Raw genomic sequence first — 144,179 nt, 5'->3', positions numbered from 1 at the left:
AATCTGAAATGGTTTGAGATAAATGCATCCATAAGTCCTTTGCATTTTTAGGTGCTCCGGATCCCACAATTTCTTTAAGAGAATGAGTTTTTCAAAAACCATGTCTGGGTGCTGTGTATGGAGTTAAGAAAAATTGAAGTTGAAGAAGCCCTTCCTAGAATCATCAGTTAGCCTGGCCAGTTACCCCTTTATGGACAGAATTGATTATTTTTGTTTTTCCAGGTTCTCTGGAAGGTCTCAAATTGAAGTTGTGACTCCTTTGCAAAGTAAGGAAGGAACAGACAGCAGAGAGACAGGAACCGACCTCAAGGGGTTAATGAGGATGTAGGAGATGGAAGGGAGCCGGCTAGGTAGCTGGTACAGCTGGGGATCATTACTAGCAATCAAGGGCCTCTATAAACAAACCAGCAGGAAGTAGAGAGGCTGTACATTTTCCTGGCTTGGTAGCAGGAGCCATCTGGACAGAAAGAATTTGGCGTAAAATTCTCAGAAGAGAACTTGGCTTTATTTATTTATTTATTTTAAACCACTCCAGCGTAGTAGGTCACTGAAGTAAATAAACTGATCCTGCTTATGCTCTAACAGATTAAATTGCCATCACAAAATATAATATCCTCAATGGATTATGACTAATTTAACAAAACAATACAGGAAGAATTTTACATCTATGAGAGAAGTGGATATAGTTTTAAGAGAAGTCAGGGAAAATTAAACAAAGAAAGGGAAGAAAAGAGGTATAAAATTTAGTGGTTTATTTTATATGTCTACATAATCTCCAGAGTTTAAAAAAAATAAATCATTGGTTGTATAACAGCATTTACGTCAAGGGAACTGGTGGCCATGGTCAAATGTGTTTGACAACATCTTGACATTGTGTAAGTAGTCCTGGGTATGGTAGCTGCTAAGAAGGATGGAAGTAAAGGGCAATCTAGAAAAACAGACTGAAAGATTTTCCCTCCAACAAAAGGAATGCCTAGTCACAGTAGCAATATCATGATAACCTGAGAAAAGATTGAAGTTGTCAAGGATTTCATTTTACTTGGATCCACAATCAACACCCATGGAAGCAGCAGTCAAGAAGTCGAAATGACTCCTTGCATTGGGCAAATCTGCTGCAAAAGACCTCTTTAAAGCGTTAAAAAAGCAAAGATGTCACCTTGACGACTAAGGTACACCTGGCCCAAACCATGGTGTTTTCAATTGCCTTACATGCATGTGAAAGCTGAACAATGAATAAGGAAGACCGAAAAGTTGACAGCTTTGAATTTTGATGTTGGTGAAGAATATTTAGTATACCATGAACTGCCAAAAGAACAAACATCTATCTTGAAAGAAGTACAGCCAGAACGCTCCTTAGAAGCAAGGATGGCAAGGCTTCGTCTCACATACTTCAGACATGTTATCAGGAGGGATCAGTCCCTGGAGAAGGACATCATGCTTGCTAAAGCAGAGGGTCAGCGAAAAAGAGGAAGAACCTCAATGAGATAGATGGACACAGTGGCTGCAACAATGAGCTCAAGCATAACAATGATCATGAGGGTGGCGCAGGACCAGGCAGTATTTATGAGTCAGAAATGACTCTATGGCACCTAACAACGACAGTCTCGGTAGAAAGAGCCACATAAAAGCAAATGATGGCGTTTTCTAAGAATCCTTCTCTTATCTCCACACTCATAGGCCTCTATCATCTCTGCTCAAAACCCAGACCAGACTCCAAATTTTTTTTTTTTTTTTAACTTGGCATTTGCTTTACTGCTCTTTGGCTCACTTTGTTTCTATCTACAGAATGCGACATCTCACTGAGAAGTACATGAATAGGTTAATCTGCTGGGAGGAGATAATCCTCCATCTATGAATTAACAGGGTTAATTAGCTGTCTTTCCTGACTTCCTTTTCTCTCTTTTTCAGTTTTTAAATCGTCAACTCTTTGTATGACTGGCTCTTAACAATTTAATCCAGTCAAAAATTCGACTTCAGTACATAGATAGGAAACAGATAAATTTCCTAGAGTATTGAAGGTAATTCAGGACCCTGCATTCAACATGACTTAGTGTTCTCTGCTTCTGAAGACTATGAAAAACTGCATGTTAAAAAGTTGCTGTGAGATGCATTAACTGTTAGTATCAGTTGGGAAATTTGACCCTAAGGGGTACTTAGAAAAACTTCTGGCCCCATGAACTTGAGCTTAAAAAGCCGAAAATTACCGTTCTGAGAATTAGGCCTTACATCCGAGTTATGGCTACCATGTATAGCAATATATTGTGTAATTAAGAGTCAGACACACGCAGGGAGGGTTACCAGTCCTACCATTTAGCAGCTGTGTAACCTGGGCAAGATTCATAACCTCTCAGATTCAATTTGCTCATCTGCAAAAGGGAGAAAATAGTACCGATCTCACAGTGTTGTTGGAAGATTTCATGTGTTAACGTGTGCAAAGTCCTCAGCACAGTGCCAATCATAAAAACATTCTCAAAAAAGGCCAACTCTTGTTACAACTGCCACTCAAAAAATTTTATGACTTCCCTTCATTTTAGACGGACTCACATTTGACTTGTGAAATTATAATTTGCTGTGAGTGGTTCTATCCATCCTTTGTCTCTGCTTTTAGTTAGATGCAGCATGTGCACGAAATTTCCACCAAATGAAAGCAGAAACAATTTCTTGCTTTTTGCTTTTTTCTCCTGGGCAGCGATTATAATTTGCTTGGAACTTAGCTTATTGTAAATCATTAAAAATATCTCCCCATGGGGTTGTTGCATACTACCTATCTAAATATTTTTTCTGCTGAGTTATTTATTCCTCAGAAAAAAAATAAAGAAAGCTATATGGCAAAGAATTTTTTAAAATATTAAGAAAAACACCCAACATCAAGTCGATTCTGACTCAGTACAACTTCCCTGTAGGGTTTCCAAGGAGCAGCTGGTGGATTCGAACTGCTGACCTTTTGATTAGCAGCTGAGCTCTTAATCACTGCGTCTCCAGTGTTCCATGACAAAGAATAGTACTTATTTATCCAAGGATCTTACAAGAAATGTACTTTTAATACATTGACCCTTTTGTTTACAGTGATGATAATTTCAGGTACCACAGGGGTTTTAAATGAATTCCATGCTTTCCAAAAATTTTTAGTTTCACCTTAAAAAATAAAGGGAGAGATTTACATTCAGCATAGACTACATATGAAGAAGGAAAAATGAGGTCATTTTTCCAGATATCACATAATCATGGCCTTATGTTCAGTCATCAAATTAACAAACATTTATAAAATACTTAGAGGCTGCTCCAATGCATGGTGACTCTATGGCTTGCAGAATGAAACATTGCCCTATAACCCTGCTGGTATTTGAAATGTCAGTGGCATAGCTTCCAGCATCATTGCAACACGTAAACCACCACGGTACAACAAACTGACGGACAGGTAGTGGAATACCATGTTTACTTGCGAAGAAGAAAATATGCTTTTCTTTTATTATTTTGAATTGCTTAGACATTTCTCTCTTTTGTAGCCTTTTTTAAAAATTTGTGAATAATAATTCTGACCTCTGAAAAGGAAAAAAAAGTATAAGAACAGGTTGGAAGTGTTTGTTTCCTCTGTCTATGGAAACGAATCTTTCAAAGATGAAAGTAGGAGATAATTTGGTCCCCTTAATTCTAATCCTTCCATCATGTAGATAACAGGGTCACTCAATATACTAAAGATAACTTGACACCCATGACCTCTAATTTTACTTCCTTTTTCCTTATCAGCACCCATCAGGATTAATCTCTACCAGTGCTATGCAACTCTGGTCAGCTTATAGTTTTGCTGCAAGCCAAGTCTAATAGAAATTTGGCAGTCGGCCTTCTGTGGCAAATAAAATCTGGAAATAGTCTAGTCTATTCCATGTTATGCAGGGCCTGCTTTATGTTTTCAGGTGAAAGAGCCCTACTTCTCACCACATCACACAGCAGCCCTCTGGTCTATCTCCCACCTCTATCAGTAATGTGAAGTCAATGTTTCTTCTTGGTCGCCAAGGTCCCAAAGTGTCTTATCAGTTTCAAGTGTGGATGGGAGAGAAAAGGGAAGATGAGTCAGAAGATAGCATCCTTAGTCCCAGCAGAGCTCCCAAACCTATCTTCATTTGGTATGGCAAACCAACCCACTTCCTGGAATGAGACTCAACTTGAATAGTTATACTTGTCAGAATCAAGCATAATTTGATGAAATTTCTTTTTGAACCTCACTTTTTACTACCAGCCAGTCCCACTACCTGAAGTTCTCTAGGCTTTGTCTGTACCTCTCACATGTCTTTTCCTTTTGCACTTTCCCAACCCACCACTTACAATACAGAAGTAGTTCCCAATATGTTTCTGCAATTAATCTTTGAAATATAGGTGTAGCTATTCCAAGAGATAACTATTCCCCGAAGTGCCAACTCTCTCCTTACAACTAGGATACCATTGTTTCCCATCTACTAAAGTCATTTGGCCTCTTTGATAAGCTCTCCTGCATCCCTTGGTGGCACAAATGGTTACCCACTCAACTACTAACAAAAAGATTGGTGGTTTGAACCCACTCAGAGGCACTTTGGAAGAAAGGCCTGGTGATCCACTTCCAAAAGGTCACAGCCTTGAAATCCCTATGGAGCTTACTTCTACTCTGCACACATGGGGTCACCATGAGTCAGAACTGACTTGACTGCAATGGGTTATGTATTCATTCTAAGCAATTTAGGAAAATGAAATTGAAGTTTATTTCACTTCCACTTGCCTCCAGAAACTAGTACACCAAAAAAAGAAAAAAAGTTGTCATCAAGTGGATTCTGACTCATGGCGACCACACATGTTTCAAAGAACTAGTATACACAATCAAATGGGAATCCAGGGGTAGAGTGGGATCTGTGTATCAGTCTTAAAAAGTATTCTCACGTTTATAACTTTGTTCATTTTTGACAGTTATATAACCTTAATATGAAGTGGCATTTATTCAATTACTCCATTTTTCCAAGATTTGGAAAGGGATTTTTTGAGAGTTTATCAAATTATATCACACTTTTTACAGCATTAGAACTTGTTTTCAGGAATCTTCCTCAAAAAGAACAAAAATAGGAGGCGGGGCCAAGATGGTGGACTAGGTAGACGCTACCTCGGATCCCTCTTCCAACAAAGACTCGGAAAAACAAGAGAATCGATCACATACATAACAATCTACGAACCCTGAACAACAAACACAGATTTAGAGACGGAAAACGAACAAATACAGGGAAGCAGCGACTGTTTTCGGAGCCTGGAGCCAGCGTCCCAGTCAGGTAACCTTGGTGCCGGACTTAGGTCTGGGCCCAGGGGAGCTGAACTCATAATTCTTGTAACCGTGCAAACAAGGGGCGCAGCCCTACCCACCTGAAGTGAACCCGGGAGGGGGCCCAGCCGATCCACGCAGGCGGCGTGGCAACGGGGCTGGTGGGAGAAGTCCCCGGAGGCAGTAACTGGTTTTGGAGCCAGGAGTGCAGCGTCCCAGCCAGGGACACTTGGCTCCTGGCTTTTGACTGGGCGCTGTCACGGCGCAAGCACGGGACGCAGCTCTACTCCCCTGAACTAACCCCGGGAGGGGGCCCAGCCGTCTGCGGGGGTGGCCCAGTGACGCGGCTGGTGGGACGAGAAGTCCCCAGGAGGAAGCGACTGATTTTGGAGCCAGGAGTGCAGCGTCCCAGCAGGGGAATGTTGACACTAGGATTTGGACTGGCAGCAGAGGATCTGACCGCGGCTTCAGCGGGCCAGACCCCCGGGGGCAATCTCCACACAGCCAGCACACATAGGCGACATGCCCCTCGGGAATCTCAGATAAAATAGTCATTCCAAGCAAGACAAGCAACTCTGGCTATATTCCGAGGTGCTACTCTCCTATCTCTCTGATCCCTCCCCCACCCTCCCGAGGTGGCTTCATTAACATTGGAATTTCCTAAGCCAGAGGGAGAACGGCTCCAGCTCTGCGGCGGCTTTGCTTTTTCCCCCTTTTTCTTTTTTTTTTTTTCTTTTGGTCTTTTCCTAACCCACTCTTCCGGCCTGAGAGAAGGAACCACAAAAAACCCGGGGACCAAAAATCCATCCCTAATTGGACTAAAAACACAGAACCAGCTACAGCCAAGCATTTATGATCCAAATCTCGGACTTTCATCCTTACAGGGAACAAGGTGGTGGTTATAATCCAAAGGCAGTTCTGATAGGGATCTGACTGCATTTTATTTTTTAGTGGATTTTCTGGAAAAACAAGTTTCCCAGTGATGGCTCAGAGACAGCAGTCAATATCAAACCACATAAAGAAGCAGACCATGACAGCTTCTACAGCCCCCCAAACAAAAGAATCAAAATCTTTCCCAAATGAAGATACAATCCTGGAATTATCAGATACAGAATATAAAAACTAGTTTACAGAATGCTTCAAGACATCAGAAACAAAATAAGGCAAACTGCAGAAAAAGCCAAGGAACACACTGATAAAACTGTTGAAGAACTCAAAAAGATTATTCAAGAACATAGTGGAAAAATTAATAAGTTGCAAGAATCCATAGAGAGACAGCATGTAGAAATCCAAAAGATTAACAATAAAATTACAGAATTAGACAACGCAAAAGGAAGTCAGAGGAGCAGACCCAAGCAATTAGAATGCAGACTGGGACATCTGGAGGACCAGGGAATTAACACCAACATAGCTGAAAAAAAATCAGATAAAAGAATTTAAAAAAATGAAGAAACCCTAAGAATTATGTGGGACTCTATCAAGAAGGATAACTTGCATGTGATTGGAGTCCTAGAACAGGGAGGGAGGACAGAAAACCCAGAGAAAATAGTTGAAGATCTGCTGACAGAAAACTTCCCTGACATCATGAAAGACAAAAGGATATCTATCCAAGATGCTCCTCGAACCCCATTGAAGATTGATCCAAAAAGAAAAACACCAAGACATATTATCATCAAACTTGCCAAAACCAAAGATAAAGAGAAAATTTTAAAAGCAGCCAGGGAGAAAAGAAAGGTTTCCTTCAAGGGAGAATCAATAAGAATAAGTACAGACTACTCAGCAGAAACCATGCAGGCAAGAAGGGAATGGGACGACATATACAGAGCACTGAAGGAGAAAAACTGCCAGCCAAGGATCATATATCCAGCAAAACTCTCTCTGAAATATGAAGGCGAAATTAAGATATTTACAGATAAACACAAGTTTAGAGAATTTGCAAAAACCAAACCAAAGCTACAAGAAATACTAAAGGATATTGTTTGGTCAGAAAACCAATAATATCAGATACCAGCACAACACAAGGTCACAAAACAGAACATCCTGATATCAACTCAAATAGGGAAATCACAAAAACAAATTAAGATTAATTAAAAAAAAAATGCTCATAACAGGGAATCACTGAAGTCAAAATGTAAAAGATCACAATAATCAAAAAGAGGGACTGAATACAGGTGGCATAGAACTGCCATATGGAGAGTGATACAAGGTGATATAGAACAATACAAGTTAGGTTTTTACTTAGAAAAATAGGGGTAAATATTAAGGTAACCACAAAGAGGTGTAACAACTCCATAACTCAAGATAAAAGCCAAGAAAAACGTAACGACTCAACTAACATAAAGTCAAACACTACGAAAATGAGGATCTCACAATTTACTAAGAAAAATGTCTCAGCACAAAAAAAGTATGTGGAAAAATGAAATTGTCAACAACACACATAAAAAGGCATCAAAATGACAACACTAAACACTTATTTATCTATAATTACGCTGAATGTAAATGGACTAAATGCACCAATAAAGAGATAGAGAGTCACGGACTGGATAAAGAAACACGATCCGTCTATATGCTGCCTACAAGAGACACACCTTAGACTTAGAGACACAAACAAACTAAAACTCAAAGGATGGAAAAAAATATATCAAGCAAACAATAAGCAAAAAAGAAGAGGAGTAGCAATATTAATTTCTGACAAAATAGACTTTAGACTTAAATCCACCACAAAGGATAAAGAAGGACACTACATAATGATAAAAGGGACAATTGATCAGGAAGACATAACCATATTAAATATTTGTGCACTCAATGACAGGGCTGCAAGAAACATAAATCAAATTTTAACAGAACTGAAAAGTGAGATAGACACCTCCACAATTATAGGAGGAGACTTCAACACACCGCTTTCGGAGGACAGGACATCCAGTAAGAAGCTCAACAGAGACACGGAAGACCTAATTACAACAATCAACCAACTTGACCTCATTGACTTATATAGAACTCTCCACCCAACTGCTGCAAAGTATACTTTTTTTCCTAGTGCACATGGAACATTCTCTAGAATAGACCACATATTAGGTCATAAAACAAACCTTTGCAGAATCCAAAACATCGAAATATTACAAAGCATCTTCTTCTCCGACCACAAGGCAATAAAACTAGAAATCAATAACAGAAAAACTAGGGAAAAGAAATCAAATACTTGGAAACTGAACAATACCCTCCTGAAAAAAGACTGGGTTATAGAAGACATCAAGGAGGGAATAAGGAAATTCATAGAATGCAATGAGAATGAAAATACTTCCTATCAAAACCTCTGGGACACAGCAAAAGCAGTGCTCAGAGGCCAATTTATTTCGATAAATGCACACATACAAAAAGAAGAAAGAGCCAAAATCAGAGAACTGTCCCTACAACTTGAACAAATAGAAAGTGAGCAACAAAAGAATCCATCAGGCACCAGAAGAAAACAAATAATAAAAATCAGAGCTGAACTAAATGAATTAGAGAACAGAAAAACAATTGAAAGAATTAACAAAGCCAAAAGCTGGTTCTTTGAAAAAATTAACAAAATTGATAAACCATTGGCTAGACTGATTGAAGAAATACAGGAAAGGAAACAAATAACCCGAATAAGAAACGAGAAGGGCTACATCACAACAGACCCAACTGAAATTAAAAGAAACATATCAGATTATTACGAAAAATTGTACTCTAACAAATTTGCAAACCTAGAAGAAATGGATGAATTCCTGGAAAAACACTACCTACCTAAACTAACACATTAGGAAGTAGAACAACTAAATAGTCCCATAACAAAAAAAGAGATTGAAACGGTAATCAAAAAACTGCCAACAAAAAAAGCCCTGGCCCGGACGGCTTCACTGCAGAGTTCTACCAAACCTTCAGAGAAGAGTTAACACCACTACTACTGAAGGTATTTCAAAGCATAGAAAATGACAGAATACTACCCAACTCATTCTATGAAGCCACCATCTCCCTGATACCAAAACCAGGTAAAGACTTTACAAAAAAAAGAAAATTACAGACCTATATCCCTCATGAACAGAGATACAAAAATCCTCAACAAAATTCTAGCCAATAGAAATCAACAACATATCAAAAAAATAATTCACCACGATCAAGTGGGATTTATACCAGGTATGGAAAAAAAATTTTTTTTTTTTTAAGCAAGGCTGGTTTAATATTAGAACAACCATTAATGTGTCCCATCACATAAATAAAACAAAAGACAAAAACCACATGATCTTATCAATTGATGCAGAAAAGGCATTTGACAAAGTCCAACACCCATTTATGATAAAAACTTACCAAAATAGGAATTGGAGGAAAATTCCTCAGCATAAAAAAGGGCATCTATGCAAAGCCAACAGCCAACATCACTCTAAATGGAGAGAACCTGAAAGCATTTCCCTTGAGAATGAGAACCAGACAAGGATGCCCTTTATCACCGCTCTTATTCAACATTGTGCTAGAAGTCCTAGCCAGGGCAATTAGGCTAGACAAAGAAATAAAGGGTATCAGGATTGGCAAGGAGGAAGTAAAATTATCTCTATTTGCAGATGACATGATCTTATACACAGAAAACCTTTAGGAATCCTCCAGAAAACTACTGAAACCAATAGAAGAGTTTGGCAGAGTCTCAGGTTATAAGATAAACATACAAAAATCACTTGGATTCCTCTACATCAACAAAAAGAACACTGAAGAGGAAATACCCAAATCAATACCATTCACAGTAGCCCCCAAGAAGATAAAATACTTAGGAATAAATCTTACCAAGGATGTAAAACACCTACACAAAGAAAACTACAAAGCTCTACTACAAGAAATTCAAAAGGACATACTTAAGTGGAAAAACATACCTTGCTCATGGATAGGAAGACTTAACATAGTAAAAATGTCTATTCTACCAAAAGCCATCTATACATACAATGCACTTCCGATCCAAATTCCAATGTCACTTTTTAAGGTGATAGAGAAACAAATTACCAACTTCATGTGGAAGGGAAAGAAGCCTCGGATAAGCAAAGCATTACTGAAAATGAAGAAGAAAGTGGGAGGCCTCACTCTACCTGATTTCAGAACCTATTATACAGCCACAGTAGTCAAAACAGCCTGGTATTGGTACAATAACAGGCACATAGACCAGTGGAACAGAATTGAGAACCCAGATATAAATCCATCCACATATGAGCAGCTGATATTTGACAAAGGCCCAGTGTCAGTTAATTGGGGAAAAGATAGTCTTTTTAACAAATGGTGCTCACATAACTGGATATCCATTTGCAAAAAAATGCAAGAGGACCCATACCTCACACCATGCACAAAAACTAACTCCAAGTGGATCAAAGACCTAAACATAAAGACTAAAACGATAAAGATCATGGAAGAAAAAATAGGGACAACCCTAGGAGCCCTAATACGAGGCATAAACAGAATACAAAACATTACCAAAAATGACAAAGAGAAACCAGATAACTGGGAGCTCCTAAAAATCAAACACCTATGCTCATCTAAAGTCTTCACCAAAAGAGGAAAAAGACCACCTACACACTGGGAAAGAATTTTCAGCTATGACATCTCCGACCAACGCCTGATCTCTAAAATCTACATGATTCTGTCAAAACTCAACCACAAAAAGACAAACAACCCAATCAAGAAGTGGGCAAAGGATATGAACACACACTTCACTAAAGAAGATATTCAGGCAGCTAACAGATACATGAGAAAATGCTCTTGATCATTACCCATTAGAGAAATGCAAATTAAAACTACGATGAGATTCCATCTCACTCCAACAAGGCTGGCATTAATCCAAAAAACACAAAATAATAAATGTTGGAGAGGCTGCGGAGAGATTGGAACTCTTATACACTGCTGGTGGGAATGTAAAATGGTACAACCACTTTGGAAATCTATCTGGCGTTATCTTAAACAGTTAGAAATAGAACTACCATAAAAAAATAAATAAAAATAAAAAAAAAACCCATACAACCCAGAAATCCCACTCCTCGGAATATACCCTAGAGAAACAAGAGCCTTCACACAAACTGATATATGCACACCCATGTTTATTGCAGCTCTGTTTACAATAACAAAAAGCTGGAAGCAACCAAGGTGTCCATCAACGGATGAATGGGTAAATAAATTGTGGTATATTCACACAATGGAATACTACGCATCGATAAAGAACAGTGACGAATCTGTGAAACATTTCATAACATGGAGGAACCTGGAAGGCATTATGCTGAGCGAAATCAGTCAGAGGCAAAAGGACAAATATTGTATAAGACCACTATTATAAGATCTTGAGAAATAGTATAAACTGAGAAGAAGACATACTTTTGTGGTTACGAGGAGGGGAGGGAGGAGGGAGGGAGATGGTTTTTTATTGATTAACTAGTAGATAAGAACTGCTTTAGGTGAAGGGAAGGACAATACTCAATACATGGAAGGTCAGCGCAATTGGACTGGACCAAAAGCAAAGAAGTTTCCGGGATAAAATGAATGCTTCAAAGGTCAGCGGAGCAAGGGTGGGGGTTTGGGAACCATGGTTTAAAGGGACTTCTAAGTCAATTGGCAAAATAATTCTATTATGAAAACATTCTGCATCCCGCTTTGAAATGTGGCATCTGGGGTCTTAAATGCTAACAAGTGGCCATCTAAGATGCATCAATTGGTCTCAATCCACCTGGAGCAAAGGAGAATGAAGAACACCAAGGTCACACGATAACTAAGAGCCCAAGAGACAGAAAGGGCCACATGAACCAGAGACCTTCATCATCTTGAGACCAGAAGAACTAGTTGGTGCCCGGCCACAACCGATGACTGCCCTCACAGGGAGCACAATAGAGAACCCCTGAGGGAGCAGGAGATCAGTGGGATGCAGACCCCAAGTTCTCATAAAAAGACCATACTTAATGGTCTGACTGTGACTAGAGGAATCCCGGCGGTCATGGTCCCCAAACCTTCTGTTGGCACAGGACAGCAACCATCCCCGAAGACAACTCATCAGACATGAAAGGGACTGGACAGTGGGTAGGAGAGAGATGCTGATGAAGAGTGAGCTAATTATATCAAGTGGACACTTGAGACTGTGTTGGCATCTCCTGTCTGGTGGGGGGATGGGAGGATATAGAGAGTTGGAGGCTGGCAAAATTGTCACGAAAGGAGAGATTGGAAGGGCTGACTCATTAGGGGGAGAGCAAGTGGGAGTAGGGAGTAAGATGTATATAAACTTATATGTGACAGACTGACTTGATTTGTAAACGTTCAATTGAAGCTCAATAAAAGTTAATAAAATAAAAAGAAGAAAATATGGATTAAAAAAAATCCCATTGTCATCAAGTTGATTCCAACTCATAGCGACCCTATAGGACAGCGTAGAACTGCCCATGGAGTTTCCAAGGAGCACCCGGTGGATTCGAACTGCCAACCTTTTGGTTAGCAGCCATAGTATTTAACCACGATGCCACCAGAGTTTCCGAAATATTTATGTCCCTGCGCACCGTGGAGTATAAATTTCCTTACAGTCACTTCAGTCTAAACTTAATCCCGTTGGATTTTTTCTCCTCTGCAATCCAACAAATGAGAGTTACAAAAAAGTCACTATCTATCTTTCCGTATCTATAAACACGTAAGTCTATATTATTTCCACCATACACTCTACCCAGTAACTACCATAGACAATGCTTCCTTCTAACTACCAAAACCCTAGACATTTCACCCTAACTTTCTAAGGTTTAAAATGGTTTCCCATAACATTTCTGATTAAAACTGAGTGCTTTTATTTGTCCCGTTTGAGTTCAAACTGATCCCCCTCTAGTTTTCAATGCCTAACTCACTTTATCCACTCTTTCCTCCATGAGTTCTTGGTAGCCCACAACCTCAGTCCTCGAAGTCGTCCTCCTTCCTCCTTAAAGCTTTCCATGGTTAATATGAGGCAGCTGGCAGATTCCTGTTCTCCAACTGCAAAATCCCCGTGAATTTCCTTCTACATGTTTCCCCAAATTTTTTATGTACAAACTTCTGTACTTCAATGATTTCAAGAGCTTCTCTATTTTTTTTTTTTTTTTTTTCTAATAGTGCTACAGCTTGCAAAGGAGCCCTGGTAGTATAACGGTTAAGCTCTTGAAAGGTCAGCAGTTCAAAACCACCAGCTGCTCCATGGGAGAAAAGACCCAGCAATCTGTTCCTGTAGAGATTTGCAGTTCTACTCTATCTTATAGGGTTGCTATGAGTTGGAATCAATTCGACAGTAAACAACAACAAGGCTTGCATGATGTTTATTATATAAAAAAAATTAGCAGGCAATATTCTAGAAATTTCATGTGTATTGATTTATTTAATCTTCACAACCATCCTTTGCAGTAACTACATTATTAGCCCTATTTTACAGGGGAAGAAACTGAGGTACATAGAAGTTAACTGCAAGTCTCATGTTAGTAATTGGAACATCTGAGATTTGAACCGAGTTACTAAGGCCCTGTGTAGTGGTTGAGTGCTACGGCTGCTAACCAACGGGTCAGCAGTTCCAATCCACCAGGCGCTCCTTGGAAACTCTATGGGGCAGTTCTACTCTGTCCTATAGGGTCGCTGTGAGTCGGAATCGACTTGACGGCACTGGGTTTGGTTTTTTTTTTTTGGTACTATGGCTCTCAATTCATGTTGACACTAATCTGCTCATTTGTGTTCAATATTTGTCCTCTTTTTTATATTTTTAAAGCCTGTGTATCTGTGTTGCCTCTCCTAGTATACTGTAAACTCTACTGTTATAAGGACATTGCCAGTTTAGTTCAAACTATACTTGATTCGTTTATCTTTTATTATTCATCAGGAGTTGATGCATCCTGGGGACTAACTAAATTGGACCGTGACATACAAAATGCTGGTGCATCAGAAAAAAAGACAAGGAAGAGATGAGAGAAATATGATGAAGTCATATAAATAATATATTTGCTGAAGTTTTCTTTAGAAAATTAATCATTTCTCTTCAAAGTTGTCTATTGCCTCAAACCATTGCTGAAGGATTACATTAATATTCTAGTCCCTTGAAATAGATTACATGCTTTGTCAGAGGTAGTCACAATTTTTTTAAAAAATCAAAATAGTACCAGAAACTTAAAAAATGTGTTGTTGTTTACAGCATACTTTTATATACATTATTTTGTTTACCAATATCAGCAATGGATAACCTCTTTCTTTTTCCTGATATAGGCTAAGTAAAAGTGAAGTAAATATGAGAATAAATTCATAGAAAACATTTAATGCTACCAAATGAAAATAATTCATCTTGGACTACACACATCTTCCCTTTGCTAAGAACTAAAAAATCTATTTTCTAAGAAAGTTCATCTGCCATTGCAGCAGTACCATTTTGTGTCACTTCCTACTAAATAGGAATCAAAACAAAAAAAAATGAGAAAAGATTGCAAGCCAGCATCCATTCCCACAGAAAGTGTAAGCAGGGCTTTGAACTAGTTAATTCTGGTTCAACCCCCTGCTGATAATTTGCATTTCTACCACCAGATATACTGAATCAGAATCTACATTTTATTAAGATCCTTGGGTGTTTCCATTTCCACCCCCAGATATACTGAATCAGAATCTACACTTTAACAAGATTCCCAGTTGATAGGGATCTTGTTAAAATGTAGGTTCTGATTCAGTATATCTGGGGTGAAAGGCAAATTCTCAGCAGGGGGTTGAACTGGAATTAACCAGTTGGAAGCCCTGAGTGTAAGTCAGGTCTATTTCTATCTTAATTACCCCAAATTAAGAACTAACACCCTCTCTTTCACACACACACACACACACACACACACGTACACACGCACATGCAGAATAATATAAAATGATCAGTTTATTAATGTATAAAGTCCTTCTGTTAATTTATTTATAAATCAATAGCTAATAGAAAATAAGTAGATGATCTTTTATCTGGTATCGTTTGCTCCTATTTCAGGGAAAATGTGTTCAGAATAACAAAATGATATTGCAACTACATTAATTGTGAGAGCGAATTTACTTTGTATATATTGTACCCCCTTGGATTTGTATTATTTAAGGAGAAATTGAAGCATTTAAGACTTTCAAAGGCACTATTATGCTGCATTCACAAAAAATAAAGGGCAATAATGACAGATTTTTACTAGTCAAATAACAATAAAGTTAAGAGTTTGCTTAAGGAAAAAATTACAGGTGCTATTCTTTATTCTGCAAAAGATAATTTTACAAGCAACAGGAAATAGGCTAGTTGTTTCTCCAATATAGACTGTTCCATAGGGATTCTTGTGATGTGATTGCCAAGAATAGATTTCTACTTTGGCTTAATGTGCCTTAAAGAAAATTATACATTTTCAAAGTAAGCCAATTAATTTCATCTGAAGCTGTCTTACCTTGATATAATTTTGGAAAAAAAATATATAAGCAAGAGATCTAAAGTGCTTAAAGACTGTTTCAAGTGTTTTATACACATAACATAAATAAGCAAGCACCAAGTACCATCTCTAAACTGAAAAAATAAAAGAGTTATTACTCTCTCTGAGCTTAAGATCAAATCCCTAGATAAAATACATACCAAGCTTCATGTCTGTGAGATTTCCTTCACAGGAAGAGAATTACTTAGCTCATTTTTACCACCCAACCACACAGATAACACACAATTATATTTAATTATGTTTAAGACAAAATTCATATTGTGGGCTCAAACAATCATCACGGTATAAAAAGCTTCAAGTAACACAAAGCTCAAACTAATTCACAAAATCAATTAGATTGATGCTTGAAGTCCACAAAGAAGTCACTGTAGCTGTTCTTCAACTGTTCCTTTGATTTATTTTTTTTGCTTCCTTCCCAAAAGTCAGACCCTGATACTGGCAAGTTGAATTGAAAACCTGTCATAGAGTCATCTGTAAACGATACTGTACCCATCCAATGGCCAAGACCAGACCCCAAATTTAATTATGTGTAAAATGACAAAACAGAAAAAGTTCCAGACTTAATTAATGTGGTGAACATTAAATGAATCCAGTGGGTATCATATTTATAAAGCCTCATTGTATAACAGGCAGAGTATGCAAATACAGCATTTCTCTTTACATCCCACACCGCACTAACTAGTCGTGAATGACAGCACGTGACAATAGATTTAACCCCTTTTTGAAACTATGGGTGTGTTTTTCTCCACACAGATGCATCAGTGATGGTAATACACAGCTCCATTAATGAAGAGACTAGACCAATGCCAAGCTAATAACCTGAATACAAAAGGCAGTTCCTTGTAACCAACTGGGCTTAACACACAAACAAAAAGGTTTTTTCTCCTGTCATTCAGACTTTTTTCCTAGTTTGAGATAATTTGCCAGAGTTTTGTTTGTTTGTTTGTTTGTTTGTTTGTTTGTTTGTTTGTTTTAAAGAAGTGATGAAGTATTTTCTGGTCTTTTGGAGAGCAACATCTTTTAATGTCTGTGTAAATCACTGATAGCAAATTACCAAGGGTAGCCAAGGCCCACATTCCTTAAGTGGTGAGCCAGCTGCTGTAATGGCATCAACCAATATTTGGGAGGTAATCGTGGGTAATAATAAAGGGACCAAGCTCTGGAGCCAGACTGCCTGAGTTGAAGTCCCTGTTCTAGCACTTTCCGCGACTTTTGTTAAATTACTTAAACTTTCTGCACCTTGATTTTCTTAATTGCAAAAAAGGGATAATTATAGAATTGCTATGAGAATTAAATATATTAATATATATACGTAAAACTCTTAGAAAAAATGTGTCAGTTATTATATGTGTATTTCAAAATATATGGCTACTCAAAGGGCATTTCGATCTATGACCCTATAACTATTTTCTTCCCAGCAAAAAGCGTAGCTGCTCTTTTTTTTTTTTTGCTTTGGTCAAGTTGTTTTGTGGTGATTTTCCCTATATTGTGTGTTGTCTTTCTCTTCACCAAAGTTGACACTTGTCTACTGTCTAGTCAGTGATTTCTTTTCCCCCTCCTCACCCCACCGGTAACCATCAAAGAACTTTTTTACCGTGTGTAAACCCTTTCTTGAGTTCTTGTAATAGTGGTTTCATGCAGGGTTTGTCCTTTTGTGATTGACTTATTTCACTCAGCATAATGCCCTCCAGGTTCATCCATGTTGTGAGACATTCTGAGTATTCATCATTTTTCTTTATCTTTGCATAGTATTCCATTGTGTGTACGCACCATATTTCATTTATCCATTCATCTGTTGATAGGCACTTAGATTGTTTCCATCTTTTCGCTATTGTGAGTAGTGCTACAATGAACATGGGTGTGCATATGTCTGTTTGTGTGATGGCTCTTATTTCTCTAGGATATATTCCTAGGAGTGGGATTGATGGAACACATGGTATTTCTATTTATAGATTTTAAGGAGAGGCCACACTGTTGTTTTCCATAGTGGTTGTAGTATTTTGCATTCCCACTAGCAGTGCGTAAGAGCTCCAATCTCCCTGAGGCCCCTCCAACATTTGTTTTCTGTTTTTTGTTTTGTTTGCTTTGTTTTGTTATTTTTGAATAGTGCCAGTATTGTCAGGATGCAATGGTATCTAATTGTAGTTTTGATTTGCATTTCCCTACTGGCTAATGATTTCGAACATTTCCTCATGTGTCTGTTAGCCACCCGAATGTCTTCTTTAATGAAGTAAGTATCTGTCCATGTCCTTTGCCCATTTTAAATTAGGTTATTTATCTTTTTGTTGTGAGGTGTTGAAGTATTTTTTAGATTTTAGAGATTACACCTTTGTTGAGTATATTGTAGCCCAATTTTTTCCCGGTCTGTAGGTTCTCTTTTTACTCTTTTGGTGAAGTCTTTTGATGAGCATAAGTGTTTAACTTTTAGGAACTCCCAGTTATCTAGTTTTTCTTCTGGTGTTTGTGCATTGTTAGTTACGGTTTGTGTTCTGTTGATACCATGTATCAGGGCCTCTAGCATTGTCCCCATTTTTTCTTTCATGATCTTTATCATTTTAGGTTTTATATTTACATCTTTGATCCACCTAGAGTTAGTTTTTTGTGTTTGATGTGAGGTATAGATCATGTTTCGTTTTTTAAAAGATGGACATCCAGTTTTGCGAGTACCGTTTGTTAAAGAGACTGTCTTTTCCCCCATATAACAGACTTTGGCCCTCTGTCAAATATCAGCTGTTCATAGATGAATGGATTTATGTCTGGGTTCTCAACTCTGTTCCATTGATCTATGTGTCTGTTGTTGCACCAGTACCAGGCTGTTTTGACTACCGTGACTGTATAATAGGTTCTAAGATCAGGTATTTTGAAGCCTAAAACATACCTTCTTTATTCCACTGGTTCAAACTTGGCTGTATATTAGAATCACTTGGGAAAATTTTAGAACTACTCATAATTGATGCATGCTACAGAGTAAGCATTAGAAATTTTGAAAGCTTCCAAGATTATTCTAACGTGCAGCAAAGTTTGAGATCCACTGATCTGTGTTCCTTCTTACCTAGATGGGCCATCTCTAGAAAACGTAGTCAGAGTAAGCTGATGCTAATTCCCAAAGTTTTCTATGCCTTACGACAATGGTTCTTAGTTTTTAGTGTGCATCAGAAATAGCCAAAGGATTTGTTAAAATAAAGATTACTAGCCTACCCCTGGAGTTTCTGTCTTAGTTATCTAGTGCTGCTATAACAGAAATACCACAAGCAGATGGCTTCAACAAACAGAACTTTATTCACTCACAGTTTAGTAGGCTAGAAGTCCAAATTCAAGGTGTCAGCTCCAGGGGATGTCTTTCTCTCTCTGTCGGATCTGGAGGAAGGTCCTTGTCATTGATCTTTTCCTGGAATAGGAGCTTCTCCTAGCAGGAACCCTGGTCCAAAGGGCACGCTTCACTCCCGGCACCGCTTTCTTGGTGGTACGAGGTCCCTAAATCTCTGCTTGCTTCCCTTTCCTTTTATCTCTTGTAAGATAAAAGGTGGTGCAGGCCACACTCCAGGGAACTCCCTTTACATTGGATCAGGGATGTGACTTTAGTAAGAGTGTTACAATCCCACCCTAATCCTCTTTAACATAAAATTACAATCACAAAATGGAGAACAACCACACAATACTGGGAACCATGGCCCAGCCAAACTGATACACACATTTTGGGGGGGAGGGGACATAATTCAATCCCTGACAGTTTCTGAACCAGTATATCTATGAGGCCCTAGGATTTGCATTTCTAACAAGTCCCATGGAACACTAATGCTGTGGATCCGGGGATCAAAAGTTGGGGCAAGCGAGCCCATAGTAACTACCACACCACCCACATCTTAAGTTTGATCTCATTGGTATACAAGCACTAAATCCATTATAAGCAAGAAATAGCATTTGTTCTCTAAATCTCTATATTATTACAAATTACCATTGAAAAAGGTCAGGCTATTTATATGTTCCATCACTAGTCTGTCAGTTGGTCATAATGTGGTGACTTTCATGTTGTTGTGTTTCTGGAAGCTACGCCACCAGTATTTCAAATACCAGCAGGGTCACCCATGGTAGACAGGCTTCAGCAGAGATTTCAGATTAAGACAGACTGGCAAACTATTTCTAAAAAATTGGCCAGTTAAAACCTTATGAATAGCAGCTGAACATTGTCTGATATATTGCTGGAAGATGAGTCTCTCAGGTTGGAAGGCACTCAAAATACAACTGGGAAAGAGCTGCCTCCTCAATGTACAGTCAAATTTAATGACATGATGTAAAGATCTTGGGTCATTCATGTACTGATGTGGCACAACTCAAAATGAAAAGAAACAATTGAGAACATGCGTTAATAATTAGGAAGTGGAATGTACAAAGGGTGAATCTAGAAAAATTGGAAGGTGTCAAAATGAAATGGAACTCATAAAGATTGATATCCTAAGCATTAGTGAGCTGAAATGGACTGGTACTGGTCATTTTGAAGTGGGCAATTATGTGGTCTGCTATGGCAAGAACGATAAAATGGAGAGGAATGGTGTCACATTTATCATCAAAAAGAACATTTTTCAAGATCTATCCTAAAGTACCATGCTGTCAGTGATAGGATAGTATCCATTCACCCACAAGGAAGACCAGTTAATATGACCATTATTCAAATTTACACACCAACCACTAATGCCAAAGATGAAGAAATTGAAGATTTTTACAATATTCTGCAATCTGAAATTTATCAAAGATGCAATCAGGATGCATTTATAGTTACTCATGGTTGTCATATGAAAGTTGGAAATAAAAAAAAGGAAAGGCAGTTGCAAAATGTGGCCTTAGTAAGAGAAACGATGCTGGAGATTGCATGATAGAATTTTGCAAAACCAAATACTTACACATTGCAAATACCTTTTCAACAACATAAACAGCAACTATACAAGTGGAGCTCGCTGGGTGGAATACACAGGAATCAAACCAGCTACATCTGTGGAAAGAGACAATGGACAACTTCACTATCAGAACAAGGACAGAGGCTGGCTGAGGAAAAGACCATCAATTGCTTACATGCAAGTTAAAGTTAAAGCTGAAGAAAATGAAATCAACTCCATGAGAGCCAAAGTTTGACCTTGAGTATATCCCACCTGAATTTAGAGATCATTTCAAGAACAGATTTGACCCACTGAACACTAATGACTGAAGACCAGATGAGAGGATGACATCAAGGACACCATACAAGAAGAAAGTAAAAGGTCATTTAAGACAGGAAAGAAAGAAAAGACCAAAATGGTTGTCAGAAGAGACTCTGAAACTTACTCTTGAACGTAGAGTAGCTAAAGTGAACAGAAGAAATGATGAAGCAAAAGCTGAGCAGAAGATTTCAAAGGGTAGCTGAAGAAGACAAAGTAAAATATTATAATGTAATGTGCAAAGGCCTAGAGTTAAAAAACCAAAAAGGCAGAACACTTTTAGCATTTCTCAAGGTGAAAAAACTGAAGAAAGAACTCAAGGATTATCGAAGGACTCTCTGGGCAAAATATTGAATGATGCAGGAAGCATCAAAAGAAGATAGAAAGAAAACACAGAGTCACTGCACCATCATTACTTGGTTAATGTTCAAACATTTCAGAAGTTAGCAAATTTCAAGAACCAATGGTACTGAATAAAGAAGTCCAATCAGCATGGAAGGTTTAGCGAAAACCAAGGATCCAGGGATTGAGGGAATACCAAATGAGATGTTTCAATAAACAGATGCAACGTTGGAAGTGCTTACTCTTCCGTGCCAAGAAATTTGGAAAACAGCTAGCTGGCCAACTGACTGGAAAAGATCCATATTCATGCCCACTCCAAAGAAAAGTAATCCAACAAAACGCAGAAATTATCAAACAACATCACACACAATAAAATTTTACTGACGATAATTCAATAACGGTTGCAGCAGTACATTGAGAGGGAACTGCCAGAAATTCAAGCTAGATTCAGAAAAGGATATGGAATGAGGGATATCATTTCTGACGTCAGATGGATATTGGCTGAAAGCAGAGACTACCAGAAGGATGTTTACCTGTATTTTATTGACTATGCAAAGGCATGTGTGTGGATCACAACAAATTATGGATAACGTCAGGAAGAATGGGAATTCCAGAACACTTAATTATGCTCATGCAGAACCCGTACATAGACCAAGAGGCAGTCCTTCAAATAGAAAAAGGGGATACTGCATGGTTTAAAATCAGAATAGGTGTGCGTCCGGAATGTGTTCTTTCACTATACTTATTTAATCAGTAGGCTGAGCAAATAATAGGAGAAGCTGGCATATATGAAGAACATGGCATGAGGATTGGAGGAAGACTCATTAACAACCTTCAATATTCAGATGACACAGCCTTGCTTGCTGAAAGCAAAGAGGACTTGAAGTACTTACTAATGAAGATCAAAGACTATAGTCTGCACTGTGGATTACACATCAATATAAAGAAAAAAAAATCCTCACAACTGGGCCAATAAGCAACACCATGGTAAATGGAGAAAGTATTGAAGTTGTCAAGGATTTCATTTTACTTGGAAACAACACCCATGGAAGCAGCAATCGAGAAATCAAAGGACGTATTGCATTGGGTAAATCTGTTGCAAAAGACCTCTTTAAGTGTTAAAAAACAAAAATGTCACTTTGAGGACTAAGGTACCTGACTTAGTTATCTAGTGTTGCTATAACAGAAATAATCACAAGTGGATGGCTTTAACAATGAGAAATTTATTCTTTCAGTCTAGGAGGCTAGAAGTCCAAATTCAAGGTGCCAGCTCCAAAGAAAGGCTTTCTCTCTCTGTCGGCTCTGGGGCAAGGTCATCAATTTTCTCCAGTCAAGGAGCTTCTCAGTGCAGGGATCCCAGGTCCAAAAGACATGCTATTCTCCTGGCTCTCGTTTATTGGTAGTATGAAGTCACCTTGTCTCTCTGCTCACTTCTCTCTTTTATATCTCAAAAGTCTTAAAATACAACCTAATCTTGTAAACTGAGTCCTGCCTTATTAACATAACTGCTTATCTCATTTCATTAACATCATAGAGGTAGGATTTACAACAAATACGAAAATCACATCCAATGACAAAATAGTGGACAATCACACAATACTGGGAATCATCGTCTAGCCACATTGACAGATATTTTGGGGGACACAATTCAATCCATAATAGTGTGCCTAACTTAAGCCATGGTATTTTCAATTGCCTCATATGCATGCAAAAGCTGAACGATGAATAAAGAAGACCAAAAAAGAATTGATGTAATTTTTTAATTACGGTGTTGGCGAAGAATATTGAATATACCATGGACTGCCAGAAAAATGAACAAATCTGTACTGGAAGAAGTAGAGCCAGAATGTTCCTTAGAAGCAAAGATGGTGAGATTCATCTCACATACTTTGGACATGTTATCAGGAGTGACCTATCTCTGAAGAAGGACATCATGCTTGGTAAAGTAGAGGGTCAGCAAAAAAGAGGAAGTACCTGAATAAGATGGATTGACACAGTGGCTGCAACAATGGGGTCAAACATAACAATCATGGTGAGGATTGCTTAGGATGGGGCAAGGCTCTCTTCTGTTGTACGGATGGTTACCATGAGTTGAAACCAACTTGGTGACACCTAACAACAACAATTATATGTTCATAGAAATAAGACAAATTGAATGGTCCAAAGTAATTGGGTTTGATCATAATCAGTGACAAAAGTCTGTGTATTTAGTGGCTCAGTAGGAATAGCACTCAAAATGCCCAGTGATCACAATGGACTTCAGCATACCAACCATCATGAAGATGGTGTAGGAACCAAGCAACATTTCATGCTGTTGTACATGGGTTCCCCATGAGTCAGAGCCAATGTAATGACAACTAACAACACCAATAATTATGAAGCTACTGTTCTTCTTTTCCAAGCAATTCCTTCACATGGATAATAGAGCTCTAAGTAATGGAGTCGTTTTAAAGCCACTAGGTTGTTCTGTTTTCTCCAGGAAAACAAATCTGTCTTGTGTTTTAGTCACAAATGCTTCTAATCTCAGCTATAGATTTAATAATAAATCAATCTAGAGTGTTAATATGCCATGGAACTCAAGGATAACCTGCTAACATTGCCTAATTTTTATATACCTAATAACCTAAACTCTAGATTATTTTTCCAGAGCTGCAAATGGACAGCATAACCAAGCATGTGAAGAAATTCATTTTCTTACAACCAAACACCTCATGGGATTTGATTTCTTGGTTTGGAGGTTTAGGGTCATGGTTTCATGGCACATACCAGTTAAGTGACCTAGTATTGTATTTAGTGTTTCTATTCTATCTCCTAGTTCATCGTGTAATGCCTAGAGTCTTAAAAGTTTGCAAGAGGCCATCCAAGGTACAATAATTGGACCCTATTCTCCTGAAGCAACAGAGGAAGGAGGAGGGTCAGGAATAGCAGGAAGAAATGGAATATGTGGCTAACTGCCTCTTTTGTCATGACGCCAGAAGAACTGGATGGTTCTCAGTTACCATTACTGAATGTTATGATCAAAGATTCTATAGAAGAATCCCGACCAAAAGAGGAAAAACGCTGAAGAGAATTTCAAATCCTCATGGAATCCAGAGTTTCTTGAGCCATGGAAGCTGAATGAACCCCAAAACTATTGCCCTGAGATAATATTTATAACTTAAATCAAAAACATTCCCTGAAGTCTTCTTTAAAACTGAACAAAAGTTTAGCTTAACTAGTGAAAAATGTCTACCTTGAGCATTGTGCTCTTTTAAGAACTCTCTATATGGAATCAAATGGACAACTGCAACTCCAAAGATTAGATAGAAAACTTAGAGGGCAGTGAGTTTATATTAATGGGGGAGGAAGAATTCAGAAAATGGGGGTAAGAGTGGTTTCACAATTTAAAGAATGCAATCAATGTTACCCGATTTTACATGTTGAAATTGTTGAATTGGTTTATGTTCTGCTGTGTATATTCTCAACAACAAAAAATAAAATGAATTATCATTTTTAAAAAAGAAACTCATTTTCTAGCACTGAAGTCTATTGCAAGGATTGAATTTAGGGAGCCTCCTTTTTTTTTTTTTTTTCTTCAATGTACGTGCTCTGTCAATATATACACCCTTCCTTCCAGGATATATCAACGTGCCTGGTGATGGGATTGCTCCAGGTAATTCATGGCCTCTTGTGTCAGTAGTTCTCAATCTTAATTGTAAATTAGAGTCACCTTGTGTGTTTTTATTGTATACAGATACCCAGGCCCCTCCCCAATCCAATTATGTAAGAATCTGAATGATGGCATCTAGGGAGTCAGTGTTTTATAAGCTCCCCAGGTGATTCTAATATGCAGCTAAGGTGGAGAACCACTGCCTTATATTTAAAAAAAACCATAAACTATGAGGTCACTGAGTTTGTGAAGAAAGTGGACCGCACATTCTAAACCATAAAATAAATAAAACTTTTATAGTATCAGCTTTACAAAGTACAGTTACAAACTTTATACTTAGAGCCAACTGCAGTTAGAAACAGCCTAGTATGAGAGGAGGCTTTGGGGAAAATAAATAGAGACGACCCTTCAAGCAGCTTTTAACTTCTCATCCTCTCAGCTTTATAATTTTTACTCATTGAAATACGAGGAGATTTTTTCAGTGGTACTTGGAATATGCAATACACCACGTTCTTAGGCATAATTCTTATTTCTTAAACAAAATAAAGAATGAAACTAACATTCTTTTTCCTTATTTGGACTTACTGTGTTATTCTGAAGAGCTTGGCAGAGAAGCGCTTAGCAAACATCCTGAAGTTTTCTTGTAAAATGTGATCAGTTGGAACAGGGGTAGCCCCTAAATTAATTGAGGAGTCACCATAATTCCAGCATAGACAGGTGCTCAGTAACTATTTATTGATTGGCAGATGGAGGCTAGACTAAGCGTTTATTGTAATTTCCAAGGTATTATAAATACATATGTTTTAACCCATGTATTTAAATAAGGTAGTATGTACGTATGCATTTAAATACTTAGACTTTAGAAAAACACTGTAAACCTTTAGAAAACATTTATAGTGCAGAATTTCTCTTTGTCTCAAAGGGGCCAATTCGAAAAAGATCAAAGAATTAATATGTACAAAGAATAGGAACTATTTTGGGGCTATTATTCCCACAGTATTTCAGATTTTACATTAAAGAAAATTATAAGTATCCGGAGAAAAGGTATACCTGTTACAAATCCTTATTCAAAGGAGGCACTTGATGGATAAAACAATGCAAGTCTGAGAATGTGAGTGGAGGAAGCTGTTATCTACACGGTCAGAATAGAGGGGTAACTGTGCCATAACGCCATGCTCCCCAAAACCTGATCAGTTATGACTGAAACCACCACCAGTGTTGTTAGTCACAGCTTTAAGTATTGACGCCTTGCAGCATCCTGAGAAAAAAAACAGTCGTGGTGAATTAAAGTATCTTTACCAGGCATTGGCCTGAAAGCACTTGGTGTGAGGCGTACAGCCAGCAACTTCCAGAAAGCATCAAAGTTCACCTTCATCTACTTTTCAGAAACTGAAATTATGAGACTTGCTTATAAATTCTTAGGATCAGTTTCTCCATTGGAAAAGGTGCAAATACTATTCTAGAGCTTCTGGAAAGTTGGCGCTGCTTACTCTTAGACATGTTTGAAATAATTTTGAAAGCTAAAAAATTAGAAATCTAATGACTTTAAATTATAGCTTCACATTTAAACTTATAGCTTGACATAGAAAAAGTTCAATAAGAACAATATACTCATAATTTGAAGGAAGACATCAGGGCTAACTGACCTGTTAACAAGATAAAGAAAATTTTAAGAGACTTAAAATTTGAAGGGCTAGAATACCAAGGGATAGTCTACAATGAACATGAATACTACATTTAAATTATTTCAACACTTTTTAAGATAACATGTATTGTTACTATGTGATTCCTAATTGGGAATATTGGTGATATTCTTAATGGTGCATTCTGTTAGATTCATTTTATTTTAACTTTTTAGTGATGCTTCATTTTGTTTGCAGTTGTACCAAACTAATATTACATAAACCAGATTTGCAAATAAAACCAAAAAATGTATGAGATACCCAAATAATATTAAAACTTTTTACAATATTTTATCTATGTGTTTGTATACATCAGTTTTGGTGTTACTATTCTAATGCCTCTTCTGTCCTAAACTTACAATAGAAGTTTTATTTTATTCATTTAAATGCTGCCTAAGAAATATTATACTCAATAATTGAGTTTGCATAGGTTTCTTTAGAATAGGAAACTGTATTTGAATAATAAGATTTTATATTTTAGAGATACATACTCAAATGGTAATTGTAGAATACGTAAATTTATTTGAGCACTTGATAGATACATGAAGCATAAATGAATATGTGTTCAGCAAATGTTTCCAGTGTTAAATCTCTGCTATCATATTCACAATTCCAGACCCTGAAAGTATATACAGACTTCTTTAAGTGAGAATTCCTCACTTGAATGTTGTTTAACAGCCAGCCATTTGCTGTTCATTTTCTGCATGGTGCTGGCTTTGTTATCAGCAAGTTTTTCAAATCTCAAACTTTGAAAGGATGATAAATGCCATGAATCAGGCCAATCTTCCTAGAACATCCATTTAATTGCAAGATTTGGGAGGCTCAGAGTAGGAAGAGAAGTTGTTTAACTAGTATACAGTTGAAAATGTTGGTTTTTATATTAAAACAAACACTGATATCTGGGAGATAAAAATAATGCTCCAGAATTTTTAGGATTAAACAAAGATGTCAAATGAATTTAGTACAGCTGCTTCAGGCTATACTCTGGCCATCTGGGATACTCAGCTACTTTCCTCTGTTTTAAGGGGAGTTGCAGGGAAAAAGCTTGGAAAGTGTGGCTGTAGACCCTTCCCCAGTTCATAGAACTGTCAACCTCACCTCTCTACAAAATAACAAAACCCATTCCCATTGAGTCGAAATTCTAACTCATAGTGACCCTATAGGACAGAGTAGAACTGTTCCATAGGGCTTCCAAGGAGCAGCTGGTGGATTCGAACTGCCGACCTTTTAGTTAGCTGCCAAATGCTTAATCACTGTGCCACCAGGGCTCCACTCTGTGTAATAAAAAAATTTGCTTCTTTGGTTCAATTCACCAAGTAGTGAGAATTTATTATGAATTCAGCACTTTAACATGCGTTCAAAGAAATACTCGAGTATAAGACACAATAATCGAGGAAAGAAACAAAACATAGCCATTTTTATAACTTACAGACTCAGTGAGCATATTGGACAGATGCACATGAAATAATTCAGCATTTTAAGAAGCCCTACAATTATTCCTGCAACAACACAATAATCGTTGAGCATGTTTGGAAAAGGGAGAGAAGCCTGAGTGTTAAGAGTGAGGAGCACTATTTTGCTTTTAATGAGTAAGGAGAAATCCCATTTTATGATGATCAAAGTCAGTGGTTTATTCAAATTTTATTTGATTTCTCGAATGTTAGAGTACAACAAAGAAAGAAAAACACTGTAAAAACATAAAATGCACTCTTTTTTTTTTTTCAAAAATGTCTAGGGAATTTTAGATTGATAGTTGAATACCTTACTAACCAGAGATTTTTATGTCAATCACTAGTTTTCAATTAAGTATAATATGTTGCTGTTGTGTGCCATTGAGTCAACTCCAACTCATAATGACCCAACAGAACAGAGCAGAATTGCCCCAGAGGGTTTCCTAGGCCATAATCTTTTCAGGAGCAGATCGCCAGGTCTTTTCCCCCACAGAGCCACTGGTGGGTTCAAACCTCCAACCTTTTGATTAGCAACCAAGCACTAAGCCATTGTGCCACCAGGACTCCTAAATAAAGTATAATCATACAAAAATAAAAACATGTTAAACATAATCCAATATATCATTTGGCACATAGTGGGACCTCAATATATATTCATAAGTGAATCATTCTCCTCCAAGAAATGAAATCATTCGTGGTTCCAGCTAATATATCTCTTCTCCAGAAAACCAAAACACTACTTTTTTCTAAAAAAAACAAAGGATTTCAACATATTTGCTCTTAAAGAAGAATCCAATTTCAGGAAGTTTATTTGACTCGTGTTCTCTGTAATGAGTTACATATATTTTAATGATTACTGTGTGTTAAGGTCCCTTAGTAGCGCAGATTGTTTGCACTCCACTGCTAATCTAAAGTTTGGCAGTTTGAACCCATCAACCTTTTACAGCAAAAGAAATGCCTGGTGATCTGCTTCCATAAAGATTACACCCAAGAAAACCCCATGGAGCAGTTCTACTCTGTAACACATGGGGTCACTATGACTAGACATAGACTTGAGGGCAATAGGTTTGTTTTTTGTTTTTTTTTTTTTTAACAAGAATATTACTACAGTCTCAATCTACATTTACGGAACAAGAAACCACAGTGTAGTGACTTCAGAGGGACGGGGGTTACAACTCTCTACTCAACCCTCGATCTGTCTAGCACTTCTTCAACTATGTTAGGTGGAATGACACACTGTGCCGAGTCAACTGTTTATTCAGCTGAGGAAAGAGACATCAACCTGACTAATGCCAAATGGTTTAAGATTTTCCCGAAGTGCTAGATTGTTTTAAAGACATTATTGAATTACGACTACATAGTAGATAACAATTACACAAAACAAAGGAAAATCACTCAGAATTAATGAATTCTGATTTAAAACATAGCATGTGCCATTTAAGAGAAATACTGATACCTGAACTGGGATAAAAGAAAGTTTAAAATAAAGTTTCATAACTTTAGATGGCTATTCGGTGAATGTATATGTTTAATAGCATTATAAAATATCACTTCTAAAACACCATCATATTTGCAGACTGCATATTCTTAGGTCACAAAGTCATGATTCATATATATCAAGTCGTTTTATACTACTAGCAAGTGTTGCCAGCCTGAAATATAAAATGGAGAGGGTAATAAAACTTTAACAAGCAGCGATAAAACTAATGAAATATAATCCCAAATATACTACTCTAATTCATTCGGAGAGGAAACACAATCACCCAGTCCTGAGGATGAGGAAATGGAGCTAGCTCCATAAAAACACATATTCATCATAGTAACGTGGATCATTTTAGAATTAGAACTAAAAGAGAATTCAAGCTGATTACAGTAGTGTAATTATCATGGCCAAATAGATGAGGATCACAGGATGAAGCAACTATTCACATATGCTTATTTTGGCTCCATATTTAAAGGTATGGAAATGAAAATATTGATGTTACTTTTAATAGAGATAATCTTTCACGCTGAGGATAGAGAAATTTCCTGATTGTCAGATTGAGCAGCATTGAAGAAGTTCAGTTATGGCTTCCAAGATCAATATGTAAGCGGGTCACAAGTTTATTTGCATACAGTTTGCCTGTGCCTATAATAACCATCCAGGCTTGGCCCACATAGCTTCAGATTGGTGTTATATTACCATGTCCCTTGAGATTGTAAATTCACAATTGTGTGTTTCCTCCCTCATTTCTCATCTGTTTTTGGGAACTTAACAATTTCAAGTTTGACAAAAAGGGAGGAGAAGGGAGGGGAAAGACAGGGAGAGGAGAGGAAGGAAGAGTGGAAGAATAAGGAGGGGACAGGAGATTGAAGCAAAGGTACAATTTGTTTGGCTTCCTTTCTCTGTAGCTTTGATGTCCTGCGTGCAAAAGTGGTTCAAGGAAGCAAATAAACATCGGAGACAAGACTTATTTAAGATGACTTCAAAATAGACAAGATTTCTGTTTCTTTGAAAACGCAACCTCCGTTGTTGCACATATAGTTTATGCATTCGAATGTATTAAAAAAGGGAAACAGGTCCATCAAAACAAAAAAGCAAACCCACTGCTGCAGAGTCAATTCTGACTCATAACAACCCAATAGGACAGAGTAGAACTGCCCCATAGGGTTTCCAAGGCTGTAAATCCTTATGGACGAGGAGTGTCCCATCTAAGTTGTCCATTATCTGAAGTGTTCACAAGACAACTCGGAATTCTGTGCTTAGTTTTCCCACCATAAGAAGATTTAGAAAAAAATTAGAGGAATTCATATCAATGATTGGCTTCTATAACCCAAAGAGCCTGAGGACACACATAATGTCAAGTGGGGTCCAGCAATGAGTAAGACAGGATATGGAACTCTATCCAAGCATGTTTACGATAAGCAAAACGATGGAGGACAGTGAGATGGTGTACAGAGATGACATAGAAAGCTGACTTTCTGTTCACCAAAGGGCAATCTAAATGGGCTAGTAGGAATATTTTCCTAATAGAATGGTCTCACAGAAAATGAGGTTATCTGCTGTAGGCTGAATGGATTGAAGCATTTTTAAAAACTTGAGCTAATAACATGCTTGAAAACACAAAAATGGATAGAAGTAACGTGTCACATGAAAAATGTCTGCATAACAAGAATGACATTTTCTTTATTATCTGAACTTTTTTTTAAACTAGAGAATAGAATATGAGATTGAACTGTAAGAAATAATCAAATGGATCTTACTTTCTGTTTTCTCATTTATCTTTTTTAAAAACATATGCTCCTGTCTACTGGATTCATTTCAGTTTGGTAGATAAGAGTACAACCATTGGCTTCAAAATTGTGTCATTGTAAAAGGTAACTATTTCCAACCTGTCCTGAAATTTAATATACAGGTGACATATTTTCCATCGTTAAAATGACAGTTATTTCGTTTATTACTTTCCTTCAATGGGTGTCCTGAGGATTAATGCGGAAAAATACAGAAGTGAAATGATATAGAAATTAATTAAATGATAAATTTTGTAAGAACTGTTTTGAGAAATATTTAATGGTACTATTTTTTTATTGAATATAGAAGGCTGATCATTTTTTCCACTAAAAATGAAATCAATACAATGGCCTTATCCTATACCTTTCACTGAATACTAACAATTTTATCAGACTGGAGGTAAGAGAACTTCAATATAAAAAAGCATAAACTGACAATATCTTATGAGGAATATTGTTTGGAATAGGAGAACTGAATTTGGCCACATTTATGTTTTAAGGGGGCGATTTGGATTGTTATGTTGTATGATCTGAACCAAACAGTCTTTTAAATAGCTTTCGCTCATTTTTTAAGGCATTCATTTAGCGCCATCTTATGGTAAGACAAGTAAATGCCAGCTTATTTGAAATGATAAGCAGAGTCTCGAGTGAGAAGGAATATGCCATTTGATTTTGTTCATGCTGGTAATCTTCATCTCATTTAAAAGAGCCTAGCAAAAGAATCAGCTGTAGTAACTGCATACCATATAGCTAAGCTCAACTTATTTATCCACCCTAATAGCATCAGTACCAACTCAACGTAGCTGATTAGACCACAGGGAGCCAATAACGTTTCCCATTTCAGATCTGTTTCATATTCTGGATGCCTTATATAAACCAAAAAACCAAACCCACTGCCATCCAGTCGATTCCAACTCATAGCGACCCTACAGGACAGAGTAGAACTGCCTCCACAGAGTTTCCAGGGAGCGCCTGGTGGATTCAAACTGCCGACCTTTTAATTAGCAGTTATAGGACTTAACCACTACGTGCCACCGGGGTTTCCACCTTATAGATATAAAAGAACTATCAAATATTCAAAGCAGTGTTCTTTGCATAATTATCTCCAAATCACAATTTACAATTAAAATGGTATTTTATAACCATAATGCCTTTTCTTACCTAACTAAAAAACTCTGAGCATATGAATAAACATGTATAAGCCCATGTATGGGAAGGACCACAGCAGTTTACACTGGAAATGTTGAACACACAACTTAAAATGGTACTTTTTTCACTAAGATCATTTGCATCTATTTTCAATGGTACAAAATCAAACTTCAGCTTAAATCTCTTCTACTGAATTGTCAAATCCTCTCTAAAATTGTGGGGGGCACAATCATTCAAATCATGATCATCTGAAATTATTTTAAAATATTTATGTTTTTATGTTTATTTTAACTGTATTTTATGCTTTACGAGTTAAAATTTTGCTTCCAAAATCAGAACTTCAAATAAAAACTCAAGTTGGTAAGGGAGTGAGTCTGGATTTAAATACAGAATTTGTTATCTTATGAAAGAAGGTCTTTTAATCTAAACAGTCCCAAAATTTAAATAAACTACAGAGAAGTGCAATCCCTTTAGGGCATCTCTCACTTCGCCGTGGAGTCGATTCCAGCTCATAGCAACCCAATAGGACAGAGTAGAACCTCCCGTAGAGTTTCCATGGAGCACCTGGTGGATTTGAACTGCCGACCTTTTGGTTAGCAGCCATAGCACTTAACCACTACACCACCAGGGTTTCCTCTCTCATTTAGAAAGTACTAAATGAGCTGAAATTTTTGCTTTTAATTGACAGCGTAAAAAGAGAATTGGGCCATTTAAACTCTGTTGTCTTTATACATTGAAGAATATCAAATGCTTTCCAACATATGATCTCAAATTATAAAATTTAGATACACCAATCAGCTTCATGGGACAGGATCCCAAGTTATATTTTATCTTTTCCTTCCTCTACTGAACACCAAACCCATATTGTTTATTAGATTTAGCAGGTACAAGGCTATAAACAGACATAAGACCAGCATGAACATTACTATATACCTAACTCTTTGGCCTCAAACTGTCACTAATTCTATAACTCCCATCAATTTAATACAGAGGCTTCTACAACCTGTTCATGGTTTTACATTACTTTTATATAAAAGAAGTTTATTCTGATAACCTTCAATGGAAAGGATATCTGTATGTGAGAGAAAAGAAAATGAAAAAAAAAAAAATGACCTAATGGAGAAAGAAAAAAAAAAAATGTAATGGAGTAGAGATGGAGATTAACTAATCCAAAAATTAGGTAAACATTGTTATCTTGATCATGAGTGTCTACTATGAAAAACAAAGAAAGCCCAGTAAATAGGCATAATATAGAAATAATAAAACAAGTAGAAAGTCTAATCAAATCTTGATACTTTTAAAGGTCTTAGTAATTAAGAGTGGTGATATCAAAATTAAAATCATTCTACGAACTATTTAATTGCCTGTCAATCCCAGAAAAAGTTTAATTTAATCACTATGGGTTTGATCCAACAGAAGTCTGAATGGCAGGAGCAGCTAGCAGTGGTACAGTTACAAATGGAAAGTCTCCTGAATCTTCAGCCACCATGAGGAAGATGAGGGGCATCCAGAAGGTCTGGCTACTGAATAACATCAAGGAAGGAGCACTGGTAAGCTTCTTAGCTACACTGTCTGTTTTGTTAAGGAGAAGTAAGAACAGAGGCAGTCTTAGTTAATGTTCTCTTGACTACAAGCAACAGAAACTTGAAACAAAGAGAAGCATCTGCTATACAGCTACAAGTATATACAAGTGTATAGGCCTACTCAGAGTGACACAAAAACCATGTTTGTTATGGTCCATGATGAAATTAGGTATAGAATTTGAAATTAAATATTTGGAAAGTTGTAAAGCAATTCGATAAGTAATTTTTGTCTGCTGATTCTTCTCGTAAAAAGATCCACAGGTAAAAAAAACGTGTGCTTTATATTAGTTTTCTCTTTCTGCTGTAACAAATCATCACAAACTTGGTGGCTAAAAACAAAAGAAATTTATTCTCTCCCAATTCTGGAGGCCAAAAGTCCAAAATTAATTTATCTAGGTCAAAATCAAGATGTTTGCAGGGCCCCACTCCCTCTGGAGGCTCCAGGAGAAAATCCATTCCTTGCCACTTCCAGCTTCTGGTGGCTGTTGGCATTCCTTGGCTTGTAGCCACATAACTCCAATCTCTGTCTCTGTCTTCATATAGCCTTCTACTCTTACACGGGCAGTTCCCAGTTTACAAATGAGTTCCATTCCCAAATCTGTTTTTAAGTCAAGTTTGTATGTAAATCAAAACAGTTAAGTACAGTTAGTACTTAACCTGCAGGCCTGCCACGCAAATTGGAAGGGCAGTGTTTGGGGCACTTGGACAGTGGAGCCAGCCCTTTCTGAGCTCCAGGGGAGGTGAGTGCACATGGCCTGTTCCTTCCTGCACCGGGCTGCAGCTGAGCGCACCATGTTGCAGGGGCCTGGCCACCACCAGCTATCACCCAAGGACAGGCCGCTGCACCTGCACAAGCAGGAGAAGCCCTGCATATTGTGAGAGCCTGGAGGCCCAAAGGAATCAGATTTTTCCTGATAGGCTTTATAGTGTTAGTTCATAACTACAGATTGTGCATAAATCAGACTTTGGTCACCTGGGGACTACCTGTGTACATCTGCCTCTCATAACATGACTTGTTATTGCATTTAGGGCCCACCAGATAATCCAGGATAATTTCCCCATCTCAAGATCCTTAATGTAATTACATCTGCGAAGACCATTTTTCCAAATAAGGTAAATTTACAAATTTCTGGAATTAGGATCTGACATCTTTGAGAGACATTTTTCCAGTCTACCACAAGCTTGTGTTTTGTATGTCTTTGTTTTAGTTGTTTTTCATTGTCATTTTTCTAGTAATAACATTTATTCTAGTTTACAAAAGTATTGGTTAGCCATAGTTTGGGGGAGAAAGAACTGCTCCTTCCCACAGATAGCTTAAAAAGCACAGGTGTAGTGACACTGTTCGGGGTCCTCCCAGATCCCTGTGAACTTTCCCAGTGTCAGTGTCTGTTATGGATTGAATTATGTCCCCCCAAAATATGTGTTATAAATCCTTACTTCTATGCCTGTGGTTATAATCCCATTTGGGAATGAGTTGCCTTTGTTATGTTAATGAGATGAGATTAGGGTAGGGTGTATCTTGAGTCAATTTCTTGTGCAATGTAAAAGAGATTAAACAAGCTAGCAGAGGAGAGATGGGGTAAAACTGACACCAAGGCACATGAAGGTCTTCCAAGAGCAGGAGCTCAGAAGGAACAAGGACCTTCCTCCAGAGCCAACAGAAAGAGAAGGCTTTCTCCTAGAGTGGGCACCCTGAATTCAGACTTGCAGCCTCCTAAACTATGAGAAAATAAGTTTCTGTTTGTTAAAGCCACCCACTTGTGGTATTTCTGTTGTAGCAGTGACAGCGTCCCCAAAAGGCCCTCCAGTCACCCTCTGGGAAGTAGGGCCTTTGAGCTAGTGGAACATCTTCAGCAGCAGAAGCAGAGAACTGTAGTGCCTGGAAGTTGACAACCCCCGCCCCCTGCCAAGATGGCCCATGATTTCCTCATACAGAAGGATGAAACCTGCTCCCTTGCCCTGAGTAACGAGAAAGAGTGAGGGGTAACTTACACTCCAGGGTTCCCCTGTGGATTCAGCTGTCACCACTCTTGCTTGAAAGAACACTCTTGCTTCTCTCCTTCCCTCACCTGCTTCTCTTACTCCCTTGCCAGTTTATCTGGGAGCACTTTCTTGATAAATTACTTACACATGATTCCCTTGCTTAATGTCTCCTTATTTTGAAGAGTCTGACCTAAGATGAGCCCTGGTGGTTCGGTGGTTAAAAGATCAGCTGCTAACCAAAAGGTTGGCAGTTGGAATCCACCAGCCAGTCCTTGGAAACCCTATGAGGCAGTTCTACTCTGTTTTATAGGGTCTGTATGAGTCCGAGTGGGTTTTGTTTTTGGCTGGACCTAATACAAAGTTTATCTCACAGATAATTGTATAACGTTCTCTTACACTGGGGAACCCAACCTAAGGCAAAGGGTATCTCCACGTATCCAAAGGGAAACATGAGTAGTAAAACCTCATTTAAAAACTGGAACCAGGTCATCCAGCTCTTTCTCTGGTTGTCTGAAACCTCACGAACTACTATCTCCGCTTCTCCCTGCATGTCTATTTTATTATTGTCTCTGCACAATTCAATAAGGAGCCCTGGTGAAACAGTGCCTAAGAGCTCAGACTGCTAACCAAAAGGTTGACAGTTTGAATCTACCAGCTGCTCCTTGGAAACCCTATGGGGCAGTTCTACTTTGTCCTATAGGGTCACTATGAGTCAAAATCGACTTGACGGCAACACGTTTTGTTGCACAAATTCAATCTCTGCTTTGCAGACCTTACTTTAAATCTAACTTTTGGTCTTAATTTTTTGCTAATTCTATTATTTCCTTCCATTTAATACAGTAACTTTCTACAATCTGTTCATGGATTTTATAATACAGTATCTTTACACAAATAACGTACACCTTCTACATTTGTTTGCCAACTGCCCCCTCCTCCCAGGAGGTACTTTCATAAGTGCTGTTATGCCCTTTTTTTTTTTTAACATGTTGCTGTAAAAAAAATTAGCATAGTGCATTTACAAAAATACCTCGCAGGAGGTGGAGGGAGTGGTTGGCAAACAAACATGGAAGGTGCAAATTATTTGCATAAGTTATGGTAGTTTATATAAAAGAAGTTAATTGTAATAAACTTCAAAAAAGGGTCACGCCACAACTCTAGAGATTACAAAACTCTTTAACGTGATAAACCAAATTAATTATTTCTTAGTCTTAATCACTTGTGGAATAAAAGAGGATCTGATTGACCCAGATTATATTGGAGGAAAGTGGTAAAAACATTGAGTAGAATCAGTAGGATTCGGTACACAGCATTACTGCCAACTCCCACCCCTTAAAGAAGGGTTTTCACTTTTAAGAAAAGAGGTCAATGGTATGGGCCGAAATAACATAAGTTTGTGATACAGGGGATATCTGGAGGAAGGCATAGGGAAACTTGTTCTTGGGCCTTGGGGAACAACTTGCAGGGAACCCAGATGAACAGGGAAGTATATCCTAGACCTACAATGTATTTTCTTTGAGTACAGACAGGCTTAAACTGAATGTGACATAAGGAAAGATCATTAATAATTTTATCATTTACTGAAGAGCAATATCTTAATTTAGCCATAGGGATTTTTATTAGTTATAACAATTTATGAAAACTTTTGTGTTAATTATGATTAAACACATTATCATCATTATTTAAAAGTTAGCTATCATTTACTGATTATCTGTTATATTCCAGGCAGTGTATTTAAATCTCTACATTATTTCAATTTCTTGTCACATTGATCCTTTGATACATATGGTGTCCTCATTTTAAAGATTCCAAAACTGAGAATCAAAGCATAGTAACGCACTCAAGGTCACACAGCTAGTAATCTGGATGAGGATTCCAAATATTTGCTACCAAACCCAAGTCATTTCCACCATGCCATGTCACTGGCTCAGCAACTCCCCAGTGTGTCAAACAATGACCCTATTTCTTAGCCATTGCTCATTCCACCACATCAACTGTCTCAGCTTCACTTCCCCGTCTCTCAAAGCCCAAGAGTCCATGGTGCTAATGGAGGAGACTCATGAAGAGTAAAGAACGTGTTACCTGTGCACATTGTTGCATCTCACACATTTTCTGTGAGGGTTATATGAAACTCATCCAGTTCCACATGAGAACTTCCAAGTAAGTTCAAGTGTTCCTGTCTCTGGAATGAATTAAACGCAATTTGGCAGGAAACAACAAAACATATCTGATGACCTCTCTCTCCATTGTGGTTATTTAATCTAAAAAAATTTTAACTGGATGTAACTTAAGCCACTGAATAAGGTTAGAGGTAGGAAACAGTTTTTTATTGTCCTTGGTGAAAACAGGAAAGTAAATACAACTTTGTTCTACTGAAGCTTTGTACTGGGGATTATTGCATGGTATTTTTGTTAGGTGCCATCGAGTCTGTTCCAACTCACAGCAACCCTACGTACAAAAGAATGAAACACTGCCTGATCCTGCACCATCCTCATAATAATTCTTATGCTGGAGCTCATTGTTGCAGTCACTGTGTTAATCCAGCTCCTTAAGGATCTTTCTCTTTTTCACTGATCCTCTACTTTACCAAGCACAATGTCCTTCTCCAGAGAGTGATCCCTGCTGATAGCACGTCCAAAGTATGTGAGACAAAGTCTCACGTTCCTTGCTTCCATGATACATTCTGACTGTACTTCTTCCAGGACAGATTTGGTGTATGCCATATTCTTCGATTCTATGTTCTTCACCAACACTAGGTATCAATTCTTCTTTGGTCTTCCTTATTCATTGTCCAGCTTTCACATGCATATGAGGCAATTGAAAATACCATGGTTTGGGTGAAGTGCACCTTAGTCCTCAAACTGACATCTTTGCTTTTTAACACTTTAAAGAGTTCTTTTGCAATAAATTTATTTGCCCAATGCGATACATTGTTTGATTTCTTGACTGCTGCTTCCATGGGTGTTGACTGTGGATCCAAGTAAAATGAAGCCTTTGACAACTTCAATGTTTTCTCTGTTTATCATGTTGTTTATAGGTTCAGTTGCGAGGATTTTTCTTTCTTTATGTTGAGTAGCAATCCATACAGAAAGCTGTAGTCTTTGATCTTTATCGGTAAGAGCTTCAAGTCTTCTTCACTTTCAGTAAGCAAGGTTGTGTCATCTGCATATCCTCTCACATACTTTGGACATGTTATCAGGAGGGATTATCTCCTGGGGGACATCATGCTTGGCACGGGACCTAGTAGTGTTTTGTTCTGTTGTACGTGGGGTAGCTATGAGTCAGAACCAACTCAATGGCACCTAAAAACAACAAGGTCCTGTGAACAGACATTTAAGAAACTAAATAAAATCGGCAGTGGCTTGAGAGCAGTGAATGGATGAATTAAAAATAGTGAGATAAGGCTGGTAATATAGGCCATACCATGTGGAGAGAAGGATGTCAAGAATGTTGATCTTCATCCCAAAAGCCATAGTCACTGAAGAAATTTTAACTAAAGGGTGGTGACTAGTTCACTCTGGCAGCAATGAGGGGAATGGGTGAAGAAGACCAAATGTGGATAAATGTCCATCAAATAGGAGTCTATTGTAGCAGTACAAGTGGAAGATGATGGTGGCTTTACCAGGAGGAGTGGTTTGGAAATGCATAACAATAGAACTCAAGAAATATTTATAAGCACAGTGAGAAAGCACTTGGCTGCTAAGTGAAAAGTTGGTGAGCAGGAGAAAGACGTGGCAGTCTGCTTCTGCAAAGATTACAGCCTTGGGAACCCTATGGGGCAGTTCTACTCTAACCTATAGGGTCTCTATGAGTCGGAACTGATTCCACAGCAAATTTTTTTTTTTTTAATGTCAACAAAAGTATACAGGAGTATAAATAAATTTTGGCCACTGTCTTAGTTTCTTTGTGCTGCTATAACAGAAATACTACAAGTGGGTGGCTTTAAAGACAGAAATTTATTTTCTCACAGTTTAGGAGGCTAGAAGTCCTAATTCACGGGGCTGGCTCTAGAGGACGACTCTTTCTATCTGTTCTGGGGAAAAATTCTTGTCTCTTTCAGCTTCTCTTCCTCAATTCCTTGGTGATCTCTACATGACATTTGTCTTTCCCCATTTGTTCTTGCTTTCTTCTGTGCTTAATCTGCTCTTTTATAACTCAGAAGTGATTGGCTTAAGACTTACTGTTCACCGATATTGCCTCATTAACATAAAAAAGGAAACTATTCCCAAATGAATTAGGATTTACAACACATATTTTGGGGCATACAATTCAATCAATAACAGACACAATACAGATGAAATGGTTTTTCTTCCCAGAGTAAAAGAGAAAAGCTTCACAGAAATAGCATTTAATATGGACTTTATTTTTTTTTTTTTAACAATGAATTGGTGACATGAAGGAATGACAGTTTATGCAGAGAAAACAGCATGACCAAGCCAGTGGAGGCATAAAAGTGTAGCTCCTTGAGGGCCAAAACTATCTTTGGTGCATTTTTTTCCCCTATACTAAGCACTTACGATAGTGTTTGACATATAATAGCTGCCCAGTAAATGAATGTGTTCAAAATGTGTCATCCAGCACAGCTGTACTATAGAATAAAAAACAAAAAAACAAACCCAGGGCCGTCGGGGCGATTCCGACTCATAGCGACCCTATAGGACAGAGTAGAACCGCCCCATAGAGTTTCCGAGGAGCACATAGAGGAAAATGGATGTAGAGAATAAGAAGGGAAACACAAGCAAAAATAAGTTTGAACTTCCTCCCCTAGGCAGTGGGCATCAAAGAAAGTCTTAAGACACAAAATTAACTTGAGGGATCTTTGTTTTCTAAACAGCAGCAAACAAGAAGCTGAAGGCAAGGAAATTAGATTTTGGCACAAATACATTTAAGAGGCAAATGCAACAGCCCAGGCACTGCAGTGGTAACTTAGAAGGTTACAGATTGCAAAAATATTTCATTGGTAGAATTGACATGACAAGAGGTGGCAATGTTGAAGAAAATGCCCCTCACCCCCATTTAAACTTAATTCTTACCCCTTCCCAGAAACTAAAAGCCCACGTGATAAAGATGGTTCTGGGAAAAGTTTAAATAATTAGATAAGACATAATAGCCTATAGAACGCAGACATTCAAACTTAATAAACCAATCCAAGCCACCTCTTGATGACAACAAACACTTTATACACTACCCTAACAGTTTGTACTGCATATAAAAGCTCATCAAAATTGCAATGTGAAGCACTCATCTCTTTAGAGGGGTACTCCCTGTTCAAGAAGAGTTTTATTATTATTACTATTTTTTCTGCCCAATAAAACCTTTTAACCCTAATTGACTTATTGATCAGATTTTTCTTTGGACAGCGACCAAAAAAATGTATATGAAGGAAGCAAGGTGAGAAATAAGTATGAGGTCAGGGATGAATGAGCTGTTTAGAGGAAGTGCCCAAGTGGGCGGTGATTCTTTTATTTAAGATAAAGAACACAACAGGAAAAAAAAAAAAAAAAGGCTTATAGGAATTAATAATAAATGCAATTTGGGCTCTGTTAATTTTGAAATGCCAGGAATGCATTAGAGATATTCTAGATACACAGATGAAAAGCTCAACAGAAGACACGGCCAGCGATAAATCTTCAGAAGTCATCTCCAAAGACTTCGAGCAATCAAACTGGAATACGCATAAACAACTCTCATACTGCAATATGCATAATTCAAAACCATTGAGTCAGTTTCGTTGAGTCAGTTTCGACTCATAGGGACCCTGTAGGATAGAGTAGAACTACTCTATAGGGTTTCCAAGGCTACTTTCAGAAGCAGACTGCCACATCTTTCTTCCACAGAGCAGTTGGTGATTTGAACCACCAACCTTTCAGTAAGCAGCCAAGTGCTTAATCACTGTGCCACCAGAGCTCCTTGAAATATGCGTAATGTGAGAAAACTCAGCAGTGCACCAAGTTCACGCTAAGTCACAGGAGATACAAGGTGTGTTCTCTCGAAGCTTCCATTTTAGTCTATGGCAAGAAATTTCAAGTATTTGCAATTGAAAAAAAAATTAAAAACTAAACTCACAGTAGCTACTAGGTGCTGAAAGAATTCACTTTCCCATAGAAGGTTAAGGGAATGATTCGCAGAAAATGGAGACACAGAAAACATTTGGGGAGAGAGGAAGCTGAGCTAAAAGGAAAACAATCATATGATGGTTATTTGAGAAATTTTATGAACAGGAATAGCTGATATGAATTTGGGGTTTCTGTTTTGTATGAGGAAACCCTGGTGGTGTAGTGGTTAAGTGCTATGGCTGCTAACCAAGAGGTCGGCAGTTCAAATCTGCCAGGTGCTCCTTGGAAACTCTACGGGGCAGTTCTTCTCTGTTCTATAGGGTCAGTATGAGTTGGAATCAACTCGACGGCAGTGTGTTTGGTTTGGTTTTTTTGGTTTTGTGTGATACCATCAGTTGCCATCTACTACATCAAAACTTTAGAAGGTCTGCTACACCTATAAAGTTATGCTCAGGGGAAACTTGGAAAAAAGAGCTCCTCTTCCACATCTGGGGTGACATTTTTCTGAACAGGTATGGATGGTACTGAAAGGATAGTGAAATAATATGCAAAGCAGACTACATCAGGAGAAGCAGGAACTCAAAGCCAAAGGTGAATAGGGAAAGCTCTCACCCTTCCCCCCCAAAACAAAACCCCAGTTCCCGGAGAGATGGGGAAGGACCCATAGTGTACTGAATGAGGCTTAAGCAAAACGAAAATAAACCAAAAACCACAAAAGACAGACTACCTCATCTGACATCTTAGATTTCAGTTTACACATACTTTTAAAAAAATTAAACAATGATGAATATATTGAATATAAAAACTACTGGAATTAAGATAAAACCCAGCACCTCAAAGTAATTTTGTGCTTAGGGTAAACAACTTCAGGTTATTCTCCCAGAACCCCCCAAAACATAAGTTCACTCCTCTGTGCTGTCGAAGCAGCATTTTCAATTTGAAAAGCAACTGAAAAAGGAGACAAGAGATGTGATGAGAAGTTGTGAAATCAATCATGAAATTGTGTAATGTGAATAGAAAGTCAAAGAGGAAATCCAGCAAATTTCACATTTAAAGGATAACTTTCCAGAGGTGCCTAAACGAAATAAAATATTCACAGAATGCCGAGAGAGACATGATACAAAACCTAAGACTTGAGAGAATATTTCAGATAGGAGGCCCTGGTCAACAGTGTCAAATTTGCTGAAAAGGTCAAGAAAATGATAAATATAGCCTTTAGTTTGGCAAATGGAGTTCAATAGCGATTTTTACATGAACAATTTCAGTGGAATAGCTGAGTTGTTTGGTAGATTAATTTGTAAATAAAAGATTTGTTTATTTTTTTGAATGAGGCAGAGAACATAAATTATTCTTTTGGAGGTTTAGTAGGGATGAAGAGAAGAAAGAAGTAGGTAACAATTGAGAGAGAAACAAGATGGAATAAAGAGCTCTTTTTGAGAATGGAGAAATCTTGGATGTATTTGAGGAACAGGGAAAAACTGGGAGAAGAAGGAATTGATTAAGAATTCAAGGAATAGAAGGTATTTGATGGCACAGGATACAAACAAAATGGTGGGCACGGAACAGGCACACAAGTGAAGGGTTGTCATGGACAGGAGAAGCACTGCTTTTGTTCTACATTAGTAAAGTGGGGTGAGGGAAGGCGGAAAGCTAGGTAGACACAGAGAGACTGTGAGGCCTCTGTCTTCTCTGGGAATCCTGAGGTTAGGCTATCTGCTGAGAGCTGGAGGCACAGGGTTGGGCTTATGTATAAAGAAGTAATAAAAGTTTAAAAAATTTTATGGGAAAAGGGATCAATTAGAGAGAAGTAAAAGAATCAGTGAGCACAACATGAATGTACTAAATGCCACTGAATTGTACACTTTAAAATGTATTTTACCTTGATAAAAATAATAATAATATTAGTGATCAAAGTGAGAGAATGGAAAGCATGTAATCAAGGTTAAAACAAAAACCAAACCCACTGTCGAGTTCATTCCGACTCATAGAGACCCTATAGGACACAGTAGAACTGCTCCATAGAGTTTCCAAGGAGCACCTGGTGGATTTGAACTGCCGACCTTTTGGTTAGCAGCCATAGCACTTAACCACTATGCCACCAGGGTTTCCTAATCAAGGTTAGTGGGAGGCAATAGAAAAATAAAACCAAAAAAAACCCAAACGTGTTACTGTCAAGTCTATTCCAACACATAGCTACCCTATAGGACAGGGTAGAACTACCTCATAAAGTTTTCAAGGACCACCTGGTTGATCTGAACTGCCGATCTTTTGGTTAGCAGCCGCAGCTCTTAACCACTATGCCACCAGGGTTTCCTCAATCAAAAAATAGGAAAGAAAAAGTAGAATGTTCAAAGGCCATGACCTGTTCTGCCAAATGTGTTGTGGCTCTGTTTTAACTTTACTGGCCTGAAACAAAATGAAGACCAAAATGTGAGTTTATCTTCAAAGGCAGATGGAGAGAAAAAGCAGCATTGCAGGCAAAATTATAAAATGTGCAAGAAGGAAAACATACAGTTGGGTATTATGCTTTAATCAGAGGAGGAAAAGACAGGTCCGTTAAATGAAAATAATTGGTTTTGTTCCTTTGAGAATGAGAAGAATCCATTTGACTTATTCCCAGTGTGTCAAAATAATGATGAAACACTCCTTTTGTATGATTATTTGAAAAATAATGACATGTCCAGGTTGATAGAAAAGTGGGGGATTTCCTCTGAGACAGCTCTGGCAAGATTTGTGGATGTGGGATATTCCACAGTAATATGAGTCATCTGTTTTGCCTGGGACATGAAATTCCAAGAATGAGGAGGAAAATAGGATGCATCTTTGCATGTCAGTACCTTCCTTACATGGTAATATCGTTTAAGGGTGAGCTAACTTTTATCTTAAATCAGCCTGTTGTGGTCTTGAATAGAGACAGCCCTTTCTTGCTTCCTTATAGACAGAATAGAAAGAAGTCTTCAAAGCTTCCCTTGCTCTCTGGCTAATGCTCTGCTATAAACACTCAGCTCTGAAATTGTTCATTGTTCAGAGTCTCTGTTCTAGAGGAGATAATAAACCCAAACTAAATCAAGCCCTTTGCCCTAAAGTCGATTCCGACTCATAGTGACCCTACAGGACAGAGTAGAACTGCCCCATAGGGTTTCCAAGGAGCAGCTGGTAGGCACAAACTGCTGGCCTTTTGGTTAGCAGCTGAGCTCTTAACCACTACACCACCAACGCTCCTCAGAGGAGGTGATAGTGAAGTATATTATAGTTCATCTTAGCATGCAAAAAAAAAAAAATTATTTATTGAAGCTCAAATGTCTCCTTTTTTATACTTTATTCCTTGTTCTCCCTTGGACCTTCTCTCATGCCTCATGATTTTAGGGGAACCAAGATTTTTCAAGTACCCATGAAGTCACTGGTATTGTAGAAAACAAAGGGGTTGTCCAGAGCAGCTGTAGATTCATAAAGAGTAATAGGTTTTTTCCCTCTCCTTAAATGTTTGCAACCCAGTTGGAGAGGAAATAAAGCAAGTTTAATATTTGAATTATCTATTATCTCCCTTTCTGTATACCCCAATAAGTCTTGTATCTATTTTTAATAAAAGAAATTACTTTTTTTTTTTTTTTAAGAAAGCGTGAAATAACTGCCTATAATTGATTAGGTTATAGAGTAGAATTTTCTTTTTCTTTTTTTTTTTTTTGATTGACTCCATGATATACAGATGAAGGCCAAGTTGATATGAACTTCTAGAATCTTTTTTCTATTATCTAAACTACACAATCAGCTATCTGGAAATTATATAAAAGATCACAATATATCAGTGCTTTACAGTAATTCCTTTCAGGAAGCAACAATGACATTTTAATGCTTTCAAAGGAAATACATGTAAATGAATTATGCTAGTTAGCTGTTTCCTAGGTTTTTCACTTTCCTCTTTACATAATTTACAAGACAGCTAGAATTTATGTCTTTTGTTAAATGAACACTAATATGAGTGTTTAATAGGTTAGCATTTCTGTTCTTGCACCGTAACGGGTCTGAATGTATCTTTTGAGTCTCTTGGTGAAAATTGTGATGATGAAAACCTATAGCATAAATCCATATTTGAAACTTTTCCAATATTACTCATTTTCTCCAAGTCTGGCACTGATAATCAAAGGGACAGATTTGAGACACTTTTGATCAAATCATATGTATTGTCTCTTTACTTCAGCATAAAAATGGAATCAAGTAAACAAAGCAAGTTCTTGCCATTTCCAAGGCAAGCGTGAGAAAAAAATTGGGAACTACCAGTGAAGGTACCTGGAAAGAAAGGCCTGGGATCTACTTCAGAAAAATCAGCCATTGAAAACTGTATGGAGCACAGTTCTACTTTGACACAGATGGGGTTGCTATGAACCTTAATGTCAACTCAATGTAACCCAATAACGTAGGCACTATTATTATCCCATATTTCAGATGAAAAAAGTGGAGGAACAGAGACATTAAAACTTGCCCAAGTTGACAAGCTAGTTAGTTGATGGAATCAGCATTTAAACCAAGCCATCTGGCTCCAGAATCCCTACTCATTATGACATCATATTCTTCTCACTCCTTAATCTTTTCTCTCAACTTTTAACATCCATCTAATATGTAATATGAAATTGAGACATGTAGTAAATATGGGTGGCGTAGTGGTTAAGTGCTACAGCTGCTAACCAAAAGGTCGGCAGTTCGAATCCGCCAGGTGCTCCTTGGAAACTCTATGGGGCAATTCTACTCTGTCCTATAGGGTCACTATGAGTCAGAATCAACTCGGTGGCACTGGGTTTTTGTTTCTTAGTAAATATGGTGGGTTGAATGGTGGCCTCCAGAAACCTATGCTAAAGCTCTATTTCCCCGCACCTATAAATGTGACCTTATTTAGAAATTGGGTCTTTGCAGATGTAATTAATTAAGGATCTCAAGATGAAATCACTCTGGACTTAGGGTAGGCCCTAAATCCAATAACTAGTGTCCTTATAAGAAGAGGAAAGGACACACACAGCAGAAAAGGCCTTGTGAAGATGAAGGCAGAGACTGAGTTGCGCAGCTACAAGCTAAAAAATGCCTGGGCCCATGAAAAGCTAGAGCCGTCAGAAGTAGCATAGCTGGGCTAACACCTGGGTTTTGGACTTTTAGCCTCCAGAACTGTGAGAGAATAAATTTTAGTTGTTTTAAGTCATTCACTTTATGAGATTTTGCTTCAGCAGCCCCAAGAAACTACTACACTAGGTTTCTAACCCGAGGGAATTGGTGAGTTCTGAACTATTATGCTGTCTACTTTATGAGTCACTTGGCTGAGGCTCAGGGATCTGTTTGTCTGAAATCATAGGAATTGTAAGATACGCAAAAATTCAAGCTATCATGTTATAATGCTATATGGTACAGGATGTACCCATACATTGTATTTGCCATAAAAAATTGGAAAGACAAGTACAGAGGTTTGGATTTTTTTCCTCAATTTTAAAGCATTAATGTTTAGTAAGATTAAATAAAACTATTTCTCAACAACCGCAGGTTTGTCAATAGCAGATTTGAGGTACTCGTTCATATCTGCATAAGAAAAATCTTTAAAATCTGATTGTTCTTACTTTTTTTTTAAATCACAACTTCAACAATTGTCCATCTAGAAATCCAAGTAGGTATGGAGAAACATACAGAGACAGAGTGCTTCTTTATACTCCAAAGTTCTAATATGCTAAATCAAATAATAAATTCAGAGAGCATATGATAATTTATAAAAAGAAATGATCATGTAAACAAATTTGCCAAGAATTTCTAAACCGATCCAAAGACAAACTCAATAGAAAAAAACTGATACATCTCAAGCCAGCAAGGGGTTCTTAAAACATTTTTAAAGAGCCATAATAGACACAGTATAAAACTTGTACAAGAATTTGTCTCAGTAGATCCCAGTGCCAAGCAATGTTTCCTAAACAATGGAAAAAGAAGACTCAGAAAAAGCTTTACTTGGCAGAATAACTCTTAACCACTGTGCCACCAGGTCTCCTTAGAAACAACAGAAAGTTTTAATTCAAAGTTGGCATCTGTGTGCAGTTGCCAGCCCGTCTTCTTTGGAGTTGCTCCCATCCCAAACCCATTCATCTACGCGGGTTTATGGGAGATGCATGTTTATTAGAATCACCTGTCGAGTGAAAACTGCCAATGCTCAGGCTGCACACCAAGCCAATTAAATTAGAACCCTGGAGGGAAGAGGTGGATCAGTATTTTTAAAGCTCTACACTAGCTTTATTGCCAGTCTAGTTTGAGAACTACAGGTCCAATGTTAGTCACATCATTGTTGACTGGTTCAATATTGAACACCCGACCCAAGTAGTGCCAATCAGGTCTCTCCTTTGGAATTGGACTGAAAGATAAAAATGATCATTACTCTGCTATGTCTGGCCTATAAGTGTCATGAATGTGTAAGTTCAGGGTTGATTGGCAGCCATGTTCTACAATGTGAACAAGAACTGAGGAAACCAGTCTGTATGAAGAGTGTAAAATATAGTTGCATGGAAACAGGTATGAGAACCACAGGCAGGGAGTTTTCTTAGTTCACTGCAGCAATCTCCAGAAATATTATTTCAGCCCTTGAATTTCAAAAGTGAGCCAAACATTCTTTCCAAAAATTATGCCTTTCCCTTAGCTACTTCCAAATGAGTTTCTGCTATTTGCAACCAATGGAGTCTTAGCTCATTTGTGTTTGCTGTCAGTAGCAGCATTCAGTGTGAGTAAAGAAGCTTTTTTTTTGCTTATTATAAAAAAGAGCTTTCTAATAGAGCCGAGTTTGGTAGGTAGAGAAGTGTACTGCTCAGGCCTCTTTCAAGAAAACCTGCTCCAAGGAGCATAGCTGACTGAGAGCCCAGTGGTTACCCCTCTGGATTCACCTGGGCTGCCTCCCAAACAATGACCGAGCACCCAAAAACCAAATCCGTTGCCATCGAGTAGATTCTAACTCATAGAAACCCTATAGGACAGAGTAGAACTGCCCCATAGTTTCCAAGGAGCACCTGGTGGATTCGAACTGCTGACCTTTTGGTTAGCAGCTGTAGCACTTAACCACTATGCCATCAGGGTTTCCTGACCAAGTGCAGTGGGGTACTAATGCCAGTGGCCCTCTTCTCATATTTAGCTGCTGTTTTTACAGAGCCATTACCTATCTCTGCAAATAGTAAGTTCTAGGGGATTCTGTAATGACCCTGTCACTTGGACCTTTTCCATTACATAAAGCTAAGGGTAAAGCTAAATAGCACTAAATATCCCACTTGCTCTTCATAAAACTACTGCTCTCTACCAATTCTTTAAAAGTAGGAATCTATATTTCTTGGGAAAGATTAAAACTCTAAGATCAAATCTAAGATTGTGAGTTGAGGTCTGGACCTCTCCCCCTCTAGGCCGTATGTGAGCATATCTCAAAGGCAGTTAGATGAAATTTATCAATGGGTCTCTGGAGCCTCTAGGAACATCGCTTCCTGCTTGTAGATTTCTGCTTCCAATGGGAAATGTGGAATCAATCCACAGAGCTGTCCTTGTATCTGAGCATAATTAGGTGAGAATCAGTTTTCCTCTCCAGAGGAAATTCACTGTTCCTTTTCTCCCCTCCGCCTTTTTTTTTTACTTTTCTTATACTTTCAGTTTTTCTCCTTCCTTGCCCTTTTACACCAACATAATTACCAGTAGTTGTTCAGTGAAAGCCATCACTCATAGCCATGGTAATAATTGGGAGACAAATCACATTCAGAAAGATGATTGAGCACGATTTCTGGCATGCGTCAAGCACTCAATACATGTTACTTTTGCTTTCTTTCCTACCTGAGCTCCAGTCTACAACTCAGCCACAAGTATCCACCAAATGTTTGAGCTTTATCAGTCTTTCAACTGAAGAGCTATTGTGCTGCTTGAAGGATTACATGTATTTTATGTTCTGTTCAAAGAGTTGATAGAATAAAGATATTATCTGAATACATTTTAGAATATATACCAATTTATTAAATTTTACATGATACAAAATATCTATACTGAAAAAAAAAGTTTATTTTCTAAAACTGTCAGTGAAACACCTGTTGTGAACGGTAGGTTTGACAGTGATAACTATTACTTAAAATGTCTTACCAACAAGTATGTGACCATCTTACCTCCTTACTTCTTTGATTACAAAGACCCACTATTAACTCTGTCGTTCTGTGATCAGCCTTTTATTAAAATCAGTTTTAGTTTTCATAGTTCTTTTTGTCCCACCACAGCCACATTATGGTATCCCACTCTGACAATCGAGGTTGGGTGTAAGGAGAACTATGAATTTTGTCTTCCACGTTGTTCATTTTCCTTTCCATTGGTAAATTCTACCTTTGCTAATCCATAGCTCACACAGCCAAGTTTAAGGGATGTATCCATTCCAGCTTTGCACACCCATTCCAACACAATCCATTTCTCATCACCGTAGAATTAAATTGTGCTGCTGTCAAAAAACCGTCCCACTTATTTCCTAATCCAGTAAAGATATTGTTTCAACTTTGAAATCAGGTAAGAAGAGGACGAAACCAAAGCTAATCTCCCTGAGGAACTGTTTTAGAATAAAGCTTTAAGACCTTCTATTCAATTTAGACTTAATAGGCTCTTCTGCCTCCATTGGGGAAAACAAAACAAAACAAACAAACAAAAATACTATCTGCTACGATCAATAATATTTAGTCACATGCACTTTTGTTTGGGCTTACATCCTTGCCTTCTGAGAAAAATTGGTATTTAAACACTAGCTCATGATTGCAAAATTAAATTTTCTTTCACAAATAGAAAAATGAAGCAATATCATTTGTAGGAAAATATTTAAACTTAAAAGTTTTATGTGTTTCATTATTTAATTTCTAGATAGCAACAAGGTAAGACTTTTCAAACATGATTTGTATCACGGCATACATATATATATACACATATTTGTTTTGTTTTTGAAAAAGGACCTTTTTAAAATTCCAAGAAGGTCAAAATACTGCAAAATAATCAAGGTCCGCACATCACAGGTAAAATCCTTCAGCTGTTATTGAAACATAAGTATAATTACACACAGAAAAAAGATAATATCAAAAGAGAGAAAAGATGCCTTAAGAACTGTTTGTGTTTTTCAAAACCGTCGGACATGAGTGAGCTCTAATATCATTGTGTTTAGAATTGGCTTCATCCAGATCCAGTTGAACACCATTAATATTCACTTCCAAACAGCCATTATAAAAGGCATTCACAGGTGTTGCATTGAAGGGAATATCTGTAGAAACAGAATATTAAATTATTAACCCAAGACTTTGGGCAGCTTATTCATTTACAGTTAGGAGAATCATTCAGACTTCCCATTTCCAACCAAATTTTAATCCTAAAGGAAAAGTTAATAATGCAATTCTATACAATAAATGTATATTAAATGACCCCTACATATAAAATTGCCACCTCATTGATTCCAACTCATGGCGACCCCTTGTGTGTCAAAATAGAACTGTGCTCCATAGGGTTTTCGATTGTTGATTTTTCGGAAGTAGATCATCAGGCCTTTCTTCTCAGGCACGTCTAAGTGGACTACAACTTCCAACCTTAGAGTTTATAGCAGAGCGTGTTAATTGAATGGAGGCAATGGTGGTTCGGTAGTAGAATCCTCATCTTCCTTATGGAGGTTAGGGTTTGATCCCCAGGCAGTACACCTCGTATATAGCTGCCACCACTGTGTCAGTGGACGTTTGCATGTTGCTATGAGGCTGACACGTTCCAGGAGAGCTTCCGGACTAAGAAGGACTAGAAGAAGGCCTGATGATCCACCTCCAAAAATCAGCCAGTGGAAGCCCTACGGATCACAACAGTCTGATCCACAGGCGATCGAGCGACTGGGCAGCGTTTTGTTGAGTTGTGCATGGGGTTTCCATGAGAGGGAGCCAACTCAACTGAAGTTAACAACAATGTATAAATATTGTGCTTGGCACTGAATTCAGCCTATCATGAGTTCCTCTGTGTCTTAGCTATCCAGTGCTGCTGTAACAGAAATACCACGGGTGGTTGGCTTTAATGAGCAAAAAATTATTTTCTCACAGTTTATAGGGTCACTGTGAGTCAGAATCAACTTGATGCCAACAGGTACAGGTAGGTTAGGAGGCTAGAAGTTTGAATTCAGGGGATTGGCTCTAGCGGCTAGCGGAAAGCTGTCGGCTCTGGGGGAAAGTCCTTGGCAATTCTGTGGCATGTATCTTCCCCTCTGTGCTTGCTTGCTTGCTTGCTGATTTAACTGCTCTTTTACATCTCAAAAGAGACTTTTAAGACACACCCTACACTAACAGGATCTCATTAACATACAAAGAAAACCTATTCCCAAAAGGGATTTTAGTTACAGGTATTTAGGTTAGCATTTACAACGCATATTTTTGGAGAACCCTATTCAATCCATAACACTCTGATTTCATAAACACAACAATTTCTATTCAAAGTTAAGATACATGAACATACTTGAATAGAAGACAGCCTATTCTTATTTGTGATATTCTATTTTATTATTTCCTCTTTATATTTGAGCAATAGTTTAATCATTGTTAAATCATTTTACCAACTCCAAATTAGAGTTACTTGGTTATCTTTTTTAAATGCCATAGTAAATATATATCTTTTATTATTCCTGGAATAAAAGCTGATTACTATACTTTCCAAAGAAATATTTTGTTTTTGAGCACACAATGGCAGTTCATGATAGGGAATTCACTTTTATGTAATATTTGGTACTCTAAAAAAGAGTAACTTCAGTCACTCCTCAGTGAATAGTTTAGGGTCATTTTAGGGCCTTTTGGCTTTTCTATACATTTACTCTTTTTACAAACTATTAATATATAAGTGATGCCCTTGGATTCCTAAGGACTATGGTTCATCTTAAAAACATCTGTGTCTCTAATTGCTGATTCTTTTTTTGACATCTCCTTTCCATGTATTTTAACGCACAGTTGATATCCTTCAGTCCTTATTCTTCTTTCTCGGTACCTTATGCAAAAATGTATGATGCAAGTTTTTCACCTCTAACTTACCAATACAATAAATAAAGTTCATACTGTTGTATGGGCTCACTTAACATTTTTTAAGAAACCCTTTCAATGTCCGGCTGACCATCATAGAATTTGCCCCTATTATAGAAATCCTCAGAACCATCAATTTCCCCTGTTAATTCTCACCGGGCAATTTTATATGCCTACTTTTTGTATCAATTAATATCTATCTTATAGTTTACACTCTAAATATCTCACTTTTCAGTTCTTTTCAATTTTTCCTCACTGTTTCTAAACACATCTTGTCTGAAATTAGTCCTCAGTGCTGTTGCCACTAGAATTTTGATATTTTTACTTCTTTTGAACTCTTTTATTCTTTGACTGATATCCTAAAATTACATTCAACTAATTTATAAATAAGGTAGTATAGGTGCTCAATAGAGAATTCATTCATTTGAACTGTAATTATACTTCCTAATATATATATATATATATATATATATATAGTATATTGCCATCAGTTTAGTCTAGCCACCTCAGTTTTCTCATCTGTAAAATGTGGGTAATAATAGTACCTATCTCACAGAATTATTCTGAAAATTAATGAGCCGAACAATGCTAAGACAGTTTTGTAATTGCTGTCACTGCTGGTATTATCACCGCTTCTTCATGTGGACTACCTTAATAGCCTCCATGTTCATCTCAGTTGCATTCAGTTTCACCTCCCACTGATCCAACTCCACCCAGTATGCAGAATTGATTTTTTTAAGTTGCAATATTGATGCATCACATTCTTGTCTTAAATAATTCAATGACTCTCATGGCTCTTGTACTAAAACTGAGGGCCCTGACCTAATCCACACAATCCCTACCCACCTAGCTTACATTCTCATCCTACACTACCATCCCCCTTGCTCCAGTGTGTCAACCCCTTCCCACTTTGTTCACACATGGACCATTTTACCACCATACTGTGATCATTAAGGTTGTGTGTCAACTTTGCTGGGCTATCATTCTCAGTGTTTGGCAGTGAAGATGTAGTTTGGCAGTCATGTAACTATGTGATCACTTCCATGATGAGATTTGATATACTGTGATCCCCTCCATGATGGGATCTGCTATAAGTAGCCAATCAGTCAAAAGGGAGTTTCCTTGGGGGTGTGGCCTGCATCCAATATAGGTGGACTTTCTGGCAAGGCTTGTGGGCTTTGCTCACACTGGACCCTGCAACTGGCTCCTCTTCTTCTGACCTCTGGTTCTTAGGACTTGAGCTAGCAGCTTATCTGCTGTCTTGCCTGCCAAATCTTGGGATTCAACAATCTTCATAGCCTGGGAGTGAAAGCCCTACTGTCTGGCTTGTCAATATTAGGTTTACCAGCCCCTGTGGCTATGTGAATCAGGAGAAGCCTCCAGCCTGACCCACGTTCCAGCCTTTACAACCATGTGAGCTATTTACTTAATATAAATTTCTCTCTCTGTATGCATATATATTTATCTGCTTTACTGGTTTTGCTTCTCTAGAGAACCCAGCCTAAGACACATACTAATTCCAATCACTACTCCCATTACCTGGCTAGTTCTTCAGATATCAGAATTATATCTTACTTATTTCTTCTTCAGAGTCTTTCCTGAACCTTAATAAGCAGGTCAAGTCCCCATTTTCAGGCTCTCAAAGCAACTCACAGTTCTTCATAGCAGTGATCACAATTTTAATAATTTGGATTTTTTTAATCAGTTGTTTAATGTCTGCCTCTCCTACTGGATTGCAAGGGCCTTAATATCAGGGACAATATCTGTTTATTACTGTGTCCAGGGTGCCTGGCACATAGGTTCTTAAGAAATATTGGGCAAATGACGAAGAATTAATATTGGACTCACAAGGCTATTGTGAAGGTGAAATAAAATAATAAGTCTTTTCTGGATAGGCTAGCCAAATGCAGCAAAATTTGCTGAGTTTAAGTTCACGCTTTAAAAAAAAAAAACAAATTAATAGAAATGTACCAATAAAACGTTGATACAAGCTCTCAGAAAAATGTATGCTGAAATTTTGTCTCTCTGGATGACGATGTTTTAGTAAAATTACACAATGTAAATACTATAAATCAGATTACATATACATTTGAGAACTGAAGAAAAAGTAAACAGTACCTGGAATGCCACCCAGATAAGTGACCACTGTTCCCTTCATTGCTTTGTCCAAGATGGCAAGTTGACTCTGAAAGTCTTCAGAGTAGATGGTATCTTTTTCAAATGGATTCCACAGATGCAGATTGTTTCTGCTGACTTGGAATTGCAGATGAGATTGTTGACTGGAACACAAATTTAGGGCCTTTATCCGAGATATTACGGTATTTTCAATAGACACCACGAAATCCTGAAGAGCAGAGCAAAGAGCCAATACATGCAAGTACTAATAGTAATAACACTTAAGATTGACTTTAGACGGGGGTTAAAACACTGAATTTCAATAAGAAAAAAAAAAGTATGATAGAGCCTCTAATTTTAAATAGAAATTTAGTAATTATTAAAGTAACCACCATTTTAAATTATAGATTAGTTTTACAAATCCATGTTTAGCTAAGATGTAAATGTATATACTGGCTTCTGAAAAACCAATAAACCAACAGGGCTGTTTGACCAACACAGGATATAAGGTCGCATCTTAAGGAAGATTTTTCTGTTTGTGAACCTTTTAAACTTTATACTCATAATCCTTCCTAACTTCGTGACTGGTGAAAAATGAAGAAGTTGAATTGTCCTGTGTCGGGGAAAAGGCTCAGAAAATTTAAAGTCCTTTAGGAAGCATACATCAGAAATGACTGAAAGGTTTATTTGTGCCATGGAGGCAATCCTGTAGACTTGGGATAAACTCAGTGAAAAAGCCTTCAGCAAAAAAAAAATTACAGATTTCCAGCAGTAAGTTACAAAGTATTTACCAGAAGTTTCTCAAGAAAAGAAAATCTGTTCATTTCGCTTTACCTTTCAAACTGCTGATACAGCTAAGTTACTCAACTTGTTGAAGATGACCTATACAAATAACTTATATTTGCAGAAAATGAAAAAAGGAAGGGAGAGAAGCAAAATTGAAACTAGGGAGACCGGCTGCAGTGCAATGAATTACTTAATGTGGCCTTTCTCACCATGGTCTTGTAACTCCCACCCAGGTGACTGAGTGGGACTGTGCAGATAGGGTAATTGTAGCCACCAAAGGAATTGGTCAGTTTTGTCATTCCACTGGGCTTGGAATAAGCCATCCTAGAGATGGGCAAGAAAAGAACCCACCACTACCATGGAAGAACAACCAGGAACCAGCAAGTTTTTGGACCTGGGATCCCTGCTCTGAGAAGCTCCTGGAAGCAGGAGACCTAGAGAGAGTAAGCTGTAACCCTGAAGGCAGTGAGAAGCAGTGGCAGGAGAGACCCAGCAGGAGAAACCCACAGGAGACAGCGCGTTGGGCTTCCCAGCCCTTAGAGGGAGAAAGATGAGTGCTTTTGGGCAGAGAATGAGGTCCAGGGAGAGGCGTGCCAGTGAGCACCGCTGGGAAGAGGCTGTCCTGATGGGAGAAGTGTATTCTGAGTGCTCCTGAGCCTAAATTGTAACTGTTACTTCCCTAATAAACCCCTCAAACCAAAAACCCACTGCCGTCGAGTCGATTCGGACTCATAGTGACCCTATAGGACAGAGCAGAACTGCCCCATAGAGTTTCCAAGGAGCGCCTGGTGGATGTGAACTGCTGACCTTTTGGTTAGCAGCCATAGCTCTTAACCATTACACCACCAGGGTTTCCTAATAAACCCCATAATCATGAATACAGTCTGTGAGTTCTATGTGGTCATTGCAATGAATTATCAAACCCAATAGAGAGTGTTGTGGGAGGAACAGGTGGTGGCACAGCTAGTAAAGATGGCAGAGAGAGGAGGCTTGTCTGACCACCTCACAGGAGTTAGCCTTGCACTGCTGGATCTCCTTCTGCCTCATGGAGCTGGAGGAGGTCAGACATCACCCTCACAGCATTTTTACACCAGCTTCGCTAGCTCCCTCCTTGTGGTGCTTCCTAGATGGTAGGAGGATTATCTGAAGTACTTATTTAGGAATCCAGTATACCAGTGTTCACTGAAAAGTCTGTATTTCACAAACACAGGTTTATTTGAGGAAACCTGTTACCGTTATACATGTCCATATCCTTGAGGGCATTAAAAGTCTGCAAATATGTTCAGCTGAGACAATGTCAATGTGTGTGGATTAATGTCATAAAACATTATACACAGATCTTGACATATTAAAAAAAAAAGTAACAGAGAAAAACACAGAAACGTTAAATATCAAAAACAGCATGTGCTAGCCTCCTCCACTGCAAAGAGACAATGTTAAAGATAGGAATTCCATATTGTTAAAAAAAAAAAAAACAGCCGAATCCAAAGGTAGTGGTAGATTGGAGATAAAAACCTCAGCAGGATCTTCGTACATTGCTTATGGTTAACCACCAGAAACTCCCTCAATTATCTTTTAAGCTGCAAACAACTCCCCTTTATTATTACTGCAGGCATTATTCAATTACATGCCTCTTTCCGAAAACTGTGGCGAGCATCCAAGCCAACACTGGCGCAAGCACAAGCTTCTTGCTGTAACTTGCTGGAATTCACCGTGGATGACACACGGACAGAACTATTAGGCCCTAATAGGGGTCTGAATAAAACAGAACCTCTAATAACGCTCATACTTCCTCTTATCCAAGAGCTTCACCTGTTTGTCCTACTAATTCAAATCAGAGTTGCCAGCGAGAAGCTCATGTTTCCTCATCTACTCATGGGAAAAAAGACTAAGAGTGCAAAAAAGCACAAAACATTTTAATTAGGCATTGAATATATGAGTGACTATAAACGTATTCATTTCTATTTTGCTAAAATTTTGCTAGTACGGATTAATTCCCACGATGCTTCAAGAAGTCCAGATAAGGGTGGATCTCTATGTACTCTTTCCCAGGAGTCTGTGTGTGAGTCTGCCTAATCTTAGCCGCATGCAACAGATACAATTCTCCCCTCCCCTTACTTCTCAGTTCAGGCCTTGGAAATAAATTTATAATCCTGAACATGATTATGTTTGCTTCATGATACATTAGAGATTGTGCCAAATACTTTATATGAGCTATCTCATTTAATCTTTAAAATAGCTCTCTGAGTATACACTGCTATTATATACATTTTGAAGATGAAAAAAAAAATTTTTTTAAAGGCTTAGAGTAAAAGTTACCTGAAATTTTCCAGAGATGGAGTCCACCAAGGACAAGGCAAAAGGTACTGTTTGACCAGAAACCAAGGCAAATAAAACACCAGTGCCTGTGGATGCACGGATATTCAAGGACCCATTTATATGCCAGCCTTCAACACTGGATATGGTATCTGTTCAAAGCAATGAAAACAGGAGCAGATCAACATACTCCCAAGGTGCACCAGAAGAAATTATTGCAATCTGATTGATACTCAAAGCCATCTTTGTATAATGCTAAAGATTTTAGTTCTCCTTTCTCAGTGATCTATATAACCTGGGCAAAACAAAACAAAAAGTTTCTTAAAATATAGACAAGAAACATACAAATGGAGTCCCATGCTTCTGTCGTTCATCCTAGAATAGAATTGTTTATGAGCTTTTCCTGTTTGCTCTTTAACAGCTTTTCCTCGGGCTTGAGTACTCACCAATGTTCAAATCTCAAAGTGGTCACATTTTAAAGTACCCAATTAGAAGGAACTTGTTCAGCATGTTTATTGTAATATGCTGAGGTAAAATTTGGGTACATATACCACCACTACTTATACCGTATAAAGGGATCAGCTTGAACAATGGGAAGTACAATGATAATTTTTTTTTTTTATATATATATACCCCCCCCCAAAAAAAACCAAACCTATTACCGTCAAGTCAATTCCGACTCATAGCAACCCTATAGGACAGAGTAGAACTGCCCCAAAGGGTTTCCAAGGAGCGCCTGGTGGATTCGAACTGCTGACCTTTTGGTTAGCAGCCGAACTCTTAACCACTACACCACCAAGGTTTCCATATATATATATCTCTCAGGAAGTTGGATAGTTTGATACTAGAGAAATACTCTGAAGCCAGCAACTAACCTTGTAATTAGAATTTTGTTCCATGATTCTCTTAATAATCAATATTCTTCATCTCAATTACTAGGTTAATTGTCTGCCCTAATAGAGTGCAAGCTCTGGGAGGTACATGTCTCTCTCATTACTTTGTTTTCCACAGTAGTCACTCAATAAATATTTGTTGAATTAATGTCTTTCCAAAGTAGTTGGAGTCCTAAAAATATTAGTTCACCATCTTAATGAAGTATTCCTTGTTTAATATGAAGAAACGTAACAGTAGCCCAAAGACCACTTGGGGCCACTGAAAGGGTGAATGTGAATGGTGAAAATAATTTTCCTTTGACAAGATGTTTTTCCACTTAGCTACATGTAATACTATTTCATTTTTCACTATAATCTTTTAACTTCTACCCAGAAAAAAAAATCATTTTGAAATAAGTAAATTTAATATAAGGTATTAACAAACTCAAACTAAAATGAACATGCAAATGTACGGAAATAATCTAACATCAAAACATTAATTATAAAGCAGTTTACTTTCAAGTTATTCATGAAATAACTAATTTCTTATGGAAGTCTTTTTTTGAGGTACAAGAAACTCTTAGATTCTTTCCTTTTTTTAGGAACTTTTTTCCTTTGAATAAATCATGATGAGTTTAAAATTTTTTTCCCTGCATTTACTCAAACCCATTTAAGACTTTTTTTTTTAAAAAGTCCCTCCTATGTAGAACAGAGCTAAAGTTAAAGGCACTGAATTAATTATGTCAGGAAAACAAATCATCAGTGTAGTACTCTTCCTGAAAACTGTACTTAAATACCTTTTTTGGGCTACAAATAAACATATCCAAATATAATTTTATTTTGAAAAATAGGTTTCCAAATTAACAGTACATTTTATTTATAATGCAAAAGGTTAGTAGCTCAAATAGTCAATTCCTAAAACAGAAAAAGACAAAGAACCCAATAAAATAATTAAGATGTACAAATAGCTAATAAACATATAAAAAGATATTCAACATCAATAGAAATTAGGAAAATAATATTTAAAAATACAAGATTTTATTTTTAACTAACAGATTAGAAACAAATTTCAAGCATAAACTCCCTGACTCGATTGGTACAAATATAAATTGATTAAACATCTTCAGAAAAGAATCTGATCAAACCTATACGAATTATATACTCGCATAACCTTTGAAGGAGATAATGTCATTCTAAGATTGTATTCTACAGAATTAATCATATCAGGGTACAAGGATGTATATCAAAGGATGGTCACTGAAGTAGTATTTATACAGGTAAAAACCTGAGGTCAGTCTGGCAAGACTTCCTTCTCTGTTTAGAAAACTAGAAGGAGCACTATTCCCCCCCTTATAACAACAACAAAAGTGAAATTATCTACATAATCACAACTTCCCTTGAACTATCAAAGAGCTGGAGTTCCAGAACAACCAACTAAAGAAAATCTGAAGAAAGACAGGCACTTCCAAGGAGTGCTAGGATGAGAGGACTTGCTTACCTGGGGCAAACACAAGGCAGCAGACATTCTGGTAAAAAGAATTTAGGTAAAAATTGTAACAAATTGCTACAATTTGAGAGTGGGCTGAAGTGAAAGTGTAGAGCCCCTGGGAACTGCAGACACAAGAGAAATTCACTCCCATTCACAAGCTCTTCTCCACAGACCTCACTGAGTGCACAAGACAAAAACTGGGGACAGGGAAAGAAACCAGAGAAAGCCTCTCTCCTAGCACAAGCCTAGGAGAGAGGAGTAGAACCAGTTCCAGGAAAGGCACAGAGCCCCACCCAGATCCTCTCTATCTCTTTTACAGAACAAAAGCCTAAGGCACTGGGAAAAAAGCAGCAAACACTGTTGCCATTAGGTTACTTTGAAAAGCCACTGAATCTACAGGATAGGAGAAGAAAACAGGGGAGGGGGACCTCTACCTTGTAGGAGGAACAGGAAAACATCCTAAATTCTGACCATTAAAAATCTTTCTTCCCTGGCTTCTGAGACAGATGCTTCCCTGGGGTGTGCACCATAGTTTAGTGTTATATTAACACATATGTATTAACACTTATGTATTTATGGTATTTTCAATCGCATCATATGCATGTGAAAGCTGGACAATGAATAGGGAAGACCGAAGAAGAACTGACACCTTTGAATTGTGGCGTTGGCGAAGAATATTGAATATACCATGGACTGCCAAAAGAACGAACAAATCTGTCTTAGAAGAAGTACAACCAGAATGCTCCTTAAAGCAAAGATGGTGAGACTGTGTCTTACATACTTTGGACATGTTGTCAGGAGGGATCAGTCCCTGGAGAAGGACATCGTGCTTGGCAGAGTACAGGATCAGCGGAAAAGAGGAAGACCCTCAACGAGGTGGATTGACACAGTGGCTGCAACAATGAGCTAAAGCATAACAATTGTAAGGATGGCTCAGGACCAGGCAGTGTTTCGTTCTGTTGTGCATAGTGTCACTATGAGTCAGAACTGACTCGATGGAACCTAACAACAATAACAACATGTTGTGCGAGTTACCCTTTCATCCTATTTGATGATAGCAAGATAAATGCTTTGATAATGAAAAAAAAAAAAAAAAATCTTCCTTACTCCTAGGGGTTGGAGAGGGGAAGAAGGAACACCAAAGAGTCCAAAACCCCTGAGACCCATGGATACAACATCTAAGACTGAATCTGGACCGGAACAGACCAGAATAGGAAGAATGCTTCCCCAATCCCAAACCCCCTCTGTCAGGCTAACACATGTCAAGTAACAAATAACAGCACTTAGGTGGGGGAGAGTGAAGGCAAGAGGATGGAAAGTCACCTTCTTAAGGCATAGTCAGAAAGGGAATACCTAAAGCTGAGGATGAAACGGCTGTTAAGAAAAACTTTCTGGCACACCAGCACCTACCCTAAGCACAAACCAAAAAAAAAAAAAAAAATTCATTGCCGTTAAATCAATTTTGACTCATAGCAACCCTAAAGAACAGAGTAGAACTGCTGCACAGAGTTTCTAAGGAGCGCCTGGTGGATTGGAACTGCCGGCCTTTTGGTGAGCAGCCATAGCTCTTAACCACTATGCCACCAGGGTTTCCTCCCTAAGCATAAGGCAATGTTAAAGTTCTGATACCCATGATGCATTGATGGTAATCACGGCAACAACAAAACCCAAGCAGCTCACACTAATTTAAATTCCCACAATAAATGTCTAGCAAAAGAAGAGGTGTCTTCATTTTCAGACATAAATATTTATTTCAGTCCTCTTCTGTCCTACATAAACCAAAAATTATAAGATACACAAAGAAGTAAGAAAAACAGAAGTACGAACACAGTCAAGAGACATAATAATCAACAGGATTGACTCAGATATGACATGGATGTTGGTATTATCAGACAGGGAATTAAAATAATTATGATTAATATATTGAAGGTTCTGGTGGAAAAGGTAGACAAGGTTGATGAACAGGCAGAGAATATAAGCAGAGAAGTGGAAACTAAGAAAGGATCAAATGAAAATGCTAGAAATTAAGATGAATATCTTTGACGGACTTTTCAATAGACTCCATACAGCAGAGAAATCTGTGAACTTTAAAACAGATCAATGGAAATTACTCCAAATTAGTCAGGTTATGTTTCAGTAAACTTTAAATAATAACATAACATAAGTATATTCAACTGCCTTTATATATTTTTTTCAATTTCCCGAGAAATTTTTAGGGAAAGTATATAACAGTAAGGACAAGCCTGGCAAACAGAAAGTACTCACTAATGTTTACTGATGGAATCACTGCTATCTGCCAATGAAAAACTTTTGTCATTAATGAGAAAAAAGAAATAAAATGGGAAATCACTTACGGTAATTTATGCTAAATTCAGCAACTCCAGAACCCGGATAGTAGGAACCCTTTTCCACAGAGACGAGGCAATGCTTATTTTGTTTTTCTTGAATAATTTCCTTTACTCCTGAAGCTCCTTGATTCATCAAGTTCCAGCCTCGTATACATCCATCTAGACGAGGGTTAATCTAACAAGTTAAAGTATAGGTCGAGGAGTGCATTTTAAACTTAAACAAATCAGACTGATAGTTGGCTTAATTGATTATAGGCATAGGTTTTCAGTTTAGAGGGAATGTCTCTTCTTTGAAGACGTTAAAAAATATTTTATACAATATAAATTTTTTTTGGAGATATCCTTCAGATGGACAGTCTTTTTCAGTAAATTTATGCCAACACAGTTTTCCACTGGAATCCATCTGCCTCTCCTATGCCATCCAATGGCAACTTTTCTGCATTCAAGCTCTATAAATGCTTCCAGCTGTGGCCCTGGCTACTAAACTGATTTTGGCTTTTCCTTACCGCATTTACAGCATAGCTTTTGCTTTGCCAATCAGACACTAAACCTCTTCAGGAACGAAAAAGTGTTCGCATTCTTTAGCCTCAACCAAAGTTTCCAGCCAGACTCAAGACAAGTAGTTGATTTTTTTTTTTTTTTTTGATTAATTTAATATACCTTTTAAGTGTCTTGATTTATCAATTTCAAAGAACAGGTACATTCACTTTGACATGGGTTGACTAATGCAGGTTTTATATCATATCACAAAAATCTTTTTTAAAGTTAAAGCAACTGTGAATACCCATGAGTGAAAGATGGATATATAACTGTAAATATTTAAGTTAAATCAGCAAGTATATTCAGCAGGCCTGTGACTTCAAATACAATTTTCAAAACTTTCAAAAGACAGTGATTTGTCTCTTTCAGGACACCTATTCCACAGTTATTAGACAAACATCATATTCAGAAAATCATCCATTATATGTAACCTCAATTTATTACAGGCTTTTTTTTTTTTTTATGGTTATACCCTCAGTTAAGATTTAAAAAAAAAAATTTTTCCACCTTATATGCAATCTTCCACCTCCCAAACTTAGGTCTGCAAATAAACCTCTCAAAGTTCTTTGATTGGCTTCTATAAAATAATATTTTTTTGGACTCAAATATGTGCATTTATATGTTTAATGGCTGAGTGTGGACTACCACGATGTTGACACTGAAATGACATCTGAGAAATCCACTTCTCCCTAAGTAATGCTGGGTAAAGATTTAAATAGGTTCAGTAACACTACATTCATTTTCTTATTTCCTTAAAATAATTTCAAAGGTCAGTCATGTTGTTTTTCCATGTTCAAGTTGTCACACTTGGCATGTTTAATAAAATAACTTCTATTAGCTCTTAGAAAAACACATCTTCAAACCTATTACAGATAAGAGGATTTCCATCCATGATGAATGATATCATTACCGGTCTAATGAGTGCATTTTCCACGTTCCGAGGTAATCCTGCAAAGTATACTTTGGTGTCCAGAAATCCATTTGTAGGCTTAAAAAGGCTTCCAGGTTTATTTATATTCATCACCGCTTCTTTAGCTATCTTAACATTAATACTATGTTCTAATTCTTCCACAGAGATCTACAATTAAAAACATAAACATTACCAAACAACAACCAAATACCATATCTGCCATTTGAAACACTGAAATTAAAAAAATCCTGTTATTATTCCAATAAATAATTTTCCAAATGAATCATTTTAATGTAATTTTTAATTTTTCCCAACCTATCTAAAATGTCAAATTTTTATAAAAGAGATAAAAATTTCTTTAAGGTGACAGTTCTTGATCAAAAATTAAATGCTCACCACATTTTAAGGTTAAAAAAGTAAATATTACTCTGTTAGATTTAAATATTCAATTATATATATCTTTCAACCCCAGTATGCCAAAAAATTAACAATTAAAAAAAAAAAAATGAGCCACTTGACTAGTATCTCAGGAAGCTTAAGTTTTCTTATTTTGCAATTGTCTGGTACTAAATATATGGAATCATACTTTGAATGTTTTCTAAATATACGCAAGTCCTTATGACAATTTGTTTTAAAAATCAGTACCTTCAGTATTCTGTTCATTTTCACAAATTATATTTTATTTCAAAATCCAGAAGTGACTGAGGTCAAAAGAAGGCACAATACATAAAATTAAAATTGTTTTCCGATTTTGAAGGTAGTTTCCATTAAAAAAAAAAGGTTGGAAGCGATGGTAAACAATAATAAAAAATGCTTGTCTTCAGCTCATTTGGGGGAAAAGCTCCATGCCCTAAATATTCTAGATAGAGCTCTCAATCTGGAAACCAAAGCTACTCTAATGAAAGCATCGGGAGAAGCCAGAGAATTTCAGTGACTTCTAGGAAGAGTTTCACATGATCCCGTGAAGACATTTTTCTTTCAGAGTGAAGAGCCTAGCATATATGGCTGACAAAGAACAGAGAGCCCCCTTTTTGGTGCACTGCATCCGTGCCCAATTACACTTTGTTTATACTTCGGCCTTAACGTATTTCGTGTTACATTGCATTAGTTCATTAGGATGTATCAGGTACTAAATTGTGGGGTACTTAACTCAAGAGCAACGAAAACTTCTTGCTATAGTTAGTGTCTCGAACTCAGGAACTTAGCATTTTAAAGCATCAGCTTATTGAAGAGACGAATGCATGAGTGTGTAAATGAAGAAATGAAATAAATTATTGATGACTTCACATAGCTTCTCAAAGACTTTCAGCAGCTTCTGCAGGCTTAAAAAAGGTCTCTTTTGAGCACCAAAGAGCAGTAGCTTCACATTGTAAGGTGCAGCTGATCTTCTCTCAGCAATCCCCTGCTGAAAGTATCAGTGAATCTACTGACAAAAAGACTTCTCACTATACTAAAACCAAAAAACCCATTGCCAACAAGTTGTTTTCAACTTATTGCGACCAGGTAGGACAGAGTGGAACTGCCCCATAGACTTTCAAAGGGTGTAATTTTGACGCAAGCAGGCTGCCACCCAGAAGCAGACTAGCAGTAAATACAGCGTGCACCGGCTGCATTTAGCAAGGTACCCACCCAGTGAACCCAGTGCCCGTGAGTAGATTCGGACTCACAGCAACCCGTATGCTGGGGCTTAATTGTATTTACTTGCTAATCTGTGGTGACCAATTTCACATGGGTTTTACCACATTTTTGATGTGATGGGGACAGGTGAAATTGTGCATTGCAGGTTGGTGAGAAGGCACAATTGGGCCCATGGGTACCTTGCTTATTGGGAAATCTGGCCCTGCTGCAACATGTTTGGAGGAGGCTGGTGGGTTCAAACTGCTGACCTTTCCACTAGCAGCGAGCATTTAAGTGCTGCGCTACCAGGGCTCCTTCTCCTCACTATGAACTAGCAATAATCCCTTCTCCAAGAAAAGTTTCATTTTCATCCGGTTAACTAAAGTGTTGTTTCTGATCATTAAAACAAAGGTTTATTATGGGCATTATCTAAAAATGCTAGTCTCTAATACATACCTGTTAGTGGTTAGTGAGTTGGGACCCACTGGATGGCACCTAACAACTACAACAAGTGGTTAAGAGCTCAGGCTGCTAATCAAAAGTCTGCAGTTCAAATCCACCAGCCACTCCTTGGAAACCCTACGGGGTAGTTCTACTCTGTCTTATAGGGTTTCTATAAACCGAAATCAAGTTGGCAGCAATGGTTTAGGTTTGGTTTTAGTGTTCAGCAGGAACCCTGATGGCATAGTGGTTAAGAGTTTGGCTATTAACTAAGAGTTTGGCAGTTCAAATCTACTAGCTGCTCCTTGGAAAACCTATTGGGTAGTTCTACTCTATCCCAGGAAACCCTGATGGTATAGTGGTCAAGAACTATGGCTGCTAACCAAAAGGTCAGCATTTCGAATCCACCATGCACTCCTTGGAAACCCTATGGGGCAGTTCTACTCTATCCTATAGGATCACTAAGAGTCAGAATTGACTGGACGGCAGCAGATTTTCAGGTTTTACTCTATCCTCTAGGGTCACTATGAGTTGGAACTGACTCAACAGCAATGGGTGTAGTGTTCAATGGTGAGAAGCCCTGGTGATATAATGGTTAAATGCTAGGCTGCAAACCAAAAAGTCTACGGTTCTAACTCACCAGCCACTCCGAGGGAGAAAGATATGGCAGCCTGCTGCCGTAAAGATTACACTTTGGAAACGCTATGGGGGAGTTCCACTCTATTGTATAGGGTCACTATGAGTTGGAATCAAATTGACAGTAATGGGTTTGAGGGTTTTTTTTAGTGTGCTGTGCTTATGCAAAATTATTTACCTTTAAATAACTTAAAGTTAAATAAATTAACACTTCAGTTTTGTTACTATGTATATTTCTCTTTCATTTTATAAATACTGGTGGCTATCCAGTGTAATTTTCCTTGGCCAATGCTGTCTTTGCATAAACTATTATGCCTGCTAATAATAATCCCTGACCTATAGAAGAGATACCACTGTTCAACCAATAGCAGCCACTAAAAAAGGGGATGACTAAGTAGTTGAAGCAAATAACTGAAAACAACTTCAGATACTTATGGGAAACCCCAAATATATTCAATGAGGGTATCATCTCTCTGGCTTTTTTCAGGGATATACAGTGTATATATTTCATAGAACATCAGATAAAACCAAACCCACTTTGGTTTCGGTATCACTATAAAAACAAACTTTAATGATTTTGTACAAACTGCAATAAGGCGGGAAGGTTCTTTATGAAACCTGGTCTGCCACAAGAATGAACAAATCCATCTTGGAAGAAGTACATTCAGAATGCTCCTTGGAAGCAAAGATGGAGAGATTATGTCTTATGTATTTTGGACATGTAATCAGCAGGGATCAGTCCCTGGAGAAGGACATCATGCTTGGTAAATTATAGGATCAGTGAAAAAAAGGAAGACCCTCAACGAGTTGGATTGGACACAGTGGCTGCAGCAATGGGCTGAAGCATAACGATTGTGAGGATGGAGCAGGACAGGGCAGTCTTTTGGTCTGTTGTACCTAGGGTCACTGTGAGTTGGAACCAACTCGACAACACCTAACAGCAACAACACCATAAAAATAAATTTTAATGATTTTATACAAATTACAACAAGGTGGGAAGATTCTTTATGAAACCTGGATAACATACCATATTCCATAGACCATCATTAATAATTTTGCCTCCAGTGGTGATTTTGGTTGTTTCCTCATTTTTAAATTGAATTTCAATTCTTCCATCACGAAGTGCAAGCAGTAACCAAGCTGAGTGATCAAGAGATTCTGCATACAGTATGATGCCTTCTGAATCATATGTTCGGAAATCAAATTCAGCTGAAAATCTAAACAATGAACAGTCATCCTTAATAGTGAGAAATATAGAACATTCAATGTATTATTGCTTTTTTTCTTGTACTGGCAAGCCATATATGTTGAGTCAATTATTTATATTGTTCCCTGGAATTAATAAAAGAGAAGGGTAGAGTCAAACTGTTGATGTATTTATCTCTCACTCCATGTGTGTTTAAAATCAAATTGTTATATATGTTTCCTTATCCTTGGAGTCTTTTCTCCCAGTAAACAGATGGCTTGGCAATTTTTCATCTTTTTTGGCATACATTTTGAAGGTATTCTTTCATATGCTGGAATCAATAAATATGTACAAATCATAGGCATACTGTATCCTTCCTGGAGCCTTTTATGCACAATCCAGTCTGACATTAAGATTTTTTTTTTTTTGCTCTATTCATAGGTGATTAGTAAAAGATGTTACAACTTCATGATTGGTTTATTCACCGAAAAGCATATTTTCCCTATGATTTCACGTATGGCAGGAAGGAATCATTCACAGAGATCTACAAAAGAGCCTCTGGGTGATAGCAAACATAATTAAGCCTTCATATGTGGTGAGGAAGGAACAAGTCAAAAACTTTAAAATGTATTTGCTAGCTTGATTTCAAAATCTCCCCCAAAACTCTAACTGCATAATCACTGTAGTAGAATACATAGGAGAAGAGCTTAAGGGATACAGTCTAGCCCTGTGTTGGAGGGTATCTGAGCTCTGGCAATGCCTATTGCTGTTAAGATTCTGGACATATGTGTAGCTATTATAGAGGAAAAATCTTAGGAATGCTGGATTAAAGGTAACACGTGTTGATTCACTGCCCTTAGGACACATTAATGAGAATCAGCATTGGTGTTTCCAAGGGACCAGGAAATCAAAATGGTTCAAAAAAGACAAACAGGGAAAAAGAAAAGTAGTTGTATAACTACTAGTCATCTGGATTAAGTTAAAATAAAGGTAATTTAAGTTAAAGCTTCAAAACTTAAGATAATTGCTAAATAAAGCAAGGAGTCCCACATCCTTATCTCCACAGATATACCACTATACTGTGTATTACTATAGAAAGAAATCATCAAAATACTATTCTATCATCTCAGACTTCTTACTCTTAAGTTCATCACTGTGTTTTTAAACATCCTAAAGTAAATATTCTCTAGGATTCAGTAGACTTGTTCTTTATCAAAATTACTGCAAGAGCCTCAGGGTAAAAACAAAGACATGTTTCACAGAAGATGCTTAAAGTAAAAAACAAAAAAGAAGAAGTTTGGTTTTTAAACAACAATGGGGCTGGGAAAGTATTCTAAACTTCAAATCAAATGAGAGAAATACAGCAGGATATGATTTTCTGGTCAGCATAACCAAAGAATAGATTCCTATCAGATTACGCTGGCAAATTAAATATTACAGAAAACATAAAGATGAGCAGTTGTCAAAAAGAAAATAGCCATTGTTGTACCCTCTGATGCAGCCTGCCTAACTCAAAAAACAAGGCAAAACAAAAGCCCCTTTATCAGGGTTGTGGTTGATGGAGGAGCTATGCCAAACCTTAATTTTTAATGGCAGCCCTGGAAGACTTCCGAATATGAGCAGTAGAGCCCATAATAAGAAGTTTGCCCCAGCAGTTTAGGATTTCCCCAAACTTAAGAGGGAGAATCTCCAGAAATCACAACATACACATCCTAGAAGACTGGGCAGACAGTGAGTATGAGCTTTCTATTTCTATGTAACCAATTACCACAAACTTACTGGCTTAAAATAACACCACTTATCACCTTACGGTTCCATGATTGGAAGTCTGAGCATGACACAACGGGATTCTCTGATCAGGGTCTCAAAAGTCTGAAATCATGGGATCAGCCACCTGAATCTAGGAAGGCTCTCTGAGACTCACTGTTCTGGGGGACACAATTCAATTCCTTGCAGTTGTAGGACTGAGGTACCTGTTTTCTTGCTAGCTGTTGCCTGGGGACTGCTCTCAGCAACCAGAGCCTTCTTTCAGGTTCTTGCCACATGACCTCTTCCACTGGTAGTTCACAGCATGGCTGTTCTTCAGAAGAATCTATCTCACTTTAAATCTCCCTCTAGGACAGTCCAGTCCCACTTTTAATAGCTTTTCAGATCCATCCAGATAATATCCCTTTTAATTACCTCAAAATCAACTAATTTGGGACCTTAATTGGTGGTGTTAGCCGTGGTGTGCAATCCATTCGATTCTGACTCATAGTGACCTCATGTGACAGAGCTGAACTGCCCCATAGGGTTTCCTAGGCTGTATGTAATCTTTCAGTGGGCAGATATATAGGTCTTTTCTCCTGCGGAGCTGCTGGTGGGTTTGAACTACCGAACTTTCAGTTAGCAGGTGAGTGCTTAACCATTGTGCTACCAAGGCTCCTTGGGACCTTAATTATGACTGCAAAATCCCTTCTGCCATGTTTGTTGTTGTTAGGTGCCGTTCAGTCAGTTCCAAATCATAGCGACCCTATATACCAAAAGAACGAAACCCTGCCCAGTCCGCTATCCTCATGATCGTTGTTATGCTTGACCCCTTTGTTGCAGTTACCGTGTCAGTCCACCTCATTGAGGGTCTTCCTCTTTCGCGCTTGCTCTCTGCTTTCCAAGCGTGATGTCCTTCTCCAGGTACTGGTCCCTCCTGACAACAGGTCCAAGGCATGTGAGATGAAGTCTCCTCATCCTTTCTTCTAAGGAACGTTCTGGCAGTACTTCCTCCAAAACAGATTTGTTTGTTCTTTTGACAGTCCATGGTATATTCCACATTCTTCACCAACACCATAACTCAAAGGAGTCAATTTTTCGGTCTTCTTTATTCATCATCCAGCTTTCACATACTTATGAGGCAACTGAAAACACCCTGGCTTGGGTAGGGTGCACCTTACTCCTTAAAGTGACATCTTTGATTTTTAACACTTTAAAGAGGTATTTTGCAGCAGATTTGCCCAATGCAATGCATCTTTTGATTTCTTGACTGCTGTTTCCATGGTTGTTGATTGTGGATCCAAGTAAAATGAAATCCTTGACAACATCAATCTTTTCTCCATTTATCATGATGCTGCTCATTGGTCCAGTTGTGAGGATCTTTGTTGTATGCTGAGGTGTAATCCATACTGAAGGCTGTAGTCTTTGATCTTCATCAGTAAGTGCTTCAAGTCCTCTTCACTTTCAGCAAGTCACACTGCATCATCTGCATATCTCAGGTTGTTCATGAATCATCCTCTAATCCTCACGCCCCCATTCTTCTTCATATAGTCCAGGTTCTTGGATTATTTGCTCTGCATAGAGATTGAATATGGTAAAAGGATACAACCCTGATGCACACTTTTCCTGACTTTAAACCACACAGGCTCTCCTTGTTCTGTTCGAACGACCGCCTCTTGGTCTATGTACAAGTTCCTCATGAGCACAATTAAGTGCTCTGGAATTCCCATTCTTCCCAATATTATCCATATTTTGTTATGATCTACATAGTTGAATGCCTTTGCATAATCAATAAAACACAAGTGAACATCTTTTTGGTATTCTCTGCTTCAGCAGGATTCATCTGACATCAGCAATGATACCCCCAGTTCCAAGTCGTCTTCTGAATCCAGCTTGAATTTCTGGCAGCTTCCTGTCGATGTACTGCTGCAACTGCTTCTGAACGATCTTCAGCAAAATTTTACTTGCATGCGATATTAATGATATTGTTGGATAATTTCCACATTTGGTTGTATCACCTCATATGTTCTGTCATATAATCACAGGACTGATAGATCATTACCATCTCAAATCTTAATCGACTCAAGAAGAAGGGATTAAACAGGATGTGTACAACACGGGGCAAGAATCTTGGTATCTGTCTTAGAATTCTGCCTACCTTTCTAGGCCCTCTCTAGGAGCTCTGGTGATGTGGTGGTTAAGCACTTGGCTTCAAACTGAAAGACTGGTGGTTTGACCTGACCAGCACTCCATGGGAGAAAGATGTGGCAGTCTGCTTCCATAAAGACTTACAGCCTTGGAAACCCTAGGGGTTCTACTGTCCTGTAGGGTTGCTATGAATTGGAATCTACTCAACCACAACAGGTTTTTGGTTTTTCACTAGCGCTTTCATGAAAGAATTATTTTTTGTTGGTAAGTTTTTGATGATATGTTTTTTTCAGTAATAGAATGCATGCTAAATCATTGAGTGTTTTTAAAGTTTTATTAGGTAAGATGGACTTTGAGAAAAATTATGTGGGACACATAAGTCCCACTGGACTCTGCTGGTAGGATAGGTGGACAAGGCATGAAAAAAAATTGTGTTATCTTCAGAATTTTATTTTATTGCATGAAACTTTCAAAAGCACGGTGTAACACATAAAGGCACCCTGCAATGGCTGCACATAACTGTGGTTAGAGTCTCCTTCTTAGTGCTGCATCGTCTATCTTGCCTTCTAGATCCCTTAACAGGTAAATCCTTTCCAACCTATCGGAGCCATATGGCATGTGGCACCCTGCTACTCCTGGCTTGTTCTTCACAAGAAAGGAGGGTCTTCCTCTTCTTTAGATTTCCAAGTTCAATGCGAGCAAACCTGAAGGAAGGTTGGTGGCATCTGCCCCTGTTGTTATAGTTCCACATTGTAAAACTATTTACAGTGTCAAGGTCAACAAGGAAATACAGCAATGGATGCCACCACTTGAGACAGCACCTTCTGAATGCATACCTTTCATGTTTCTGGTCAAAGCCTTGCACTCCACCCATAATTGGGTTGTATTCTCCAACTGCTCTTGGGCACAAGATTACTGAGAAGGAACAGTCTCTGTTCTTTTTGTTGACACTAGTAATGTCCTTTGGATTGTGGAACATGGACAAAACTGTCACAGGTTTGTTGTCCTGCCACTTTACTGCCAACACACATCCTTTAGTATGAAACAAAAATTCCTCCTGCTGTAATTTATCTTTCCTCTTCACCATTGGTAGCCCCATTCTATTTGCTCACACTGTGCCTACAGTATACAGTCCTCTTTCATTCATGCTTTTCATCAAGTGATAGAAGGAAAAGAAATTGTCAAAAGCATGAGAATGGTTGCAAAGTCAGTTTGTGAGTCAGACAAGCACCGAACGGTGCCCGCACTTGATGGGCTTCACTGGCATGCACTGTTTTACTGCAGAACAGCCATTCAACAGCACCATGCTTTCGTCAACCACCATAACACCTGGTGGCACATACACTACTTTTTTTAGTGGCTCTTGAGAGCATGGATAATTGGGTGCAATTTGTGAAGCCGGTCACAGCCAGGTTCTCCTCTGTGCATAGCTTTTGAATTGTCATTGCAGTGTATGTGCTATACAAATGTTTTTACCACAGCAACAGGTAAAAAAAACATCTGGCATAGCGGTGCTTACAAAAATACCTTGTGGGGACAGGATGCAATTGCCAAACAAACGTAGAAGGCATGCATTCTTTCTGTAAAAATACGGTATGTCGTATTGTGGCTGAAAATAGGTTACTCACTTGAAAGTTATATCATTGCAAAAACCGCAACTTGGAAATAACACACAGAAAACTATAAATACACTTAAAAGGCTTCTCTCTCTGTACAAAAGCCAAAGGATACAAAAGTCTTACACAATCATACCTCCAGGACACACCACCTCATACAATAACCTACACACAGTGATCTGGTGTCAACTAACGTTTCTTCAGTTTCAAAAGCAGTTACACATATCCCCGCCAGACGGCTGCACATACTGTAAGTGGGACACCTGCACCCCAAGAAACCAGAAAGGCAAAACATGTAACTGGAACTTATATGTCCCAGGGTTCGCACAAGGGCTATGGTATAAGGTCCCTAGTGGTACAAAAAAAAAAAAAAAAAAAAGTGGTACAAGTAGTTAGCAATTGGAATCTATCTATGGCTCTGTGGAAGAAAGCCTGGCAAACTTCTTCCGTAAAGATTATAGCCAAGAGAACCCAATGGAGCAGTTTCACTCTGTAACACATGGGGTCCCCACGAGACGGAACTGACTCCACCACAGCAGGCTTGTTTCCCACCCCACCCCAGCCCCATTAGGGTACGCCACAGAACATGTCTCCCACAATTTGAGGCAGGGGGTAAAGCATGATGACATTTGTTATGCAGAACAGCTCCCCCTCAACTGTGACAAAGAAAAGGGTACAGAATAAAATGTTTATCTTTAGGATTCCAAGGAAATATTCTAAAAAGGGTAAAATGTTGGACGGATAACAGTATAGTAGCAATTTACAGAACTCAGGTTCTATTAAAAAAAGAACTGGTTTGCTTAAAAGACTTCAATTCTCTTTCATAAGCATCTGAGCATTTTGCTATCTGAAGCATGCATTATCTTGCCAAAACCCAAATCTGTGTATGCTCAGGGTCTTCCAGAAGTTGATCCTATTATGGAGATCATTTCCTTCTCTTTGGAAATTCATACTAAACCAATAATTCAAAGAGCTGTGTTCTGCATATTGTCTTTCTGGAACACATTAACATACTGATTCATTACACTGGGGAACAGTTAATCATTTTTTTAAAGTCTTGTAGAACGAGAGAGTGAATTTGTTAACTTTTGGGTAGGGGGAGGTGAAGTAATTTGCAAAAAAAAAGAAAAAAGCACTAGCTGTTCTTTGTGCCCGTTACATGGGTGGCGATTTATAAAAATTTACCATTGAGTACACTGATGATATGCAGCATTTCTGTATATATATTTCAATAAAAGCTGAAGCTAAATAGATAATAAAAATAAATACCAGAAAAAATAACTATTTGGCCAACTGTGATCCAAAGTTAGGGGTCAAGCTATTATGAAGTGTCAGTGAGAATGAATATCCCTGAAAGTGCCTGAAGGTATAACAGAACTAATTTTTTCTCTCTCATTCTCACTATTCTCATGGCAAGGAAGAGTTGTGTGCACTCTACGGCACTAAATGTACTAAAAGGAAAAACCAAATCTTGGGGGAAAAGGGAGTGTTGAAGGAGCACAATTACATCTGTGAACCTCGGAATAAATGTCAGTGTTCCTTAACGATAAGGCTTTCATGAATTTAGGTGAATTATTTAATGAATAATTCATATATCTGGTGAATTAAGTTCTAAATATGCATGCTTGTTTAATTAAAATATTTTAAAATTCGTGACTCCATAATCAGTTTCCAACATGTTTCCTTTCCTTCATTCCATCCATGTTACAATTTCTTTCTTCAGGATCTGGCAACGTACAGCTCTGAGGAAATTTGATAATTAAAGTATAATCATGTCTCAAAAATGTAAGCTGCTATTCCCTTCTTAAAGTCAACCTACCTATAAGAATAAATGACATCTTATATAAACTATCTAAAAAACTGATATTTTAATAAAATTTTTATTTTTATAAAAGTAAAAAATAGATAAAATAAAATATATAATTTTTTTATTATTGGAAATATATATTACCTATATACAAATACAAAAATATTTTTTAATTTAAAAGAAGACCTATTTTATTTTCATAAAAATAAAATATCTTTAGAAACATACTTTAATTAAAAAAAATAAAGTACTCAGATGGTCAACCACAATTACGTGAGGTCTCTCTTTAAAATGTGATTTAATCAATCCTATGAATCTTCCTTCATAATTTTGAATATAACTACGTTCTAAAAATAATACTTTGAGTATTTCCCATTTATTTAGTTTTCATAGCATGTATAAAAAGTATGAAAATTTCACGAATACATTAAATCTGTTTTTCCAGCTTCTTAATAAATGTATACTCATTAGAAAAGAAAGATGGGTGGAATTCAGTAAAATGATCATTGAGGAAGGCCAGGCCAGAATGACTCAAACAAGATTCTAGCATAAAAATTAAATGTACCAAGGAGAGAATTAACTTTACAGTTCCCTACATCATCTGATTGATAATACACCTACCTTGTCTGAGTGACAATACAAGTACATACATTTCAAACTTTTTCAGTCATTTCTTTTTTCTGCCTTTACCTGCTTAACCTCTAGAAAGTATTATTGACGTTGGTTCCTCACCTGGTGATTTCTGGCAAGCGAAATCTTAAATATAAAACGACCCCTATAAACTGCTCTGCCAAATAAAGTAATTCATAATTTTTGTCAACGTTCAAGGGAAGGCACACTGGAACAGCCTAGAAAGAAGAAAACAAAACAAAAGGTTATTGCCTGATGTTTGTGTCAGGTTACAGGTCCTTTCTCTGGTTCCCAGTGTTCTTGCCAAATGTGTCCTCTGTGGTACGCTAAAATTAAAATTTATTCTAATTCTTAAAATAAACTAAGAATACCCTCAGTAGTAATGTAGCAATATTTTTCATTTAGTTGTATATTCCATCAGTATAGCCTCCAAGAATATGTGTGTATTTAAGGTACTGTTCAATGTTTGTGGCTTTAGATTTGTGTCTTAAATATTTCTTTTGCAAATATCAGTTCTAAACGCTTCTTCCTTCTAGAAACAACATAAATGTATCCCCTTAATTAATTGCCACGTCTGGTGCCTTCTATGAATTGTATCTAAAAATTGCTTTTATTTGGACTCAGAAATAGGTGGAAGAATTAATGTACCAATAAATAGCACCTCACTCACTCACTCCTTCATTTATTCAGAAAAATATTCTGATTAATGATGCTATCTAGATAATACATGGAATATTAGAAAACATGGAGGGAATAAAGAAATGTTTAGATATCATCTTAGTTTCTAAGGAACTTACAAGAAGGTGATTTAGAGTCATTAATTCTCGTATCAAGTTTTGTTTTGTTTTGTTTTTTTCCTAACAGCAAAATTTAAGTAAAAGAAAACAAATTTTAAAATGGAAAGCCTTCCAGGAATAAGTTCTTGGGCACATGTGAGGACATTTGGGGGGAATTGTATACATAGTACATATTTATATCTGGCTCTGTAAATAACATCTCATTTCCTCTTAGACCTTCCATAAAATCTATTCAAAGGCACCTATGGGGATGTGTAACCACAACAAATACTGAAGTAATAAGGGATTAAATTGCACAATGGACATTCACGCTGCATGGCATTTCAATAGTTGTACCAAAGTTACTACATATGCCAATTAGCTTATCTAATTTTCCTTTATCAAGTAGATAGTATAATATCAAATATTACATTTTGGGGAACATATATAGCTTTGTCTTGGTAAAATTTAGAGGTATGGGTACTTGCATAGTTAAATCACTGTTCAGAAATTTTTACCTTTATTGCCTGCCTTATTATTATATAAAATTTCACTTTGACTTGTAAAAATAACAAAATGCAAGGACTAGACTCAGGATCACAAACACGTGATCCTTACTTATGAAAAAAAAGCAAAAAGAGCTTCTGATGTTGACCTGTTTATTTCCGTGAATGAAAAACTAGGACGTAAACCCAACATTGAATTCCTGGGTCAGTTATGTATTGAATCTGAGAAACTAAAAGCAAGTTTCAGAAACACAGACTAACATAATCGACCTCTCTGAATTTTGGTATACTTAAACCCTAAAAAAAATTTTTAAACCCTACTAAGGCCTGTAGTGACAAAGTTGTTTCCACCTGAATTTTTCTGAGCCTTCTTTTACAAGTACTGACCTGTGTATGGCATGATCAAACTTGTCAAAATAGGATTAAGGAGGCACTGGAAAATATGTTCACTAATGTTTCTACGGCAAGATAGTTTTTCTCACAAACAGAAGTAGTATAAACCTCAGCTTTTCTTAGTTTCTTAAATAAACTCATATTTGCATTTTGTAAATGTACATATTATACAGATGAGTGTGTCCTAAACTGTGACCCTGCAGTCTTTCTTTTTTTTAAACCAAGTCATGAATTATCTCCAATGTTTTCGCCTTATATGACCAACCAAAAACAAACCCGTTGCCCATCGAGTCTGACTCATAGCAACCCTGTAGGACAGAGTAGAACAGCCCCATAGGGTTTCCCAGGAGCAGCTGGTGGATTCGAACGGATGACCTTTATTTAGCAGCTGTAGCTCTCAACTACAGCCAGGGCTTCCTTATGTGGCTATAATTAGTACACAGATGAGGACTTATAGCCTCCTTAAAAGCATAGCAATTAGCGCAGAATATCCACATTTTCTTGATTTATCTCAGCTATTTGGAAACCCTGGTGGCATAGTGGCTAAGAGCTGCAGCTTCTAACCAAAAGGTTGGTAGTTCAAATCCACCAGGCGCTCCTTGGAAACTCCATGGGGCAGTTCTACTCTGTCCTTTTTTAGGGTCACTATTTTTTTTTTTTATGAGTCAGAATCAACTCGATGGAAACTTTTTTTTTTTTCTTTTTATGTGGAGATAAGTACCTGAATCTGTCCTTTTAGGAAAAAGACGAGAACCTTAGCATTGTAAGATGTTTACCTCACAACTCTTCTGATCTTGGGCAAGTTTAAATCCTTTCTTCCCATCACAGTAACATGAGTAACCGCCTGGGTAATTGACACAAAGTTGGGTACACATGTTCTCAGAACATTCATCCACATCTGGGATAAAAGAGAACATAAACTTTGATACCTCCTAAGGGTTCAACCCAAAAGAAGAGGGAGTATTCTGATTTCAGTATGAGATAAGCCAATGATAATAGGTCCTTAGTGAAACAAATCCCCATAACAGCAAATCACATCTAAAGACTTGACATAGAAATGTAAATGATTTACAAATTTAATTTCTATGTATTTACACAGCTGAAACACTAATTTAACTTGTAAGTTTGGTAATTAATGAAAGTATAATGATTACTCTTAATACTCTGGTTTTGAATTTGAAGAAAATTTTTAAAAAGACTGAGTGTTAAGGTAACTGTCATTTCTGGTTACCTGAATTCCATTGAAGCGATCTTCTAATTCTTTGCTTTGAAGATAATAAAAGATAAAACCAAAAAATCCTTTGCCAATTCCAACTCACATTAACCTTTAGTTAAAAGAGGTATTTTCTTTTCCTCCTTCCCTATCTTTCTCATGAAAGACAGAAAGATAGAAAAGATAGGGAAGGAGGAAAAGAAAATACCTCTTTTAACTAAAGGTTAATGTGATTGGAGATTAAATGACAATAACAAGAACGTTTGGTTTCTCAAAGGCAATGATTAATGGTGGAGATAAATATAAGGACATATCTTTATTACTTATCTTTTTAAAAAATCTCACTGTGATATTACCTATGTGAAATCTTCTATGTGATCACTGTCCCCTTTATGTATTTTAAGGAAATCATTCTAGAAAGTTTGTGATAATATGCTTAAGCTAAAGTCCTCTTCCTTGATATTTTCAATGGACGCAATGCACACTGTGGTCTTTGAGAATTCCCAAATTCATAAATGCCATTACAGCATATAATTTCCCTAATATACTGCCTTAAAATAGAACTCCCAAATGAATGATCCTTCAAAATTACTAAGAATTGCAGGGCACATAAATTCATATAAGTACATAAATACATATAACATCATACATAAGTATTTAAATAAAAATTATTGTCACTCATTAAAGAAAACTACAATATAGGTGATGAAATTGGATAATGATAAATCTGCAAATGCTTAAGGTTTACCACAGTAATTTCTGTGAGAAATGGGGTATGAAAACGGTGTGTGTGGTGGGGGGAGAGCATTTTTGGTGAGAGCAGATGAGGGTAAGAGATCAAAATCTCAACAGGAGCATATATGGCTGGGAAAAAAAGATTCTGAAATTATTTTTGATTCAATTAGTTTTAGTCATGCAACTACATTTATTTTTAAATTTGGAAAAATTTAAAGGAGGGTGTGAGATAATTTGTCTATATTTGATGAATCCCACTAATATGTTTAAGCAACCTGGGGGCACCACTGCAGGCCAAATGAAGTGATAACAAACTCCAAGGGGCTATTTATCCCAAATCCACTGGGGTACTGACATTATTTATCAATATTTCTCAAGTTTCTAGAGCTCAGGAGTCATTTGGTTATGTTGAGTTTTTCTTGTATAGGTAATGATAACAGAACTATACCATTTCCCATTTTAGACTAAATGATTTACTTATGTATACACAGAAGATCTTTGAAAACCTTAAGAATCAAATCTAAGGTTTCTAACCATGCTTTTTCCACCCTACCCACACAATTTTTAAACTTGCGTCTTTCTTTCGCCTGTGTTTTTCCTTTTAGACTGAAATTCTCTTTACTTTTGAATATTATTTAAATGATGTCAAAACGTGTATAGCTTGCTTTCATCATACATGGAGGACTGACAGGCAGCTTAGAGAGTCAATCAGAGTATATAACACTGAATCAAAAGACCATATGTCTTACACATTTTTACTCTGGAAAGAAGTCAATGATTACTCATATCACCAAGCTATATCATAGATTTTACCATATTAGAAAATCTGATTATCGATTCTTAATAAAACCAATGCTTTTAAATCTCAACTCAGGGCTCAAGCCCACCACCTCCACCATCAGCAATGATACCACTGCAACCCTACCTTCGCAAGACTTTAAATTGGGACTGTATTTGTAGCCTATAGGACATTCGCATTCAAAGTCTCCGGGGATGTTCTTGCACACAGCTGTGCCACAAATATTTGGTTTTATAGAGCATTCATCCACATCTATAAATGAAACCAAAATGTTAAAAAAAAAAAAAAAAAGAAAACAAAATCTTTTTTTCTATAACAAAGCAATGCTAATAAAGAACCCTTGATTTGTGTTTTCTGGATCTAGTTTAATGTACGTAATGAGACACTAGGGTGGCCTGGCAATAACAAAATATTAAACCTATCATTATATTTTAGTTCATTAAATGTAATACATTGATACAAAGGCATACAGATTTTGATTAATGTTTACCATATTCCTTTGTATTTATGTAAAAGAAGGGCAAGGCTTTAATTATTTTCTTATCTACTATATAATAGTATGAAATGACATGGGAGAAGTGATTCAACCATATTTTTAAAATTTTAATCTGTGTTCCTAAATAGATATTTCTGGAATATCTATATATTTACATCTATATATTTCTGGAATATCTTCAAAGTAAATTTACTCCATATTATCACAAACACCAAAAACAAAAAACAGTGAAGACAGCTCATCTCTCTTACATTGTTCCTTTGGAAATGGACAACTAACTGATCTGCACACTATTATTACTGTCTAAAGTATTCAAGGGGGGCCCTGGTGGCATAGTGGTTAAGAGTTCAGCTGCTAACCAAAGAGTCAGCAGTTCAAATTCACTAGCTGCTCTTTGGAAACCCTATGGGGCAATTCTACACTGTCCTATGGGGTCGCTATGAGTTGGAACCAACTCCATGGCACATAACAACAACAAAGTATTCAAGAGTAATTCAAATGTAAAATAGTACCGAATAAGAGTTTCAGAGAATCTATAAAGCTGCAGTTAATCCAATACCAATTTTAGTGCTAAATTCATATTCCAGAAACCTCAAATGTATTCATTATGTTGTACAGTGGAGTAAGAGACAAAGTATTAGTTGTAACTAGTTATTAGATAAATACCTGTGAGAAAAGCAAATGAGAAAGAGTTAAATGGACAAAGTCAGAATGAAAAACATCTTTTCTATTCTAAATAGGTTGTTTAATTTTTCCCACAGGTGAACAGACAGGCAAAATTTCATACATTACTCTATTTAAAATAACACACACAAAATAATGGAATCAACCTAAATATTTTGTTTTCTTACACTTATCTGAAGATGATCTGATGGTAATTCCAAGTTACGGGAACCAGTAAATTAAAAAAGAGCAATCACACCTTACTACATTTTTGTATTGACAGTAGCCAAAAACTAGAAACAACCTAGATGTCCTTCAATCGGTTAATGTTTGAACCCACACTGGTACATCCATTCCAGGGAATACTACTAACCCAGATGTCCTTTAATCGGTTAATGTTTGAACCCACACTGGTACATCCATTCCAGGGAATACTACTCAGCAATAAAAAAGGAACATCTTCATACACACACAGTTTGGATGAATCTCTAGGCATTTATGCTGAGTGAAATAAAAGCCAATCCCAAAAGGTTACATACTGTATCATCCCATTTATACAATGTTCTTAAAATGATAAAATTATAGAAATGGAAAACAGATTGAAGGTTATCAGGGTTGAGGGACGGAAGCTAGCAGAAAGGAGGGGAATAGCTATAAAAGGGCAACAGAAGGGATCCTTGTAGTAATGTCATTGTTCCGTATCTTGACTATATCAATGTCAATATTCTGGGTGTAATATTGTATATGATTCAGTTTTTCAAAATGTCATCAGGGGAAACTGGGTAAAAGGTGCATGGGATCTCTCTTCTATTTCTTACAACTGCATGTGAATCTAAATTAACTCAAAATAAATTTTTTAAGTTTTTAAAAAGAGCTATAAATTCATACATTTCAAATAAAGTAAAAACACATGACTAAAGTTATTTGGTTTGAGGCCTATTGCAAGGAATCATTTAGATCACATGAGTTCAAGTTATAGACATTGATTTCACGGCTCTATAGTGACATCTAATGTCTAGTGAAAAGTTTTATTCTTTCATTTTTAGACATTTACTGGCAACCCAATCCTAAGTGTATCTGCATTGTGGCTAAGGTCCCACTGTGATACTTTCATATATATTTTTCTGACAGTTCTGTACTCTATCCTTTAGATATCATGGATAAAACTCAAAACCAAATCCACTGTAGTCGAGTCGATTCCAACTCATAGCAACCCTTATAGGACAGAGTAGAACTGCCTGCCCCACAGGGTTTCCAAGACTGTAATCTTTATGGAAACAGACTTCCACCTCTTTGTCCTGTGGAGTGGCTGGTGGGTTCAAACCACTGACCTTTTGATTAGCAGCCAACTAACCACTGAGGCACCTGGGCTCCTTATCATGGATAAAGGAGTATGTAAAGGAAGTACCTAAGAACATGAGTTCTGGTCATTACAAGAGGACTTTTTGTAATCGTTTATATACATGCATATTAACTCAATGAATAAGGATTAGATACTTTTTACTTTAAAAACAAGTCACAGATTCTTTAGAGGACAGACTATTTGAGTATTTAAATGTAGCCTATAAATGGTTATTATTTATTATATGCATACAATATCCAGAATTATGTTGGTTTTTTATACCTCGTGTTCCAACAATACTACTATTCTAAATTTGTAACCTCAAGCAGATCTTCAAATAGGCAGAGAAGAAACACATACGGTCACAAATTGCACAATAATAAAAGGGATTGTTAGTTAATGCAGTTCATTTTAGAGTCATTTAACAGCACACTAAATAATGTGGAAACCCTGGTGTCATAGTGGTTAAGAGTTATGGTTGCTAACCAAAAGGTCAGCAGTTTGAATCCACCAGGCACTTCCTAGAAATAGAAACTCTATGGGGCAGTTCTACTCTGTCCTATAGGGTCACTATGAGTTGGAATCAACTTGACAGCAACGGGTTTCAACAGGTTCTAAATAATACAGTAAATTATACCATACTAAACACACAGCAATGCAATGAGGGACAACCCATTCCTTGACTATGAATCCAATGTGGAGATTTACCTAAAGAGAAATGAATAAAGAGCTACCAAGAAAATGTAAAAATTTTTACTTACTACATTTTTTACTTCTTAATAAGTAAAAGGAGCCCTGGAGGTGCAGTGGTTGAGTGATATGGCTGCTAACCAAAAGGTTGGCAGTTCAAATCTACCAGCTGCCCCTTGGAAACCCTACAGGGCAGTTCTACTCTGTCCTTTTGGGTTGTTATGGGTTAGAATCGACTTGACAGCAATGAGTTTAGTAAGTTAAAATATTAAGCTTTCTCTCTCTCTCTTTTTTTTTTTTTTTTCACTTACTATACATTTCGACCACCTCAAAACAGAAAAGAAAAACTTTGTTTGTTGCTCCCAATTTCTAAAGGCAAAGTTTAAAACCAGGCTGGGAATTTTCTTTTTTAAGCATCCACACACGAAGCATGATTTGAAGCACTCAGATGAAAAGGGCATTATGCAGAGAGAAAAGAAGTCAAAATCTTGGAGAGAGGGAAGCATAAAGAAACACAAAAGAAATACAGTAGTAAAAATGACTTTTGAAGTGCTAAGTTGAAAGGCATTATTTAGGTCTGGAGAAGAAAAAGAGAGAGAGTTATGATCAGTGATGTGGTCTTAAATATATACAGAGAAAGAAAACCAGATCTTCTTCATCTTTCCCAAAACCACCACAGGAAATGAGGTGCAAGATTCAGGGTTTATACTAGAAATTAAAAAAAGGTGCTTCTGACAAAGACAGAAAAAATACAACGGAAGAGGTTATGAAGGATTGTGCTGGGTTTTTTTGTGAAGGAAATAATACTACAGTGTCTGAAAAAAAAGATACATTTAATGATTTTGCAAAGCTCTGTAGCATGCAAGGACTTGCAACTAAAATCAGCATATAATGAAAATCTTTATTAAAACACACACACAATAAGAAAACGGCGACAACAAATACTCTTGTTACCAGTATTGTAAACTAAAAGCCAGTACCATAGTATCACCAAGACTTGAAGGTCCATAATGTTTGTTTGCTGTGGTCACTTACAACCAAAGAGTTTTCCAAGAAATTCCTTGAGAAATTTCTCTAGCTGAATTTTTAAACTCACACAGCAAATACCTCTTGATTCTACGGTCTTGTCCTCACCTTTACAGTCCTTTTTATTTGAAAGCAAAACAAAACCATTTTTGCAGGAACAGTGGTAACTTCCAGGTGTATTATCACAAATCTGGCTGCACCCTCCATTATTATTTGTAGGATCTTTGCATTCATTTATATCTAAAAAGACGAAAATAATTATTTTAAAGTAATATAAGCTTAGAGAACTTTTCAGAAAGCCAGTCCCAGTGAACCACGTGGGTTTTATTATACGTACCAAATTCACACTTCTCTCCATGCCAACCTGATTGACAAACGCAAGTGAATGTAGCTTGGCCATCACTGCAACTCATGTATCCTTCTTCATTGCATGGTAAAGGATCACACTGATCTGAAATGGCTGAAGGAAACAAACTTTTACTTAATTTTTACAATATGACACAATAAAATAAAATTAAGTTCTCTTTAATAGAATGTCTGTTCATGAAATTATAACTTCTTTCATGAAATAATACTTTTTCATCACAAAATGAGTCCATTAGGCCAATCTTTAAAAAAATTGTTTTCCAAAATGAAAATACTTTTATATTTGCAAATATATACAGTGTTTTATAACTGCAGCTTACCTATTTTTCCACATAAATTATTTGATCCCTAAAACAATTCCATGAGAATTCAGACTTTCTGGAGCCATGGTAGCTGGAAGAACCTCTGAAACTATTGCTCTGAGATAATCTTTAAATCTTAAACCAAAAATATCACCTGAAGTCTTCTTAAAACCAAACACTACCTGTTGCCAATAAGTCGGTCCCGACTCATAAGAGTCTCCAAGGAGCACCTGGTAGATTCAAACTGCCAACCTTTTGTTTAGCAGACATAGCTCTTAACCACTAGGCGGCCAGGGAGCTTAGCTTAACTAGTAAAGAATGTCTGCCTTGGGCATTGTGCTCTTTTAAGATCTATCTGTATGGGATCAAATTGACAACAGCAGCTTGAAAGATCACATAGGAAATTTGGGGGCAGTGAGTTTATGTTAATGGGGGAAGAACAACTCAGAAAAGGAGGGTGAGAATGGGTACACAACTTGAAGAATGTAGTCAATGTCACTGAACTGTACATGTAGAAAATTTTGAATTGGAATATGTTCTGCTATGTACACTCTCAACAACAGCAAAAATTAAAGAATTTTTTTAAAAATCCATCAGGTAGGCACGACAAATAATACTATTTTCAGTATTAGTGGAAATAAGAAATTGAAACTTCCAGTTTGGACTAACATGGAGTGACAGCCTTAAATAAATAGAACTCTGGTCAAATATACAAACCAATTTTTAGACATTGGACAAGAGGCAGCAGAGTACTATGATCCCTAAGGGAAAGGAAATAAGCAAGGTGAGCCCATCTTGCTACCTGGAGACAGCTTCCATTCCACAGTGCAGAGAACCCAAACACAGCCCAGTAGTCTCCCAGGGCTGAGAAGAAAGTTGGAGTTTGGTAAGGTCAAACTAGAATTTTGCAGGTCATAGCGCTGTAGAGGAGAGCACTTAACAGAGAGAAAGAGATACTCATAGATCTGTAGGGAAAGGTCCTCTCGAGTCTTAGTATAAGACAAAAGGAATATTACCAGTGGAAAAAAGGGAATAAAACAAATAAATAAAGCTCAATTTGTTTAAAAAAAAAAAAAAAAACACACACAGTTGCCACCAAGTTGATTCTAACTCATGGTGACCTCATTGTGTGTCAGAGTAAAACTGTACTCCACAGGGCTTTCAATGGCTAAATTTTCAGAAGTAGATTACCAGGTCTTTCTTCTAAGGTGCCTCTGGAAGGACTAGAATTTCTAATCTTAGCAGCCGAGTTCTTAACTATTTGTGCCACCCAGGGACTCCTAAAGCTCAGTTACAATACCCTTTGTATTTTCTTCATAAAACAACACAACACTTTATCACTACCTGAAATATGTCCATTTCTTTCTGTGTGATCTTTCTACCCTCACTAGATACTGCAATGGTACCTTGGTTCCTGCACATTCCCTCACCTGCTTCACAGGCCTTCCTAGTCAACTTTGCAAATTTCTTCCACCCTTCCATTACGTTCCCCTTTGCGTAAGGTACACACAGGAAACTTCTCTTGTTTGCAAAAAAAAAAAGAAACCATAGCTGATACCCAATTAATTCCATAAATTTTCATAACATGTCCTCATAAAATCATCAAGCTTTTTGGAAAATGATAGTATAGTAGGTACTAGTAAGAATGATAAAACAGGATAATGGGGAAATTATTAATTTTTTTTCTGTCTTTAGGCAAATAAATAAAGTATGAATTAAATATACTTACTCAGGAAAATTACTTTTACTTGGGTAATTACAGAAAACTCAAAATTAGAGGAAGTTAGATAAATAAGTATCTATGTAATGCCAATGTCACATGTTTAAAACATCCCCTGGACAGACATCCCCATTTATATATTGCAATATCACCTTTTTTTCTCTTTGGCTATCAGTTAAGAAAATGGCAAAATAGAGGATGTAAATAGTCTACCAGAATTATCACTAGGCCCTAGGTGAACTTCTGAGGCTGATTTGATATCACATAACATTTTTCACATCTATATTGTTGATGCCAAAAAGTCAGAGGGATAAACACGGTCCAACTTTGACCTATCCATCAGCTGTAACATTTAGTCATGCTACATGATCATGCAACAACAGCCAGAAGAAAGCTGTTGGGAATAAAAATTCTGAATTCAATGACCTTAGTAAAGAAAGGACACTTTAGCTTACACGTTAGGGGGAAACGCCTTTTGAGTAAAGCCACAGCATTACGGAACTGAAAAACATCCTTCCAAATGCATTCTGAGGAAACTTCCCTGCTGGGCATACAACCCTGCAAGGGTTCGTTTGTTGATTTATAGGTATTAGTTTAGTTACATTAACATTGGTGTGCTTTACTTGCAGGCTGTTTTTGTTTTGTTTTTAAAACTGATGGTAGAGGTGCTTACCTTTGACACAGCTCCTTAGGTCAGGATAAGCATTGGTTGACTGACGTGAAGAAACAGTGAATAACCCAGCTCGGAAAGAGCCAAGACAACCTGCAAACAGCAACAAATGGAACCTTCTCAGAACACACTTACTGGATCTGAAATCATGGTAAAGATTATCCCAAGGGGTAGGACATTTATTTCCCGTGGAACCTCCCAGCATTGAAAATATCAACTAAATATTTCCGTCCACCTTTTTTAAAAAATTAAAAATCTAAAAGCAAGAATGCAGTAAACATAGAATGATAGCAAATAGGCTTATGACAATTTGTTCTCTCTGGGGAAGAACCTTAATGCCAGAAGTGAAAAAGACCTTGGATTAGGAGGGAAATTTATTGTCACATAAATCTATTGTTCTTAATTCTGTAGCAGAGACCTAAAGTTACCCTCAAATCTGTAGACCAGAGCCTGGCTTAGAAGGTGTGTAAAATTAAGTCAACAGAACGAGTTAGCATTTCTTGTTGGTGTGGGCAAGTTCCAACTCTTCTAATGTTGCGTAGAGACTGATATAATAACATTTATTTAATGCTGCGATATTTACGGAACGGGTTCACTTCATTTATATAGTTCCTCATCACACCTGGTAAGACAGATAAGAAAACTATCAGATGTTGCTAGTAAACTGAAAAATTACAGCTGAAGCAATAGAGGTAACAGATTTAGGGCTTTCAAGTAACAGGAGGTCACTTAGTGCCAAAATATAACTCTTCTTCATCCTGGAGGAGACAATATTATGTGCATCAGTTCATTGCACAGATACTCAACAACTTACTAAAATGATGGTATTTCAGTTATTTTTTGGTGAATAACAAGTGACTCCAAAACATAATGGCTAAAATAGCCATTCTATTTTGCTTGCTATTGGTGTACCAAATATTTGGAAAGAACAGGGCTGGGCCATTTGTCTCTGCTGTTTGTGGAGTCAGCCTGGGTGACTGGGGCTGAAAAATACACTTTCTAAGACAGCCTTTCACCCAACAGCCACAATTCATGCTCCTTGGCAAACTTCTCTCCATTCAGCATCTCATCTTTCAGGGCCTCTCCATGTGGTTGAGCTTCTCTTAGCATGTTGGTCTCAAAGTGGTACCTCTTCCACGGTGGCTAACTTCCAAGACAGAGAAAGCACAGGTTGCTAGCCCAATTAAGAAGCACTGGCACAGTGGTTAAGAGCTATAGTGAGCTACAACTGCTAACCAAAAGGTTGGCAGTTCGAAACCACCAGCTACTCCTTGGAAACCTTATGGGGCAGTTCCATCCTGACCCATAGGGTCAGAATCGACTCAACGGCAACAGCTTTGGTTTGGTTTTTTGCTGTCACTTTCAAGACTCCCTGGGTAGTACAAATGGTTAAGCACTAGGCTATTAACCAAAAGGCTGGTGGTTTGAATCCACCCATAGGCACCCTCAGAAGAAAGCTGTCATAATCTACTTCCAAAAGATCACAGCCACGGAAAACCCTATGAGCAATTCTACTCTGGGAAATACAGGGTCGCCATGAGTTGGAATCAACTTGAGAGCAACTAGTTTTTTTTTTTTTCTTTTTTTTGGGGGAGGGTGGCGGTGCAGGGGGAGGACATCACTTTCACCAAAGTGTATTAATCAAAGCAGTTCCAGGATCCACCCAGATTCAGATGAGGGGAGGCTGGAACAGATTCCACCATTTAATGGGGCATGTCAAGACAGTATTGCAGAAGGTTAAGCGGTAGAGGAGAGACTTTTTCAAACATCTTTGGAAAAAGCAGTTCATGTAGATGGATTTGAAACCCCATTTGAAAGCAGCAGCAGTTGTGTTAGTTTCCAGTGAACATGAAGACGGTGTACGACCAGACGACATTCTGCTCTGTTAAACATCAAGTCACCATGAGATGGAGTCGATTTGAACAAATGACACTAATATTAGTTTCCTATAATTTTTTTTTATTGCTACTGTAAAAAGTTATCACAAATTTAGTGACTTAAAACAAAACAAATTTACTGTCTTACAGTTCTCAAGATCAGAAGTCTAAAATCAAGCGGTAGGTGTCATCAGGGCTGCACCTCTAGAAGCTTCAAAGGAGAATCCACTTCCTTGCCCTTTCAGCTTCTAGAGACTGCCTGCATTCCTCTCGGCTCATGACCTCTTCCTTGCATCACTCCAATCTCTTGCTTCGCCATCACATTTTACTGCTGACTCTCATATCCTGCTTCCCTCTTATAAGGGCCCTTGTGATTATATCAGGTCCTTGAGACACAGCAGGACAATCCCCCCATCTCAAGATCCTTAATGTAATCACATTTGCAAAGTCCCTCCTGCATTATAAGGTAACATTCACGTGTCCTGAGGATTAGGATGTGGACATCTTGGGGCAGGAAACCAAAAAACCCACTCCCATGGAGCTGATTCCAACTCACAGCAGTCCTACAGGACAGAGTAGAACCGCCCCATTGGGTTTCCTAGGCTGTTTTTTAATCTTTACAGAAGCAGACTGCCAGTTCTTTCTACCTTGGAGTGGCTGCTGGGTTCAAAGCACTGACCTTTTGGTTACTTGAGGGATAGAAGCAGGGTATTATTCAGCATACCACAATGGGTTAGATGTATTTTTCCATCGACACAACATATTGCATCATGATAGTCTTTCTGGAGACTGAATGAGATCTAAGCATTTAGGTCCTGAGTTTTCTTACCCTTGGTTCATTCATCCTTTCACCTGAACAACCCACTGCCAGACTTGGCCTGTCCTGGTGTAGAGATTTCATCAGGATCAACATTGAGAAAGCATCGTTTTGCCCCTGTGGACAAATTCTGACAGTGAACAAGAGCCAAAAACAGAAAGCCCTTAGGCTGGGGGCCCAGACAAAATGTTTCACACAGCAATGAGGTCGCATACCAGACTACCAAGTGGATTTTAACCCATAATGCACCTGAAATACACATCTATACTAATATGTGTAAAAGTATGTTTTAATGGAAAAGTACATTTTCCAGTTACAGCATGGGGAGCCAGGGACATGGTTACATCAAATCAGCGCAATTTAGAATTTTTCTTTTCTTCAAGAAACTTCTTTATCCTGCTCTGACTTTAAGTCACAAAAGAAGTCATCACATAAAAGTGTGATTGTCTGTTTGTTTTGACTTCTGGAGCAGAAGACTGAGTAATTCCCCCAGTTATTGTACTTTATTATTATTAGTCTTTAAAAAGCCTATAGCTTTTTCTTTTTTGTAAAATACGTATTCCTTTTTGTCCCCACTCCACTCCCCATCACCCTGTCACCCTTTTTATATATCAAAATATATTTTTATATGTATTTATAATTTTGTATCCATGCATTTTTGTATTTCCATAAATGGCTTTCTGTTATATACCACAGCCTAAATTTTTTCTTTCATTCAACTTTATTTTTATGATCCATCCATTCTGCTACACATAATTTGTTGTTTGTAACAAATAAACACTACTCCAAGGCATGCAACCAACATTTTTACAAAGCTGTCTACATGATAATCAGATTGCCAACCACTTCCCACCTCTACAAGTAGTACTGCAATGGATATTGCAGGGTCATCAAATATGAACGTACCTAATGACACTCCAAAGGTGCATTCCCACCTGTAGACCACAAGGATTTCTATGTTTTCTAACTTTTGCCAGACTAAAAAGTAATAAATATCTAATGTTATAATTCTGACTTCTAATGAGATGTACATATCTTCATGTCATTTAAAAATTTTGGGGGTTTCCTCCTCTGAAATTTTTCCTTAATCATCTTTTTAACTGTTTTTTCTATTACCATTTGTTGTTGTTGTGGTTAGATGCCAGTGAGTTGATTCCAACTCATACCGACCCTATGTACAACAGAACAAAGCACTGCCCTGTCCTGCGCCATCCTGAAAATGGCTGCTATGTTTCAGCCCATCGTTGCAGATGCTGTGTCAATCCGTCTTCTTGAGGGTCTTCCTCTTTTTCCCTGACCCTCTAATTTACCAAGTATGATGTCCTTCTCCAGGGACTGATCCCTCCTGATAATATGTCCAAAGTATGTGAAACAAAGTCTCGCCATTCTTGCTTCTAAGGAGCATTCTGGCTGTATTTCTTCCAAGACAGATTTGTTCCTTCTTCTGGCAGCCCATGGTATATTAAATATTCTTCACCAACACCATAACTCAAAGGCATCAATTCTTCTTCAGTCGTCCTTATACATTGTCCAGCTCTCGCATGCATATGAGGCAATTGAAAACACCATGGCTTGGGTCAGGTGCACCTTAGTCCTTAAAGTGTTATCTCACTTTAAAGAGATATTTTGTAGCAGATTTGCTCAATGCAACGCTGCTTCCATGGGTGTTGATTGTGGATCCAAGTAAAATGTAATCCTTGACAACCTCAATCTTTTCCCCGTTTATCATGATGTGGCTTTTTGGTCCACTTGTGAAGACTTCTGTTTTATGTTGAGGTGTAATCCATACTAAAGGCTCTGGTCTTTAATCTTCACCAATAAGTCCTTTAAGTCCTCTTCACTTTCAGCAAGCAACGTTGTATCATCTGCATTACACAGGTTGTTAATGAGTCTTTCTCCAATCCACATGCCCCGTTCTTCTTCATATAGTCCAGCTTCTCGGAATTATACTCAGCATACAGATTGAATAGGTATGGTGAAAGGATGCAACCCTGCCGCACACGTTTCCTGACTTTAAACCAGTTGTTCTGTCCAAACAACTGCCTCTTGATCTATGTACAGGTTCTCATGAGCACAATTAAGCATTCTGGAATTCCCATTCTTCGAAATTTTCTCCATAATTTGTTATGATCCACAGTTGAATGGCTTTGCATAGTCAATAAAACACAGGTAAACATCTTTCTGGTATTCTCTGCTTTCAGCCAGGATCCATCTGACATCAGCAATGATATCCCTTGTTTCATTTCCTCTTCTGAGTCCGGCTTGAATTTCTGTCAGTTCCCTGTTGATGTACTGCTGCAACCAGTTTTGAATGATCTTCAGCAAAATTTTACTTGTGTGTGGCATTAATGATATTGTTCGATGGTTTCCACATTCAGTTGGACCTCCTTTCTTTTGAATGGATACAAATATGGATCTCTTCCAGTTGGTTGGCCAGGGAGCTGTCTTCCAAATTTTTTGGCATAGACAAGTGAGTGCTTCCAGCACTGCATCCATTTGTTCAAACATCTCAATTGGTATGCCATCAATTCCTAGAGCCTTATTTTTTGCCAGTGCCTCAGTGGACCTCTTCCTTCAGTACCATTAGTTCTTGATCATATACTACTTCCTGAAATGTTTGAACATCTACCAGTTCTGTCTGGTACAGTGACTGTGTACTCCTGTCATCTTCGTTTGATGCTTCCTGTGTCGTTCAACATTTTCCCGGTAGAATCCCTCAACATTGCAACACAAGGCTTGAATTTTTTCTTCATTTCTTTCAACCTGAGAAATGCTAAGCATGTTTGTTTTTTGGTTTTCAATCTCCAGGTCCTTGCACATTTTATTACAACACTTTACTCTGTCTTCTTGAAATCCTCTGTTCAGCTCTTTTAGTTCATCATTTCTTCCTTTCACTTTAGCTACTCAACATTAAGCAGCAACTTTCAGAGTCTCTGCTGACATCCACTTTGGTCTTTTCCTTCTTTCCTGTCTTTTTAATGACCTCTTGTCATTCCACAACTCGTCTGGTCTTCAGTCATTAGTGTTCAATGGGTCAAATTTATTCTTGAGATGGTCTCTAAATTCAGCTGCAATATACTCAAGGTCATACTTTGGCTCTCATGGACTTGTTCTAATTTTTTTCAACTTCAACTTGAACTTACATATGAGTAATCGATGATCTGTTCCACAATCAGCCCCTGGCCTTGTTCTGACTGATAATTTTGAGCTTTTCCATAGTCTCGTTCCACAGATATAGTTGATTTCATTCCTGTGTATGCCATCTGGCAAGGTCTTCATGTATAGTTGCCATTTATGTTGTTGAAAAAAGGTATTTGAAATGAAGAAGTTGTTGGTCTTGCAAAATTTTGTCATGTGATCTCCACTGTTGTTTCTATCACCAAAGCCATGTTTGCCAACTACCAATCCTTCTTCTTTGTTTCCAACGCTTGCATTCCAATTGCCAGTAATTATCAATGCATCTCGACTGCATGTTTGATCAATTTCTGACTGCGCAAGTTGGTAAAAATCTTCAATTTCTTCATCTTTGGCCTTAGTAGTTGGTGCGTAAGTTTGAATAACAGTCGTATTAACTGGTTTTCCTTGTAGGCGTTGGATATTATCCTATAATTGATAGCATTGTACTTAAGGATAGATATTTAAGCATTCTTTTTGACGATGAAGGTGACACCATACCTCTTTTCAATTTGTCATTCCCAGCATAGTAGGCCATATGATTGTCTGATTCAAAATGGCCAATACCAGTCCAGTTTAGTTCACTAATGCCTAGGATATCGATCTTTATGCGTTCTGTTTCATTTTTGATGACTTCCAATTTTCCTAGATTCATACTTTGTACATTCCACATTCCAGTTATTAATGGGTATTTGCAGCTGTTTCTTCTCATTTTGAGTCATGCCACATCAGCAAATTAAGGTCCTGAAAGCTCTACTCCACCCATGTCATTAAGGTCAACTCTACTTTGAAGAAGCAGCTTTTCCCCAGTTGTATTTTGAGTGCCTTCCAGCGTGAGTGGCTTATCTTCCAGCACTATATCAGACAATGTTCCACTGCTATTCATAAGGTTTTCACTAGCCAGTTTTTCAGAAGTAGACTACCAAATTCTTCTTCCTAGTCTGTTTTAGTCTAGAAGTTCGGCTGAAACCTTTCCACCAAGGGTGACCCTGCTGGTGGCAAAGCTTAGAGTATCACAGCAACACACAAGCCACCACAGTATGACAAACTGACAGACATACTGTGGTTGCAGAAGTTTACACATTTATAAATGTCATGGCTCCTGTTAACCCTATCTGTGGCATCTGTCCTCTGTTTAAGAGAAATTGGTAACTTTTATATAATTAAATTTACCCATTTTTTATATTGTAATCAAAATGATCCATTATTTTGCTCTATGGTTTGTGCATTTAAAGCTTTCTCTATAGCATTAATCATATTCTCTCATATTTTCCTTTAATTTTATAGTTTTACCTTGGCATTTCTGTCTTTACACTACATAGAATCCACCTTTACATTTGGTGGTAATTAGTAAGCCAGATTTATTTTTCTACTTATGGTTAGCCAATTTCCCCACACCATCTTCTAAATAATCCACAGTGATTTGTGGTGTCATCTTTATCAAATATATGCCATATGTACAAAGGTCTGCCTCTGAGCTCTCTCACTGTTAAGTTGCATCAGTTTATGTGCTTTTCTGCCAAGGCCAGATGATTTGATTTCTATAGCTTTGTTATTAATATTTTAGGAGGTATGGTTTTCTTTCTACAGCTTTGTATTATTAATATTTAATGATGTATTTCCCCCTTTTGCACTTTAAGGTTGATTTAGTCACATGTGGAATTTTATCCTTTGAATTAAATTTTAAAGTGAATTTACTGAATTCGTACTCAAAAAAAATCTACCTGGAATTTTAATTGGGATTGTTTCAAGTATATAAATTTGGGACAGAGTTGGCCTGTTCATAACATCCACTCAATTGAGATCATGACACACCTTTCCAGATTTCAGTTCGCCTTGTACACCCTTAATTTGAGTTTTAAAATGTTCTTCCTATAAGTTTTATCTATTCTTAAGCTATTTCTATATATTTTATGTGTTGCTATTGTGAATGGTATCTTCCTTTCGTTGTCTACTGAGTTACTGCTTGTACAGAGAACTACTGTACTACAAATTTTTACAGTGTAGCTTTAGACTAAAATGTCTTATGAGTTCTTGTTCCTCAGAGTTTGCTCTACAGTAGTTTATTTTCTTGAGTTGACTGCTTTGGATATTTTTTTTAAACCCTCCATTCTGTCCTCTTACTGCTGCCTCAGCAGTCAGCACCCCAGTTCCCACGCACACATATCAGATCAAGCCAGCCTTCAGTCTACCCAGGGGTTTCTCAGGCTTCCTGTTGTTTTTGTTCTGTCTGTTATTATTAGTGTCTGGAATCCTATTGTTTCTCCAGAGATGGTTTGAATGCCAGCAGCCTGGGATAATTCACCAACTTGGCAAGAACTGGAAAGGAAAAATGTATTTCTAAGATTTGTGCTTAGGCTCAAAGTTTAGAATTTTTCAGAGAATACTTTTCTCCCATTAATAGAATCATCCACCCAATCAAGTGATATTTTCAAAGATCTATGTAGATAGTAGAGCTGTTTATCCTGTTTTCTAAGGAAGACAATAACAATTTAATAATTCATGTTTGTGTGATAAAATCCAGTGGGTCATTTCTACTCCAAAATATGTATTTTCAATGCAGTACAAAGGATATGTGGATAGGCTGAAGTACTTTCTGAACCCTTAAAACTAAATCTAAACACTGCCCAAAAAGTAGGGGCTACAGTGGCCTAATTTCTTGGGTGACCGTATCTAATTAATTATAAGCAGCTCCCTGTATAAATGTAGTAGGATTCTAGTTTTTATATTTTTCTAATTGAAGACTGACTCGATGGCAAGGGATAAAGTATAGACATCAAGAAAAATTTAACTTAGGTAGGGCATTTTTTTTTTCCTCTGTTTCAACAGTAGAATTCATCTCATATGCCTGTGTACAAATAAAAACCTAAATGCAAAATTTAGATAAGAAAATAAGTCACAACAAAGAGCAAATATTTGTTTCATGCTATGGGTCAATCAAGTAAACTTAACAATTGAAGAAAATTTGATATAATAATTTTTAAAAATCTATCTACATAAAACACACATTGTATACTTATTTGAGTACTTCAAGCAGCAACGAAGTTAGAAAACACATAGTGTACATTTGAAAATACAGAACCTAAAAGTTACATAACTTCCTTAACCTGACACAGATAGAAATTTTTAGACCTGGGACAAGAGCCCTTCACATCTTGTGACTTTTTTAGCACTTTGGTTTTCTACATGCTGCCAAATAAGATAGGCAAAAAGAAGGGAAAGTGGGTGAGCCAGGAAAGGAGGAAGTTGAGAGGGATAAAGGAGAAAAATGAAAATATTTTATCTAAGAAGCTTTCCCAAAGCATGCAATTCTGTATTAAAATGCTAAATATTTTTACCTAATATTTACCTGTACCCTATAATCAAAAGTATATACCTTTTAGAATGCTGATACTGGTAGAAAAACAGCCTCATTACACGGCCCTGAGAAGCAAGGATTAATACTATGATTTTTTTTTTCATGCAAACATATTTCAATAGCCAAATATTATTTATATTTATTATAAGATGTTTAATTTTTACTTAACATTGAGAAGCTGAAACACTCCTGACTGTTTCCACTTTAACAGTTCAAACCCTTATTTTCTGTTTTAGAAAGTGAGGAGTCATATGGAATTTTACAACGAAAAACAACTTTTTAATGTATGTATATCTATATCCCATTGCCCTTTTAGGATATGGCAGCTAATTGCTGCTGTGAGGTGCCTTCGAGTCAGTTCCAACTCAGAGTGACCCTATATAAAACAGAACAAAACAATGCCCAGTCCTGTGCCATTCTCACAATTGTTGCTATGCTTGAGCCCATTGCTGCAGACACTGTGTCAATCCATCTCGTTGAGGGTCTTCCTCTTTTTCACTGACCCTCTACTTTACCAAGCGTGATGTCCTTCTCCAGAGACTGGTCCCTCCTGATAATACATCCAAAGTACATGACAGGAAGTCTCACCATCCTTGCTTCTAAGGAACATTCTGGCTATACTTCTTCCAAGACAGATTTGTTCATTCTTCTGGCAGCCCATGGTATATTCTATATTCTCTGCCAACACCATAATTCAAATGCATCAATTCTTCTTTGATCTTCCTTACTCATTGTCCAGCTCTTGCGTGCATGTGAGGAACCGAAAATACCATGGGTTTGGTCCGGTGAACCTAAGTTCTCAAAGTGGCATCTTTCCTTTCTAACACTTAAAGCAATCTTTTGCAGCAGAGTTGCCCAATGCAATGGGTTTGATTTCTTGACCCTGCTATGGCAGCTAAAGGGTTTAGAAAATCTTGTTGCATTTTCATGTCCAGAGACATAAATAATATCACTTCTCAATTAATTGTTAAAATATTCCCTTTCCAATTTTGAAAGAAATTTCTTAAGTCTGATATTAGTAGCTAGAGAAGGGAAGGGAAGGAAAGAAAACAGAATGGGGAAGAAGAGAAGTCAGGGAAGAAAAATGAAGAGGACTAGCATGACAAATATTTTACTAAGTGCTTTGAAAAGACCATCTCATTTTATTTCTCACTACAAACTTATTGGGTAAATTGTTACTATTTGACAAGTGAGAAAAGTATGGCTATAAAGGTTAAATAATTTTAACATCTTGCAAAAGGGATTGGTGATTATAAAAAGAAATCGTAATAAACCAACCAGAAAACACCCAGCATCTCGCAGAACAGAAATGAATCATGGCATGGAATTCTAAGGGAAGATATCATTGAACTGATGTCCTGATTTTGGTGAAAAGGTGAACCAAGAGGCAGAATATTAAAGCTAAATCTTCTTGGTTCAGGATGTACCACACAAGTAAGATTCTGAACACTTTAGAAAACGGAAGAATAGCCACTCCAGGAGCTATGAAAAAAGGCACCTGGATCTAAAAGGTCTTCTATCCAGTGGTCATGGACTTTTATCCTGTTAATTGCCCTGAAGGATGAATTAAGTACATAGCATCGTTTCAACGTAAGCCTCCCTAGGTAAAGGGGAAAAGTATGTACAGAAATTCCACCAAGCAGTTTCCAGATGGTCCTGGGAACCTCTGCATGCATATTCAGAAACAAAACAACATAAAAATTAACAAAAAACCATATCAAATTTCTAGGGTGAGATAGGATCTAGAACTATCAGAGCCTAAGGAAGAGCTACTTTTCATTTCCCTGGGACCTGGAGCCTCAATCTGGCTGAGATGAGAGTGGTGGGGTGGAGAAATGTGTAGATGGAGAATATTCTGAGCCTAATAAGAGTGAATCCATCAGAGAGAGGTACATATTAAACTTCACCTTTATGGCTTGGAAATCTTGACAACGTTCCCAGGTAATATTAACATAAAATTATTTCTATGCAGTTGATTCTTGGTACTCATGGTTGTCATGTTCTATAAAGCATCGTGAACACTGAATTAATGAATACTGAACTACTTGGTCTATGGGAAATAAAGGGTTAGGTTCCTGCAAGCCTCTGGTCACAACATTTTCATCAACTGATCAATACATAACCTTGTTTTATATGTGTTTCTGTTCAAAGAAACTTTCTTTAATACATACTGTTAATTCATTAACATTAAACTCATGGCCGACAACATTGTAACTCATGCCTGAACAGAGCTTATCTAACACACACATTTTCTCTGAAAGGCACATCACAGTCTTCTTGAGTTTAGGAAGACTAAACAGCACTTCCGTACTACACTTGGGGGCCAATTTAATCAGCAAAATCACCAAAAAAAAAAAGTATTAAAAATGTGAAAAATGTGGCACTAACTAAAAAGTGAAAATGGCAGTTTTTACAGGGTGGGAGCTGAAACAAGAAAGCAAAGCGTCGCTTTGTTAAATCTCAGTTGGGAATGTGTGCATCAAATGATACAATTTTTTTACCCATCTGCACATGTCTGCAAATAACCATCAAAGCACCATGAGTATTGATTTCATGGTCACTAATAAATTTTAGGAGGTAAATGAATTCACAGATATGGAATCTGCAAATAATGAAGATCGACTGTATTTGCTTAAAGCAAACTGAAGCATTGTGACCTTTAGTGTTGAAATCATCTAATCTGTTTGGATCTGGTAATGCTACCACACTCCTTGAGAACTTAGAATAGTATCTAAAACCAGAACCTGGGTGGAATACTGTAGAAGATGATGAAATGGTGTGCCAAAAAGAGAAGCTTATTAATGAGTTTTATAAACACTTAACTGATAATTGTTTACGTCTAAGCTATAAAAGCTATGTAGAGGTGAGAAATGCACAACTTTCCTTTCATTAAGAGTTAACCCATGAAAACTCATAGACTTCTAGAGAATGTACTGGTACAAAGACCTAAATATAACTGTGCATTAGTCTAGTGGCTCTTGAAAAAACCATGAGAAGGAAAAAGATTAAAAGTCAAAATGCTACATGGAATTAAAGAAACATTCAAATTTGCATGCATATCTTTAAAGAAAAAGACAACAAAATTCAATACAGAATGAGATCTCACTTCCACGGCTAATGAAAATATACTGGATGGAATATAGGGGTGGAGGTTGGACTCAATGATCTCTGAGGCCCCTTCTATTTCTAAGATTATACAATTGAGATCCTTCGAACTTACCTAAGTATTTTGGATAAAAATATGTCTAGAAAGAAAGAAAAGAAAAAAACATATTTTAGCAAACTTAAATTTCACTGTAAATTTGAAACTTAATTTTATAATGTGTCTTTATATTAAAATGCTTTAAATTGTATATAACTGTAATTTCTACATTATAATGTAACTTTTTTCTATAAAACACACTAGGAGTGGATGAACAATAACAGTGAACCGATAAGATGCTTAGGCTTGAAATAATACTGATCAATGCAGTCATGTTTCAAGAGCTCCTAATCTGAAAACAGATTCTATATAAGATGAATGTAATAATATATGCCGCCCACTTTTCAAAAATTCTTTAATTCTGCCACAGTTAATGATTAGCAACCTGCTTTAGATACGTTTTATATCATGATGACTGGTGGCACAGAGATTAAGTGCTTGGCTTAACCCAATGGAAAATGGCAGTCTGCTTCTGTAAAGATTTACAGCCTTGGAAATCCTATGTGAAAGTTCTACTCTGTCCAATAGGGTCACTAAGAGTCAGAATCAACTCAATGGCAATGGGTTTGGTTTGGTTGGTTTTTTTTTAAAACATATATTTTATATCATGATGATTACATAAATAAAATTCAGTGTTGAATAATAATGACATAATTTGAAGTAAATAAAAGTGGGGACTTTTTTTTTTTTTTAGCATTTTATGTACATGTAATACCTTACTTATAAATCGGTTCTGTACCAAAAGTTTGTCTGTAAATAAGTAATTTGGAATGAGGAATGTGCTATACTGAAGGGAGAAAAATGTAAAAATTTGCCGACAGTAAGTTTCCCAGGCTGATTTCACAAAAGCCTTCTTAAGCCATAATATATCAAATGTGTAGCATTAAAGTCATAAGAACACCTCATGAGAAACAGTGTTTCTGTGGAAAAATGTACTCAACATTGCAACTTAGCAAACAGAGAACATATCTTCATCCAGGACAAAGCCAAAGTCCCACTCTTTCCTCTTCTCACATATAAACCTACATAGCAATGATCTTTTGGTTTGTAAAGATGAGATCTACCACCAAGTACCTCAGACAGTAGTGTTGTCTTTTATAGAATGAAAGCCAGAGGGTAAGCAAAAACTAATGAGCTATAAAGGTGATGACGTGATGATGGAAAGGAATATATTAGGGACAGTGGAGAGGTAAGCAAAGGGTGGGGGTTTTGAGAGGTCATGATGATTGGGGATATGGACAAAGATAGTAGGAATGTGGATGGGGGTAGTTGCAGTGAGGTAGAAAATCAGCAGCAGTAACAAATGTTTTTCCTTTCCTTTCATTTCTCCCGTTTCTTCCTTACTCTCTGTGATGGTTAAGGTTAGGTGTCACCTAGGCTAGGCCATGATTATCAGTGGTTTGGCATCCTTCATTTTGTTATCTGATGTGAACAGCAAATCAGTTGAAAGCTAATCAGTTTCCTTGGGTGTGTGACCTGCATCCAATATATATGGGTGCTCTGGCAAAGTGCTCTCTGGATCCTGCATCTGACTGGTCATCCTCTGACCTCCAGATCTTGGGAAGTGAGTCAGCAGCCTACTGGATGACCTGCTGATTTTGGGTTAGTCAACTCCTGCAACCACGTGTGGCCTCAAGCCTGATGCCTGACTCATTGATTTGGGATTTGCCAGCTTCCACAACTGTATAAGCCATTTCTTTTAGATAAATCTCTCTAATTCTATTTCTATATATACATTTCACTGGTTTTGCTCCTCTAGAGAACACAGCCTAAGACACTCTCTGCCATCTCTTTCTCTTCTGTCAGTCAGAGTAGTATTAGAATTTGGGGGTGGGGTGGTGGGGAGGGAAACCCATAAATGAGTCTTCTTTCTCCACAGTCTTTTATCTTCTCCATTTTGGCCTTCTACTTCACTCCTCTGTTGATACTTAGAGGAAAAGCCCTAAGAATGTATGTGTGGTGTTAGAAACACATAACAAAACAATCAAACACATTGCCATCAAGTCAATTCTGACTCATAGCAACCCTATAGAAATACATGAAGTATTTATGAGTGCTGTAATAAAGGACAGCAACGGGAAGCCCCCAGCCACTCCAGAGAAGAAAGATGTGGCAGTTTGTGTCTGTAAAGATTTACAGCCTTAGAAACTCTACAGAGCAGTTCTACTCCATCCTATAGGGTCACTGTGAGTAGGAATCGACTCAACTGCAATGGGTTTGCTTTGGTAATATAATATCTGCAACATACAGTTTTGCCTTAAAATAGACCAGCAAGAACAAACAAACAACAAAAAAAAAAAAATTGGAATGGGTGAGGTAGAGAATAGACAAAACAAGAATGGCAGTTTGTTAGGCTGTGGCTATTGTGGGTATATTGGAGTCTATTGTATTGTTTTCTCTACTTTGTATACGTCCTAAATCTCCGTAATAAGAAGAAATATGCATGTGTATTCATGTATGTGTGTGTATATATTCATATACATACATACACATTTCTACACAATAGATAGATATAGGTAGATATACATCTATGGAGATAGATGATTAATATATAGACATACACATATATTTCTATGCTATATATATTTTCCTATACAGTCAGAATACTGTGCTATACTGTATCAAATAAAATATTTTTGCCTTCTCAATTACTTACCCATAAAAGCAACAGAACTGAGAAAGAAACATTTTTGATTCAATTCTAGAGACTATTAAGAATAAATCTTCAGGAAACTTGAGGGAAATTGCCTCCTAACCTTTTAGAATAAGGAAGCGATAAAAAGGATTAAAGAACAGTCCCATAGAACTCAAATTGTTACTGTCTCAGACAAGTTCTCTGATTATGGAAAAATGATTCCTAATTCTTATCTCCTGTCTATTCTCTTGTTTCAGGAGCTGGGGCAGAAGTATAGGAGGGGCTTTGTTTATGTCTACCCCCCATCTCCACTTGGTAATATAGTCCATCTCAGGAAAAATATTTGAAGTAACCCTGAATGTTGTCAGGTTTGATGAATTCTCAAGGTCACCACACCTAAATTCTTAGAGGTACTTTATATACTCCTTCAAATCATAGGCCACGCTACAGAATATCCTCCTCTAATAATTACTGTATATTTAGCCTTTATGATTAAATTTTTCTAGACTAAATTGGAAAGTTTTGTTCTAGCATTCCACGGTCCCAAAGGTTCTAGCATTAGGGATTACTGATGATAAGAATTGGACTCAAGAATCTTCCCAAGGGCTTATATATACCTGTTGCTGTCGAGTCAATTCTGACTCAGGATATTTTAAAATATACTCAGGCTACACAATACTTTATTGACTTCTTCACTAAGCATTCACTGAATACTATGAACCAAGCTTGGGATTAAAGAGCTGTGTTCTCTAAAGCTTAATTAAAAATAACAATAGAAAAATTTAATAAATCATAGTGAAAACCATACAATCTCTCTCTCTCTCTCACATGCACACACTCACTCACTCATTCACTCACATAAATACATAGGCATTATCTCTGAGTTGGAGATATGCCCCAATACTACCAAATTCATGTGGGAGAAAGTATTTCCAAATTATGAAGTCAATACTAGCTGCTGACAACGAGGCAATGTGGAACGTTAGTTTGTCAGAGCATATTGCCGTTGGCCCGCTTTCCTTTGAGGGCATTTTCCCCTGTAATGCCGCAGTGGTTACGTATGCGATGTGACACAAAAAATTATTAACTTAAAAAGAGAAAACAAAGGAACACAGACTCAAGCTAGAAACGTCCTCTCTGTAATCATATGTCTAGGTGTGCGAATTTGATCATTTTTATTAGTTCTTACCGTTTCAGGATCATTTTCAAAGATCTCCCTGGCTTCTTCTTTATTGCACAGCTCTTCAATGCATTCCCTTTCGAGATTACCCTCAAGTCTTTCTTCCCATACATAATAATTTGCACGTCGTCTCCTAATCAGGACTTGTGAAGCATATTCCTTTGACAAAACTGAATGAAGAAAAAAAAATGTTAATATGCATAAATATTTTATTTTCCCGACTAAAAGATATTTTATGAAACAATGAGAGTGAAAAGCATTTCCTGCCTATGACTTGTATAACTTTTAAAACCGGCATGGCTGAAGGAAGAACAACGCAGATGCATCACTGCTTTAGTTACAACTCACTCAGAGAGCAAGCTTGGTGTGCAGCTAAAGCACTTCTACAATGATCTACACAAAATATTAAGGTTCACGCTTGTGGCCAGACTTTCCAAATGCTATTCAATGCTCACCTCCATTTTGACTACACTGGAAAAAGCATCCTGCTAAAATGACTATGTCAAAATCATCCTTATACTATTTCTAAAGCTGGAGTAATAAACTTTCCCAATTTTAGTAGGAAGCTCGTGTATTTCTATGAAGACTGAAAAAAGCAGGCATACAGTTCAGTGGGGGCCCTGGTGGCGCAGCGGTTAAAGACCTCAGTGGTTAACAAAAAGGTCGGCAGTTAGCATCCACCAGTCGCTCCTTGGAAACCCCGTGGGGCAGTTCTACTGTCCTATAGAAAAAAACAAAAGAGTCGCTATGAATCTGAGTTGACTAGACAGCAATTTTTTTTGGGGGGGGGTGGAGGTTGTTTACAGTTCAATCAGCTATTTGAGAGATACTTAATGGGGTAGAACAATCATTCGTATAAACAGAAAAATTAAAATGCATTAAAAAAGATAGATCTTACATAAGGCAAACAATTCAGAAGGCAAAGAAAAATATAGATAACTTTGACTACCTAAAAATTTTAAACAGTTGAACGAACAAAACTAATGCAAAAACTTCAACATCAAGCAATAGATTGAAAAAGTATATTTGCATCATATAGAATAAAAAAATAATAAAAACCTACAGCCAGAATTTACGAGTGACTTGCAAACGAAGAGAAAAAACAACAAAACAATAAACAAAGAATACAGGAACTCCATGCTATGGCTGCTTAGTATAACAAAACCTGCTCCTAAATGGGATTATAACCACAGGCGTAGGGGTTAGGATTTATAATACACATTTTGGGGGGACACAATTCAATCCATAACATTCCAGCCTTTAGACCCCCAAAATTCATGTCCTTCCCACATGCAAAACTCATTCACCCCATCACGTCATCCCAAAAGTTTAAATCAACTCCAAATCCCAAATCTCATCTTCTGAATTATCTAAATCAAATATGGGTGAGACTTTAGGTGTATTCCATCCTGGGCAAAATTTCTCTGCATCTATGAACCCAGGAAATCTAGAATACAAATTACCTACTTCCAAAGTACAATGGTGGAACAGGCATGAGGTGGACATTTCCACGAAAAATAGGAGAAACTGGAGGGAAAAAAGGGATAATGGGCACCAAGCAAGTCCAAAACCCAGCAGAACAATTTACTTTAGCTCTCAAGGCTTGAAAATAATCCTCTGTTCTTTGGAACCATCTGGGCAATGACCCTGCCCTCCAGACTCTGAGTGTTCGCCACACTCTCTGGATTCTGGGTGTAGGCCCTTCTACCCTGGCTTCAGCCCCACTTACAGGCACACTGGGATGGCAACTCTGCTCCTTCAATTTTGGGAGGCCCCATTCTCCTAGTCCATCTGAGTGATAACCCTACCCCCTCAGACCTGGTAGGCTCCATTCTCTTGCCCCCTGGTCATGGCAGCCCCCACCTCTTAGCTTTGGGTAGCAGCTCCATACTCTTGGCCTTTGAGTATGGCAGCCCCACACTCCAGAACCAAGTAGGTTCTGACTCTTTGAAACCTAGGAGGCTGTGACTCCTCCCTTTGAAACCTAAGATGCCATGGCTCCACACTTTGAAGCCCAGGAAGCCGTGGCTCCACCCTTTGAGACCCAGGCAGGCCTGCTTCCTGTGCTCCTTCCAAAAGTTCTGCTGATCTCCAAGCTACTTCAGGGATAATCTTTTTTGTTTCTTGGGAGACAACAGAGGTAGCTCCTCTGGTCTGTTTCTTGCCTATAGAATTCGAAGAAGCAGACAGCTTTCCTTTCTTTTGCCCTATCTGTGCCTCCTTCAGTCTAAGCTGATGGGTTTTCTGCTGCAGTAGTAGGATAGATCCATCAATCAGAGCAGAGGCTTAGTCTCTTTAACAAAAGACTGTGTAGCCATGTCCTTGGTGAAAATTCTTGAACACGTGTCCTGAGTTTGTACAAATGAATTTTCCCAATCTTTAAGTTTCACTTTCATTTCATATAGTTTATTTCTAAGTCCATCTCTTCCCTCTTACATTTTAGTATAAGCAGCAAAGAGAAGCCATGCAGCCCCTTTAAGACCTTGCTTAGGACAAAGCAGAATTCTTCCATAGAGCTTCCGAGGAGCGGCTGGCAGATTTGAACTGCTGACCTTTGGTTAGCAGCCAAATACTTAACCACTAGGCAACTTAAACTCTTCAAGCTTCCACCCACTACCCAATTCCAAAAGCATTTCCACATTTTAGGTGTTTGTTAGAGCAGCAACCCACACTTCAGTACCGTATTCTGTCTTAGTTATACCGTGTTGCTATAACAGTTGGGTGTCTTTAAAAAACAGAAATTTGTTTTCTCACAGTTTAGGAGGCCAGAAGCTTGAATTCTAAGTGCCAGCTCTAGGGAAGGCTATCTTTCTCTGTCAGCTCTGATGAAGGTCCTTGTTCTGTGGTTCCTTGGTGATCTTCATGTGGTGTGACATCTATCTTCACCCATCTCTGCTTGATTCTCTCTCTCTGATCTGCTCTTTTGGTATCTCAAATGTGATTGGCTTAAAATACGCCCTATATTGATATGGTTTCCTAACAAAGTAAATCCATTCCCAAATAGGATTATAACTATAGGTATAGTGGTTAGGATTTACAACACATATTTCTGGGGGACACAATTCAGTCCATAACAATGTGCTTTTACCTGATGGCTCAAAGTCCATCTGCCCAAAACCAAGCCCTCTGCTGGCCTTCAAGAATGTTTGAAAGTTTATTATTTAATCATAATAATAACCATGGTACCTTAAGTACATAAATGCTATTTTTGCATTATTTCTCTTAATCCTGCACAGTTGTTCTATGCAGATCCTAATTTTCCCATTTTATACATGAATAAAGTACAACTCAGGGAAGTTGAACTAACTTTACCAAGTTCACGCAGCTGAGAATAGAGCCAAGGCAGCCTCCAAAGACTGTTCTCCTTTTGTGTTACCATGTTCTCACTAATTATTTGTCTCACTTCTTTGGATTAAGGAGTATCTCAAGAAAATCCTTGTTAGTTTCCCTTCTTGGATTAAGGAGTAGCTCAAGAAAGTCCTTGTTAAAACTCAACTATGTTGCTTAAAAAGTGTGCCATTCAGAATTAAAATTTTAGGTTACAATGTTTAGTTATGACCCTTTTCAGATTAGAAGTATGGCTGAGTCCGCTTGATTTTTAACTTATTATCTGAGTCATTCCTTCTTCCAAACAGTGACTTCAGGAGGCTGTATAATTACGTCAACAACGTTGTCACTCTTCAAACATTAACTGGAATCTTCTTTTGAAATTGCCTTCATGGCCTGGAGTATATTCCCTTTAATATTCTCTGTGACGGTAAATACTTATTACTTGAGGATAAATTTGAATATCTTATGTCAAAACAAGTAGTTAACATTTAAGTCCTGGGAATAAGGTGGCTGACCTATGTTAGAAATAAGGTTTTTAGTAAAGAAAGCAATGCTACTCTGAGATGTTTTATGCCTCTTAAAAATACCTCTGAGAAGGCAATAAATGACTAATCAAACATAACTTTCTTGGTATAAAAATGCCATAAATGCCAAGAGAAACTGAATTCCAGAGAAATGAAATAATTCTCCCAGAGCCAGTGAGTTACTGGAGAAGTAAATGGTAAATTAACAATTGTTTATTAATAGTTCTGCAGCTAGTTGACTTTGTAATCTTGAGTACTGTCTTGCCTCTCAGATTTAACTGAAACAAACACTTTAAACTTTCTTTAGGAGAAACTAAGAGATAAATATACATAAAAGTATGCCTTATTGTGTTCTATGTTCAATTGTTTTTAATCAGCTTTATTAGGTAAAATTTACAAACATTGCATACTTAAGATTCACCCATTAAGTATACAGTTTGATGAGTTTTGATAAATGTATACAGTATATAGCCACCACCACAATTATGCTTTATAGAACATTTCCATCACTCCCAAGAGTTCCCTCATGCCCGTTTGCTATCCAGTTGCTATAGGGTAAAGAGAAATATTCTATTCTACTTAGTAGAATCTCTTCTCCTAGGTATATCAAACAAATTTATATGAAAAATACTGAATTGTGTACACAAGATGAAAGTTCAGCATTTTATTCTATAAAAAAATAAATAAATTTTTTCTTTTCTTTTTTTTTTTATTCTATAGGTACCTCATAAAAGTATCTAAAATAAGGATGATTGGGTTAGCATTGCCTCTACTCACAAGAAATTCCCACACCGTTCAATTCAGTTCAAAAGATTAGGATAAAGTTCTTTCCTCAAGCCTCATGCCCAGTCGGGAGATCCTAGCTTGCTCTGCTCTGTTAGGGCTTGGGGGGCAGGCCAGGGGAACTGCAGTCAGCTGGTGAGTCAGCTGAGGGTGCGGTGGCAGATGACAGAGGGTCCAAGCTCTAGGACAGCTCATCCTCTGAACCTCTTCCAATTTATTGCTGGTCCTTTACAAAGATGATTCTTACATTCCTCCCTCCAAGGGCTCCCCTCTTTTTTAGTTCTGCTTTCTGTCTCTCCTTTCTCAGGCCCTTATCTGGCATCCCAAGAATGAAAAACTGTGCCCATAAGAATGTGTTTGAGAAGACAGTCTTCCACTAGCATTTGGGTAGGCAGTGTTTGAATCTTTGTTTCTGCTTCAGTGTGGGATGGAGTAAGGGAAAATAGTTCTTAGCCTGTAACTAAGAGAGGACAGGGCAGGGTGGGGAGGAATACACAGAGAAAAACCAGATTAATACTTTCAGAGATAAAATCATGCCTCACGTCTCACCTGTCGATGTGTCAGATTTGTCTTAACAGAATTCCATGTAATATAGAAAAACCTATCGTTAATAATGGTAGGAAAATGTATGGCCCCAGATATTTAAAATAATCATATATCGATTAACTGAAAACTCTTATTTTTTTAAATAAAGATTTCTTCAGAAGATTTCCAATTGAAAGGTGAGTGTTAAAAAATGTGAAGGTTCCAAGTAGGCATTCATCAGCCTATGTAATTATTATGACTTTCAAGAAAACTCGTGTTAGCTTTCAGGAAGAACTGCTATAGCTGTATTTTGGTTATGCTTCAATTAAAAAAAAAAAAGTCTACTAAAAAAACAGAAAGAACTACTATACTAGCCTTATTTTAAATTTGACATTACTTTCCATATTGAGAATTATGCTGCTGAGCAGCTTTTCCTTCCCATATTATTATATTAAGGGTTAGAAAGGGGTTAGAAAGGTATTCTATAGGTGAAATATGCTTCTGTCCTTCAAGAGGGCTGAGCAATAGACTAATGGGAGATACTTTAAGAGAGTCAAAAATCTAAAGAGATAGGTCTGAATAAGGATTTAAACCCAGGAGAGAAAGGAAGTATGAAACGGAGAAATAATTTGTGAATTTCATTTAGCATATATAAAAAGTGGATTCTGAAACATTTATTTTGGAAGGGGTGAGGGCTAGCATTTATTGAAAAGTTTGAAAGCTACTGGTAACATTTAAGAAAATGTGACCAATGACTCTCATTCTGGGATGGATCAGTAAATGAGCAGGGTAGCAATGTCTGGGCTGGGTAGCCATACAGAAGGGAAAGGGGATGCTCCTTACACCAAAAATTAACTATATTTTCATTTATACCCCAACCTGGAAAAAAAAAAATAATAAAACTTCTCCAATTCTCTCCATAAGATTAAAACTTTTAATTTTACAGAAAGCAGTACATTTTATTTACTGCCTCCAAAATTACAAAGACTTCTCCTAAAAGACGAACCATAAGTCCCGGTGGTACAGTGGTTATGTGCTTGGCTGTTAACTGAAATGTTCAGATCCACCAGCTGCTCAACATAAGACCTGGTGATCTGCTCTGGTAAAGATTACAGCCTAAAAAACTGTACGCGGCAGTTCTACTCTGTCCTGTAGGGTTGCTGTGAGTCAGGATCAACTGGCCGGCATTCAGTAACAAAAGACTGGACAGGCAGCTTATTACCAAGGACAAAATTACATTGATGATTTCTTTTATTTGGCTTGTTTGCTCTTGGTGAATGATAAATGAAGGTCCCTGAGGGCTCATAGTTCAGGTTTTGGCAAATTATGAAGAAGGTATTTTCCACAGCCCTCTCCTGTCTTCCCTTGACTACTAAACTGGCTACACTTCTTGATGCTACAATGGGAGATCTCTTTCACGACGTGCTACAAGAAATTTATGCAGTCAGTTTTCCTTGTCTTTTTTATCTCCTACCCACTAGGACACCAAAACACCATCTGATTTTGACGTCATGTACCAAGAGGAGATGTTTTGTTCTAGTTCTATTTGACCTATTTTTTTAGGATGGCATCAATTAATATTATTAGTTCACTGACCTGTGTCTGTATTTCTGTTGGGAAAAGCATCAGCCAAACAGTTCCTGGAGATTTTGAAAGGCAACAGTGAAAGAGTTGGCCTAATTCTGTACTATCTCACTTTCCCCAGATCACCCGAATAAGCAAGTCTGAAGTGTGTTGAAAGGCTTAGAAGGACTCCAGATCTCAATGGCTTCCTTTTTGACTCTTAAGATACTATTCATTTTTTTTAAAGTGCATATGTGGAAGTGAGATGGTTTGGAATACTGGTGTATCATCAAGTAGATTTTTATAATTCAAAACAGTCTTTGTCAATCTCTCAGAATGCCCTGTTGACTTCCCAAAAATCTTTAAGACACAGAATAAATAACAGTGGAAGAAAATCATAACTCATTAAAGACCTGAGGAAAAATGACTGGGATAAGGAGTGGAGGAAAAGAATAAAAATAAAATAAGCAACAAGGAAAGGTTCATGTAACATATAGACACTCAGACCTATTAAAAAAAAAAAAAAAAGGATCATAGACAAAGGGAAAAGGCTTCCTAGTAATCAAATAATAAAATAAACACGCATGTGCTCCTTGACAAGGCAAAGAGGTTAGTGACTGTTACCATCTGCTTTTTAAAAAGACATGGCAAATGGTGTTTATGGTTCTTGATGGCAAAGAGCATTTATCTGTTCTCACTCCAAGATGACATTGAAATTATAGTAAGAGAAAAAAATAAAAAAGGAATAATCCACAGGAGCTTGAGAATGAGAAGGGTTATTGTTAGATAAGTGATGAAACCTGTTAGATAAGCTGATGAAAACCTGTTGATGAATAAAACAAGGACAGGAAGCCTTGATTCAAAACACACACAGAGGGATAACAGTGGAAGGAAGAACCATTTGCCTATTAAGCCTCAGAAACTCTCCAATGTAGCATCAGCGGGACAGTGGGAGAGAGAAAGGCACTAGAAAGAAAAAAAAAAGAGGGAGATTAATTTGAAAGTCCATCAACAACTGGTTTCCCCATCCCAATGGCCATGAAGCTGAATACTCAAAGTGGACCTAATAAACATTAATTGAATAAACAAATCAAGTAATGAATATACACAGAGCAACCTGTTAATTTCCCATTAAGAAGAAAAACTAGCAGGGAACCAGGCAGATATAAATAACAGTAGAGAAAGCCAACACACCAGTCGCCTAAAAGCAACCCATTACGGTTGTTTAAGTATGAAGAGGACAACCAAGAAACATCAGAAATGTGGGGGGAAAAAATTAACAGCTACTAGCAGCATCCAAGTAAAATTTTACTGAAGATAATTTCAAAAAAAGTTGCAGCAGTACATCCACAGGAAAGTGCCAGAAATTCAAACCAGATTCAGAAGAGGACGTGGAATGAGGGATATCATTGCCGATATCAGATGGATTCTGGCTGAAAGCAGAGAATACCAGAGAGATCTTTTCCTCTGTTCTATTGACTATGGAAAGGCATTCGATTACAGATCATACCAAATTATGGGTAACATTGCAAATAATGGGAATTCCAGAACACTTAATTGTGCTCATGGGGAACCTGTACATAGAACAAGAGGTAGTCCTACCTCTTGCAGTCCTACTGCAAGGTTTAAAATCAGGAAACATGTGTGCCAGGGTTGTATCCTCTCACCATATTTATCCAATTTGTATGCTGAGCAACTAATCTGAGAAACTAGACTATATGAAGAAGAATATGGCATCAGGATTGGAGGAAGGCTCATTAACAACCTGTGATATGCAGATGACACAACCTTGCTTTTGAAAAGTGAAGAGGATTTGAAGCACTTACTGATGAAGATCAAAGACTACAGCCTTCAGAATGGATTACACCTCAACAAAAAGAAAACAGAAATTCTCATAACTGGACCAATATGCAACATAATGATAAATAGAGAAAAGACTGAAGTTGTGAAGGATTTCATTTTACTTGCATCCACAATCAATGCCCACACAAGCAGCAGTCAAGAAATCAAATGATACATTGCATTGGGAAAACCTGCTGCAAGACCTCTCTAAAGTGTTAAAAAAAAACAACGATGTCACTTTGAAGAATAAGGTGTTCTTGACCTATGCCATATTTTCAATCGCTTCATACACATGTGAAAGCTGGACAATAAATAAGGAAGACTGAAGAATTGATGCATTTGAATTATGGTGTTGGCAAAGAATATTGAATATACCGTGACTGCCAAAAGAACCAACAAATATGTCTTGGAGGAAGTACAGCCAGAGTGCTCCTTGGAAGCCTGAATGGTGAGACTTCATACCACGTACTTTGGACATGTTACCAGGAGGAACCATTCCCTGGAGAAGGACATCATGCTTGGTAAGGTAAAGGGTTAGTGAAAGAGAGGAAGACCCTCAATGAGACGAGTTGGCACAGTGTCTGCAACAATGGGCTCAAGCACAGCAATGATTGTGAGAATGGTGCAGGACTGATCAGTATCTCATTCTGTTGTACACAGGGTTGCTATGTGTCAGAAATGACTCGATGGCACCTAACATTACAACATTACCAACAGCACAAAAAGACTAACAACAACTGAAATGATAGAAAACGGGTCATTTAGAGAAGAGAACCTTAAAACGCTTTAAAAAATACAATGAATACCGTCATAGTGACTTAAGGAGATAATGCATTCACGAAACAAGAAGAGGTGAAAGTAAAAATCAAAGAACCAAAAATACGCCCCAAGAAATTTAATTTTTTTTACATATTCTTAGCAAAGGCAAAAAGACAAAAATATGAAAACAGATTTGACTCATAAATAGGAAAAATGTCTTTTCATCCAAAGCACCATTAACACCAGTAAAAATCAGAGCAAAGTAGAAAAAAAAAAAATACAACTTACATATGTAAGCAGGTTAATACTTTTATATGAAGAACTTACAGATCCATAAGAAAAAAAAATCTCTACTAGAAAAATGGATTAAATGCATCAATAGCTAATAAAATGACTAATAAGTATATGCAAAAAAGTTGAAAGAAATACAAACGTTATTGGAATTCCTTCAGGCCTCGCCAGACTGGAGACACATAAGGTTACGCTAACGTCTGTGGCTACATTTCTGGCTGTATTTCACTGTCCCCGACCCCCACTTTATGACTCAGGAATTCCAGTCTTTAGCCAAGCTTTACGTAAGCATTTTGAGCAGTCCCCTCTCTAGCTAAGATCCCTCCCCACAAAAAGAAGTCACTCTCTTCATTCCTACCGCACTGACAAAGTTTTTAAAAGAATTTAATGTCCAATGTCAACAAAGATCATAGGAACTAGACACTTTTATAATCTACTTTTAAAAGCATATTTCCAGGGAGAAACCTAGCAACGTGTATCCAAAAGCTGCAAAACAGGGGCACTATTGAGCCATGCAATTAACAGTTAACAATTGTATTTCTAGGAAATTAACCTGAAGAAATCAACATGACGTATGCAAAGAAATACATATGAATATGTTCATAACAACAGTACGGTTATAAGCAAGACACTGCAGATAATCTAAACGTCCAGAAACACGGTTTCGGTTAAATATACTATGATGAACACGTGCAATATAAAATTATGAGCCTATTTAAAAGTTTGGTGAAGATTTTATTTTATTGATGTGAAACTCATATTTTTAGATGAAATATCAGGTTACAAATGGGTATAGAGCACAATTCCATTCTTGTATTTCACTTTTATTAAAATTTGTATTATCCTGATGAATGTATATATGAAGAAAAGAAGCTTACAAGAAATATAGAGCAAAGTGTTACATCAGTTTCTAGCTAGAACGACTATGCATGCATTTTTTTAATGCATATCTGTATTTTCAAATTAGATTGCATTAACCATGGATTACATCAGTAGCTTAAAAATGTCAGGGAGTCAGTAGAATATACAAAGTAGTTTAAACTGGGGGGAAAGTGTCCAATGAGGCTAGAAGGTCAAAATGGAAACACAGGAAACTCACATTTAAAGGAGAACAAAGATCATCAAAACAATAGGACATATTAGTAACATACATGTGGAGAAAGTAAGAAAATTCTGAACATAATGCTTGTAGACGTAAAGGGAGGGGAATGTCAAAAAGATAAGAAAATTTCAATAGTGTCGAATGTTGAAAAGTAGTTATGAATAATAACTGGTATACGGTGGCGTGGCGGTTAGGAGTTTGCTGGGGGAGGACCGGGCAGCCCAAAGGCCAGTACACCTAATTAACTAGTACTCCCTCAGACTATCAGCCCTTGGCCCAGTCACCTCTCTTATTACTTCACTCACTTCCTTAAAGTTGTTTTTCAGACCCTCTGGAAAGCCCCAGCCAAAGCCAGCTCAAACCATCCCAAAGCGGTTAAGCACTCATAAAACAGATCAAAGGGACCTGCAAGTTATCCAAGGAAATCCCCAGCCACTGCGCATGCCCAGTGGGAAAAATCCAGCGGAACCGTCAAAGCTCCACACAAACTTTCGGTTTCACGCACCTCTAGTCCTCAAGCGCTTCCGTTGTGCTTGCTTAGTATAATAAAAATTGCCTGGACCTTTAATTCAAGCATCAGCCAATCAGCAACAACTTATCCGCCCTTATATGAATATGTAAAGCTCTGCAAGATCGAGAAACCCATAAAATGTAAATGTTCTTTCAAATCGGGGAACTCAATCTGAGTTTCATACCTATGAGTTCCCACTTGCTAGCATGGGAAATAAACTTTCTTCCTCTCAAAATGGTGCCTGAGAGTTTGCCTTCTTGCGTGCCTGGCAGAGACCCATAGGTCCCATTTCATTTGGCTACTAACCAAAAGGTCACCAGTTCAAACCCACCAGGTGCTCACTGAAAACCATATGGCGCAGTTCTACTCTGTCCAATAGGGTTGCTATGAGTCAGAATCGACATGATGGCAATGTGTTTGGTTGTTTGGTTTTATTATGTATGGCGAGGGTTAAAGTGTATACAATTGCTTTAAAAATAAGACAGGCATTGACAGCCTTAGTCACCAATACCAGCGGGGGTGGGGGGGGCAGTAAGAAGGGAGGGAACTGAGGTCCCCAGAATAAACCCTTTTTCAAGAAGTTCAAATGAACCCTATCTCCCACCATACACAAAAACTAATTCAAAATGGATCAAAGACCTAAATATAAAACCAAAAACTATAAAGATTATAAAAGAAAAAACAGGATAAATGCTAGAGTCCCTAATACACAGCATAAATAGGATACAATCCGTAACTAACAACACACATACACTAGAAGATAAGCTAGATAACTGGGATCTTCTAAAAATTAAACAATTATGCTCATCAAAAGACTTCACCAAAGAGTAAAAAGAGAACCTACAGATTTGGAAAAAAAATTTTGGCTATGACTTATCCATATCTGACAAAGGTCTAATCTCTAAAACCTATAGGAAAATCCAACACCTCTACAACAAAAAAACAAATAATTCAATTAAAATATGGGCAAAGGATATGAACAGACACTTCATCAAAGAAAACATTCCAGACACTTGACCAAAGAAGACATTCAGGTGACTAACAGACACAAGAGGAAATGCTCACGATTATGAGCCATTAGAGAAATGCAAATCAAAACTACAATGAGATACCATCTCATCCCAAAATTACTGGCACGAATTAAAAAAAAAAACAGAAAATAACAAATGTTGGAGAGGCTGCAGGGAGACTGGAACACTTGAGCACTGCTGGTGGGAATGCAAAATGGGGCAACCATTTTGGAAAACGATATGGAACTTCCCTTAAAAGCTAGAAATAAAAATACCGTATGATTCGGCAATCCCACTCCTAGGAAAATATCCTAGAGAAATAAGAACCATGACACAAACGGACATATACACACCCATGTTCACTGCAGCATTATTCACAATAGCAAAAAGATGGAAATGACATTAATGCCCATCAACAGATAAATGGGAAAACCAATTTATGGTACTGTCTTAGGCTAGGTTCTCTAGAGAAGCAAAGCCAGTAAATCGTATAAATATATATAGAGAGAGAGAGACAGACATTTTTATCAAGGAAACGGCTCACACTGTTGCAGATGCTGTCCCAGGTTCATGGGTCAGGAAAGAGGCTTCTCCTGATGCATGTAGCTGCAGGGGCTGGCAAGCCCAAGATAGGCAGGTTGGAGAGCACAGCTGTTGCTCACAAAGTGTAAAGGTTGGCAAATTCCAAAATCGGCTGGCAAGACCACAGGTAAGCTGATAGCTCAAGTCCCAAGAACCGGGGGTTCTGCAAGATCCAGAACAAGCAAAAGCTCCCGAACCCTAGGTGAACATCTGCCCACACTAAATGCAGGCCACACACCCAAGGAAACCCCCTTTTGACTGGCTGGCTATTCACAGCAGATCCCATCATGAGGGTGATCACCTATCAAATCTCAACAGGGAAGTGATCACACCATCATATGACTGCCGAAACAATGAAAATCATGGCCCAGCCAAGTTGACGCACAATCTTAACCATCACAGGTACATATACACAATGGAATATTACATAATAACAAGGAACAATGATGAATCTGCAAAACATCTCACAACATGGATGAATCTGGAGGGCAATATGCTGAGTGAAATAAATCAACTGCAAAGGGACAAATACTGTATGAGACCATTACTATAAAAACTCATGAAAAGGTTTACACACAGAGAGAAACAATCTTTGATGGTTACCAGGGAAGGAAGGGGTGGGAAGGGAAAAGTACTAACTATACAATAGATAAGTGGTAACTTTGGTGAAAGGTAAGAGAATACACAATACTGTGGACGATGACACAACTTGACCAAGGCAAAGTCATATAAGCTTCATAGACACATCCAAACTCCCTGAGGAACTGACTTACTGGGCTGAGGGCTGGGGACCACAGCCCCAGGGGACGTCTAGCTCAGGTGGCATAAAATACCTTATAAAGACCCCCACACATCTGCCAGTTTCTCATGCTATGGGGGCTTGCACGCTGCTGTGATGCTTGATCATAAGAAATTATGGATAACATTGTGAAGAACGGGAATTCCAGAACACTTAATTGTGCTCATGAAGAGCCTGTACGTAGATCAAGAGGCAGTCATTCGAACAGTTTAAAGTGGTTTAAAGTCAGGAAGGTCCATGTGTATAGCCACGGTTTATGTTGGTGAAAAAAGGTATTTGCAATGAAGAAGTCGTTGGTCTTGCAAAATTCTATCATGCAATCTCTGGCATTGTTTCTATCACCAAGGCCGTATTTTCCAACTACCGATCCTTCTTTGTTTCCAGTTTTCACAATCCAATCACAAGTAATTATCAATGCATCCTGATTGCTTATTCGATCAATTTCAGACTGGAGAAATTTTTTCACCAACATAAATGGCAGCTATATTTTTTTTTATACACATGGACCTCACCAAATGGAATACACAGGAATCAAATCAACTACATCTGTGGAAAGAGACAATGGAAAAGCTCAATATCATCAGTCAGAACAAGGCCAGGGGCCGACTGTGGAATAGATCATCAATTGCTTATATGCAAGTTCAAGTTGAAACTGAAGAAAATTAGAACAAGTCCATGAGAGCCAAAGTACGACCTTGAGTATATCCCACCTGAATTTAGAGACCATCCAAAGAATAGATTTGATGTGTTGAACACTAATGACTGAAGACCAGATGAGTTATGGAATGACATCAAGGACATCGTACGTGTGTCTTGGAAGAAGTACAACCAGAATGCTCCTTAGAAGCAAGGATGGAGAGATTGCATCTTACATACTTTGGAGATGTTGTCAGGAAGGATCAGTTCTTGGAGAAGGACATCATGTTTGGTAAAGTACAGGGTCAGTGGAAAAGAGCAAGACCTTCAATGAGATGGACTGATACAGTGGCTGCAACAATGGGCTCAAGCATAACAACGATTGTGAGCACAGTGCAGGACGGGGCAGTGTTTCATTCTGTGGTACATAGGGGTGCTATGAGTCGGAACTGACTCAAAGCCACCTAACAACAACAACAACAAAGTCAGGAAAGATGTGCATCAGGGTTGTATCTTTTTACCATATTTATTCAATCTGTACTCTGAGCAAATAATTTGAGAAACTGGTCTATATGAAGAACGATGTGGCATCAGTGTTGGAGGAAGACTCTATCAACAACCTGCATTTTGCAGATGACACAGCCTTGCTTGCTGAAAGTGAAGAGGACTTGAAGCACTTACTGATGAAAATCAAAGACCACAGTCTTCAGTATGGATTACACCTCAACATAAAGAAAACAAAAATCCTCACAACTGGACCAATAAGCAACATCATGATAAACAGAGAAAAGATTGAAGTCATCAAGGATTCATTTTACTTGGATCTACAATCAACACCCATGGAAACAGCAGTCAAGAAATCAAAAGATGGAACTAGATGGTGCCCAGCTACCACCAATGACTGCCCTGACAGGGAACACAACAGAGAATGCCCAATGAAGCAGGAGAGAAGTGGGACGCAGACTTCAAATTCTAGTAAAAAGACCAAACTTAATGGTCTGACTGAGACTGGAGGCACCCCAGAGATCATGGTCCCCTGACTCTCTGTTCGCACAAAACTAAAACCATTCCTGAAGCCAACTCTTCAGACAAAGATCAGACAATAAGACATAAAACGATACTGGTAAGGAGTGTGCTTTTTAGCTCACGTAGACACATGAGAGTATGTGGGCAGCTCTGGAGGTGAGATGAGAAGGCAGAGGGGGATGGGAGCAGGTTGAATGGTCACGGGAAATACAGAGTGGAGAAAAGGAGTGTGCTATCATGTTGTAGGGAGAGCAACTAGGGTCATATAACAATGTGTGTAAAAGTTTTTGTATGAGAGATTGGCTTGAATTGTAAACTTTCACTTAAAGCACAATAAAAAAAAATCAAAAGATGCATTGCATTGGGCAAATCTGCTGTAAAAGGCCTCTTTGAAGTTTTAAAAAGCAAGATGTTACTTTGAGGAGTAAGGTATGCCTGACCGAAGCCATGGTGTTTTCAATCACCTCATATGCACACGGAATCTGGAAAATGAATAAGGAAGACCAAAGAAGGATTGACGCCTTTGAGTTGTGGTGCTGATGAGCAATACTGAATATACCATGGACTGCCAAAAGAACTAATAAATCTGTCTTGAAGGAAGTACAGCCAGAAAGTGCCTTAGAAACGAGGATGATGAGACTTCGTCTCACATACTTTGAACATGTTATCAGGAGGGACCAGTCCCTGGAAAAGGACACCATGCTTGGTAAAGTGGAGGGTCAGCAAAAAATGAAGACCCTCAATGAGATGGATTGACATAGTGGCTGCAACAATGGGCTCAAGCATAACATGGATCATGAGGATGGAGCAGGACCAGGCAGTGTTTTGTTCTATTGTACATATATGGTCATTTTAAGTTGGAACTGGCTCGACAGCACCTAATGACAACAGTTTATAAAGAAAATTTTCTACATCCTACTTTCATGAGTAGCATCTGGGGTCTTAAAAGCTTGTGAGCGGTCCCATCCAATCCGGAGCAAGAGAGAATGAAGAAAACCAAAGGCACAAGGGAAAGATTAGTCCAAAGGACTAATGGACCACAACTAGTTCATCCTCCACCAGTCTGAGTCCAGCATAACTATATGCTGCCCAGCTACCATCGCCAACTGCTCTGACAGGGATCACAACAGAGAGTCCCAGACAGAGCTGGAGAAAAATGCTGAAGAAAATTCACACTCACAAAAAAAGACCAGATAATGGAGAAACCCCAAGAGTATGCCCCCGGAACACCGTTTTAACTCAGTATTTAGGTCACTCCTGAGGTTCACCCTTCAGCCAAAGACTAGAGGGCCCATAAAACAAACAATAATACACATAGTTCAACCATGTATATGAGACAAAATGGGCACACCAGCCCAGGAGCAAGGACGAGAAGGCAGGAGGGGGCAGAAAAGCTGGATGACAGGAAATGGGGGACTCGGCATCAAGAAGGGGAGAGTATTGACACGTTGTGGGGTTGGCGACTGTCACGGATTCAATTGTGTCCCCCCAAAAACATGTATCAACTTGGTTAGGCCATGATTCCCAGTATTCTGTGGTTGTCCTCCATGTTGTGATTGTAATTTTATGTTAAAAGGATTAGGGCAGGATTGTAAAACCACCGTTACCCAGGTCACCTCCCTGATCCAAGGTAAGGGGAGTTTCCCTGGGATGTGGCCTGAACCATCTTTTATCTCTCAAGAGATAAAAGACAAAGGAAGCAAGCTGAGAGCTGAGGACCTCATACCACCCAGAAAGCAGCACCAGGAGCAGACCTTTGGACCCGGGGTCCCTGCGTCTGAGAAGCTTCTTGACCATGAGAAGACTGAGGACAAGGACCTTCTTCCAGAGCTGACAGAGAAAGAAAGCCTTCCCCTGGAGCTGATGCCTTGAATTTGGACTTTTAGCCTACTTTACTGTGAGGAAATACATTTCACTTTGTTAAAGCCACACACTTGTGTATTTCTTTTATGACCCAAACCCCACCGCCGTCAAGTCGATTCCGACTCATAGCAACCCTATAGGACAGAGTAGAACTGCCCCATAGAGTTTCCAAGGAGCACCTGGCAGATTTGAACTGCCGACCTCTTGGTTAACAGTCGCAGCATTTAACCACTACGCCACCAGGGTTTCCTCTTTTATGACAGCACTAGATAACTAAGACAGCAACCGATGTCACGCAACGATATATGTGTTAATTGTTTAATAAGAAACTAGTCTGCTCTGTAAAGCTTCATCTAAGGCACAGTAAAAAAACACATACATTTTAATCTGCATTTTTTAAAAAATTTTTTTAAAAGCTCAAATGAGAATGAGAAGAGAAAGAGGGGTTGATAACTTCAGGCAGAGGCAAGGTAAAGGTCATATTCACTTAACGTTTGAAAAGTGAATCACAGATAGCTGTGAATCTTCACTGAGAAAATGGCAACTGTCCCATTTTGAAAGATGGAAAATATCACATAATTACAAGAAGTTACAATTTTGCCACTTTTATAAAGCTTTGAAAGCCACTGGTCTTAAATGGCTTTTAAACACAGAAACACCCAGAACCTTGAATGTGTCTTTTTAATGTCCTTTCCAAAAAGTCGGGCAAGAAAACTAAGTAGAAGAATTATACTGATGGCCGAGAACCAGAGACAGGCAGTCTCTATGCCATCACACTCAGGATCTTTTTAGATAAATATCCTTCTTTCACCACCCCTCAAGCCTGGAGAATCAAATCTCTACATTTAGGACATTATAATATAAATAAACCTTTTAAATAAGGCTTTTCCCCCCATCATAAAGTTAACAATCCTTAATTTATTATATTTGGAAAAAAGAGGAAAAAAAGGATGCTGGATGCACAGGTGTGCTATATTCTAATTGCCCTCTCAGTGTCTCCATAGCTGCTAGTGGACATAATACCTAAGCTACTAATAGCCATAAAGTACATGATTTTGGGGGAGATGATTTCCCTCTCAAGAAACCAAGGAGTCTGTTAAGCTATCTTAGTTGGATAAAGGAGGAAGGGATGTTCTCTGGTGCCAACAAGTCTAACCCACTCTGAACAGGGGCAATAAATGATACCCATTGTATACAGGGGGCTTACCACTTTTATTATTACCTTTTACCTTTTATTAGCCACCCCCCCCCACCCCCTTTTACTGTTACTTTCCCTGGCTATCTGGCACAAAGACATGGCTATCCCATTAGTATTTAATCCCAGGAGAGGAACTGAGGTGTTCTCCTCCCAAGATGTGAACTGGGGTATGCTTGGATGCAATCTAAACATGTGCTCAGGGGCCTGACTTTGGGGAACCTAGGCTGATTATGATGTGTGCTGCTCTATTCATCACTGTCCTGTTTACTCGGTAAGTAATAAGTGCCTGTCATCACACCATTAGAGGTGTCTGGTCTGTGCTCTGCTCCAAATGGTCCCTCACTAAGAACTTGTGAAAGCACTGACATTGCAAGGGATGAGACCATTACAGTCCTACTTTCCAAAGACACCCACTTTTTAAATGTCATACGTTTCCTGCCAATCTTTTTATTGTTCTTGTTATGCTGAGTATTTTTTGTTTAAGTGTGCTGAATTCTTACCCAAGCCTCCCCAAAATTATTATAATTGTTTACTTAGACATTTTCTTGGTTATCTAGTGCTGCTATAACAGAAATAGCAATGGGTGTGTCTTGGTCATCCAGTGCTGCTACAACAGAAATACTGCAAGTGGATGGCTTTAACAATGAGAAATTTATTCTCTCACTGTCTAGTAGACTACGAGTCCAAAATCAGGGCGTCACCTCCGGAAGAAGTCTTTCTCTCTGTCGGCTCTGGAGAAAGGTCCTTGTCTTCAGTCTTTCCTTGGTCTGGGAGCATCTCAACATACGAACCTCAGGTCCAAAGGATGCGCTCTGCTCCAGGCGCAGCTTTCTTGGTGGTATGAGGTTCCCCTGTCTTTCTGATCACTTCTCTCTTTTATATCTCAAAAGAGATAGGCTTAAGACATTATCTAATCTTGTAGATCTCATCAATATAATTTACACTAATTCATCTTATTACATCATATTGATAGGATTTACAACATACTTAAATCACATCATCATATGATAAAATGGTAGACAATCATACAAGTGAATCATAAAACTTGACCTAGCCAAGTTGACAGATATTTTGGAAGGAAACATTTCAATCCATGACGAGGCAGCCTTAACAAACAGAAACTTATTCTCTCACAGTTTGGGAGGCTAGAAGTCTGAATTCAGGGTGCCAGCTCCAGGGGAAAGCTTTCTTTGTCTGTCAGCTCTGGGCAAAAGTCTTCATCTTTTTCCAGCTTCCATTCCTACGTTCCTTCACAATCATGTAAAATGTATCTTCCCCTCCATTTGTCTTTGCTTGTTTAATCTGCTCTTTTATATCTCAAAAGAGATTGATGTAAGACAGACCCTACACTAATACTGCCTATTAATATAACAAAGAAAACCGATACCCAAATAGGTTTGTAACCACAGTGTGAAAATAGCATGGTGGGGGCATCTGACCTCCTCTAATTTCATAAGAGGGAAAATCACCTTCATCATCAGCCCAAGGCTGATTTCAATGAGGTGGAGGTCAGACATGCCTTTCTCCAGTTTTTCCTTCAATTCTAACCTCAGCAGGCCCTCCCACGGCACTCTCTGTTTCTCTGCTGAGTTCAATAATTCATTGCAATGGCCACACACAGCTCAAAGACAATACTCGCTATTATGTGGCTTATTAGGGAAGTAACAGGTTACAATTCAGGATCGGGAACAACTCAGGATACAGTTCTTTGGTCAGGACAGCTTTTCCACAGTGCTCAAAGGCAGGCCTCTCCCTTGGTCTCTGGGCCCTTAGGCCTGGCCTTTGCACTGTTAGGTCAAGTGTTAGAAAACTCTTTACCTCTGCTGATGAGTGCTCAGAGGCACCCACTCCTCCAGGAAGCCTCCTGTCCAAAGGCATTCATCTCTCTGATTCCATGAGTTGGCATGCCCACTGTAACCGCCTTGCTCTGTGGGCCAGGAAGCACACCACACCATCTAGAGCCAATCTCCTGGTTCTGCTGCCACCATTTCCCTGCTTCTTGCCATCTCCAATGTTACAGCTGTCTATGTCTCCTGGCTCTAGGAGATTCCCATTGCAGGGACCCCAGGTCCAAAGGATGTGCTCTACTCTTGACTCTTCTCTCTTGGTGGTAGTGAGGTATTCTCTCTGCTCTGCGATTGGCTTTCTCTTTAAGCTGAGCTGGATGGCAAAACTGACCTATCCCTTCATTAGGGTTCCATACACCTTATTTGTACAGTCCCACCCCAAAACGGGTTCCATGAACTTTACTTGCTTTCTCTATAGGCCATCCAATCTCCTTGGTGGGCCACGAACATAGTCCCACCCAAACACTGTGGGAGTTACAAGACCATGCATGGCTAAATGAGCCATTTTAAGTAATTCACTGCACCACACACAGGTTAGGGGTTAGGATTTACAACACATATTTTCAGGGAACACAATTCAATTCATAACAGACATTATTTGGCTTTAAATTACACATACTTTCAAGGAATGTGTAAATTGAAACCTAATACAACAGGGATATTTAGGTAAAAAGATTTGTATCGCCTGATGATGCAGTGGTTAAGAGCTTGGCTGCCAACCAAAATGCTGGCAGTTGGAATCCACCAGCTACTCCTTGGAAACTCTATGGATCAGTTCTATTCTGTCCTATAGAGTCACTGTGAGTCAGAATTGACTGACAGCAACAAGTTTTTTTTTTTGGAATAGTACAACAAGAGTCAAGGCAGATCATTTTTTTTTTAACACCAAGGTGAATTTTTTTTTTTTTTTTTAGCTTTAACAGAAGGTTACCCTCAAACAAAGCTGAACAATTTGAGTTTTGTTAATGTCATGGTCAATCTGCCCTTTTTGATTCACTGATATTAGCCCCCAGTTCTACATCTGGTGTCATCGTTGCATTCTTTTGGGGGTTAGGTTTCTATGGTCACTATTGGTTTTGTAAAGGAGACCCAGTGGCAGAGTGGTTAAATGCTTGGCTGCTAACCAAAAGGTCTGTGGTTCAAACCCAATGAGCCGCTCCGCAGGAGAAAGATGTAGCAATCTGCTTCTGTAAACATTTACAGCCTTGGAAACACTATGTGGCAATTCTACCCTCTCCTATAGGGTCACTACGAGCCAGAATCGACTCAACAGCAACAGGTTTTTTGTTTTTTGTTTTTTTTTTGGTTTATTGGCTTTGTATAGCTCTACTGAAAACTTGATCACATTTGCATCTTACTCAACACTTCTTCTCTTTGTTCTTAACTAATCTAGGTGTTATCAGGAAGGACTAGTCCCTGGAGAAGGACGTCATGCTTGGTAAAGTAGAGGGTCATATCGGAAAAAAATGAAGACCTTCAACAAGATAGACTGACACAGTGGCTACAACAATGGGCTCAAGCATAACAACAATTGTGAGGATGACACAGGACCAAGCAGTGTTTCGTTCTGTTGTACACAGGGTTATTATGTGTTGGAACTGACTTGAAGGCATCTAACAACAACAATCAAATGTGGAAATCAACCCCTTCTTTCTAATGTTTTCCAAAACCACTGCCATAAGTGTATGTCTTTCAGGTTTACTGTCAGTTTCAAGAAGCATTGGGGAAGGCGGGGGCTGGAGACTGAAGTTTACATCAAAACAGTGAATCTTAGAAAGGCCAGCTCCTAAGTCCTTCACCCTCCTCACCTCAAAGAATTTCTCACTGGAGAACTTCTCTACAGGCTTCACTCTCCTGCCATGCTACTCAGCCTCCTTTCTTCCTTCTCTGACATCCCCTCCTCTTTCTCTCTCCCCATGTGTCTCTGCAAATTAATGTTTGGTTCTTATACAGAACAATTTATCTTTCTTTCCTTCTCCTTTCTTATAGACCAGAAAGTCTGCAACTTCGAATCTGAATAGGTATTACCTGGAGATTCTGTTAAAATGATTATTATGGTTCAGTAGGTCTGGAGTGAGATCTGAGATCCTCCATTTCTAACAAGCTTCCAAGTGATACTGACGTTGCTGGTCCATGAATCACATTTTGAGTAGCCAAGTTATAGACCATGTTTTCAGGATTTCACTCTCCAAACCTAAAGCAGTTTTTCAAGGTATTTCTCTGAAAAAATGACAGTTCTCATCATAGGGATGACTTCAATACAAGCTGTTACGATATCTTCTTCACACTGCTCTCTTAGGAGCCAAGTCAGTGTAATAATACAGTCTCAAAATAGTCTGCTAATAAGCATAGTTAATCATGCCCTCTCTCTATCACAGATTTTATTCAGATAGTTTAAACAATCAATAAACCCAAACCAAACCCAGTGCTGTCGAGTTGATTCCAGCTCATAGAGACCCTATAGGATAGAGTTTCCAAGGAGCACCTGGCGGATTCGAACTGCCGACCCTTTGGTTAGCAGCCGTAGCACTTAAATACTACACCACCAGGGTTTCCAAACAATCAATAGGCAATAGTTATTTAGAGAAAGAAATGTTAATTTTAACCTTAGAGGAAAAAAATTTGTAGCAGAAACCATGTTCACCAAATATTTCATGTGCTTCCTTGGGTTGGAGCCGTTTGAACCATGAGCAGAAGTGAGTTTAGTCACTTCCACGCTAAAAAGGTCAAGATCAAGTATGCCTCCTCCATATCCCTCCCTTTTCTTGTAGGGGCATTGGAGGACATGTGCACAACAGGGCATAATTAAAAATGGAAGAGAGGTATGTAAACCATCTTGGACTTTACATAATCGAGAAATGAAATCTTCCTATGCTAAAGCATTGTGATTTGGAGATTTAGGAATTAATGCGTTATCACTCCATAATTTATTTTATCCTAATTAACATAAGATTAGGAATAATTGAAACTAATTCCTACTGTACAGGGCATTCAATAATGTGCTAATCTATTTCTTTCTTAACTGTAAAAATCCAAGGGCTCCAATGAAAGCAAAAACCCACATTAAAAAAATATATGTATTTCTTGTTTATCCCTTGAATAAAAAAAAATAAAACAAAAGGCTAAAAGCAAAAAAAAAAAAAAAAAAAGAGACACCCCAAATGGACTTAAAATATTAGAAAATTGCAATAAAGAATATAAGTTAATTTACTGAACTATCTTTTAATATAAATGGGTAAATACAGACACTAGAAAGCTTTATTACACTTCAATCCATGACTCTAAAAAGGGGAACAAATCTTATGAAGTATACTAAGTTTGAGTAGACTTTGGTCAGATTAACTGAGATGACCGGGGAAGACAATAAAGAGGAAGAGTGTTCCAAACAGAGGATTAAACAACAACAAAAAATCAAACTCATTGCTGTTGAGTCCATTCTGCCTCATAGTGACCCTACAGGACAAAGTAGAACTGCCCCATAAGGTTTCCAAGGCTGTAATCTTTTTTTTTTTTTTTAATTTTTATTGTGCTTTCAGTGAAAGTTTACTAAATCAAGTCAGTCTCTCACACAAAAACTTATATACACATTGCTACCCATAAAAAAAAAAACCCATTGCCCTCGAGTTGATAGGGTCACTATGAGTCGGAACACATTGCTACATACTCCCAATTGCTCTCCCCTTAATGAGACAGCCCGCTCCCTCCCTCCACGCTCTCTTTTTGTGTCCATTTCTCCAACTTCTAACCCTCTCATCTCCCCTCCAGGTAGGAGATGTCAACAAAGTCTCAAGTGTCCACCTGATTCAAGAAGCTCACTCCTCACCAGCATCCCTCTCCAATCCATTGTCCAGTCCAATCCATGTCTGAAGAGTTGGCTTCAGGAATGGTTCCCGTCCTGGGCCAACAGAAGGTCTGGGGGCCATGACCACTAGGGTCCTTCCAGTCTCAGTCAGATCATTAAGTCTGGTCTTATGAGAATTTGGGGTCTGCATCCCACTGCTCTCCTGGCTCCCTCTGGGGTTCTCTGTTGTGTTCCCTGTCAGTGCAGTTATCAGTTGTAGCCGGGCACCATCTAGCTCTTCTGGTCTCACACTGATGTAGTCTCTGGTTTATGTGGCCCTTCCTGTCTCTTGGGCTCATGATTACCTTGTGCCCTTGGTGTTCTTCATTCTTCTTTGGTCCAGGTGGGTTGAGACCAATTGATGCATCTTAGATGGCTGCTTGCTAGTGTTTAAGACCCCAGACGCCACTCTCCAAAGTGGGATGCAGAATGTTTTCTTAATAGATTTTATTATGCCAATTGACTTAGATATTCCCTGAAACCATGGTCCCCAAACCCCTGCCACGCTGGCCTTCAAAGCATTCGGTTTATTCAGGAAACTTCTTTGCTTTTGGTTTTGTCCAGTTGTGGTGACCTCTCCTGTATTGTGTGTTGTCTTTCCCATCACCTAAAGTAGTTCTTATCTACTATCTAATTAGTGAATACCCCTCTCCCACCCTCCCTCCTTCCCTCCCTTGTAACCATCAAGGAATATTTCCTTCTCTGTTTAAACTACTTCTCAAGTTCTTCTAATAGTGGTCTTATACAATATTTGTCCTTTTGCAACTGACTAATTTCACTCAGCATAATGCCTTCCAGATTCCCCCATGTTATGAAGTGTTTCACAGATTCATCACTGTTCTTTATCAATGCATAGTATTCCACTGTGTGAATATACCTTAATTTATTTATCCATTCATCCATTGATGGGCACCTTGGTTGCTTCCATCTTTTTGCTATTGTAAACAGTGCTGCAGTGAACATGGGTGTGCACATATCTGTTCGTGTAAAGGCTCTTATTTTTCTAGGATATATTCTAAGGAGTGGGATTGCTGAATCGTATGGTAGTTCTATTTCTAGCTTTTTAAGGAAGCACCAAATCAATTTCCAAAGTGGTTGTACCATTTGACATTCCCACCAGCAGTGTATAAGTGTTCCAATCTCTCCACAACCTCTCCAACATTTATTATTTTGTGTTTTTTGGATTAATGCCAGCCTTGCTGGAGTGAGGAAACCCTAGCGACATAGTGGTTAAGTGCTACACCTCCTAACCAAGAGGTTAGCAGTTCAAATCCACCAGGCGCTCCTTGGAAACTATGTGGCAGTTCTACTCTGTCCTATAGGGTCACTATGAGTCAGAATCGACTCAAGTGCAGTGGGTGTTTTTGGGTTTGTTGGAGTGAGATGGAATCTCATTGTAGTTTTGATTTGCATTTCTCTAATGGCTAATGATCGTGAGCATTTCCTCATGTATCTGTTATTCACCTGAATGTCTTCTTTAGTGAAGTGTCTGTTCATATCTTTTGCCCATTTTTTAATTGGGTTATTTGTCTTTCTGTAGCTGAGTTTTTGCAGTATCATGTACATTTTAGAGATCATGCGCTGATCAGAAATGTCATAACTAAAAACTTTTTCCCAGTCTGTAGGTAATCTTTTTACTCTTTTGGTGAAGTCTTTGGATAAGCACAGGTGTTTGATTTTAAGGAGTTCCCAGTTATCTAGTTTTTCTTCTGCATTGTTAGTAATGTTTCGTATACTGTTTATGCCATGTATAGGGCTCTTAACATTGTCCCTACTTTTTCTTCCATGATGTTTACCATTTTAGATTTTATATTTAGGTCTTTGATCCATTTTGAGCTCGTTTTTGAGCATGGTGTGATGTATGGGTCTTTTTTCATTTTTTTGCAGATGAATATCCAGTTATGCCAAGGTTGTAATCTTTACGGAAGCAGACTGCCACATCTTTCTCCCACAGAATGGCTGGTGGGTTCAAACTGCTGACCTTATGCATAACAGCCAAGCGCTTAACTACTGCACCAGCAGGGATACTTCAAAAACAGAGGACTAGCATGTAAAAAGATCACAGGGGACAGTGGCCAGAAAAAAAACTTGTTTTGAGAAGACAGACAGGGAAAGATCAGTTGCAGGAAGAGTCAAGGCTGGAAGCCTCTGGATCACATGCCTTGTGGCTGGAAGCCTCCAGATCACATGCCCTGTGCACCAGACTCTGGAGTCTAAACTTTATTTTGAGGGCAATATGAAGCAATAGAGAAATTTAAAAGTGAAAAATGATACGACTAAATGCGCATTTTAGAAGATTTAACTTGGTGCAAAGTGAAAAATTGATGGGAAGACGGAAGGTAGAAAAGTGCCTAGCCTGTTGGTAATTCAGATAATAATAATAGCAAATATTTACCAATCATTTACTATGATCCATATACTATCCTATGTTCTTTGTGTTGATTAACTCCTTTATTCCTCAGAACAAACTTAGTATTATTTTCTACATTTTGACTCGTAAGGTAACTGAGGTACTCCATTACGTTGGCTTTAAAATAAGAGAGGATGGGACTCTTAATTAGAGAAGTAACAATTAAGATATTTAGAAGTAAATAACGTAAGGCATATTTGGGAAACACAGTTAGCAGGACTCAAATTCATTGGATTTGAGGCAAAGGAGGGAGATGGGGGTAAAGGGAATATGCAAATTTCTAGCTTGAAAAAATAACTGGCCAGAGAGTGATGCCATTCACAGAGAAGAAAAACAAGAGAAGGAGCATTTTCAGAGGGTTGACATGGGGAAGATGAAGAATATAGTTTAGGTCAAAATAAAATTTAGTTGTATGTGAGCCATGCTAGCACAGATGCCCCTAAGATAGCTGTATAAGCAGACCTAGCCATCAGAGAGGGATCAGGCTAGAGACTTGGATTTGGGTATCACCAACGTTAAAATGATGACTTATCATAAGTGTAGACAAGATTACTAAGGCTAGAGTATAGAATGAAAAGAGGAACTAAAATATTAAAACAACAGGTAAAGGAAATAGAGGAGGAAAACCTAGTTAGTGGTTACATCACAAAACTCAAGTAAAAAATATCTTAAAAGGACAAAATTATCAACAGCATCAAATACTGCAGAGAGGACATAAATGATTAGGCTGGAAGCACAAGATGATTTCAAGAACTTATTCAAAGAACCAAGCCCCACTGGATTTAGAAGCCTGGGATGGATCAGCAAGCCAGAGAGCAGGACTGTTGCTCACAGGCTGTGAAGATAGACGAATCACAAGATCGGCAGACAAGACTGCAGGTAAGGTTCTAGCTCAAGTCCCAAGAACCGGAGGTCAGACAAACAGGAGCCAGCTGCAGGATCCAGAACAAGTGAAAGCCCTCGAGCCCTGCCTGAACATCTGCCCACACTCGACGCAGGCCCCATGCCCAAGGAAACTTCCCTTCGACTGATTGGCTACTCACAGCAAATCCCATCAAGGGGATGATCAGGTGCCAAATCTCAACAGGAAGTGATCACAACATTATACAACTACCAAAACACTGAGAATCATGGCCCAGCCAAGTAGACATACAATCTTAACCATCACAATGCCCACATGGGTTGCTCATGGCAATGGTACATTTTAATGAACACTTAGTTTTAAGCACACATTATTCAAAAAAAATCATTGCAAAAAATAAAATATTTACTCATCACTTTCAATGTGACCATTCACTAAGTTTCTACTTATAAAATTAAAATATATTTATTTCCAGGCATGACAGAATAGAAGAATTCTAGATCAAACCAATTAAAGAAATATGTTGAGTACAAAATCAATGATAATTTTCTAAACCTTAAGTTTATGGTTTTGGATTATAAACTAAGCTTTCTTTGCCAATATAAAATTACCATTGTAGTAAGTCTATATAATAAAAAAGTAGGTTTGATTTTGTATTTTGGAGGACATCTTTTGTTTTTGTCTTCTTATCTACCCTTCCTTTGAGAAACAGCTCTTACTACCCATCCTGAAATTCTGATGGCTCTTCAGCATGAGACTCCATCTCCCTGACCACTGGAGTGGGCAGGTAATCCAAGTTAAATCAATTAGACTTCTCTTTCTGGGATATTGATCTTTAAGCATCAGGACAGAAGGAATTAGAACAGAGTCAGCTGATGTCAGCACCTTAAAGGACTATCAGGGCTCCTCCTAAAGAGCTAGTTCGTGTAAATTTTTGCTACTAAGATCTACTGAATCTCACATAGTTTCTTCCTTTCCCAAAGCCTGATTGTTCAGTAGTTCCTTAGATTCTATGAGCTACTCTGTGTGTGTGTGACAGTATGTGTGTGTGTGTGCATGTATGTGTTAGTGAGTTAACGAGTTTGTTTCTTTGTTTGCTCCAAGGAACCATAACAGATGCAAAAAAAAAAACCGTATCTGAGAGCCAGTTGCAGAAAAGAGGCCCTCAGGGAAATGTTAAGCATTTGGAGTTGATAGAGCAGCAAGATGCAAAGCACAGAGGTGGCTACTCGTTCTGGGAATGTGAAATATACAAATGGCATGTAGTGACAAAACAGTTTACAGATTTACCACCTGAGATCACCTGTAACAAGGTGCCTGATTAGGATGAAACTCTAAGAAACTGAACAGCTTCTGTCATTGTCCAGATTAAAGGGTATAAGAATAGGAAAAGCAATTATTTCTGACTATATTCCTTAACATAAAAAAAAAGGACAAGATCAAATACCAAAATTCTCATGTCATGATAGAAATTATTCTGTTTATAAACATAAAGCAGAGGTCACCAAAAACTAAACCCAGCTACTGATTCTATACATTTTCTATCAGTTGAATTCACAAGTCTCATCTGCTGTGTTATTTAAAGTTAACTGATTGATTAATAATGATTAAGAATCCAACTACTGAAACTGATATATCTGGAAGGATTTAGAAGACGTGAAGAACCTCTGTTATGGTTAAGGTTATATGTCAACTGGGCTGGGCCATAATTCTCAGTGGTTTGGCAGTTATATAATGATATAGTTGGACGGTTATGTAATGACATAATTTGGCAGTTATGTAATGATGGAGTTATCCTCCATGATGTGATTTTATGTGATCAACAAGTTGTAAGGGGAGTTTCCTTCACAGGTGCAGCCTCCATCCAATATGTATATGGACATCCTGAGCAAGCTCTCTTGCTTGCTCTGAATCCTGCCTCCATCTCGTCATCATCTGACCTCCGGTTCTTGGGACTTGAGCCAGTTGCCTGCCATATTGCCTGCCAATCCTGGGATTCATCAGCCTCTGCAGGCTGTGAGCCATCAGCCTGCTGTCTTATCTGTCGATCTTGGATTCATCAGTCTCCGCAGTCTGTGAGCAAGCGGCCTGCTGCCTGACCTATCAATCTTGGGTCCATCAGCCCCTGCAGCTATGTGAGTCAGGAAAAGCCTCCAGCCTGACACCTGACCCACAGACTTGGGGTTTGACGGCTTCTATAACCACAGGAGCCATTTCCTTGAAATGAATCTCTCTCTCTCTATATATACACTTCACTGGTTTTGCTTCTCTAGAGAATCCGGCCTAAAACATTTGGTGCCGAGACTGGTCTAGAGAAACATGGTCATAAGAATGAGTTTTCTAAATTAGTTCCAAGTCTGATTAGTCTTAAAGGTGCTGATGACTCTGCTTCCAGTAGTAAAGAGGGTGATGCTAATCCATAGCATGAGGTGGCAATATTAATATGAGGTTCTGGGTGATCATGTGTTTGATATTGTTCTACAATTTTCACAGAATAAGAAGTATAGGAAAGCTGGTTGGTTGGTCCTATTTTCACTAAAAAAGTGGTGAAAGAAAGAGATAAGCTCAGGGCTTCAAATTCACAGCTCAAGGGCCACATAAAAGACCTCAAAGTTGCCACTTACACCCTGAAAGAAAGTCTTATTTCTTGTAGGAAGAGAACTGATATTGCCAAAACCAAACCAGAGTCTTATCGGAACAGTGGCTGAATTACAATGCCAGCTGAATTCACAACCTTGAGTGTTGTCTGAAGTTAAAATGAGGGCGTTGATTGGAAAGAAAAAGGATACTGAAACTTGGGATGGGGGCATATGAGCAGATGATCAGGAAGCTGTGGACACTGACCATCTTAATAATGTTGAATAACTCCTGCCTACAGAACCAGCCCTCTTCGCTCCCATCAAAAGAAATTACTCCATCTTTGTCTGCTAAGCCACCCTCCCCAGTAAAGCCATTATCCCCTCTCCTCCACTCGTATCTTATGAAATTAACACAGCTGTGTCCGAACAGCCTTTGTATGAGATATCACCTGGGGCAGCATCTGAGTGATTGCCTGGGGCATCGCCTAGGGCAGACGTGTTTTAAGACATGGATTCACATCCATAGGACCCACCCTCACCAACCGTTTTTGCTTCCAACCCTATCACTAGGCTGAAATCCCAGCGAGCCCCAAAAGGTGAAGGACAAAGTATGATCCAGAAAGAGGTACACTACACTCCAAAAGAACTGCTTGACTTTTCTAATATGTACAAACTGAAACCTGGGGAATATGTGTGGGAATGGCTATTAAGGGTGTGGGATAATGGTGCAAGGAATATAAAGTTAGATCAGTCTGAGTTTATTGATATGAGCCCCCTAAGACAGATTCTGCATTCAATATTTCAGCTTGAGAGGTCAGGAAAGGATCTAATAGTTTATTTGGTTGGTTCACTGAAGTATGGATTACACAGTGGCCTACATGAAATCAAGCTGGAGGACCAGGTCTGCCTTGGTATACTGCAGAAGAAAGTACCCACAGGCTTAGGGAAATTGGTATGTTAGAATGGATTTATCGGGTTAGACCCACAGGCCAACACATGGAGTGCCCAGAGGACAGACTTTTTGCCACAACTCTGAAGAAAAAATTTGTGAAGGGAGCCCCAGAATTCTTGAAGACTGCTGTAATTGCTATTTTATGTAAGTCAGACTTTAAAATGGAAACTGCTCTAACTAAATTAAGACACCTAAATACAATGGGCCTGACCGGACCCCACAGCGATAGGGGCCGAGTGGCAGCAATCAGTTGACAAAGACAAGTTGGGCATAGTCACTGTAATGGATAGTGGAGTCAAAGCTGTAATCAGAATAGTCTGACTCGTACGGACTTATGGCATTGGCTACTTAGTTATGGTGTCCCTAGGAGTGAAATAGATGGGAAATTTACTAAATATTTACTTGATCTGTAGAAACGGAAGAATTCTAGGTCAACAGCAGTCTGACTCGAATCACCAGAATAGAGAGTCAGAGTCCTTCAACCAATTCCCAGACTTGAGCAGGTTTATGCACTCACAGTTCCCTGAATGAAGGGAAGGCCAGGTCCCATTGAGGAAGGACCTCACTACACTGCCCAAATTTTATACTGTTAATCTTTCTCCCAGACTTCCCCAAAGGGATCGACAACCTTTCACGAGTGGCTATTCATTTGGGAAAAGGAAATACTCAGACTTTTAAGGGATTATAGGATACTGGTTATGAACTGACATTAATTCCAGGAAACCCAAAATATAACTGTGGCCCACCGCTCAGAGTGAGGGCATACGAAGGTCAGGTTATTAACGGAGTCTTAGCTCAGGTTCATCTCATCTCACAGTGGGTCCAGTGGGCCCTTGATTCCATTCTGCAGTGATTTCCCAGTTCCAGAATGCATTATTGGAATAGATACACTCAGCAAATAGCAGAACCCCCACACTGGATCTCTGACAAGTGTAGTAAGGGCTATTATGGTAGGAAAAGCCAAGTGGAAGCTATTAGAACTGCCCTTACCTAGGAAGATAGTAAACCAAAAGCAATCCTGCATTTCTGGAGGGATTGTAAAGACTACTGCCACCATCAAGGACTTGAAGGATGCAGAGGGGGTGATTCCCACCATGTCCCCATTCAACTCGCCTATCTGGCCTGTGCAAAAAACAGATGGATCTTGGAGAATGACAGTAGATTATCAAAAACTAAACTGGGTAGTGAATCTGACTGAAGCTGCTGTTCCAGATGTGGTTTCATTGCTTGAGCAAATTAATACACCTCCTAGTATATGCAGCTATTGATCTGGCCAATGCCTTTTTCTCAGTTCTGGTTTTGAAGGAACACCACAAGCAATCTGCCTTCAGCTGGCAAGGCCAGCAACATAACTTCACTATCCTACCTCAAGGGTATATCAACTCTCCAGCCATATGTCATAACTTTAACCCACAGGGACCTTGATCATCTTTCCCTTCCACAAGACATCTGGTCCATTACGTTGATGACATAACGCTGATTGGACCTAGTAAGGAAGAAGTGTCAATGACTTTGAACTTATTGATAAAACATTTGTGCTCTAGAGGGTGGGAAATTAACCCCATAAAAATTCAGGCACCTTCCACCTCAGTGAAATTTTTAGGAGTCCAGTGGTGTGGGACCTGTCAACATATTCCTTCTAAAGTGAAGGTTGTTATATCTGGTCCCTTCTATAACTAAAAAGGAGGCACAACATCTTGTGTGCCTCTTTGGATTTTGGAGGCAACATATTCCTCATTTGGGTGTTCTGCTCCTGCTTTGGCTGCTAACCAAGAGGTCAGCAGTTCAAATCCACCAGATGCTCCTTGGAAACTCTATGGGGCAGTTCTACTCTGTTCTATAGGGTCGCTATGAGTTGGAATCGACTCGATGGCAGTAGGTAGGTACTCCTGCTTATTTATCAAATGACTCAAAAAGCTGCTAGTTTTGAGTGGGGCCCAGAACAATAGAAGGCTCTACAACAGGTCCAGGCTGCCATGCAAGACTTTCTGCCACTTGGTCATACGATCTGACTGATTCAATGGTTCTTGAAGTGTCAGTGGCAGAGAGATGCTGTTTGGAGTATTTGGCAGGACTCTACTGGTGAATTACAGCACAGACCCTTAGGATTTTGGAGCAAATCCCTGACATCTTCTGTAGATAACTACTCTCCTTTTGAGAAACAGGTTTGGCTTGTTACTGGGCCTTAGTAGAGACTGAACCATGGGCCACCAAGCCACCATGCAGCCTGAGCTGAGTGTTGTCTGATCCACAGAGTCATAAAGTCAGATGTGCAAAGCAGCACTCCATCATTAAATGGAAGTGGTATATATGAGATTGAACTCAAGCAGGACTTGAAGGCACAAGCAAGCTGCATGAGGAAGTGACCCAAATGCCCATGGTCTCCACTCCTGTAACATTACCTGCCCTCTCCCAGTCTGCACCTTATGAGGAGTTCCTAATGATCAGCTGACTGAGGAAGAGCAAACTCGAGCCTGGTTTACAGATAGTTCTTGGCAATATGCAGGCACTACTTGAAAGTGGACAGCAGCAGCACTACAGCCCCTTTCTGGGACCTAACTGAGGGACAATAGTGAAAGAAAATCCTCCCAATGGGAAAAACTTCGAGCAGCACACTTGGTTGTTCACTTTGCTTGAAAGGAGAAATGGCCAGATGTGCAACTGCATACTGATTCACGGGCTGGGACCAGTGATTTGGCTGGATAGTCAGGCCTTGAAAGGATGCTGCTTGGAAAATTGGTGACAAGAATGTATGGGGAAGAGGTATGTGGACAGACCTCCCTGAATGAGTCAAAGGAGTGAAGATATTATGTCTCATGTGAATGCTCACCAAAGGGTGACCTTAACAGAGGAAGATTTTAACAATCAAGTGAATAAGATGATGCGTTCTATGGAAGCCAGTCATCCTCTTTCCCCAGCCATTCCCATCATTGCCCAGCGAGCTCATGAACAAAGTGGCCGTGGTGACAGGGATGGAGACTATGCATGGGCTCAGCAATGTGGGCTTCTATTCACCATGGCTGACTTGGCTACAGCCACTGCTGAATGTCCAATTTGCCAGCAGCAGAGACCAAGACTGAGTCCCCCATATGATACCATTCCTCAAGGCGATCAACCAACAACTCAGTGGCAAGCTGATTACAGTGGACCACTTCCATCATGGAAAGGGCAACACTTCATTCTTACTGGGGTAGACACTTGCTCTGGATTCAGGTTTCCTTACCTGCATGCAATGCCTCTGACAAAACTACCAGCCACAGGGTCACAGAATGCCTTATCTACCATCATGGTATCCCACAAAGGATCGCCTGGGATCAAGGTACTCACTTCACAGAAAATGAGGTGCAGCAATGTGCCCATGCTCATGGAATTCACTGGTATTACCATGTTCTTCATCATCTTGAGGCAGCTGGCTTGACAGAACAAAGGAATGGCCTTCCAAAGACACAATTACGGTGCCAGCCAGGTGGCAACACTTTGCAGAGTTGGGGAAAAGTTTTCCAGGAGGCTGTATATGCTCAAAACCAGTGTACAATATATGGTGCTGTTTCTCCGTTAGCCAGGATTCATGGGACTCACAGTTTCAGGAATCAAGAGGTGGAAATGGAATTGGCACTACTCACTATTGCCCCTAGGTAATTTGCAAAATTTTTGCTTTCTGTCCCATGGCGCTAGGCTCTGTGGGTCTAGAGGTCTTAGTTTCAAAGGTAGGAATGCTCCTACCTGGAGACACAACAGGATTCCATTGAACTGGAAGTTAAGAATGCCACCTAGTCACTTGGGCTTCTCATGCCTCTGGATCAACAGGCAAAGAAGGGAGTTACCATATTAGCTGGTGCGATTGACCCTGATACCAAGGAGAAATTGGATTGATATTTCATAACGGAGGTTAAAAAGAGTATGTCTGGAATGCAGGAGATCCCTTAGGGCATCTTTCAATGCTACCGTGACCTGTGATTAAAGTCAATGGAAAACTACAGCAGCCCAATGCTGACATGACTACTAATGGCCCATACCCTTTAGGAAAGAAAGCCTGCATCACCTCACCATGCAAAGAACTATGACTAGCCTATGTGCTTGCTGAGGGTAAAAGGAATACGGAATGGATGGCTCAAGAAGGTAGCTCTAAATACCAGTTACAACCATGTGACCAGTTGCAGAAATGAGGACTGTAATTGAATATATGTATATACCAATTGGAAACCCTGGTAGCATAGTGGTTAAGTGCTATGGCTGCTAACCAAAGGGATGGCAGTTCAAATCCACCCGGCTCTCCTTGGAAACTCTATGGGGCAGTCCTACTCTGTCCTATAGGGTCACTATGAGTTGGAATCGACTCGATGGCACTGGGTTTAGTTTTTGGTTTGGATATACCAATTATTTTTGTTTTCTTCCCTTATCCCATCACTTATAAAATATAAAATGTGAACAGGGCCAGTGCATTTTTGGCTGTAGCATTATCACAAGAAGTAGATTATTGAGGAAATCATTGGAATTTAAGAAAGCATATTACTGCATGTTCTCCCTAAACTGGAAATGGTGGTTGGTAAAACTGCAGTGGAAATGGGCTCCCAGATCTCAAGTGGAGTGGGAGGAACCTTGAGTAGCTGAGCTTAGTTAGCAGTTCTTACTCATCTGAACAAAAGTCAGGGTAACTGTAGTTATTCGATCTTGGAGCAAGTTTTAATAAGAAGAGATCTCCCTAGAATGAAATAAACAAGCAACTCACAACATTCTTAATTGAAATTTTTAAAACCAAAACTCCCTGGGTTAGCAATTAGGGGCTATACTTAAGCCACAATACTAGAAAATCATTGCCTCTCATCTAATTACCAATCTTGAGTCAGCTTACTGATCCAAAGCCTACTGAACGGAGGAGGGGGAGATATCCCTGAAGAAGCAATCTCTATACCGTGAACCTTTCTATTAGTTTTCCACAAAGCAAAACAAACTCTCTTACCTGGGTGACTGTGGTAAGGAGAGGGATTCCAAACACTTTTAGTAATAATTAGATACTAGCCTTTGGGGAAGTAAAACACATCTATGGTATACTGATTTTATGGTATACTGGTTAGGCTTACCGGGGTTAGTTGACAAGCAGAATTCTGTTCCAAAATTATCTAAGTACAGGCCCAAACAGACTTGAACTCCTAAATACAATTTCCTCCCCAGTTCCTAAGTGTAGACTATTTTCAGCAACAATCTAGGTCATGTTGAGATATTTCTGCTCAAGTAAGAGACAAGGTGTTATATACGCATGGGTTTACTTGTGTTTACTTACTAATTTGTAGCACACAATTTCACAAAGCGTTTCACCACATCTTTCATAAGTAAGCTTGTGCTTATCTTGATTATTGGGTAATTCATCCCTGGAAATCCCCAGTGTTTACTCAGCAGGCTGTTCAGATTGATGAGCTATCCAATAGCTTTCCAATAAGGCCACTCTGCTTTTTCTTTTTTTGGCTTTAGCAAGAGTTGATTACTGTTGATTGCAGGGAAAGAATTCTAGCTGATTCATTATTGGGCTTCACATATTTTGAAAGTTTAAATATTTATATAGAACACTAAGCTATAAAGAGGATACGAAAGTAAATGAACAGAAAGGGTCTGTCATGAAAAATATCACTGTGTTGCCTAACATGGGATTAATGATGAGAACATGGCATATGGTTTCTTATCATTGTTGTATAATGGAAATTGTCTCTAACTCTTCCAGGACTGACCCCAGTTCTAACCCAACCTTGATAAAACCTATCAGTACAGTATTTTAGACTTTGAAGTAAACAGAATTTAAGAACCATAGATACATAGTGAATGGAATAGTTAGAGAAGACAAGGGTATAAAAATAGAAGGAAAATATGAGTCAGTAATGTCAAGGGTAGACTACACCCACCCAGAAGTGAAAGTCTGGATAGGGCCAAATGAGCACAGCCAAAAGGGGACATCCTCTTTCTATGCTCTTTCTCCTCCCCGAGCCCAAATCTTTGTGAGAAAGGATATAAAAATATGTATAAAGAATATATACATATATGTTTGTTGTTGTTGTTGTTGTGTGCCTTTGAGTCGATTCCGACTCATAAATACCCTATAGGACAGAGTAGAACTGTCCTGTAGAGTTTCCTAGGTGCAGATCACCAGGTCTTTTCTCCCAAGAAGCAGCTTATGGGTTTGAATCTCAGACCTTTTGGTTAGCGGGTGAAAGCATAACCATTGTGCCACCAAGGCTCCTCTGTGTGTGTGTGTATACATATATATATAAAATATATACACATACATACATATATATCTATTAATAATACACTCAACAAGTAAAATGGAGTACAAATTTCTTTTAAATATGTAAATTTGTCAAATAACTTTGCAAAGTCAGTTAACATCTCTGAACAGCTTCTTTATTATTAAATGAAGTTGAACTAGATGATTTCTAACATCTCAAAACTATAAGTCTATGATTTGTAAACTTTTCCTTTGTATGGGAACTGTGCCTCTGTGGACTAAATAATGGATTACTAATCCAGTATTTGGAGCCCTGGTGGTATAGTGGTTAAGAGCTATGGCTGCTAACCAAAAGGTCAGCAGTTCAAACCCACCAGCTGGTCCTTGGAAACCCTATGGATCAGTTCTACTCTGCGTCCCATAGTGGCACTATAAGTTGGAATCCAGTCAATGGCAATGGGTTTGGTTTCTTTTTTGGTTTTTTAATCAAATGTTTGGAGTTCTATCTCAAACTTCAAATCTTAGAGAGTTAAAAAAAAATTGGCATCTCAGTTTCATCATCAGTAAACTGGAGCTGATTTTTAATTCTGTTAAGCTACCATACTTTTCTAAACGAAGACATTATAAGGTCAAGTGTTCTTCCTGTCATATACTTGTAAAATTACTTTCTTTATCAATGTCTATTTATATAAAGTATAATTCTCCATATATAGGGTTTAAATACTTGTGCAGAATACACACACACAATTCTTAACTCTGTCTAGAGTCAGTAAAAATGTAAGAATCTCTACAAAAAGAAAGGACTTGGCAAATTCCCGTGATGACAAGCATTAAGTGTGGCAAGCCACTTTTTTTTTTTTTTTCTCTTTCTCCTCTTCAAAACACTGGTTACCAGGCAAGTATTTGACTGTCCTAATGAATTACATAGCTAATGTGTTGGTGCATATAGTCCACATAAAGATGGGGACTTGAATAACGAAGTATAATATAACAATATAAAAATTAAAAATGATGGTTAAATGGACCCACACAGTGGGTGCAACAATCAGGTCAAGCATAACAACGGTTGTGAGGATGGTGCATGACCGGGCAGTGCTGCACTGTGTTGCACCTAGGGTAGCTATTAGTCGGGAATGACTTGAAGGCACCTAACAACAATAGTCTTTAAATTGGAATTTCAAGCTATCTCATTCATTTTGATCGCTAATTAGTAAAACAAAGTAAAATGTTAGTAAATTCTTATTTAACTCCCCCGGAATCTTTGCAAAGTTTACTTTGGCACCTAGGAAGCCTAAATGTTCTTTGTAATTCAGAGTTGACCTTTCCCATGTCAACTCCTGAAAATAAAACAGCACAAGTAAGCATTTTAAATCAATGAAGCTGCTTAAACTTCTTATAAAGTTTTATAAACTGACAAATGAAAGGCACTAAGTGCCTTGTTATTCCTCATATTTTTCAGAAAAGCTCAATATCCTGCCATGAATTCAGGAATGGGAACATAAAGAACTGAAAATACAAAGATAAAGTACAAAGAATTCATGCCACAACTTCAGATCAGTGGCACTTGGTGTCAAAAATCCTCAGTACAAAATGGCCTGCGAAATACAATATTTAACAGTCTTTTTTATTTCAACGTTAGAAAATGACATTTGCCTACTGTTATAAAAAAAAAAAAAAAAACACCCTCCATCATCCTAAAACATTTGTCAATGCGATAGAAACAAATTAAGCTCAAAGTCCAGAAATTGCAAAAGGGAAGTTGCGGGAGGGGGTGTTGTTTGAGGGCAGGCGCTTGTACAAAGGGGAGACACACTGGGATGCCATTCACTCCTTACTGGAATGTGCCTGTCCTTGTCCTGACTGGGAACTTCAGCTGTTGACGGGAAATAGGTAGATTTTCTAATTCCTTTACTGATGCTTAGTGTCACCCAGTTTGTTGCATCTGTCCGGTAGGCAACACATGATTCCCAGAGCAGGGTAAATATTGACTCTGCCCCACCATTACGCTGTCCCCTAGATCTACGGCTGCTTCCAACGGCCGTCTGGCTGTAGGGACTTACGGGAAACTCCGTAGGAAGCTGCAGTCCTAGAAAAGAAAATCCGACCCACCAGGGCACGTAGTTCAGTTGGCATTACTGGGGCAAGGAGAAGAAAAGGCGTTGTTGATTACTCACAGTTTGCCTCTGAGAGAGAAAGCACTAAGGCAAGGCATGCCAGCAGCGCTACGCAGCGCCTACTGGGGACCCTCATTGCAAAGCGGGCGGAGGCGCGCACTGGGACGGTGGCGCGGCGCGGCGGGACTGGAGCGCTCGGCGCGCGGCGGAGCTGCAGGTCCGGGTGCCACTCGCCGTGGACTGCGGCGCGGCGGCGCCTGAGCGAGCTCCAGGGAGCAGCCCGAGCTGGGGGCGGAGGGGACCGCCCGCTCCCAGCCCCCAGCCCGGGAGGGGAGTGATAACAAGGACATTTCCTGGAAGCTTCTCGGAGCTGGGCGGAGGGGGAGGGCGAGTGTTGGAGGCCTAGTAAACACTGTGGAGACAGTGTTCCTTGCTGGTGCCTGAGTTGCATAGTTGCGGTTCTCTGAATGTGAAGTTTGTGAAGCTCAAGGGAACAGGGGAACGCAGTAAAAACAAAAAGCGAACTGGAAGACTGGGGTAGGAAGCTAGGTGGCCAAGAGAACTTCGAAGATTCAGAGGACTGCAGGGTCTCTTTGTTCAGAAGGAGAATTTCCGAGACATGGACATTGAGTATGAGGCTATTCAACCAGAAACTGGAAGCTGATGAAGACTTAAGGAGGCTAGGGGAGCAAAAGGGGTGGTTTTGATCATCAGCATTTTTATTTTGTTCTTGCATTTA

At 38.3% G+C, this 144,179-nt stretch overlaps 1 protein-coding gene across 1 annotated transcript; it reads right to left on the bottom strand.

Moving 5' to 3' along the window:
• Positions 1 to 50,074: 50,074 nt before the first annotated feature.
• On the bottom strand, positions 50,075 to 143,658 carry PROS1 (protein S). Its single transcript, XM_010590388.3, has 15 exons — positions 143,501 to 143,658; positions 104,284 to 104,444; positions 100,478 to 100,502; positions 88,035 to 88,124; positions 85,311 to 85,433; positions 85,082 to 85,213; positions 80,883 to 81,008; positions 78,786 to 78,907; positions 76,437 to 76,552; positions 68,229 to 68,418; positions 64,508 to 64,675; positions 63,064 to 63,232; positions 58,352 to 58,500; positions 55,250 to 55,475; positions 50,075 to 51,357 (listed from the first exon to the last, which is right to left on the bottom strand). Exons 1-15 carry the CDS (start codon positions 143,574 to 143,576, stop codon positions 51,197 to 51,199), a joined length of 2,034 nt encoding a protein of 677 aa, XP_010588690.1. The 5' UTR covers positions 143,577 to 143,658; the 3' UTR covers positions 50,075 to 51,196.
• Positions 143,659 to 144,179: the final 521 nt, after the last annotated feature.

Source organism: Loxodonta africana, chromosome 20 (assembly GCF_030014295.1).
Source record: "Loxodonta africana isolate mLoxAfr1 chromosome 20, mLoxAfr1.hap2, whole genome shotgun sequence".
Lineage (NCBI taxonomy): Eukaryota > Metazoa > Chordata > Mammalia > Proboscidea > Elephantidae > Loxodonta > Loxodonta africana.
Note: the sequence above shows the minus strand (reverse complement) of the source record. Positions and strands in the feature narration are given on the sequence as shown.

Coding starts and splice junctions, on each gene's coding strand:
- PROS1 (XM_010590388.3), bottom strand. CDS start 143,576: ATGAGGGTCCCCAGTAGGCGCTGCGTAGCGCTGCTGGCATGCCTTGCC. Junction 104,445..143,500: donor TTCTCTCTCAGAGGCAAACT/GTGAGTAATCAA, acceptor TTCTTCATTCAG/TTTTGTCAAAGGAATATGCT. Junction 51,358..55,249: donor TTATCTGGGTGGCATTCCAG/GTACTGTTTACT, acceptor CTGTTTCTACAG/ATATTCCCTTCAATGCAACA.